The sequence below is a fragment of the Phaseolus vulgaris genome, chromosome 7 (genome assembly GCF_051622355.1).
Source record: "Phaseolus vulgaris cultivar YP4 chromosome 7, ASM5162235v1, whole genome shotgun sequence".
Classification (NCBI taxonomy): Eukaryota; Viridiplantae; Streptophyta; class Magnoliopsida; order Fabales; family Fabaceae; genus Phaseolus; species Phaseolus vulgaris.
The window spans coordinates 7,239,632-7,382,720 of NC_143504.1; the positions used below are offsets into that span (position 1 = coordinate 7,239,632).

At 31.6% G+C, this 143,089-nt stretch overlaps 16 protein-coding genes and 1 non-coding gene across 34 annotated transcripts in view; 12 read left to right on the forward strand and 5 right to left on the reverse strand.

The window, feature by feature from the left end:
* Positions 1–7,445: 7,445 nt before the first annotated feature.
* Positions 7,446–9,466, forward strand: LOC137828911 (uncharacterized). The gene is made up of 5 exons (XM_068635663.2): positions 7,446–7,579; positions 8,078–8,172; positions 8,275–8,745; positions 8,908–8,963; positions 9,046–9,466. The coding sequence occupies exons 2-5, from the start codon at positions 8,112–8,114 to the stop codon at positions 9,229–9,231; spliced, it is 774 nt and encodes a 257-aa protein (XP_068491764.1). The 5' UTR covers positions 7,446–7,579; positions 8,078–8,111; the 3' UTR covers positions 9,232–9,466.
* Positions 9,467–11,443: 1,977 nt separating this feature from the next.
* On the reverse strand, positions 11,444–11,638 carry LOC137830777 (U2 spliceosomal RNA). The gene has a single exon (XR_011084264.2). It is a non-coding gene; the product is annotated as a U2 spliceosomal RNA (small nuclear RNA).
* A 1,793-nt stretch (positions 11,639–13,431) lies between these two features.
* LOC137827732 (ferric reduction oxidase 2) lies at positions 13,432–17,567 on the reverse strand. The gene is made up of 8 exons (XM_068634022.2): positions 17,167–17,567; positions 16,381–16,483; positions 16,108–16,302; positions 15,747–15,981; positions 15,253–15,580; positions 14,913–15,156; positions 14,039–14,748; positions 13,432–13,782 (listed from the first exon to the last, which is right to left on the reverse strand). The coding sequence occupies exons 1-8, from the start codon at positions 17,363–17,365 to the stop codon at positions 13,643–13,645; spliced, it is 2,154 nt and encodes a 717-aa protein (XP_068490123.1). The 5' UTR covers positions 17,366–17,567; the 3' UTR covers positions 13,432–13,642.
* A 7,951-nt stretch (positions 17,568–25,518) lies between these two features.
* Positions 25,519–30,811, reverse strand: LOC137827733 (ferric reduction oxidase 4). Of its 2 annotated transcripts, XM_068634023.2 has the most exons (8): positions 30,646–30,811; positions 30,409–30,514; positions 29,934–30,122; positions 29,618–29,852; positions 27,234–27,561; positions 26,845–27,085; positions 26,023–26,726; positions 25,519–25,919 (listed from the first exon to the last, which is right to left on the reverse strand). In XM_068634023.2, the coding sequence occupies exons 1-8, from the start codon at positions 30,794–30,796 to the stop codon at positions 25,780–25,782; spliced, it is 2,094 nt and encodes a 697-aa protein (XP_068490124.1). In that variant the 5' UTR covers positions 30,797–30,811; the 3' UTR covers positions 25,519–25,779. The 2 variants fall into 2 exon arrangements, with proteins under 2 accessions (XP_068490124.1, XP_090160687.1); XM_090304561.1 differs by lacking the exon at positions 30,646–30,811 and having other exon boundaries at positions 30,409–30,515.
* Positions 30,812–38,023: 7,212 nt separating this feature from the next.
* On the forward strand, positions 38,024–41,983 carry LOC137827731 (putative receptor-like protein kinase At5g24010). 3 transcript variants are annotated; one of them, XM_090304560.1, is made up of 3 exons: positions 38,027–38,526; positions 38,655–38,744; positions 38,863–41,983. In XM_090304560.1, the coding sequence occupies exon 3, from the start codon at positions 38,916–38,918 to the stop codon at positions 41,448–41,450; it is 2,535 nt and encodes an 844-aa protein (XP_090160686.1). In that variant the 5' UTR covers positions 38,027–38,526; positions 38,655–38,744; positions 38,863–38,915; the 3' UTR covers positions 41,451–41,983. The 3 variants fall into 3 exon arrangements, with proteins under 3 accessions (XP_068490119.1, XP_090160686.1, XP_090160685.1); XM_068634018.2 differs by lacking the exon at positions 38,655–38,744 and having other exon boundaries at positions 38,024–38,526; XM_090304559.1 differs by lacking the exon at positions 38,027–38,526 and having other exon boundaries at positions 38,626–38,744.
* Positions 41,984–45,614: 3,631 nt separating this feature from the next.
* LOC137828550 (poly(ADP-ribose) glycohydrolase 1) lies at positions 45,615–51,189 on the forward strand. Of its 6 annotated transcripts, none has more exons than XM_068635170.2 (12): positions 45,729–45,846; positions 45,910–46,149; positions 46,222–46,404; positions 46,742–46,845; positions 47,143–47,347; positions 47,449–47,553; positions 47,775–47,893; positions 48,412–48,555; positions 49,003–49,096; positions 49,238–49,435; positions 50,521–50,583; positions 50,670–51,189. In XM_068635170.2, exons 2-12 carry the CDS (start codon positions 45,913–45,915, stop codon positions 50,838–50,840), a joined length of 1,623 nt encoding a protein of 540 aa, XP_068491271.1. In that variant the 5' UTR covers positions 45,729–45,846; positions 45,910–45,912; the 3' UTR covers positions 50,841–51,189. The 6 variants fall into 6 exon arrangements, with proteins under 6 accessions (XP_090160689.1, XP_068491271.1, XP_090160690.1 ...); XM_090304562.1 differs by having other exon boundaries at positions 45,735–45,816; XM_090304564.1 differs by lacking the exon at positions 46,742–46,845 and having other exon boundaries at positions 45,730–45,846.
* A 2,789-nt stretch (positions 51,190–53,978) lies between these two features.
* LOC150025757 (uncharacterized) lies at positions 53,979–54,741 on the forward strand. Its single transcript, XM_090304378.1, has 2 exons — positions 53,979–54,351; positions 54,554–54,741. The coding sequence occupies exons 1-2, from the start codon at positions 53,979–53,981 to the stop codon at positions 54,739–54,741; spliced, it is 561 nt and encodes a 186-aa protein (XP_090160504.1).
* A 13,285-nt stretch (positions 54,742–68,026) lies between these two features.
* LOC137829526 (beta-carotene 3-hydroxylase 1, chloroplastic) lies at positions 68,027–70,175 on the reverse strand. Its single transcript, XM_068636345.1, has 7 exons — positions 69,559–70,175; positions 69,413–69,472; positions 69,259–69,330; positions 69,002–69,136; positions 68,759–68,884; positions 68,545–68,601; positions 68,027–68,200 (listed from the first exon to the last, which is right to left on the reverse strand). Exons 1-7 carry the CDS (start codon positions 70,120–70,122, stop codon positions 68,129–68,131), a joined length of 1,086 nt encoding a protein of 361 aa, XP_068492446.1. The 5' UTR covers positions 70,123–70,175; the 3' UTR covers positions 68,027–68,128.
* Positions 70,176–75,735: 5,560 nt separating this feature from the next.
* On the forward strand, positions 75,736–78,999 carry LOC137829769 (putative polygalacturonase). Its single transcript, XM_068636671.2, has 6 exons — positions 75,736–75,806; positions 75,985–76,296; positions 77,417–77,537; positions 77,714–77,888; positions 78,002–78,072; positions 78,190–78,999. Exons 1-6 carry the CDS (start codon positions 75,774–75,776, stop codon positions 78,885–78,887), a joined length of 1,410 nt encoding a protein of 469 aa, XP_068492772.2. The 5' UTR covers positions 75,736–75,773; the 3' UTR covers positions 78,888–78,999.
* A 1,342-nt stretch (positions 79,000–80,341) lies between these two features.
* Positions 80,342–83,497, forward strand: LOC137828631 (uncharacterized). Of its 2 annotated transcripts, XR_011083928.2 has the most exons (5): positions 80,348–80,894; positions 81,333–81,407; positions 81,512–81,564; positions 82,126–82,998; positions 83,077–83,497. XR_011083928.2 is itself a non-coding variant. In XM_068635282.2 (4 exons), the coding sequence occupies exons 1-4, from the start codon at positions 80,821–80,823 to the stop codon at positions 82,740–82,742; spliced, it is 819 nt and encodes a 272-aa protein (XP_068491383.1). In that variant the 5' UTR covers positions 80,342–80,820; the 3' UTR covers positions 82,743–83,497. The 2 variants fall into 2 exon arrangements, 1 of the variants encoding a protein (XP_068491383.1); XM_068635282.2 differs by having other exon boundaries at positions 80,342–80,894; positions 82,126–83,497.
* Positions 83,124–88,306, reverse strand: LOC137828630 (protein REVEILLE 6). 6 transcript variants are annotated; one of them, XR_011083926.2, is made up of 9 exons: positions 87,955–88,306; positions 86,433–86,490; positions 85,849–85,972; positions 85,611–85,772; positions 85,383–85,481; positions 84,683–84,792; positions 84,537–84,596; positions 84,046–84,217; positions 83,124–83,263 (listed from the first exon to the last, which is right to left on the reverse strand). XR_011083926.2 is itself a non-coding variant. In XM_068635281.2 (8 exons), the coding sequence occupies exons 1-8, from the start codon at positions 88,155–88,157 to the stop codon at positions 84,195–84,197; spliced, it is 834 nt and encodes a 277-aa protein (XP_068491382.1). In that variant the 5' UTR covers positions 88,158–88,268; the 3' UTR covers positions 83,746–84,194. The 6 variants fall into 6 exon arrangements, 3 of the variants coding, with proteins under 3 accessions (XP_068491382.1, XP_090161431.1, XP_068491381.1); XR_016523467.1 differs by having other exon boundaries at positions 84,046–84,212; positions 85,611–85,775; positions 87,955–88,270; XR_016523466.1 differs by having other exon boundaries at positions 85,611–85,775; positions 87,955–88,269.
* An 8,159-nt stretch (positions 88,307–96,465) lies between these two features.
* On the forward strand, positions 96,466–98,148 carry LOC137828043 (uncharacterized). The gene has a single exon (XM_090304379.1). The coding sequence runs from the start codon at positions 96,466–96,468 to the stop codon at positions 98,146–98,148; it is 1,683 nt and encodes a 560-aa protein (XP_090160505.1).
* A 4,232-nt stretch (positions 98,149–102,380) lies between these two features.
* Positions 102,381–106,125, forward strand: LOC137829528 (heavy metal-associated isoprenylated plant protein 39). The gene is made up of 3 exons (XM_068636349.2): positions 102,381–102,523; positions 103,131–103,206; positions 103,465–106,125. The coding sequence occupies exons 1-3, from the start codon at positions 102,518–102,520 to the stop codon at positions 103,779–103,781; spliced, it is 399 nt and encodes a 132-aa protein (XP_068492450.2). The 5' UTR covers positions 102,381–102,517; the 3' UTR covers positions 103,782–106,125.
* Positions 106,126–107,824: 1,699 nt separating this feature from the next.
* On the forward strand, positions 107,825–125,329 carry LOC137829527 (heavy metal-associated isoprenylated plant protein 39). 4 transcript variants are annotated; one of them, XM_090305459.1, is made up of 3 exons: positions 107,825–107,956; positions 108,117–108,192; positions 108,455–108,782. In XM_090305459.1, the coding sequence occupies exons 1-3, from the start codon at positions 107,951–107,953 to the stop codon at positions 108,625–108,627; spliced, it is 255 nt and encodes an 84-aa protein (XP_090161585.1). In that variant the 5' UTR covers positions 107,825–107,950; the 3' UTR covers positions 108,628–108,782. The 4 variants fall into 4 exon arrangements, with proteins under 4 accessions (XP_090161585.1, XP_068492449.1, XP_068492448.1 ...); XM_068636348.2 differs by lacking the exon at positions 108,455–108,782 and adding an exon at positions 124,849–125,329 and having other exon boundaries at positions 107,827–107,956; XM_068636347.2 differs by lacking the exons at positions 108,117–108,192; positions 108,455–108,782 and adding exons at positions 124,501–124,576; positions 124,849–125,329 and having other exon boundaries at positions 107,827–107,956.
* A 10,327-nt stretch (positions 125,330–135,656) lies between these two features.
* LOC137829529 (heavy metal-associated isoprenylated plant protein 12) lies at positions 135,657–136,871 on the forward strand. The gene is made up of 3 exons (XM_068636350.2): positions 135,657–135,794; positions 135,954–136,029; positions 136,297–136,871. The coding sequence occupies exons 1-3, from the start codon at positions 135,789–135,791 to the stop codon at positions 136,623–136,625; spliced, it is 411 nt and encodes a 136-aa protein (XP_068492451.2). The 5' UTR covers positions 135,657–135,788; the 3' UTR covers positions 136,626–136,871.
* A 1,567-nt stretch (positions 136,872–138,438) lies between these two features.
* LOC137829531 (heavy metal-associated isoprenylated plant protein 12) lies at positions 138,439–139,703 on the forward strand. Its single transcript, XM_068636351.1, has 3 exons — positions 138,439–138,632; positions 138,791–138,866; positions 139,135–139,703. Exons 1-3 carry the CDS (start codon positions 138,627–138,629, stop codon positions 139,461–139,463), a joined length of 411 nt encoding a protein of 136 aa, XP_068492452.1. The 5' UTR covers positions 138,439–138,626; the 3' UTR covers positions 139,464–139,703.
* Positions 139,704–142,247: 2,544 nt separating this feature from the next.
* Positions 142,248–143,089, forward strand: part of LOC137829532 (heavy metal-associated isoprenylated plant protein 39) — a 972-nt gene continuing 130 nt past the window's right edge. The window contains exons 1-3 of the mRNA XM_068636352.2: positions 142,248–142,353; positions 142,504–142,579; positions 142,722–143,089. The exon at positions 142,722–143,089 is cut by the window's right edge and continues 130 nt beyond it. Coding sequence (XP_068492453.1) covers positions 142,348–142,353; positions 142,504–142,579; positions 142,722–143,020 — 381 coding nt within the window. The 5' untranslated portion in view covers positions 142,248–142,347 and the 3' untranslated portion in view covers positions 143,021–143,089. The remainder of the gene's footprint in view (positions 142,354–142,503; positions 142,580–142,721) is intronic.

Below are 143,089 nucleotides of genomic sequence, written 5' to 3' on the forward strand. Positions count from 1 at the left end.
CAAAAAATAGAATGTAGTCTGTTAAAATATAGATTTGAAACAATGGTATAAACTACTGAAAATTAATTTACTAAACAATAATAAGACTATGTGGTGACAAAAGTTGTTTAACTAGTCTTTTTTTGGCATTATATGCAATATTTGGTAGCTCAACATTTTATTTAGTCCTTACTTCAAATAGTATTTTTGAAAATGTTAGTTGTTAACTTTTTTTTTATATATATTTCTTTCTTTCATCGAGTTAATGTTTTGGTCTTTAAGATGGTGTAGATTTCATTATAATTTAGGAAGCACATATGTCATTTATTTAATTATATTACGTTTATTTTAAACCTACTTAACAACTTAAGACAAATAAGATGTGAAATGCCTCAAAAGTTATATGTAGTGTATTTATATAATTATATAATTATCCATCACAAATATTATTTATTATGAAAAATTAAGTTATCAATAAAATATATATATATATATATATAATATGAAAATTATAAATAAATAATTACCATAACTACTTTTGTTTGATATCTTTGTCTCCACTTATAATATACTAAATATGATAATAGCATGTGTTTGGATTGAGGTGAGGATTTGAGAGAGTGTGAAGAAAGTGAGGTTGTTTGGATTAGGGTATGTTAGGGTGGATGTGTGAGGAAAGTTTATTAGAGTTTGTGAGGGATGAAATGGTTGTGAGGTTTTTTTTAAATTTTTTTTTAAAAGTGTAAAATGTAACTTTACAAATTTATCCTTGTATTTAAAAATATTTAATTAATGAAATATGATGTATTTTTATGTAGATTTGAGTTAATTGAAATATTTTAAATTATTTTTGGTACAATTGAATAAGTTATCTCGATACCGTTAAATAATTATTTTTGGAAAAATACGAGTTACTTAATATTATCTAAACATGAAAATAATCATAAAAATAATATTATCTAAGCATATACAAATTTATTGTTATATTTATTTATACATTTTGAAAGTTTTTTATATTCATTGATTTAGATTGTATGTAGATACATAGCCATGTAGATATTTAGAAGATATTTTATAATAAAAAATATTATATATAAAGTAAATTGTACAACAAATTTATTTATAAAGAAGAGAAAATATATAGAATAAAATATGAAATATCATAATGTGATAATTGTGATGGAAAAATAATAAAAATAAAATGTGTTATTACATATTATTGCATGAATGACAAAACAAAAAGGAATACCAAAAAGGGAAAACACCACCATCATAGGTGGTTTTCTCCTCAAATCTTTGCATATGAAGAGGATGAGAGAAATCACTCTCCATGTAGATCCACTCTCCCCCTTCCCTGCACATCCCTTAATCCAAATCATGGATATCCATTCACATCCTTCCTCTTGAAGAGTACAACCCTTGAAGCAAACAGAACCATAATGATGAAGACCGGAATGAAACAATCATATTATAATTATATACAATTTCACATATACATATATCATCCACATTATCAATATCATATGTTCTCAATCAAATAATTATAAAAAAAATTATACTTGATTTATTATTTAAGACTATAAATAAAAAATTAACTATATCTTCAATAATGATATTAGGAACTAACTATGTTCCATTATGAGCCTAACATGAAAGTTTTTATATATATAAAAAAAAACTATGTTCCATTATTGACTAATACTTGGCCCATGAAAAAGAGTATTGAAATTCATCTAAAATCTACTGTTAGGACAACTCATTGCACCTACTCCACAAAATCCTCATTTAGCTTCTTCTTACTACCTCATATATGAAATATATGTGATTTAATTTATTAGTGAAGGTAGAATATCTTCTCTTTACTGAGTTTTTGTACATATATATTATTATGATCACAATAAAAAGCCCATTTGGTGGCAAAGAGGTTTATCCAAACTCAGCCACACTTTGCAAAATCTTTGTTTTCACCCAACTAAGAGTGATTATTCTCTCTTTGTTAAGTTCTCGAAAAATTATGCCTTATTTGTGCTTATATATGTTGACAATCTCATCAGCACACGGTCATCATCTCAGGATGTTAGTCTTCTTATATCCATGTCGAGTTCGAGTTTTGATATAAAAGATCTAGAACCTCTTCATTAGTTTCTTGGCATATAGGTTTCAAGAACCTAAGATGGAAATATGGATATGCCTCAAGCCAAGTACATCAAATACCTCCTAAGTTGCATCGACATGCTTCATTCCAATCCTCAGCCTACCCCAATGATCTCTTATTTACAATTCATCAACATGCCTCTACAACTTTTCAATATCCCATGTTATACCTCTCTGTTGTAGGTGCCCTGTAATATATTCTTATCACTAGACCGAAACTCTCATATGCAGTTAACAAGGTTTGTCAATTCATGCATAATCCTCAGGATCATCATTGGAAATCAATGAAAGGTATTATGAGATACCTTGTAGTAACCATTGATCAAGTTTGTTCATATGTCGAAACTCAACCTCCTCCTTATTGGATTCAGTGATGAAGATTGGGGAGCATGTGTAGATGATTGAAAATCCACAAAAGAGATATTATGTTTACATTGAATCTAACATTGTCTCCTGATATTCTCATAAACAGAAATTTGTTTCTAGGAGTAGTATGAACGTTGAATATCAAAGTATTGCAATTGTTGTTACGAAGATTATTTGGTTATCTTCATTGTTATTGGAGCTTCGAATACCAACTACAATTCCTAAAATATTATTGGACAATTTAGGAATTGTTTTGCTCAATGACAATCCTATTATACATTCGAGAACAAAACATTTTGGGTTGAATTTACACTTTGTTTATTACTGCATGCAAAACAAATTTGTCATCCTAGTTCATCTGCCTACACACTACGAAGTTGAAGATCTATTGACAAAGTCTATCTTAGATAATTTTTTCATAAAGTTTAAGATAAATTTATGGTTGTAACAAATTCAACCATCAGTTTTCAGAATGATAGACACATCATCAGTTTACAGAATAATGTTAGACACATTAGTCATTGTTAATGTATGCATGGATTCATGAGTCTTGTTAATTGGATTTTTTTTTATCTTTTTAACTAATATCTATTATAATATTATAATTAGATCTTTATAATTAGGAGTCTATCATAACTAATTTCCATCTTATCTCTTTAATTTTGTCATGTAAATTATTATGTTGATAAAACATCTTTTTATAATCGAGACATTGATCCCATCATAGTTTGATAGACATTTGTTATTATATCACGTATTTTTTAATTATAAAAATAAAATATTATTAATATTTTTTATTTTATTACGTCATTGTAGGATCAACAAATAATTTTTTAATACAGAATCTCTCAAGCTTAAACATGAACACAAAGTGTAATAAGCTAGACATTGAAAATATTCTATCAACACATAATCTCTCATACTTAAACGCAGGTAAAGTCTATTAATATTTTTTTTTTCTAAAATCCTTGGGAATTGATTGAAAGTTGTAATTCTCAGTGCATTTCCTAAAAGCAATATACTTTGTAATCTCCTCTGCAATTTCTTTTGTGTTAAAAAGTTTGTCTTGAGAGACTCTATAAAAAAGTATAATTTTCTATAACACAGTATAAATTTAAAAAACAATTGTATGCATTTATAATATAAAAAAGTTTAAATCTTCAACGAAACAAATATTTACATGTAGCAGCTTAAAATTCAAATTATACATAATGATTAAATGATATTGCAGTTTTTTTTATTAATTCATTTAAATATTTCTTTAAAAACAAAATAATGACAGTCAACAACGAACATCAACTCTCATAAAATATAATTAAATTTTTTGTTTGTTTGTTTAAAATGTTACTTAATTCGATGATAGAGTAAATATAAAAGAGAAAGACTATTTTTAAGAGATATTTATAATTTATTAATTTAAAACTTTGGTAAATTTTTGCCCAACAAAATGAAAGGTGAAAGATGAATGGGTGAGGGAGCGTGGTGTGAGAGGCGCGTGGGAAATGTGTTGAAGGAATAATAATGTGTTGTACTTGTGAGAATGAAAATGAATGGGTGTTTGTGTTTTGAACCAATTCTAAAAGTGCACACATTCAGTTCAATCCACTACAGTGAAAAAGTCCCCCAAGCCAAGTGGACCAATCAAAAGACGCGGTCATGCTAGCTTTCTATAAGGCCCGGTTACTTTAACGAATCTCCAATCTATTATAAATTCCCGTTTATGTTTCTTACCGACACCAACCAGTTCCTCCTAACACTTGCTTCTCTGTTTGTTTCCCTCCCACACACAATCGGGCAAAACATTATAATAAATAAATAAGCAAAAAATTTGTCACCTATAAAAAATTGAGAACAAATTTTGTTAGTTACGATAATTTTATCTCACCTAAATAAAATCATTTTTATAAAGAAATTTCTAATCTCTTTACCAAACTATTTTAATTATTCTCCTCTTGTGTTTAATGATCGTGTCCTACGTTCTTTTCTCTCGTTTTAAACCTTTATGAGAGAATACTCGGAAATATTATTATTATAATTATTATTCCTTTTACTGTAGTATGTGGTTTGACTCAGATTATGATTGAAATTAATTTTTATGTAAAACAGTTATACTCAATTTAAATTTTTTAAATAAAAAATTAACCGTTAACAACTAGAGTATCTTAAAGTAATTTGTAAAGAGTATATGCTTTTTAAAATTTTGACCTAAAACTTAAATTTGAGTGATGAGTGTTAAAGTATGTGCAGCATAGTTTTGAAGTTAAGGTCTTTCTCTGAACCTTGATAGCTCCACCTCATGTCAAACAGAGACTTCAACATTCGCTCCTCTTTCCAAATGCAATCCTTATTCTTCACAAAACTACAAAATAAAAACATGGATAATGATATATTAATAACCCATATTTTTTAATATTATTATTTTAATATTTTTTATATTATTTAATTATAAATTTATCTTTTATTATATATATTTGTATTTAAATTCATCACATTAAAAATTATATACAATTCTTATGGTTGTCAAAGTATCATTTTTCTAAAAATAGAGTACACTTTTCTTCAACCACCTATTAGCCATAGTCAACATCATCTTTCATAACTCAAAAATATAATATAACATCAAAATATTATATTATTATATAGTTGCTTCATGAAATATGTAAATAGAATAGTTAGATAATTTATTTTAATAAAACTTTTATCTCTTTGTGAAATATGAAATATGCAAAATATATCATCCAATCACATAACATTTAAAAGTTTACAAATGAATTGATTATAACTAGTACTTATTGTTCATTTTGATAAATGTTAGATTTGCTTATTACAAACACTTAAAGTTACATGAATCTAATCAAATATATGTCCAAGAAAGTTGTAATCATTTAGAGTTTACAAAATGATAAATTTTCAGAATATTTAATTAAATTTTATAACCTATAGAAAAGACACAAAAAGGTAGCTAAATGAAAATTACAATTGTTGTCAAAACGGCTTGAGCCCAGGAAAATACGCTAAACTTAGGATTTTGGCGCTAAAAAGATTTGGAGTCCGAAAACATCCTAAAAATTGCAGTTCAATATGCTTAAGTGTAGGGAAATTGCACTAGGCGGATTTGGGACTGAAACCACCCCGAAACAAACACTACATCTAAATTTGCTTAAACGTAAGGAAAAAATGTTGAGCAAATTTAAGGTCGATAGTACCCTCAAATCAACAATTTTAATCTACTTAGGTGCAGGAAAAATATGTTAAGCGAATTTGAGATGCGTTGAGCGAATTAGGCATTCACTCAAACCCAAATCTTAGGTGTTATGCAAATTTGGGGCAAAGAATACCCAAAATTCTACACTTCAATCTGTCACTACAAGAAAATCATTAAATAGAAACCAATTTTAGAGACAAAAATAATTAATTGTTATAATGACTAAATTAGAGACCATTTAAAAAACTAAAAAAATTATTGGTTTCTAAATTAGTTTCTATTATTGATAAATAGTTTCTAATTTGGTAGTTAAACATTGGTAGCTAATTAGATACCAATTTAGAAACTATTTATCAATAATATAAACTAATTTAGAAACCAATAATTTTTTTAGTTTTTTAAATGGTCTCTAATTTAGTCACTATAGCAACTAATTATTTTTTGTCTCTAAAATTGGTTTCTATTTAATGATTTTCTTGTAGTGCAGTGAGGATAAAAAATAATTGCCATATAAATAAAAATAATTAAGGAAAAGATACACAAATTAAAATTTTATGTAAAGATGTTTTCCTTTTGAAGTATTATTAATAAAAAATAAGATTTGTTGATATCAGTTGCATGTATAAAAAAAATACATGAAAAATAAATAGTTAATACAAATCAATAATATTATATATACAATCAATCAATGTACTTAAATAAAATAATTTTTTATTGATTTAAATTTTTCTTGAACTATTTTTATAAAAATGTTAACATTTTTAATTTAAAGATTTTCATATAATAAATAATATATAAAAAAATACATAATTATATTAATTTTGACATTATATTGTATATGGTCAATTTCGACATTCATGACCGATGTCGTCATTTATGACCGATCCCACGTCAATATTTATGAAAGAAATATTTACAAGAATAAGTACACTTCGAATAATCAAGTCTAACCATTGTTTAAGATGATCCTTTAAGCATAACTTATGTGTATGAAATTTTCTCTAATACCAATATTAACACATAGACTCTTCCTTAACTCTATAAATACACTCTAAGACAAGACAAATATACGTATTTAATAACATTATTACTTTCAACAACAAAATACTGAATACCAACTTTGACAGAGAATAACCTTTTACACGTTCTCTCTCCTAACTAAAATCAAAGACTAAGATATTTCAAATATTTACATCACATCCAGAAATATCATAATGGCCGAAATGAGACATTCATCACATACAACAATATACATGGTTTATTCTAACTAATTAATTAATTAATTAAATTATTTAAAATAATCAATTATTTAATACAGTTATTTACAAACAAATTATTAGCATATTAATTCTTTCATGCGCCTTTTATTTTGCTTTAGCTAAAAAAGTATCATTAGCCTAAATAAATAAAATCTTCCGTATAAATTATCACTATTCAATTTTTATGAATACAAAAATATGCACTCACGTGTGTCGTAGAGCACACTATATTTTTAATTCGCCACATATAATTATTAATTTGTAAGAAAGAAATAATTCTTATGAGACTCAGTGAATAATTTATTGGCAAATTTAGAAGAATAGACAAAACTATTAATTCACAATAAACTGCAAAAAGAATAAAGAAAAATAGTAATTGAATTCGCAATGGCAACGGTAAGAAATTAGGAGGGTATTAATGTCATTAAATGTTGTTACGAGGGACAATAATGTAAAAGTTAGTTACCGTTGAAACCCATTTCGTTCATTTAAAGTTGTGGCTTTTGCTTATACGTACTTGAAAAGTGATCAACAAATCAAAAAATTACAGAGAAAGCAAGAGTGAATTCTCAGAGAAAGAAGCAGTTTATCCAGAAATCAAAGAAAGGAGTTATTTGTAAGTTTTCCTTTTCGCTTTGTTGTAGGAAGGTTTATTTATCTTCTTCTCCGTAGTGTGAAGGAAGATCTTGTTTCATTTGTTTTTCTCCGGTCAGGTTAGAAGAAGGAAACGTGAGGTTTTTTTTGGATTTTTGAAATCTTGGGTTGGGAAATTTGAAATCTTGAATGGGGTTTTCTAGTTCTTTTAGTTGATCGTATGTTTTCAGGCCTTGTCTGGTTCCATTCGATTGAGCATTTGCATCCAACAATCACTTGAAATATAGGGATTCAGTTTAAGGACCTTAACGGAGCATATTAGGGTTTTTTTTATTTTATTTGGAGAGTTTTTTAATCTTACCTTTGTGCTTTATCCAGTTTGATGAGATGAAATGAAAGAACTAGTGAAAAATTGAGATTTTGGATGAGTAGGTTGTTGATTTTTCTCTGAAAATAGAGACAGAAATTTGGTGTAAGAATTTTGTAGGATGGTTTAACCTACTAACAATAATATATGCAGGACGTTCGTTTGAACATTGACAACATTAACAAAAATGGCAGCAAGAAATGGTCGGTTGCTTCAAAACCAAAACCTCATCAATGTCCATGTTCATGGTATATGGTTCTTTTGGTTTAAATTTCTTCAATCATTAATTGGTTTTCTGGTAGTTTTTTGTTTTTACTGTGCCTAGGCTAATTCATAATATACTGGCGCAGGAGCAGGATCTGTTTCTGGGAAGGCAGATTTACCAGGACAGAGGAAAGGTAGAGTTGGGGGAAGAAAACCACTTGGAGATCTATCCAATGCAGGGAACCTCATAAACCAATTTGATGGAAAGAAAGCCCTAGATGGTTCTTTGAACATAGGCAAACCCTCTGTTAATAAGGCACCGAAATTGCAGAAGTCAAAGAATCTTGAAACTGACAAAAGAATTGGCAACAAAGCTTCTGGGAAATCACTTACTGGTAGTAGGAAAGCACTTTCTGACATTTCAAACTCGGGGAAGCCACAAGTTCCTGAGAATAAAGATAAACACACACTGAAACCTTGTTCGCTGATAGAGGAATCTCTTCCTCCCAGTGCAATTGCTGAAGAATGGATCTTGCACGATCATAAGAAATGTATAAAATCACAGCTTGAAAATGAAGACGTGCATCAATTTTTCAAGACTGTTGGACTTGAGGATGGTAATTGTTATTGCATTTATTATGTTTTTAATCTGGTGCATATTGTCTCTTAACTTGGGCCACTTGTTTTAATTATTGTTTTGCTAGTTGAACTTTGTGAATGGTAATGTTGTTCATTTTAGCTGGTAGTTGCTTTTTACTTATTCATTGATTTATGATCAGATGCAGATGATCACATGGCAATGTCCTTTGAACTGTCTGCAATAAGTAAACTGAAGGTTTGTTTTTGCAGTTCCTCGTGTTTCTCCTGGTCTTCTGTATCCTCCCTCCTTCTAACTTATTATTTCTCCATTCTTTCAGTCTGAAAGTGCATACTTTGAATTGGAGGAGATACCTGAATGGTTGCCTGAAAGGCAGTCTCTATCTGCTCTGTGTGGCTCCCCAACAAACTGCAAGACTCCAGGCTTATCAACTTACCGTACAATGTGGAGTGACTCTACTGTCAATTTCAAGTTGATCGAGACACCAAAATTGTCCAAAGATTGATTTCTCTTGCAACAACTTAAGACTTCATATGAGTAGGTATTTTTGCCACAGATGGTGTTGGCAATGATAGTAGTATTTTTTTGTTCATCTTAGATATTCTGTGCCTCACTTGTGTGATTGTGGCATTGTTTTAGTAGACATGTTCATATCTGTACTGTGTTGAAAAAAAATCATTGTGCTCCCACAATGAATGTTTTTCTTAGAGATCGGTTAAATGTTGAAATTCTTATTCTTATGCGCGCCTCTTTTTCGTGTTTTTTATAACGTACTGTTTGGTTAACACATGGTCATGAATCACTATGCATTTTCTGCATGAAGTGTGTGTAATTCAACAATTGTCAAATCCACTGAAATGTATAATAACCACATCTTACTAGGTAACTCTCTCATGCTCACAAAGGTGGTAACAGATTTAGCAGTTTTAACTTGTTAAGGATTCTGATATATTGACACATACACTTCACTTTAAAAATTAATATTTTATTTATTTTTACTTTTATTTTTTAATTTAAAAATATTATTATATTATTGTAAAAAGTGTCAAATGCATGTTATTTACTTTTCATAGTGTCAACAAAACTTTTCTCTAAAAATATCCAATATAAGTTTCACATTTTCTTAGCTACGAAACATACATGTTGTTGCCAGCAGATTGTAGGATGAAACCAAAATTCATTTGTAATTTGAACATATTTAAAAACATTAGTTTACATGGTACTGAATCAATTATATCAAATGCTTCGTTACAGCGCTAGCTTATGGTACAACCTAAACCTACGTAGAGTAATTCTGACAGGAAGACGGAAATGAGTTAGTAATTTTTAAATATTGCAGCACATACAGAAGAAAACCCTAAACAGAATCACATTATATCACAAAATAATGATGATGATTATAGCAACATATTAGCAACAGTATCTGGTCTGTTGGAACATTTTTCATCTTGTTCTTTGGTTTCACGTATAACAGTAGCTATTAGGATAAACTTTCCTTATAAATCATTTTCGGTTGTGATGTTCTGTTTTGGTTTCCCTCCTGAAACAGGTTTCATATATTTAGCATCTCTAAATAATACTATCAGTATACCTCTCAAGGTCATGCAGTATTTTATTTTTTATTTTTTTTAAGTTTATACTAAGCTATTGCATCTTTACTATCCATTCATCTACAAATATGAAATATGCAGAATCTACATAGGTAAAAGAAATGTAATAAGGTGATATTTAGGGCATAGATAAATAAAAGGTGGAGTTTAGCTTAAATCTATGATGGATGTGAATTATAATCTCTTATGGCCACATTCATTTAGACAATCGCATCATGCATCCTGAGGTGGTGACGTATTATAGGTTTATAGAAGTGAAATATTTGTTTCTCTTTCACTGAACAATAACATAAAATCTCAACTCTCAAATCACTCCATTTATTTACCAATCATGAGGTGGTGAGGTATTATCAATTTATGTCCCAATCATGAGGTGGTGAGGTATTATCGTTTATAGAACTGAAATAATTGTTTCTCTTTCACAGAACAAGATGAAATCTCAACTCTCAAACCACTCAATTTCACTTAATTTAATCACTCGTTCCTTTATGTTTTATGATGTTAATATTTTGTTTTATGATGTGAAGAATACTGAGTTCCTGTTCCTTTATGTTTTATGATGTGAAGAATACTGAGTTCCTGTTCCTTTATGTTTTATGATGTTAATATTTTGTTTTATGATGTGAAGAATACCGAGTTCCTGTTCCTTTGTTTTCCTTTGTTTTATGATGTGAAAAATTCCTTTGTTTTATGATTTGAAGAATTCCTGTTTTATGACGTGAAGAATACGGAGTTCCTTTTTTTATGATGTGAATAATAATACCGAATCCCGATTTCCAGATCTGGTTTAAATTTATCATGTTTTTACATTTTCCTGAATAAGATAAAAATTTAATTGATTTCTTTTGTTCATATGTCCCTAGTTTTATTTTAATTTAGAATTGTTTCATATTTCCCAAGTTTTATTTTCAATAAATGATCTTCTGTTTCATTTGTCCCTAATTTTTAGAATAATTATATTGATAAGGCATTCTTATAAAGTTGTACGCAAATGGCGAAAATTAACATAGTATACACAATATAACCCAACAAATTATTAATAGAAGTAGAAAACTTAAATTTCCACGTTTGAGTATACCTTTGAAAGTAAAACATTTAAACTGAAATAGAGGGTGTGCCAGGCCAATGCAATAGTGCAAAGCATAGGCGACACGTAAACATCCCAATAGCAAGCTATTGATTGGACATTTCCCATCAAAAAATTAATTTAATATCGTGTGGACCATTGGCCCACATATCAGATATTAAACTGATAAGAACAGATACTACACTTGATCTTAGCCAAAAGGCCGAGAAAGGTATGATTTGGAATGCATTGCAAGTTTTAATTTATAGTAATATATGAACTTTGGGCGCTTTCTCTCAGGCGATGTGGGAGTTAGTAATGGGTAATTTGTGTTCCGAGTTCCTGATAAAAGAAAATATATTTATATCTGAAGTGCTTATATGATGTTATTGGGAGGGATTCATTGTGTTAAATCATCAAACTTTCCATACAGAAATTCATGGTCAATCTTGAATGCTCCACTCTTCATACCGATCCAAACACCCATAACAATATTCTGCCACCACCAGATAATGCGCTGAGTGGTTGAAGAATAAGAGACTGACTACATACGCAAAATTCACAACCCAATATTGATTCAAGAAGTTACCGATTCATTGGTCCCTTAGTCATTATATTACATTTGTTTTACCCTATCCTATGTTGATTCTGCATATTTTGTATCTGTAAATGATATTCAGCCAAGAAAAGTAAACCATGTGAAGGTGAAAATAGAGTTGCAAGAGTAGAGTTTAACACTGCAAACAAGACGAAAGGTATATATTGCTGAAGGGTTGGAACTGCTTGCATGTATTGCTATGCTTTTGTGATTTAATATAATTTTCAATGCCCTTTAGGTATGTTTAAGGCACAAATGTGAATCGGAGTAGTTGGTTAAAGTAAATTTTGCAGCATTTGTATATGATGTACTGTTTAAAAATCTCTAGAACATTGATATGAGAATCAGCACCTAGGTAGAGCATAACTGAAGGGCTGAGTCAAAAATAGAGTGGAACAACATATGCAAGTACTATGGAACAGTACACAGAGCAGTGAGGAACAAGAAAACATTTGATGTTCTTTAATTGATTATGTTACCATGTAATATACCTAGCACACACTGTTGTGAGTTATGGAAGAAATCACCTTTTATGAGCGAATGCTATGTACTTTCAAATAGCATACCATACCATTCTAATTCTAGTTTTACAGTCTAACGGTGGTTATAGTAGCAGCAATCCCTAATGAAACTATCACCATGTTAAGTTTTGTGAAAGATCAACTAATTTTTCACATTAACTTTCAAATTTGTAGACCTGTTAGAACCTTTGTAAGTACGAGTACTATTGTTGCAGCTAGAGTTAGCAATTGTTTTGGCAAGTGCAATGATACACTTCATGGCAGAAATGTATTATGACCGTAATTGAAGGGTGGGCACTGAAATAACCAAATATTAGCAACAACTTGTTGGGAAATGCTCGTGTGTTTTTCTCCTTTTGAATTCAAAATAGCCACTGACCGAAAATGTAAAATCTGCCTAAAAGTATAATAGAATTTTAGTGCAAAAGATCATGCGACTCGCAGGCCACTTAATCTTTCACTATAAAAATAATGGAAATACAAAATAACAATTATATTGTGTGGATAAAACTCTTCTAAATTAACTCACTATCTTTCTCCCGTAGAAACTTTATATGAGGCTCTCTATTTGTTGTCTCTATGAAGAGGTTCTTCTCATTTCTTGGTCTCTATTGTGGTTCTTTAAGAGTAAAGGAAAATTCACTTGGTGCAATCTACTGCACCAATGGTAACAGCCAGTAGTATGAATTGATCTTGCCAAGTTGAATTACACTACGACTTTTGTAATAGGGAACACTTTCTTAACACTGGCCTAACTCTAATATAGGAACCTTTAGTGGTTACAATTTACTCCCTTTCTGTGGTGTCGGGGATGTCAGTGTTAGATGTCCAACACTCAACACTTCCAGTAAGAGATAAAGTTGGAAATTCATTTTTTAACATTTTTTGGACTGTGTCAGTCCCATCTTGATTTTGATTGTGATAAAGTTTACTCACATTAAAATAGAATACATGATCAAGAAGTAAGATAGTTGATCAGAGTTCATCCTAGGCCATCGTGTTACAATTTCACCAAACTAATCACAGTATACATAGCAAAATGATCCGTTTTACGTAAGATTTACAAACAAAGTAATCACTTTTGTACACTGTATTACAGGATTGTAATGCATTTATGTAGCTCACCAGCTGAAGCTAACGGACTCAAAATGTAGGTCATCTGTGGAACAAGAAGTGCAAATTGATGCTACTTCATGTCTCATTTTTCTTGGGCCACTAACAAGAACTCCAATGCTTGATCCAGTGCAGCCAGAGAGTATTTCTGGCAAAGAATGAAAAATTTACTGTTTAAGGTTTTACTTGAACATCCATAGTAGATAGAAACTTGTGCCAACAAGTAAAAATCTCATAATTTTAGTAGCATATCTTTCAACAAGCATTACTTGTTATATCACTAAATTTTTGGTTTGATGTCATTTAACTAAAAAAGATTCAATATAAATATATTTAACTAAGCTTGAGGAAATGTAACTAACTAATTTGAAAAAAAATGGGAAAACATAATAAAATAATCTTACTTTTTATGTCTGGTTTTTCTCCATAATGTACTTTAGCTGTTTCGACTAGGGATTGGAGGGGAAGACTTCCTAATTCTTTGTCAGCATTGTAGTATCCTGAACCCGGTGAAGTTGATTGATCTGATGTGTAAATGTTCTTAATCTGCCCCAAATCCTTGTTCTGTTTCTTGTTCCATAGGAAAGCAGATGTTGCTACAATGGCGATAGATATGCATATGAATAACATGCTTAGACTAGACCTTGAGAAATTAGGGTATATCAGGTTTGTATTATAGTCAATTGGATATATGTAATATCTAGTTAGGATGCCAATAAGTAGAAGGAATAATATAAAGGAGGATGAGATGATAATGCTAAGATAGAGCCAACTGTATTTTCCTAAAACTTCAGAAACTGGCTCATCTAATAGATTTGCCTTGAACCATGATGTTTGAGTAAGCCTTTTGTCATTCATGTCTGGCTGTTTTTCTCTAGTTACATAGGCTTCAATCTGGAGCTGCAAGCGTGAGATATCGAAGGTGGTGCTGGTGGCAGAAACTGGGAGGATGAGGTCTATCATGGTAAGATCAATAGACTTCTTGAAGGCACATAGAAGAAGAACTCTTGGAGTTTTTCCACCTTCAGTGTTGGCCTTAAAGACCAGTGAACGGATTATGGAAATGAAAGGAGTAATGCCACTTCCTCCACTTATCAACACAAGCAACTCATGCCTGCATGCATGGAAGTTTTTATCAAGTCCTACCCCGTGAAGTTTTATCTAACACAAAAACATTTATCTATATTGAATACCATTCTTTGATTTTGAAATCTTCCCAAGAATTGAATTCATTAAAAAAAATACAGTGGAACGGTTCCACTAGCAAGTCTCTAGTACCTTGAGTAAGAGGTTGAATCATGTCCATAGGGTCCTTCAATGGAGACATCAAGGTGGGATAATGGGGACGAAGATGATAGCTTCTGGTACAAAGTATTGGACCAGGTTCCTGAACTTCTGATGACAACGCTTAAGGTGTCAGGATCAGTATCACTGCAGGAGGTGATTGTAAAAGGGTGCCACTGCAACTTGGAAATACCAGGAACATTAATGAAAATGGTGCTTGTAGGGGCATAGCTCAGTCCTGTTGTAGCAAAATGAGATAGAAATAAAAAAATTGGAACTTAAAGTAGAATCAGATACACATTTCATAAAGAACTTCTCAGAGCCTTTCATTCACCTAGGTTCTTGGAGAAATTTAATTCAACAGCTTCACAAGGCAAAACTCGGGCAGAAACCAACCGAATTTTCTTCTGAGACTGTAGGAATCTCAAGTATCGGTCGATCATGAATAGGTAAAACCCTGGAAGCACTAAGCAAGAGTAGGAAAATCCCAAATGTAGCACATAGAAGACTACAAAGACAATGTAGAGGTAATGAGTGTAGAAGAAAAGCTCAAAAGCCTTTCGCCTTATGGAAGGTAAGGTAGCAGCCCACATGATTAATCCAGCAAGTAGAGAAACTTCTCCAGCCACATTTGACACTCCTACTTTGTTCCATTTGAATATCTGCATGAAAGTTTGTGGACTGTCAGTTACATAGCTTGAAGGATGTCTCAGTAATTTATGATTGGAAGATGACCAAAAGGGCATGGACTTTGAACAGGTTGGTCATTTGCAAATTTTAAAGTACTTGTGAGGTAGTTAGTATATAAGGTTCTCTATTATTTATTACCTCTAAGATTTGGTGTGTCTTGTACCAAAAAATGATATAACCTAGACCATGGGCTGTGAAGAGGAGCATTGCAGTGTGTCCTAGCCATATATGATACTTGATGCTTCCCTCCGAAGTTAGGCCAATGAACCTCAAAATTGAAGACCCTCTTGAGACTGGAAAGAACAATAAAACCAAGCAAATATTCCCAACAAGGCCTAAAGCAAGGGATGAATATTCCAGCTTGATTTCCCACCTGTGCAACAAGAACTATTCTGTTACTGGGAAATACATTAATATTACCTGATTTTTACAGCAAATAACTCATTTGTTGTGATTTGAAAATTCATGTCAAATTAAGAGTGGTGGGTTATTCTCTCACACTTGGTCTCTCTCCTTCGCTGCGTCTTTTGCGGCGCTTGCAAACAGGGAATGTAAGTAGGAGAAGAAGGTCCAAATCAAGAGTAAAACAAACATGATGGCGAAAGAGAGCTCTGTCATGGTGATTATCCCAAGAGGACCTTTTGTAAGCAATGGTCTTTTCCATGATGCCAATCCTAAGAATCTCCCTCCCTTGCTAAAAAATAGAAATTACCAAAATCAGTGAATTTTGAATAAGAAAGTGATGAAAAGACTGAGGTATGAAATAATGTACCTTTCAGTATTGTGATTAGAACGTTTTTGCTCCAAATGAAGGTATACACTCGTCAAAGTGGCAATTAATAGGATTGGAAATGTGTATATCAGTATGATTGTCCCTGTGCAAAGTCAAAGGGTGGATCAAATAAATTAATAATGCAAATTATTTATACCAAATAAATAAAAATAGATCTCTGTTCATATTTCTTCTCATCCACCGGGTTCACTAAATAACATAAATACCAACCAATTCCTCTCATTGCACACAAAATATTTGGTGAATAATATGATTGAAGAACTTGAAAATAACTCATTTTTCTAATAATTATTAAACATATGTATCATTTCATTCATTCCCCCCTAAAATAAGAAACAATATACAAAAATTAAAAAAAAAATATATATATATATATATATATATATTATTCTCACACTACTTATCTCATTGTATACTTTTTTTCTCTTCATATCTTTCTTTTGGTTGTAAACATTCTTGTGAAATTTAAATTTAAATTATATTATTATCCAAAATTTCATTACTTCACATCATACTATTAAATATCAAACTTTAAATCTAGATAAATTTTATAAAAGATGAGAATTCTCTAACAATATTAATCAAGCTTTTCTAATAAGTCTTACTATAGTTAATATGAAAGATTTTTCCCAATTAACTAGCATAAGTTAATCTAAATTTATGGAAAATTGAATGTTATTTTAATTTTAATGAAAAATACTCTTTGTGTGTAGTTGAGAAAGTGAAGATGGAAGAAAGTTGAAAGGCAGTGTGATAGTGACAAACCTTGTTTACCAAAGTATATTGAATCTGTCTTTGCTTCAATGTGTGGAAACCATTGTAGATAGAAGAAGTTGGTAGGCCTCAGAATCCAAACCATTACATACCCAACAAAGATGAACAATGAGAACCACCATATCCCCTTCTGCAAATACTTCTTCATCTTCCCAGAAACACCTCCACTCATCTCTGACTCTGAATTCATGCTTCTTCTATCTCTCTCTTGCGCTTAAGATGATTCTCTTTTCTCACAAACTTCACTCAACGCACATGCATATATATATTTTTAAAGCTAACATGCATAAGGTGGAATTAAAATACAAAATGATTCCGATTTTAGTCACATGTAAATTATTTCAGTGGTAATATCGTAAAGTCGTGCACACTTGGTGCTTCATCACGTCCACACATGAGAAAATGGAATTTTGTGCTTGAATTTGATCACTTTTGGGGTCTTTGGAATGCAATTGTCAATTGTCAAATTTAAAGCCACACACCATAGAAGCCTAGCTTGTCTTTATGTTAACTTACCGCATAAAAGAGTCCCATGTGGGGTTCAAAGTTGGAATAGTCATGCATGAACACAGTACTTCTAGGAATAACTTTTAGTGGTCAAAAATTTATGGCAAGAGAGTCCTTTTGTATCACACATATCTTGTACTTGAATGAGATGAAATACCTTATGATGAACATTTTAGTAATATTTGTTACTTTAAATGTATTTTAAGTTTTCATTGCCCTTATATTGGTGAGAGATTAAATGTTTAGGTCTATCCAATTAAAACAAACCTGTGTTGCGATTTAAATACATGGGATTGCTTATTTATCAGTTTAAAATACATTGATATTGGAATGTATGTATTATTGAAATTTAAAATAGCCAAAAAAAAGCACCCTATATTTGATGTTAAATGACAAAAATGTCTTTCTTTAGTTTTTAAGTAGGAGTGTGGTGCAGGGAGTAATATTCTCTTTTGGACATATTATTGGATAGGGAATGATAATTTAAAAAATAGATATTTTAAAAAAAATTCAAACTCCATGCTTAAAGAGGGTTTTGTAGATAAATATGGGTATGACTGAAAATCAGTGGGCATGACAAATAGAATGAAGAAGAGAGTGGTTTTTATGGAAACTGAAATAATAAATGAATTTATGGATGAATAGAAGACTATTAAAATAGATATTTGTAGAAATGATGAAATGGATGTGAATAGGTGATACCTCAAATTCTTTTACTGTACTTCCATTTATTAATTTTTTATTTTTGATTAAAATGCAAAATAACATATTTTGTTTCCATTTTCAAAGGGTATTTCTCAAATTCAGATTTTCAATTCCAGAATGTACTGAAATGTGCAAGGGCAATTTTAGAATTTTAAAAATTGATAGGATGCATGTAGAATTAATTGGATGTAAGAAGCAAAAGTCAAAAAGGTTTATTTACTTTTTAAAGTTTGGCTAATTCTTCCTACACTCGAAATGTGATTATGACATGCATCCGATCCAGTTTTAAATTTCCAAAATTTTCATTCATTCAGAAATTGAAAATATGGAATACAAAAAATACATTCTGGAAAATTAAATCCAGAATATATTTTTGTGTTGTAAAAATGAAATTCTTGAATAAGTTAAAAAATCGAAATATCATTCTAAAAAACAGTTTTGAAATAAAAAAAATATATTTTGGAAAAAAAATGGAAAAACAAAATCTGGAAACATAATGAAAAAGAGATTTCAAAATTAAAATAAGTGTTTTGGAAATCCAAATCAAATCATAAATGTATTCATTATCCGGTGCAGGTCACAATTCATCAGTTGTAGTAAGTAATTGTCTTAAAGTTTTAAACTTACCCAAATCTGTAAAATGAGATCATAATTGTATCATTTTGGTGGAAAAAAGAGAGGAAAGAGGTGGTAAGTATACCTTGTCTCACTGTCTAATTTGTTTAAATGATAGTTTCGTGCTTCCCTAAAATTTGTAAGAATGATTATGCATATATCTGGGAAGATAAAGAAAAAAAAATGTACATTGGATAACATAACATGATAATAAAAAGAACAAAAATTAATGGAGTTTTTGTGATGTCGAATTGTCTATATATAATTATCTAAAATTATTTCATTTATATAAATTATTTTTTCTTCTATATTATTTTTGTGTTTATTATAGTTATATTTATTATTGTTCTAGCCAACTCGAGGTCGGTCGGCATCTGAATGAGCTTTTGGTGGTGGTCTCCCTTCAAGTGATTTAACCTTCGGGAAACGAACTTCTTGCGATGACACTCCGACGCTCAAGTCAGTAAGAGCATAAATATAATGAGTATAATATGAAATAGGAGTTGAGAGTACTCTCTGTGTTGTTTATTAGATGATGATTAGATCATATATCAGATGATCCTTCAGGCATATATAGACCAAATTATAACCTCTCCACCTTTAGTCAAAATTCTGTCTTAATTGAGTCATTAAGGATGATTAAATCTATTTGATTGAGATCCCTTAACTTGTGCTCCCTCATAATGTTAGATACACAGGTCGGGAAACAACCCATGTCGGGTCAGGCCCATGACCTAACAATTACTTATAAAAATATGAATTATATACTAAAATTTTATTTCTTTATTTATGCATGTAATCTTTTACTAAAATTATATTTTCTTTTTCTTTGACCTCTCGAGTCAAATTTCGGACTCCGTTGAGTAAAGTGCATGTAGGAATCTGTAAATAACTAACTATAAAAAAAAAGTATTGTAAGTGTGAAACTATTTTTTTAAATGTCAAAGTAAAAGTTAGTCCTATAATACCTTTACCCATACCCTACCAATATAAAGTTAAATTTGATTTTTTTTTCTATCAGCAATCAAGAATATATACACTAGAACCATTTTAGGGGTGATTAAACCCTTATTAAAAAAAGATATAAGTAACCTAACTACATCACACCTTTCAAATATATAAAAAACAAAGCAACTCCTTACATAATCTGACAGAAACTTCATCTAACATTCCACTAAAGCAAATACAGACAAACCAAAAGATTAAAACTACTATTATGACTTCGGTAAAAGTGCAAATCCAAATGGATCGGGTAGTTTTAATTTATTTTATTACTACGGATATATATATATATTTTCTATTATATACTATAGTGACGTATTTTGATTGATGAATTTTTTAACTACATCTATATATCTAATAAATAAATTAATATATTGAAGAAAAATTGAGAAAATATATCTCAATTAGGAAAATATTGAATGTAACCTAGATTGTAAAATAAAAACACAAAAGAACGCGCATATATATATATATATATATATATAATTAAAATATGAATAATTGTTTGCTATAATTTTGTTATTTGTATATGAAAACATTCCTAACTTGAGAATAATTCTCTCATAAAAATTACATGTAGCCTATATAAAAAATAACATCACACTTATCTGCAATTATTTATACATATGCAAACAACAATATAAGGAGAGGTAATTAAAAGTGAGCTGTAATTTATGCTTTTTCAATCATGGGATAGAGACGAGTGTAAGTGTGTGTATAATAATAACTTTATTTTATGAATATTTACTGTACTTTTATATTTATATTTAAAATTAAAAAATTATTTTAAAATAAAAGAAAGTATATATAAACTTATTCATATATTTGAATATCAATTCTAAGAACTCAAAATAACTTTGGAATAGAATTAATAATGATATTGGAAGCTTTTGAAAAGTTTATATAAAATTGAGTTTTCTTATGTAAAGATACACATATTTTGCATGTGAAGTATCTAACTCTAATATTAGTATGTGTTAGTTTAGAGTCTTAATAATGTACTTAGATCATTACAATAAAATCTTGAATTATATACGGATTATTACATATGCACGGATCAAAATTCGTATGTAAAGTGAACATTACATACAAATTTTATTCCGTATGTAAATAGATTATTAATATTATTAATATTAATAATATGAATATAATATTAATAATATTAATAATATGAATATAATTTATATTATTATTATTATTAATATAATTTATATTATTATTATTATAATTTTTATTATTATTATTAATATAATTATTATTATTATTAATATAATTATTATTATTATTAATATAATTATTATTATTATTAATATAATTATTATTATTATTATTAATATAATTTTAATTTTATTATTATTATTATTATTATTATTATTATTATTATTAAGTATAAATTATATTAATAATAATAAGTATAATAAAAATCATAATATTACCAAAGAACTTGTCTAATCTAGTGGTTAATGTTTCTTTGGTTGTATGTAATTCCAATTTTTCTTGTAGTGGATATTTGATTAGGACTATGTGGTGTCAGTTAGGTCATTTATGTGTCTTTAGGTGTTAGAGCTCTTTTGGGTACTTAATTATCCAATCATGTAAGGAAATCAATTGTATCTTTCAATAGAACTTTAGGTTAGGGAGTCTAGATGTGAATCACAAGTTCCAAATTTCTCTTGGATGATTGTTTTGGTGAGTGCAATAAATGTTAATTGATAAAAATTGAAGTATAAAAATTGGAAAAATAGTTGATAAAGTTGATTGTTTAAGCTTGAATATGAGTTGCATTTTGAAGTTTTAAAGACTTTGAAATTTATTTTAGGATTTTGTTGAGTATGCTAATAGAGACAAACTTTCTGATATTTTCTCTAAGTGAATATAGTATTGAAATTACACCATTGTCTCGAGTCTATTTTTGCTCAAACAAGAATAGTACTCAAATTGACCCTTGTCTCGAGTCTATTTTTGTTCAAACGAAGAGAATTTCCCTCAAACTAACAAAAAACTTATGATTTTGGTTGTTTGATTATTGTGTAATTATTTTAGTTGGTTTAAAAGTGAATGTTTATTTGTACATGTAAATTGAATATTGATTTTTAATAATTACATGATGTGTTGTACATGATGAATTGTTAAGATACTTATTTCCAGGAAGACAATATTATGTTGAGATGTTTTGGTAATGTGTTGATTTTGGGACTATGTGAAGAGATGAACCTGACTTTCCCTGATACACTGAAATCACATTGGTTAAGATGACCAAACATTGAGAGTTGAATGAGGTTTTCTTATCTATCATATGGTATGAAGGAGAACCATATAAAAAATTTACCCTGTCATGTGACGATAGATTTCTTGATGTTGAGACTTTGTTGTAAGGATGCCTTAGTGATATGACATGGGAAAATCTCTGAATTTAATTTCAATACACCAAAGCCTTTGGAAGTAGATTTGTCTCTTGTTATATGTCCATGAATTTTTGACATGAATGGTTAATGTGATATGATAATAAGAATAGACATTTGATTGTTAAGTAATATGATGTAACTTAAAAAAGAGATATGAGAAAATTCTTGAATAATTATCAGTTAGAGAATTATATTAAAAGTTTTAAAATACTAGCTTATTTGCTTCTTTTTTGTCAGTTTTAAAGGGTGTGTGGAACATATTTCACTACAAGAAAAACATGAAATAGAAACCAATTTTAGAGACAAAAAACAATTAGTTGTTATAGTGACTAAATTAGAAACTATTTTAGAGACTAAAAAAAATTTTGGTTTCTAAATTAGTTTCTATTATTGTTAAATAGTTTCTAAATTGGTATTTAATTAACTACCAAATTTTAACTACTAATTATTTAGATTCTAAATTTGGTAGAAAAACCTTGGTTGCTAATTAGATACCAATTTATAAACCATTTAAGAATAATAGAAACTAATTTAGAAACCAAATAAAATATTTTTAGTCTCTAATTTAGTCACTATAACAACTAATTATTTTTTATCTCTAAAATTGGTTTCTAATTCATGATTTTCTTATGTGTTTTCTTATCATAATAAAGTTAAGTATCTATTATTGCATGTTAGTGAATTTTTAACATGAATGGTTAATGTGATACCAGAATGTGAATATATATTTGATTGTTAAATAATGTGTTGTAAGTTAAATAAGAAATATGAGAACTTTTTTTTTTCCTAAGATTATCAGTTACGAAATTATATTGAAAATTTTAAATTCTAACTTATTTACATTTTTATTATTATATTTTTTTATAATCTATGATAATAGTATGTTATAAAAGTAATTTGGACAAAGTGTGAGTCTCATCATAAAAAGGTTGAAGAGTTAATAAAGAAAAAAAATTTGTCATATAATATAAAATATATTATTTTTGTAATACATTACGAACATGTAAATTATATATATATATATATATATATTAAATTGCATAATTATTGAGTAAGGTATTTGGGATATATATTGTCAAGCATTTTAATTCTTTGATAAATTTAAAGAAAAGTTCTTTAATAAAAGTTACGCAATAATATAAATATAACAACTATTTTAACCATTTTAATTTCTCAGTTTAAAGGGGTGTGTGTGAAACACATTTTCTTATCATCAGAGAGTAATTTATTATTCATTTATTTGATATCTAACCAAATTCGATTATACATAACATAACGAACTGAACTGAATTTATTAATGTAATTTACGTATGACTAAATTATATTAAAAAAATATTTTTAAATTAAGATTTATTTTATAATATACAGTTCAAAACAAATGAATTATTAATTATAAATATATTATCATGATGTAAAATATATTATTCATTAAAGATTTTTTTATTACCAATATTTAGTTAAAAAATATGACTTTTTTTTGTCAAAAATAAATATTGGATACCAGAGGCAGATACCCAAAACATAATTCAAATATGTTTATTAAGTGGACTTAGACCTTTTGAAATATATTTATAGTTAGTAATATATGTCTACAATAAATTAGAACTACTGTTTCTAATATTTCATAAGTAATAATAAATAATATATATATATAAATAAATGATGGAAAAAAATACTTAGTTGTTATATTAATTAAATTATATATTATTTTAGAGACTAAAAAAATTATTTGTATCTAAATTAGTTTATATTACTGATAAATAATTTTTAAATTGGTAGTTAATCAGCTATAAAAATTTTAGATATCAACTTTAAAATTTAAATAATTGATATTTAAAATCTTGCCAATTAGATATCAATTTAGAAACTATTTATCAATAATAAAAATTTATTTAGATATTAATAATTTTTGTAGTTTCTAAAATAGTATCTAATTTAGTCAATATAATAACTAATTTTTTTAAAATTAATTTTTATTTAATGATTTTTTAGTTTTGTAATAAATAAGATGAGAATATTTAAGATGAGTTTGTAGAAAGTTATTGATTATAAAAAAAAAATAGAACTATTCATTAAAAAAATACTTGGAAGACCATCCCTTCCAAATCAATTTCTATGTGAAATAACTATATTAATGTTTATTTACACTTCACACTTAAGTATCTAGACTTGTAATAATGAATCAGGAATAAATATAAATATACATCTTTCTTTTTTTCTTTTTTGTGTGAAATTATTTAGATTTTGTTTAGATTAAGAGTAGAAATGAGGGAGTGGATTTGTGATGATTTGAAGGAAAAGTGTAAAGAAAGTTACTGTGTTTGGATTAAGGTAAATAGAGTGGAAAATGTGGGAAAAGTTTGTCAATGATGTGATGAGTGTGATTGAAATTATATATTTTTTAATTGATAAAAATGTAAGTTTGCAAATTTATCCTTATATTTAAAAATGATTAAAAGTTAATTTGATATATTTATTTATAAATTATAATTATTTGATTAATTATGTTTTTTATAATAATTATTTTTTTATAATATTTATATTTTTTATATTTAAATGATAATTATATTTTAAATAAAAATAATAATAATTTAAGTATAAATAATATATATATATATATATATATATATATATATATATATATATATAACTTTCTTCACACCGTTGCGAAGAAAGTTTTGCGGGAAATTCTTTTTTGATTGGCGTACAATTTTATTTTTATTATGTGACTTTCTTCACTTCTCGTTGGTAATCGAAATTCTTCATCTTTCTTTACGAAGAAACAAAGGCAACCTTAGATTATAGAAGGGAAAAAGTATAAAAAAAAACTATTTTTTTATAAATTAAAGAATATTATATGTTCTAATCATGTCATTATTATACACGTGACTTTTTCTTTTATTCTTCTATCTTTCTCTTTATTTTTATCTATTTTTAAGTGTATATATATATAATTTCTATTTTTACAATGTTTTTCACCAACAACCCTTATAATAATAATATATTCATAGTAATATATGAATCCATCAATAGTGAGAATTAGCAAATTTTCTCTCCAATAAAACAATAACTTTGCATCTTTATTGACAAAAAATTTTTTATGTAAATGGTAAAACTGAAAAATATACTATTAATATATAATTTTTGCTAGTTTATTTGTTGCTGACTTCCACTCAATACATTACACATAAAACACACAAAAAAAGGATTCCATAGCTAATGGATACTCCAATCGATACTCCATTATTTACTAGTAGAAAAGTGTATCGATCTACTTAAACATTCATAATAATTTTACAATCTGAACTTACAACAGTTATTGACAAATGTACCTAGAACATATACATAGTCATACATGATAATATACACATCACCATGCAAAGCTGATGGATTCAAAGTGAAGATTATCAGCCAAACCAGAAGAACAAATTCTGGCAACTTCATGTCTCATGTTCCTTGGGCCACAGACCAAGACTCCAATATCTTTGCCTTTGCAATCAAACAGAATTTCTGCAACATTAACACATTGTATTGTGTTTATATCTTCACCTCCATGATATAGTAAACCAAAAAATGGTCACACCAAACAATGTTAAGGACTCTGAGAACTTACTCTTGAGATCAGGCCTTACACCAAAATGAACATTGGTTGCTTGCACTAGAGACTGATGGGGAAGGCTTTCCAGCTCTCTCTCTGAGCCATATATCCATGACCCTGGTGATCTTGTCGGTGTTGGAACTTCCACATTCATGACTTGCTTGCTTTCGAAGGTGTTTTGTTTCTTCCACCAGAGAAAAACTGCACTAGAACATATGCATACGACTGCAAAAAGTAGAAACAAAAACCACAAAACCTTAAAGGTCCAATGATAAACTTCGCCTGAGTTATTTTCAATAGGGTATATGTAGAAACGAGTGATAATCCCCAAAAGAAGGAGAAACATGAGAAAGGATGATGAGATTATAGAAGCAAGACATAGCCAGTTGTTTGGGCCTAATACGACTGAGATAGGAGTGTCTGAGAGGGCAGGCTTAAACCATTTGGTTTGGATCAGCTTTTCTGAATCTTGAGGTTCTTCTTTTTCTCTGGTAACGTAGGCCTCGATTTGCAATTGAAGGTTTGAGATTTGGGTTTTTGAGCCAGAAACAGAAAGCATAAGATCTAACATAGTTAGATCAACAGAGTTTTTGAAAGAACAAACAAGTAGGACTCTTGGAACATGAGATTCTTGTTGGTTTTGAAATATGAGCTCGCGGATTATGGATATGAAGGGAGTGATGCCACTTCCACCACTCACCAAGACAAGCTCGTCGTGCCTGTTACAATTGAAAATTATTTGATTAGAAAAAAGCACAGTATATAAAATACACACAACCAAAATCATTCTCAGCAAAAGAATCATTTTCCTTTCTCTAGTTATTAAGGGCACTATACCTTAAAAAATGTGAAGTACTTGGTCCATAGGGTCCTTCAACAGAAACGTTGAGATGATCCAAAGCAGATGAAGAAAGTTGCTGATAGAGTTTGTTTGTCCAGCTACCCTCAGTTTTAATTGCAACACTTAGAATATCTTTCTCCATATTACAACTAGAGATCACCGTGAAAGGGTGCCACTGCAGCTTGGAAATTTTGGGTACATTTATGTAGACGATGCTTGTGGGGTTATAGTATAAACCTATCATCAAAGCATAATTTGGTTACCAAAACTTGGTTTAGGTAATAAACTTATTCACATACATAGAATCAAATGAAAGATCATAAAAAGATAACATATTATTTAAGTTTGCTTGTGATTTTTATCATAATAATTTTGATAGGCTTACTTGGAGTCTTGGCGAAGTTGAGTTCAAGTGCAGCACAGGGTAAAATGCGAGCTGATAGCAATGGTGCATTTTGGCGAGATTGCAAGAATCTGAGGTGTCTGTCAACGAGGAAGAGGAAAATCCCCGGAGCGATCATGCACATGTATTCAACTCCGACGTGGATGCCATAAAATAAGATGTAGAGAGTGTAGAGATGGTGACTGTAGAAGAAAACCTCAAACATTTTACGTCTGAACTTAGGAAAGCTTGGCACCCACATCGCTAATGCAATTACACTTGCAATAATCCCAGCTACATTTGATACATATGTCTTGCTCCACTCCAGTGCCTGGGACAACATCATTTTGCAAGTTTTATTATTATTTTCAGTTTTGCATTTATTCAAAAATACAACATTCAATAATACATAAAAAAAATACTCACAAATTTTATGTCTTGAAAGATTATGATCAGATATGGTGTTATAGTAGTATCTCTCAAAAATTCATTTCTTGAAAGATTTAGATAAAATATGGTGTTATAGTAGTATCTCTAAAAAAATCATGTCTTGAAATATTTAGATAAAATATAGTGTTATATATATACACGAATTTTTTATTGAAAAATGAATCTAAAATACTTAAAATTATTTACATTTGTTATTTTTAAAAATAAATGTCTTCATTTATACAAGCTTTAAGTTCATGAATTGTTAAAAATATATACAATTTCATCTCAACTTATATAATACATTTATTAACTTTTAAGATAATTACTTATATATATATATATATATATATATATATATATATATATTACAACAATAATTAATAATTGAGTAAGGGTATGACAATATGGGTTTAATACTTGATAGAGTACATACAACTTTATCATTATATGCTAATGTTAAGGGACACAAATGATCATGTTAACTTTTGGAGTAAGGTGCACTGAAGTTTTTTTAAATTTTGCTTATAATTCTATTTTTTCTTATCATTATATTGACCTTTCTTAAAGGTATATCTTCAATGAAATGGTACATCTGTTTAAAACTGACAAGAGTGCATGTAATATTTTTTTAAATTTAAGAGTACAGATATAATGTAAAATAAAAAGAAGATAAAGTAATGCTTTTTAAAGCTTAAGAAAGTAGATAAGTAAAGGTAATAGAAAAAGAGAAGAGGAATTACATAGAATTTTGAATTTTAAGTATAATTTAAAAAAGTTAGAATTTGTTCTATGTCTTTTTATTCTCATTTACTTACATCAAACCTACTAATACACCCACTATAAGAAAATCATGAAATAGAAACCAATTTTTAGAGATAAAAAATAATTAGTTGTTATAGTGACTAAATTAGAGACTAAAAACATTTTGGTTTCTAAATTAGTTTCTATTTTTTTAAATGGTTTCTAAATTGATATATAATTAGCAACCATGGTTTTTGCTATCAAATTTAGAATTTAAGTAGCAAAAAATCTTGGTTGCTAATTAGACACCAATTTAAAAACCATTTAACAATAATAGAAACTAATTTAGAAACCAAATTTTTTTTAGTTTCTAAAATGGTCTTTAATTTAGTCTCTATAATAACTAGTTATTTTTTTGCCTCTAAAAATTGATTTTTATTTTTTCTTGTAGTAGTGAATATTTGTTTTCATCCTTGACAAGTCTAGCAAATACTAATTATTGTGTGATCTTTCTTTTGTTTTATAGTATATTAAAGCCCCTCTTTATGTACCTGTGTTGTGCTTATCTAATTGTATAACAAAAATATTTATTTTGTTATAATATTTTATTAAAAAAGACAGTTGTAAGGTAAAAGTTTATGAAGAGTAGTGTTAAAACAACTTTTTCTGTAATTAAATGTGATTCACTGTTTAGAAAATATTTACATGTTTTTCTTGGGTCGAGAAACTGTTCCAAAATATGATTTTAGGTTAATCAATTTTTGATAGTTTGCAGAAAAATTAGACTAATAATATTTATATATTAAAGTAAAAATCATTTTATTCTAAAATCAATTTTAAAAACGCTCATCCACAGATATAGCTAGGTTATTCTGTCTAATAAAAGAGAAACATTTTTCTTTAGTGTAAAAGTACATGTAAATGTAAGTAAGTTTGTGGTAAGATCTATCTCAAGCAAATATACTAAGTCTGTAAATATTAATTATAAAATTAATTTTGAGTGGAAATAAATTTGTTATGAAACTTAATTAGTACCACAAAATAAAGAAAAATTTATATTAATTTTATTAAAATTAGGTTTGATCCAAGGCAAATCAATTTTGATACTTCCAATCCAACAACATGAAATCAATGACAGAGGTAATTAACATATTATTGAAATGCATATGATTTTATGATAAGATCAACTAGGGTTGGGAAGTGAAAAATATGACCTCTTTCATTTGATCTGTGATGCCCCAGTACATGAAGAAACCTATAGTGTGCACAGCAAAAAGCACCATGGATACATGTCCTAGCCAAATATGGTACTTGATGCTTGACTCTGATGTGAGTCCAAATAGAGGAAGAATAGAAGATGCTCTTGTCACCGGAAAGAATAGAAATGCCCAACATATGTTTCCTATGTACCCAGCTCTCAGAGACACACTCCTCAACTTTGCTTGCCACCTGCCACAAACCAATAATAGATTTCCATTATTCAAGCTTTTTTTCTTAAGATTTCAACCATAAAAGTGAAACTATACTCACACTTTTTCACCCTCCATGTGCATATGAAGGTGGCCAAAACTAATGTGTAAGTAATTGGAAAGGGACCATATCAAGAGTGCAGCAAACATGAGTGCAAAAACAAGCTCCATAGATGTCAGAATTCCTATTGGAGACATCACAACAAATGGCCGTCTCAAGAAACTTAACCTTCTGTTTGCAGTTCCTCCGCTGAAAAAAACCAAACAACACACACAAATCTCACAAACATTTACAAAGATCTGAGTGAGCTAGCTAGCTAGCTATAATATAAAAGGATTTGGATCTTGTTTTGCTCTTGAATAATATTATATAATCTTGTTAGAGAAATATAAAAGACATGAAAGAAGAAACATATATAGTTTCTGAGATCTATAACCAATTGTGGTGACCCTTTTGTTTCTTGTTCTCTACAATATATACAGAAGCATATAATGCTGTATAGGATATAAGATCCACGTGGACTACTTTGTTGTACCTTTTGGAAGATAGATTTTCAGGTTTTTGCAGGCGAAGATGGAGATAGACACAACCCAGAGCCCCCATGAAGACGACGGGGAATGTGAAAAGCAAGAGATTTGTCCCTAAAACAGTGAACGGTGTAATCAGAAGAAAAAAAGGAAAAGAAGAGCATAGAGAGAGAGAGAAGTTGTGGTAAATAGTGTTGTAATGCAGATAGATGCATGAGATTAAACTAAAATGAAATGAGAAGCACCTTGTTCTCTAAAGTAAGTAGAGTTTAATTTGTTTTCGAGTTTGGGGTTCCAGGTGTTCTTGTAAACCTTTGTGGGCAACAAGATCCAAACCATGATCCACCCAACAAACACCAAAACAAAAATTATCTTAAGGAATGTGAGGTTCTTCATCCTTAATACTGAGTTGTATATTATGACCTTTTGTTCTTCATTTGCAAGGGCTATATATAGAAACTCAGACACCTTATGGATTCTAGTTACAACTTACAATTATATATAAATAACTCTGTCACTTTAACTTCCTATGTGTTAAAAACTCTACTCATTTATTAAAATGTGAGTTAAAGAAACTATATATTTATAAACCACTTCATATCTCAATTTTTAGTAATGTGAAGTGTTAACATTAAAAATTAAATAGAGATTGATTTAAGTTTTTCTGGAAGTATATATAATTATGAGTATTATCCGATTTTTTATTATTAAAAGGCATATTTATTAAGTTTTGAAAAATATTCAATCTTTGCCTTAAATTAGTTTACATTTGTTTTTATTTGCCTTTCTGTGTATATCCAGGAATCATGTGTGTCCATCAATTTCAGACAATTATTTATAGAGTGGATTTGGTTCTCCAGATTTTATATTAAAATATGATGAAGTGGTGCTCAAAATATTCTGTACTACTCTCATTGAATGTAAGTAACAGTTGTTTAGCAGTGTATATTATTACTTATGCCTTACAAAAATAACCATTTATTCTGTATAATCTAATTAATGGTAATAACTTTGATACAAAGAGACATGAAAAATGATACTTTGGACACCCTTCTTTCTAAATATCCAGACATAACACTTATCATTTTATTCTTTAATTTTTTTTCTATCACTCATAATATATACACTTTTTAACACCAATAAATTGTGAATCGATGAGAATAAATGATCACACTAACTCCAAACGTTAAGTTTATGAATTTCTTTTCTATTTAGATGTGTTTAACTTATCTACTTCTATCATAAGTTCACATTTTGCATGTACATTCAAACAAACAGAACCAGCATGTCTCAATTACACAGTACAAAAATGTTATATATTTTTATTAGATAAAGTCTAAATTTGGTGTGGTTCTCCTTTTACCTCTTCTTTTTTTACACACTTCACGTAATTTCTTTTTCTCTTTCCAAATAGTTGCCCAAGTCGCAATAATATAGAGAGGAATTTATCTATTAATAAGAGAAGATTAAGAACTTACAACACAATTCACCCTTTTGAAACAGTTGCATGGATGAAGTTACAGTAAATTTAATCATTTTACATGTTTACTAAGATGGACGTGACTCATTTTGAATAAGAAATTTTGTCTTGTGCATTGATAAATGTCAAACTGTCCCTTCAAGGAGATAAAATCCAAATATGTAAAAAATAATTGAAATTAATGGACATTTGGAATGATGTTATTAAACTGAATTTTATGATTTAAATATATAACATTTTCATACTAGGTTTTAAAAGTTTTTATCCCTAAAACACTAAAATTATTATTTTTTCTATCTAAGTAATTATATATTAACGGGTTATTGCGCTTGTGGATATCACATTAATGTCATATACTGCCAAAGAAAATTTCCGATTTTTAAAATAAAAATTATTTATTTATTTTAAAGTAGATATTAAAAGATAAAAAAAAAAGAAATATGTATTGTAATTATTAAAATCAATATTCAGTTATTTTATATGGACTAAAAAAATTATTTAAAATTTTAGATAAATGAAAAAACTAGAACCCTAAATCAAAACCTGTTATTTATAAAAACTAAAACATATTAAGTTTATAAATATAACCAATTAGATCATATTTGAAATATGAAAGAGTAATGTAGCTATCAATTAACAATCGTATAACCTAAATTTATAGTTAATGTTTATAAAAGAGAACTCTGAGTTATGTGGCATATATAAATATGAATATGAATGAATAAGATTATAAATCAGAAATGGTGGTAGCATACTTCATTTTTTTTTAAATGTCCCCTTTTTATCCTACTAGTAATCTATATCGAGAGTTATCTCGATTCATAACAACTAAATATTTCCTACTAGTAACTGTTTTTTTTTTCTCTTTCATTGTACATATAATATTTCATTAACCAATTCCAAATTAACGTATAATATAAGTAATTGCATAATATATATATATATATATAACCATAAATGTTTGATTTTTCCAAAATTTGGTTTATTACTGAAAGAATATCAAATATGTATTCATGGTTAAAATTCAAAATATTAAATAAAAATTAATTTAACCAACACTGTTCTTAAAATAAATTTCCTATGAATATCAATTTATTTAATTGCGTATTTATATAAAAAAATATTATGAAAATAAGTACTATCCTTCTACAAGCCATGTAACAAATTGCATTAGGGAAAAAGGCATTGTAAATGTACAATTGCAGTTTTAAACTTCTTCTGTGTAATATATATAATAGGTAGATAAATAGATGATAATGATAGTACAGTTGACTTGAGATTGGGTAGTAATCATGTACTACATGCAGTACTCATAAATATATGGTGGAAATTGGTGAGTTTAGCATACTTAATACTTTTCATTAACTATTAAGATTCGTTTAAATATATTTATAATTGCGAAGTAAACAATTTTAATGAATTAAATTATTTATAGCTTATTCTTTTAAAAAAATGTGCACAACTCGATCTTATATACTATTATTATTGCTTGCCTTGATGGATTAAGGATATGTAACATGAAGCATGAAGGCTATGACATGAGAATCCACAAATTACTTCATTCAATTCAAAAGTCAGAATACATGATATTATTACAATGTCAACCCTAAACATCTTTTTTTTTTGTGATCTTACGTAATATTTTTTCAATATTTTTCTTAGCTTCTTGTATCATTCTCTTATATCATAAGTGAAAGACTATATCTTAAAAACATTATCTATATTCAGAACTATAAGTATTTATCTATCTATTACGATCGTTTTTTATTGCACACAAGTATTCGTAAAAGATATGTCATTGTTATGCATTGTAAGTTGACATTAATACTAATTATCATATATGATTAAAATATGTTTACGTTTAAAATATTTTTAAGAAAAACTTCGGCGTAAACTTAGCAAAAAGGGGAATGTGGAAATAATAAGGCCCGTTTAAAGAGTATGAAACCAAATCCAGGCACATTCTCCATGCACCCAACACATTCTAATTGGCACCCAATCACTTAATAGTAAAAGACGAATATACCCTTAATGAAATTCTGAAAACTATAATTGTGATATGCATCCAATCACCTGCACCAACCCTATTCTTCTGTTCTTCCATTCCATTGTGCCTGCCGCAGCCACCGAGCCACCGTAAGCCACCGTGTTGTGCAGCCACCGTGAGCAAGCTTGTTGTCCAACCACCGTGAGCGACGTTCTTCTCCATTCTTCTGCACCCACCGTGACCTCCATTATCGTAGGCAGAGCACCAGATTCGAAGGTACGTCATGCTTCCGGATATTTTTTTCCATAAGTGAGTGAGAGTTGCGGATATTTTTATCCGCAAGTGACTTTTGAGAGGTGCAGATATTTTTATCCGTAAGGGAGTTTGGGGTCCGGATATTTTTATCCGTAAGTTTGTTTTGACTTACAGATATTTTTATCCGGAATATAGTTAGGTCCGGATATTTTTATCCGTAGGCAAAACTGTGGCTGGCTTCCGGATATTTTTATCCGTAGGCACAACTGTGGCTTCCGGATATTTTTACCCGTAAGCAACGATCAGTTCCAGATATTTTTATCCGTAAGCAACAAGCAGTTCCGGATATTTTTATCCGTAAATGAAGAAGACAAGGGCATTTTAGGATTTTTAAAAGTGTGTCGGGTGCCAGTCACAACTGATCGGGTGCAGGAAGCAATGCTAGCATGGCACGAATTAGAGATCCCATTTTTGGGCCCGACCTTCAATATTGGCATATCATGCAAGGACTTTTTCTTCCTCTATCTCTATATATTCTTCTCTCACCTTCATAAATTTTGTATTTTAAAAAATATCCATTTGTAATATTCCTGATTACATAATCCGAAAATATTTTTTTCAATTTCATAATTAAATTATAGATTACATAATCCAAAAGCTTTTTTTCAGATACATGATTAAATTTTGGATTACATAATCCAGAAGCTACGCTATGAAGATGACACAAAAAGAATAAAAAAAATATTTTCACATTTTGTATGAGGACAGCAGAATAACATATGAAGGTCCAGGAAGAAACAGTCTCATGCAAGGCCTTAGAAATTGAATTTTCAACTTTACCCTTAAAAAATGTGTATTTTAAATTGTGTATCTCAAAATTATTTCTAAATGGAAATATATTTTGAAATGTACATTTAAGAATACATATTTTTTTTAATGTAATTCTAAATTTAAAAATACATTTTAATGTATTAATATATTTTTGATTGTATATTTTAAAATATATTTTTATATTTAAAAATATTATAAAATATATTAATACAAGTTAGAGTGCAATATATTGTAGAATGCATTTTCAATTTAAAAATGTATTTTTGAATATGCAAATGTATTAATACATTTTTGAATACGCTCCCTGCACCCACTAGTGGCAAAAACCCACATATACATTATTTTATCGTTATCTTGATTATCATAACCCTTCCATTAACAATTAAACTCTTTTTTTTTTTCTTTTGAAGTGTTCTTCAATCCATTATCACACATTGACATCCTACTCTTTAATTAGGTAATTTATAAAAGCTAAACGTAAAACTTTCAGAGAAACCGTTTCTTTATTTATCACTTAAATTTTATCTCTGGTACTGTAAATATGAATCTTCCTTTTGAAAGAGAGTTTTTAGATGTTATTATCACATATTGGACATTCAATTCAATTTAATTTTTTATTATTATTATTTTTATTTCAAATATTAGCGTCAATTTAATTTACTTAACAACTAGTCTAGAAAATTGATTTAATTATATATGTGCATAAAGATGAAGGTGATAATTTGGTAGATGATATGCTTGTGGTGCTTATTATGGACTTGGATAAATTATTTTTTGCTTCTTCTTGGAGTTCGTAATGTTTAAGTAAACTTCAAGCACGTTAAACTTAATAAAGTGTATATCAAGCTTTTCGTAATCTTAAACTTAAAGGCTGCCTTAAAAAACAAGTATAGATAAGCTAATCACATGGATGTAGTCAAAGAGCACACAAAGAATTTAAAATTATTGTTGAATAAGTATATATAAACGTCTGAAAATGTTTTTTTAAAAAACAAAATCTTTTTTAAAAAAACAAGGATTTTGTTTTAAAAATTACTTCTATGTAGTACAAACAGTGATACTGACACTAATACGACATTGACACGGATACAAAGATACATAAAATATCTAAAATGTAGGATACGGGAACACAAATCTATATATTATATAATTATAAATTATATAAATTGACAATAAAGATTTATGTAACAAGTATGTTCTAGATTATTTTTTTGGAGCAGAAAAATGTTTTTCATGACTTGTTCACAAGGATTTGTTTTTTATTTTTATAATCATAATAACAATTTATACAATAAAATTTGAATTTTTGAAAAAATTAATATATTTTTCCTTTTTAAAATTATGTTAGAACCGTACTAAAATTGTCAGAAATCTAACCAATATTTTTTGAATTGAACATTTTACAGATACATGTCCTACATATATCATACGAGTGTAGATGTGTCATTTAAAAATAATATTCGAGTAGTGGGCATGTGACCTTTTTAATAGTAAGGAGGTGCCTCAAAGCAAAAGTAGTGGCAGAATATGCGCAACGGTATTTTTGGAAGAAACGACAACATAAACCACTGCACTCATTAATGTGAACCATACAAAAAAAACAATGGTCCATACATGCATGCATACACCCAGTATTAAAAGCCAAAAGGGTTCATTAATTAATACTTGTCAACTTCTAACTCTTTCACTGTATGCAATTTGCAAATGCTTTCTCAAATAATTGTACTAATAATGATGTCATTTTGTGTAATGGTGAGCCATGGCTTCAAGCAACCATATTTCTCTTTGTGCCGACATGTAAAAAATACCTTGGCAAATCACACAACAACCTTAATTCTTATAAAATTCTTAAATATATTATCTATAATATCTAACACCAAATTTGTTTCCTATTACAACTACTAAAAAATAATAATAATTAAATAACAACTAAATTTAGAAAAATAAAATAAAATAATCAATGTATTAACTAAATTAGATACTATTTTATATATTAAAATGTATTTATATTTGAAGTAATTTCTATTATTAATAAAAAAAATTAAAAACTTTTAAGATTGGTATCTAAATTAGCTACCAAGATTTTAGCTACTAATTTAGATTATAAATTAATCTCGAACTACTACAGACTAATTTTGACACCTCAAGTAACAACAATCATCCTGTCATCACATGAAAAAAATATTATTAAAAAAAAATACAAAAATATGGAGGATCAGGCCAAAACTCATATGTTAACAAAAACAATACAAAGTAGACTATACCTATTCATAAAGAATTTTAAGAACAAACTAGATAGAAACCTATAATACCAATGAAATGATTCTCTGTTAATAAATCCTAAATTAGTTGACTTATCAGTAGACACATTCCCTTCAAAAAAATATGAGTAACCCTAGTAAGTAATTAAAACCTTGGTAACTGTTAGATACCAATTTAAAAATTATTTATAAATTTTATTAATAATAAAAATTATTTTAGATACTAATAATTTTTTTAATTTATAAAATGATTTCTAATTTAATCGTAATCTTTAAACAATATTATTTTAACAACTACATATTAAAAGAAACAAATTTACAACTATACAATTTAAAAATTATTCTATTTTAATAAATATTTATTTCCAATATTAAAAATATGCGTGAATTTAAAAAGTGGAGAGATTGTGAAAGGTTATAAAATGATGTGTTGCTTATCCAATTGTCAAAATAGGAGGAAAAAAAAATCTAGTATGTTGACCAATGGCATGGGATGTGTGAGAAAGAAGATCTATAAATTCCACTAATTTGAGAGGTGCAAAGAATACATTAATAGGGTACTGTGTTGTAAAGCTGGCATGCACTATGCATATGCCTTTTTGCACTGGAAGACATTAAGAATTTAATTTGCATTCTACTACATTATAAGATAAGGTCCTGCAAACATATGTGGTTGCCAATTGGAGATTTGAATCTGAAACCTATACAAATTTGTCAACATGTAACTGTGACCTATCTTTTCAACCCAAGATGTTTGAAAAAATAAAGGATATACAATAATTTATGCAGGTTTTTATGGCAAAAAATCTGTTAACCAAATAGGTGGATACGCGCAAAAGCTATTTGAGAAAAGGAAATCCAAATCCTGTCTCAGACCCTTGTGTCTTTCTTTGATCCAAACAGAAGCATTTGCGTGATCTGTTATCAAAAATTTCTTTCACTACACTCTATGTATAGTAAAAATACTTTATAATATCACAACTTTAAACAATTAAAACATTATTTATTGAACATATATGATTATTGTAAGTATGTTTTATTTTTCCTTTCAGAAAGTTAGCCCTGTACAAATCTTAGATTACATGCATGCTATATAAACGATGAAAGACAATGCTACACTTATTTTTGTCGTTTTTATAGATTTTTTTTGCCGTGTAACTTAGGGAGATGTAACCTTTTTAAAATATCTCTCATAAGTTACTAAAAATACTCGTTAATAGTTACTTGTTTATCTCCCCTGTAAACGTTTTCCACTCATGATATGTAAGATTTTTGTTTTGCGGTACGAGGTCACAGCTATGTTCCACTACAGGTAATTCTGTTCCCATATCAAGATTCAAATTTGTGCCCAGAAGTTTAGATGGAAAATCTGTATGAGTGTTAGTGTAGATGTGCATGCGACTAACATTGTAATTCGTTAAAATCTACCGTTATATGAAGTGGAGCGCTCAAATAACTAATGCAGATTTGTGAGAAACGTCCAAAAATTTTGAGTTTCGAGACAACAAACCATAAAAAGCTAATGCAGGAGTAGGTGTAATCCTTTGACTTGTATTACCAAATTCATGTACTATATATATATTCCTTCTCAAATCTTCGCTGGGACTGAAGTCACTGTCTCTCTGTCTCTGTTGTCTTCTTGTTGCAGTTCTGTTCATCACACTTCCCTTTTGCATCCTTCAACTAGAAACTACTCATGGCATGAGTTTTCCTCACCCTGACACTCTTCAAGGAATCCAAAGGCCAAAATCAAACCCCTCTTCAATGAACACCGTATTCCTCATACCCTTTATCCTTCTCCTTCTCACACCCTTCTCAGTTTCATTCTCTCCCACGGATAACTTCCTTCTCAGTTGTGGATCACACAGCAATGCTTCCCTCTTCAGCAGAATCTTCACGGGCGATTCCACCAATCCAGGTTCCAATTTTCTCTCTTCAGATGATTCTGTTTCACTCGCATATCAAAAGCCACCTCCGAATTTGCCCACTTTGTACCACACAGCAAGAGTTTTCAGCAGCACTGGGGGCTACAGGTTCAACATGAAGAAAAACGGCACCCACTTTGTGCGTTTTCATTTCTCCCCCTTCAAGGCTCAGAGTTTTGATCTAAAATCAGCCAAATTTTGTGTCTTTGTTAATGGGGTTTCGGTGCTGAGCAATTTCCAGCCACCTAATGATATGCTTCTCAAAGAGTTTATTCTAAACATAGAGTCAAACTTTCTTGAGATTTTGTTTAGGCCTGTTGGTGACTCAGGTTTTGCCTTTGTCAATGCTTTGGAGGTGTTTACTGCCCCTATGGATTTTGTTATAGATTTTGGAGCCAGGTTGGCTGGTCCTTCTGGGTTGGAAGAGTACAGAAACCTTTCATCTCAGGTTTTGGAAACTGTTCATAGGATCAATGTTGGGGGTTTGAAAATAACTCCTTTCAATGACACCCTTTGGAGGACTTGGATTCCTGATGAGGATTATTTGGTGTTTAAGGGTGAAGCAAAGCCTGCAGTGAGCACCCACATACCGAATTACCAGAAGGGAGGTGCAACTAGAGAGATTGCACCTGAAAATGTTTACATGACTGCTCAGCAGATGAATAGGGAAAACTCAAGTTTGGCATCTAGATTCAACATAACCTGGAACTTCCCTGTGTCTTCTGGTGGTGTTCCACACTTGGTTCGGTTGCATTTCTGTGATATTGTCAGTCCTGCTCTCAACTTGCTCTACTTTGATGTGTACATCAATGGGTACATTGCATACAAGGATCTTGATTTGTCAGCGCTTGCCATTAACAGGCTTGCATCACCTGTCTATGTGGATTTTGTTACAAATTCAGATGTCTCTGGTTTTGTTCAAGTGAGTGTTGGTCCTTCTGAGCTAAGCAGTTCCATAAGGAGGAATGCCATATTGAATGGTGCAGAGATAATGGAGATGGTCAATGATGTCAGTACTAATGTTGTGCATAGGAGGAAGAATTTGTGGGTGTTGGTGGGTTCAGTTGTTGGAGGAATTGTCGTCTTATTTTTAGTTGTAGCTGCTTTTCTGCTTGGTACCAAATGCAGGAACAAAAAACCAAAACAAAGAACATTGGAAAGTGTTGGATGGACACCTTTAAGCATGTTTGGAGGGAGTTCCCTTAGTAGAAGCTCTGAGCCTGGTTCTCATGGCCTTCTTGGCTTGAAGATCCCTTTTGCTGAAATACAATCAGCAACAAACAACTTTAATAGAAATTTGATTATAGGGTCTGGTGGGTTTGGTATGGTCTACAAAGGAGTGTTCAGAGACAATATGAAGGTTGCTGTCAAGAGAGGCATGCCAGGGTCCAGACAAGGCCTTCCCGAGTTCCAAACTGAGATAACAGTTTTGTCCAAAATTCGTCATCGCCACCTTGTTTCACTAGTTGGTTTCTGTGAAGAAAATTCAGAAATGATACTGGTCTATGAGTATGTTGAAAAGGGTCCGCTGAAGAAGCATTTGTATGGCTCATCACGACAACCACCTCTCTCTTGGAAGCAGCGTCTTGAAGTATGTATTGGTGCGGCCAGAGGTCTTCACTATCTTCACACTGGCTTTGCTCAAGGAATCATCCACCGTGACATTAAATCAACCAACATATTACTTGATGAAGACTATGTGGCCAAAGTTGCTGACTTTGGTCTTTCAAGGTCAGGACCATGCATCAATGAAACACATGTGAGTACTAATGTGAAAGGTAGTTTTGGTTATCTTGATCCCGAGTATTACCGCAGACAGCAGCTTACGGATAAGTCAGATGTTTATTCATTTGGTGTCGTGCTTTTTGAGGTTCTTTGTGGCAGACCTGCTGTTGATCCACAATTAGCAAGAGAACAGGTGAATTTAGCAGAATGGGCACTTGAATGGCTGAAGAAAGGCATGCTGGACAAAATTGTTGACCCCCATCTTGTTGGACAGATCCAACAAGACTCCTTAAACAAATTTTGTGAAACTGCAGAGAAATGTTTGTCTGAGTATGGAGTTGACAGACCAGCTATGGGTGATGTCTTATGGAATTTGGAGTATGCACTTCAGCTCCAAGAAAGTGGACAACAAAGGGAACCACATGCCAACAGCAGTGCTAGTGAAGCTGCGAGTGTGACCAGTAGTACAGTTATTCCTGGAAATCCTTCTACCAACACGAGAGCAGAGAGGGATTATGATAATTTTTCTTCAGATGTTAGTACTAGCCAAGTGTTTTCCCAGCTAATGAACAATGAAGGTAGATAGGTGTATGGTGCAAATATAAGCAAGAGGTATTATAGCAGTACCCTAAGACTTCATACTTATTTTTTCTGTCAAGTTTTCCTTTAAAAAAATATGGCACCAAAACCATGATTAGAAAGATTTACTCATGGAAGGCTCCTTATATAGCACTAGTTCATTGATATTTTCTTACAAATGTTGGAATATCTTTTTGTCTGATATTTGGAGATTGCTCAAAAATTGTAGTATAATTTTTTCATTTATTTTATACAGCAGTTCTATCTTTGTTGTAGAGCTGAAGCAGTCAAATTTGTGATGAGCTATATTTGGAATTTCATTTCAAAGTTGTAATTTCAATTCCAATCCTCAGTCTAGAAGAGAAACTGTAACGTGAAATAAAGACATGTAATAGTTTCCTTTTAGAACTTCAACTAGACAAAATGGATTGTGGAAGCTAGGTGGGATTTATATGACCAAAATCTCTACCTTATAATTTTTAAACGCACAGGTCTTACTTAACAGGTGTTTGTTGTTTATGAACTTGATACTTTAGATAAGCCCCTGTTAAAATGTGTTTGCCAATGCCCTGGAGGATTATCAATAAAACCAAGTTTGTGTCAAATCGTTACCTACTAAATAAATCACGAGTAATAACAACTACAAAAATAACACAAATGAGTGTGATGAGTATGTGCATATTTTTGTGAAATGAAGTTGGGTTTGATCCTAGCAGTAGTTAATCAACTTGTTTCCTCTTTATTTTCTCGCATTGGACTCTACTCATTCACATTCAAATGGGATAAGCTTATGAAATTGTGTAGAAAAATATTCAAATGGGACTCTACTAATCAGCTTACTTAATCAAGTAGAAAGTAACTGGAGTTTGCTTCACTGATAGCTCAATCCCCTGATAAAAAAAAATACATGAAAGTACTAAACACCAGCAGGACACTGCATAATACCATTCTAGATGCATAACTTGTTACTTGATTCCTTCAAAAGCGATTCATCAGATAGCTTAATCACTAACTCTTCCAACAAAATCAAGATGGTAGTCCATTCAGCTCTTTAAAGGTGCAGATTTAACTAAAAAAAGGTGAACTTTCTCAAAAAGGTACATGTTTTTTCAAACCAGAAAATTTAGAATTGAAACATGGAAAGTGCGGTTCCATTTCACACGATAATATTCGATGCTCTTTTCATCTTTTTCAAAAGTTTATGATGGTATTTGTTTCTGAATATATTCTAAAGCTCAGGCAAAGCTGGCCATCACTCTTGCCAAAGGTGAATGAGTTATTTCCCTTTATGCATGAGTTTCGTTGGATACAGCAAACAATAAGCTGTGTTCTCAATTTTATGGAAGCGTGTAGTCTCCACTAAATAATCTACTAGCTAAATTCTGCTGTGAGGTTTCAGAAATTTTGAACAATAAGAATAGGATTCATATATAAATTTGTAGTATCAAAAACTGAAAGTATGCATTAAGACTTCACTTCCAATTAGCTCTCTTTGGATTGAGGAGAAGATTTGTGAGGAGGGGAGGAAGTGAATTTGTGAGGATTAGAGAGGATCTCTGAGGATATGTGAGGTTGTTTGGATTGAGAGATGGTAGACTGAATTTGTAAGAATGATTAATTGTAAGTTTACAAATTTGTCATTGTTATTAAAAAATATTTGAATAATGGATTATGATTCTTTTTTTTTATGTAGGTTTGAATTAATTAAATTTTTTAATATATAATATTCATAATTACTTATATTTTATAATAAAAAATTAAAAAATATAATAGAAAATATTTTTTGTGTTAAATTGAAATAAAATTATTAAATATAATAAAATTTATGAAAATAAAATTTATTATTATATTCATTTATTATTTTATATAACTATATATATTTTGTTAATATTATATATATTTTTTTATTATTTATAATTGTATGTTGTTATTAATAGTATAATTAAATATTTTTGAAATTATAAAAAAATTATGTAATATTTAATTTTGATATTGTAATAAAATACATGTCCAAGAGTATTTTGGTAAAATACAACCATCCTACATAAATCCCACAAATCTCTTCATTTTGTGAAAAATGAAAAATAAATCACTCACCCTCTCTCTCATCCACTCCCTCACCCTCAAAACCCTTGAAACAAATACCAAAAACACTTCATCCATCCTCCCCCTTCCCTCCTCCCCCATGGAAACAAACACAAGACTTCTCTTCCATCAGGCAAGGGAAACCATGAAGGTAGATTAGTACCCATTCTTCAGATATTTCTAATAACTTTTTCATGAGTTAATCTTTTAGGAATTTGGATTGAAATTTTTTAAGGTTTGCTTCAACCAGTATAGTTTCATATCTTGGAGAGGATCTTAAAGCCTTGTAGTTATAATCTATCTATCTTTGTAACTTTATAATAAATTCTATAAATTATTTGTATGGGCCAACTGTTTCATCTACTATTTCATTTGGAGTTTTAACATATAACTTTATTGCGTTACTGGTTTTTTCATTTTTAATATTCATAGAAAAATTTGGGTAGCAATTAAAGAAGGCCGGGCCATCATGTAAATTACTTTCCAATATCGCAATTACTGAGTCATTAAATTTTGGCTGATTCTCCCGGCACCATATCATTTATTATTTGCACCCAACACACTCACGTAAAATGTCCATTTTGTCCTTAATGATTTTAAATTTTTGTCTTTCGGATATTCATATCCGTAAGTCAAATTACAAAGTTCCAGATATACAAATCCGGAACTAATATGTCACTTCGAATTTCATCACCTGGAAGCTTATTTGGACAACATAAATGACCTTCTGGATATCAAGATCCATAAGCAAACATAAATGAGTTATGGATCTCAATCCTCAACACCATTTATAACACACCATTCCGGATATGAAAATCCGGAACTCATTATTCACTTCCGGATGGGACCATCCAGAAGCTTAAATGAAATATGAAAATGTCCTTCTGGATTTCGAAATCCAAAATGTATAAAAATGACTTCCGAATATTGAAATCCGTAAGCAAATATGTGAAAAGGGCAGAATGGAATTTTAAAATTTTTGTTGGGTACAAGTCAAAATTGATTGGGTGCAAGAAGCAATTACCTTAAATTTTTTAAGTTTGATATCTCTTAACATTATTAGTATTGGGCTGTTTATTCCTATTCTATAGTTGGGCTTTGCCGCAACTTGAATAAGTCCTAAGTGAATAAAATTATATGGCAGTTTTTTCCTGCACCCCTACATTTTTTTTCCTGCAGCCCCACAAAGTTGCGCAAAGACAAAAGTGTCCCTGTATAAATTTTACATTTATTTTTTTGTATTCTGGATTATGAAATTCAGTAAATTTTCGGATTGGCGCTTCCGGTAAATTTTTGCATTAGCGCATCCGGTAATCTTCTGGATTGATGCTTCTAGTAGTACATGAATGATAATGTTAATCCAAAATAAACAAATGCAAAACATCCATAATTGAAAAAACCATTCCGAATTTGTCAATCCGTAATTCAAAATATGCATTTCGGATTCAGAAATCCATAATTGAAAAAATCATTATGGATACTCCAATCCATAATAGAAATTATGCTTCCAGATTCAGCAATCCGGAAATCAATATTTTATGCAAACTTTGCTTCTGGAACACCCTCTCATCTGGAATGCAACATGATTCACTTCCGGATTGATGAATCCGTAACACACTCCCATATCCCGAAATTGTGGGGGTGCAGGAAGAAAAATGTAGGAGTGCAGGAAAAAACTGCCAAATTATATTAGTCCTTTATGTGTTATCTAAAAGGATTGTTCTAATACATTTAAAATTTTATTATTTTTTTTCCGGGTAGCTATATTCTATTATATATATTTCATCTTGATTTGCGGATCAAAATTTATGTTGTTTATATACTTGACACTTTTTAACTACCGGTATTGACTAGTTATGTAATGAATTTTCTACTATTTACAATTCTTTTTCTTTATTTTTTTTTATTAGAAGATGGGGCTTCTTGTTGTTGAGTCCTTATTACAATCGGTTTATCTTTATTTTTTAACCCTAAATCACTCAGGACCTAAGAAAATTTGGTATTCTACTTCTTTCTCTAATTTTCATGTTACGGCACACCTCTGACCAACGGATTTATTACCTTACTAGGCTTTACTACCAAGCCTAAATAAACACCTGCTACACTAAAACTTTCGAAAGAAGAAAGAATAACAAAAACTTTATCTCCTTAAGTCTTTTTAATTTTTTTATATATATATATACGGGTTCTTATTACTATCTGGGTACTACTTTCCCCCCAAAGAAAACTAAATATAAAATATTCAGAGTAGAGTGTTCATTCAGAATTTATACGTTTGTTTTGTAAACGTGTGGGACTAGAGTGTTCATTCAGAATTTGTAAGTTTGTTTTGATTTGAAAGACGGTGTTGTTTTGATTGTTTGGTTTGGTTTTGAGTGCAGAAAATGGAAGAAAGTGAAGAGTTGCGATCGATTCTGCCATACCTACCACTGCACATGCGTTCTTCTTCTCTGTTTTGGCCCTCCCAAGCGGTGGAAACGCTCAGAGAACTCGGCGGAGGCCGACTTCACTCCGGCCACCTCTTGTTCCAGGAAATTTCTCACCTCAGAAACGCTCTTTCTCTCTCTTCCAAACCCTTATCCCCTTCCACTTCGCTTGGTTACGCACACTTTTTCGACGAGGTAACGCTACTTTTCTCCCTCACTTTTCAATTTCACCATTTCAATTGCCTGCATTACATGGTTTTGTTTCAGGTTATGTCTGGAGAGGAATCTAGGAAGTGGTTTCAGGAAGTGGTTCCTGTATTGGCCAATTTGCTCTTGAGATTGCCCTCTTTGTTGGAAACACATTATCAAAATCCTCACAATGCTATCTTCACAACAACTGCTCTTCGCTTATTGGATTCACAGCAGCCGGGGATAATCTTCCTTAGCCAGGTTACTTTCTTAAATGTTACTCTTTTGTATTTTTCACTTCAAATAAGAAACAGTTCTCAAATCACTCACATAATAGTAAAACTTTTCTGATACTGATATTGCTATTGCCATTGATTTGAGGCGGCCACCGCTGTCATAACTGTTGCTTGCATGACTAACTGGGATGCCAATTTATTGTATGATACTTGATTGTCACATGCGTGCATGCATGCTGGAGATGGTTAACACTGTCAATTTCTACTGCCATCCGATCTTATTGTATGATGCATGATTTTAACATGCACTCATACATGATGGGGATGGTTATGGTTAATATTACCAATTTCTGGCTTTTTAGGAGTTGATTGCTGCTCTTCTTTGCTGCTCATTCTTTTGTGTATTCCCAGTCAAAGACAGACATGTGAAGCATCTTCCGATGATCAACTTCGATAAATTGTTTTCGTAAGAAACTTTAGCTATATATATATATATTTATGTTTTTTTTACCTCCAAGTATTCGTATCCACCTATTCGGTTGCTTGTTTTAGTCGTAATTTAGATATCCTAGTGGTGTCAAGATGCTGTGGCACTTGATATATCTTAGACGCATGCTTGTGTGTGAGAGTGCCTGTGGGAGTGAGAAAGAGTGAGAGAGCTAGAATTGATATTGGCATATTCTGTATGAAAGAGTTATTTTATTGTTTCATATGTCGTTATTATTATTTTTGGAAATACAAAGATCAGTTTTTATGTTTTCAGGACTCTGTATGAAAATTACAGTCAAAAACAGGAAAATAAGATTTGGTGCATCATTCACTATTTTCAAAGGATAAGTGCTAAAATGCCCAAGGGAATTGTCTCATTTGAGCGAAAAGTACTTCACTTAAAAAATGATTCTACTCCGATTTCTTGCCCAGATGCCAACTTTTTGAGCACTTCTTCTGTACCTCTGTGCAGATTTGAGGTAATTGAAGGAAATTTATTTTAAACTTTAATATATTTTAGTATTTTTTAAAAAAATTATCATTTGGTTTGTAATAGGTAACCCTTTGGCATTTTAAATAGGTTCACAGTTCAGGGCTCATAGAAGATCAATCAAGTGAAGTTGTTGAGGTTGATTTTGCAGATAAATATCTTGGGGGAGGTGCTCTTGGTTGGGGGTGTGTACAGGTACAATATGCTTTTATTTCCACCTTCTATAAACTTTTGGTGATTATAATAGCTTTTATACCATAGTTCCTTGTATAAGCATATTCGTGTAGTCTTTGTGTACATGTTGTATTTATCACCTTTCTTCATGTTTTAGATTCTTAAGTTGAGATATTTATTCTGTCACATGAACATTTGTTCTATTGATGTTTGATAAATTTGGTCGTAAATGTACTGTATAGGAGGAAATCCGCTTCATGGTCTGTCCAGAATTGATTGCTGGGATGCTTTTCTTGCCAGCCATGGCAGATAACGAGGCTATAGAAGTTGTTGGGGTGGAAAGGTTCTCAAGTTATACAGGGTTAGTGATACTTAATGGATATGAATTTGTATAAGAAATTGTAGTTGTTGATGCCTACTATACTAATAGATTTATTTACTTAAAAATTGTGATGGGATAATTTTTTTCAATTTCTCTTTGAATACGGAGGAAGAAAAACATGTTTATTGATTGTTATGCTTTTGCATAGTGAATTTTCTCGGTTTTTGTCTGTCTATGATGGCCAATATTTTGCTGTAGCTTGAAAGATTCAAGTTTTGCGTTTATTTTTCTTCTCCTTGTTTGTCTGCACACTTGTGTATGACACATTTTTAATACTTAAGTTTATATCATCCCAAAGAATATAAATATTGGACATTTTACTTTGAATTTGTAATGATGTTTATACAGTATGCATATGATGGGGAAATTTAAAAGAATACTTATTCTGATATGATGTTACTTAATGTTTTTCAGCTGTTTACTTACTTTACTCGTTGCTTTAATTGCTGGTTGCTTTCTTCATATTCTAATGGTGATAGTATTTTCTAATTCTTTAGGTACGCATCATCATTTCGGTTTTCTGGTGATTATGTGGATGAGAGGGAAGTAGACACTCTTGGAAGACGGAAAACCACGATTGTTGCAATCGATGCATTACGTAGCCCCGGGATGAGACAATACAGGGCAAATTTTCTCCTCCGGTCTGTTAATATTGATTTATGTGGCTACTGCTTTTATGAATGCAAAACCACAGTTATTTATGGACTATGAGAATATAATCTTGAATTAATGTTTAGACTTTGAAATTTGCAATTGTTTATAAAAGGTGTGTTTTACACGCATGCATTCCCTGCAAGGTGGAAACACTTTTGAGAATTGCCTTTAGTTTCTTTTCTCGATCCTTTTGAATAATGTGCCTGTTTTACTACACAGAGTAGCTATTATAGTATCCATAATATTTGTTCATTCATGAAACAAAGCTCGTTTTTCATGTTAGTTCAGTTTTATACCCTAAAATTTAGAGACTTTGAAAAAGGACTGGGAAAATTATTCCTAATTTAGTAATAATTTACCCTTTTAAGTATTTAACACTGTTCATGGTGATTTTATAAAATAAAATCTAAAACTTAACTTGTTCATTTCTGCAGTGAGATCAATAAGGCATTCTGTGGTTTTCTGTACCAATGTAAATATCAACTATATCAGAAAAAGTTGCAAGAGAATGGATGTTCATTTGCACTGGTTAGTCTTTCCCAATGTTTTTCTGTAAACAATGATACTGTATTAGTGGATTTAGGTGAACCAACTTTATTTATTTATTAGGATTCAGGTATCCATTAGTCTTTGTTCATTTATATTCTTTGAACACTCTTTTATTCACAGTTTGAAGCTGCCACCTCAACATCTATGGAAACAAGTGAAGGAAAATTTTCTAATCACGAAACTACAAATTCTCAAGACGATTATCATAGGATGGACCAGGGTAATAATATTGGGGTTGCAACTGGAAACTGGGGATGTGGTGTCTTTAAAGGAGATCCTGAAGTAAAGACCATAATTCAGTGGCTTGCAGTTTCTCAGGTAATTTTATATTTTTAGCCATCATTGTATGAGAATGAGACTGTTATAACTGTGAGTGTTCTGAATGCATTATAAATTCTTGTGTGTTTACCCTTACATTATGGAAAACTACTTATTTTCCATGTTATTTTTCCGTAAGAGTTGAAATGTTTGCTAGGCTAGAGTTGACATTTAGGAATCCCTCTACCCTTAGTTATCCATGCTCAATTATATACCACCGTTTTGGGCCCCTTTTTTGTGGCCATACAGCTTATGTTTGATTCAAATAGTTTCCGTATTTGATTTTTTTTTTTTGGATGATCAATAACGTGATTGTACTATTGAAATTTTGATCGCCGGAGGATCACTAAAATCGCCATATTGACAAAAGGTTGAAGTAAATGAATTATTGGAAACTGACTCAACAAAATAAGGTTGTGATTAATTATGCTAACCATTTGTTGATACATGAAATTATGTGACTTTAGGCTTGGGAGGGGGAAGAAAGATTGAAGAGAATGAAAAACTGTATTGATATTAATTGAGATGTATCGATGTTTCATTTTGTTTGATATGTTCACAAAGCCTAGAATACTAACCCTTATATGTACTGATCAGAATCCAGCTAATTAGGGAAACAGATCATGATATAAGGAAATGCGATAACTAATCTTAATAAGATATAATGAGGAAACTAAAGCTAAAATATAACATAAGGAAATATAGTAGCAAATCCTAAGAGATAATAACAGAAGAGAGGATAATATAGATATTAACGGCTAGATATTTTCTATCTATTTCATAAATAGTTTTAAACTTATTTCTCAAAAGAAAAGAAAAAGGAGTATGAAATTCAGGCAGACAATAGGGTGGTTGGGCAGGAGGTTTGTCTTTGTGGTTTGCTTGCTCACCAGCATAGATATGGTTTGGTGGTTTACTCAAACTATTGATGATTTTGTGTAGTGGGAATGTGATGGTTAAGATGAGGTGGTGAGGAATTGGGTCAAACATGTGGTGGATTAATCATTCTCTGTAATTCTGTAATTCTGTTTACCTTTGAATTATCATGCTTGAAAACCAATTTTTTCTTGGTTCTTTCCTAACAGGCTCGAAGACCTTTCATAGCATACTACACATTTGGCTTGAAAGCATTACAGAGCCTAGATGAGGTAATTTGATCTTCCTTTTGTAGTAACACTATCGATCCTATGCATTGAAAATTTCTTACTAGGTACTTTGATTGATGTTGTGGCAGGTTGCTAACTGTATTTTGTCAGAGAGATGGACAGTTGGGGATCTATGGAACATGTTAGTTGAGTACTCAACAAGTAGATCGAAAGGAGAAACTAATGTGAGCTTCTTCCAATGGCTCCTGCCATCAATATATGGCCATGGTAGTAATGCCATCAATATATGGCCATGGTAGTGTGTTACGGCCCAAGAGGAGGCACGACCCGAGAGGAGGCAACCGAAAATCATGATAGAAACACCAATGAGCAGCCCAATAGCAAGGAGCAGGCCCAAAAGACAAAGCACCAAGCTAAGTATTTTGATGGTAATGACTGCAGTGTTAAATGCAAAGGAAAGTAACGGTGAATAGGAATAGAGGGCAGAATGGTATTCTCCCAAATTGTTAGGATTTCATAGTTTTGTTTTTCTGTTGAGCCATATGTGTTGTTTTGCTGATTCTGTTTTGCTGTTTTGGCTGTTTTTTAGCTATATGTATGGGAACTTTAACAATAATTACAATAGAGAATTATTTAGTATTTTTATTATCTTTTGGAGGAATCCTAACCTATAAAATAGGCATTGCATTTTGGTGCTTTCTTTGAGAGACAAAGACAAACACTGAGAGACGCCATGCTTGTGTCAAAGAGTGGTGAAAAAATAGATTATATTATGCAATTATTGGAGAGCCACAAAACCATCCAAGAAGTAATGAATATTCGAATGACTAATTTGGAAACTCGGATGACACTTCAGATTGGAATTCGAGAAATCATGACGAACGATTCGACCCTTCAGTCTTTTACTCAAAACGTACTTGAAACTGGATATGCCCTGTTTTGATGGGTTTGAACCATTAGCATGGATTTTCAAAATCAAGCAATTCTTTGACTACCACTGCACTCTAGAAGACCAAAGGCTTCAATTGGCTTCTTTTTCCATGGAAGGAGTAGCTCTCGCTTGGTTCTAGTGGATGTATGACAACAATCTAATCTCAACTTGACAAAATTTTCTACATGTCTTAGAGGTTCGTTTCGTACCATCACACTATGAAGACCGAAAAGGAGCCCTCTTCAAACTATGCCAAACCTCATCCCTTCTTCCTCAGTTGCTTTGTTTCTGGTCTTAAGTCGAAAATTCGAAGAGAGGTGCAGGCGTTTCAACCGATCTCGCTACCCCAAGCCGTAAGCTTATCAAAATTACAAGAAAATTTGTAGAAGCTTCCATGACCAATCGTTCCATTCGGCTTGCTCCCTCCATGGCAAAAATTCCAACGTTCGTTAATACACTTTCTTCCAACATGCAAACAAAACTTCTTTTCAAAAACCTGAATAAGACCCTAATCCGCTTGCCATCAAACGGTTTTCCCCAGCAGAGCTCCAAAGCCGCCGTGAAAGAACCTGTGTTATTACAGTGATGAACGTTATTGGCTAGGTCACAAATGCAAGCGAGAGTATATGTCGTTGATAACGGAACCCAATGATCCCGAAATGAACGGGATTGATTTGAACAACCTCCTTCACATAGAGGACCTGAACCTAATGAACCTGATCTGACTGACCTGTCGGATACAAACCCGACCCAAATCAGTTTACATGCATTGATGGGCCAAGTAGTTCTGCAGACCCTTAAAGTTTTGGGTCATGTCAACGGTTCACCAGTTGCGACACTAATAGACAGTGGGAGTACCCATAATTTCATCCAAGATCGCACAGCCAAATTCTTGGGTCTTCAAGTTGCCCCGATTGAAAATTTCCATGTTTTGGTGGGTAATGGAGAGGAGTTATCATGTTCATCTGTTTGCAAGCAGGTACCACTACAGTTGGGCCCTCACACATTTCTTGTGAATTTGTATACGTTGCCATTGAGTGGGGTTGAGATCGTATTGGGAATACAATGGTTGACAACGTTGGGGTCGGTGTTGACTGACTATGAAAATTGACAATGAAGTTCATTAAAGAAGGGAAACTAGTTGAACTCAAAGGCCAACACCGAGCAACACCTCAAGAAGCAACTTTACATCAAATCAAAAGGATGATTGCTACCAATAGCATAACAGAATATTCCAGGTTATAGTTGCTACCTTCCATAGAAGAACTTCTTAATCCTTCACCGAGATTGGAAATTGAGGGAATATTGAGTAAATACACCCAAATATTTGAGGAACCACGGGGCCTTCCTCCTATTCGAGCGACTGATCATCACATTCCCCTCTTGGAAGGGTCGAATCCAGTGAATCTCAAACCCTACAGATATCCACATTTTTAGAAACACGAGATTGAGCATCAGATCAAAGAATGATGGCTGAGGGAATTATACAACAAAGTAACAATGCCTTCTCATCTCTAGTGTTGTTAGTACGAAAGAAAGATGGATTATGGCGGTTTTGTATTGATTTTAGGGCTCTCAACGCGATTACTATAAAAGATCGGTTTCCCATTCCATCAATTGAAGAGTTGATTGATGAACTTCATGGCACACAATGGTTTTCAAAGTTGGATTTACGCTCTGGGTACCACACGTAAGACTGAACATAGGTGACACTCTAAAAACTGCTTTTCGCACACATGAAGGTCATTACGAATTTTTAGTTATGCCATTTGGGTTATGTAACACCCCTACTTCGTTTCAGTCAACTATGAGTATATTGTTTCAACCTTATTTGCGTAAGTTTGTTATAGTATTCTTTGATGACATACTAGTGTATAGTAAGTTATAGGAGGACCATATATCTCATTTGGATATTGTTATTCAGTGCCTTGTGACTAATCAATTTATTCTCAAGAGGAATAAGTGCTTGTTTGCCCAGGAATCAATAGAGTACTTGGGCCATATAATATCCAGAGATGGCGTTGGCCCAGATCCTGAAAAAATTCGTGCAATGATTGCTTGGCCGGCACCTGCCACAATTAAGCAATTGCGCGGATTTTTGGGGCTGACGCGATTCTATCGGAAGTTTGTTCAACATTATGCTTCTATAGCTGCTCCTCTCACTAACCTGCCGAAGAGAGACTCATTTACTTGGTCTGAAGAAGCACAACGATCATTTGAGCAGCTAAAAGATGCTATGACAAATACTCTCGTGTTGATGTCACCTAACTTCCAAGAGGATTTCATAATAGAAACAGATGCATCAGAGCAAGGAATGGGAGCAATTTTGATGTAGAATAACCATCCAATTTTTTATTTCAGTAAAAAATTATGTCCAAAGCTTCTTTCAGCTTCTACGTATGTTAGGGAGTTGCACACAATCACCGAAGCTGTCAAAAAATGGCATACTTATCTTCTGGGCAGAAAATTCATCATTCATACAAATCAACAAAGTCTTCAGGAATTAATGACGCAAGTGGTGCAAACGCCTGAACAACAATGTTATTTGTCCAAGTTGCTTGGATACACTTATGAAATTGTGTATAAACCAGGAGCAGCTAACAAGGTAGCGGATGCCTTGAGCAGGATTGATGGGAGTTCATCACAAATGATGGGGTTGATTATGCTACAATGTGATTTGGTATCAAAGATACAAGAGACTTATAATGCAGATCCAGAACTCAAACAGTTGTACCAAAAAGTGCTTGGCTTCCTAGAGGAACATCCAGGATTTAAAATTGTTAAAGGAATTATCCTTTATCATGACAAGATTTACATTCCTTGCCAATCCCCTCTTAAGCAAGTCCTTTTGGAGGAATTTCATGCCACACCAATGGCTGGTCATGCTGGAATACATAAAACTTATGGGTGATTGGGTGACAATTTCTTTTAGAAAGGAATGAAAAAAGACGTGGTTGAATTTGTTAAAGGTTGTCATATGTCAACAAATCAAGTCACCTGCACAACTACCTTATGGATTATTACAATCAATTTCTCCTCTCACTGCAGTTTGAGAAGATATATCCCTTGACTTTATCACAGGTCTTCTTTCTTACCAAAATTACTCTGTGATTCTAGTTGTTGTTGACAAATTTTCAAAGGCAACTCATTTTGGCATGCTTCCAACAAACTTTTCAACTGCTAAGGTTGTTGAACTATTTGCTTCCATGGTGAGCAAATTACATGACATGCCTAAAAGTATAATATCTGATAGAGACCCGTCTTTATGAGTAATTTCTGAAAAGAACTCTTCCGAATGAGTGACAAAAAATTGAGAATGTCTTCAACTTATCATCCACAAAGTGATGGGCAAACGGAAGCAGTTAACAAGATGTTGGAGCAGTATTTGAGAGCCTTCGTTCATGCTGAAACGAAGTTGTGGGGAAAATATTTACACTGGACAGAGTGGCACTACAACTTAGCCAAACATTCCTCCACTAGGGTTACCCCTTATGAGATTGTTTACAATCAACCACCACCTTCGTTGTTCCAATATGTCGTAGGAACTAGTCACAATGAGGCTGTGAATGTAGATCTTACCGACAGGAGTTACTTGATAAGCTACGCTCCAAATTACTCAAAGCACAATCTGTCATGAAATATTATGTTGATAAGAAAAGACTGCCTCACCCTTTCAAAGTGGGTGACCAAGTGCTAGTTAAGTTGCGACCATACCGACAGAGGACTGCAAGAAACTCTCCATTCTCAAAGTTGGCCCAACGATTTTATGGTCCTTTTGGCATTGTCAAACAAATTGGGGAAGTGACCTTTAAATTGGAATTACCCCCAGGAGTTCAAATTCATCCTGTTTTTCATGTTTCAAAGCTGAAACTATTTCATAATCAAGATGAAACACCTCAATTGGAACTTCCTTTTGCAGTTTTCAATAATCAACCTAAAGTGCAACCCCTTATTGTACTGGATTGACAAATTTCTGCAAATTCTGATGCAGCAGAAGCATTAGTTCAATGACAAGGTTTATACCCTAAAGACACCACTTGGGAGAACCTTGACACCTTACTTAAGGACTATTCAACACTGCACATTGAGGACAAGGTGTTTGTTGAAGAGGAAGGGGATGTTATGGCCCAAGAGGAGGCAACCAAAAATCATGATAAAACACCAATGAGCAGCCCAATAACAAGGAGTAGACCCAAAAGACAAAGCACCAAGCCTAAGTATTTTGATGATTATGACTGCAATGTTAAAGGCAAAGGAAAGTAACGGTGAATGGGAATAGAGGGCAAGATAGTATTTTCCCAAGCTGTTAGGATTTCATAGTTTTGTTTTTCTGTTGAGGCATATCCTTGTGCTGTTTAATGGGAATAGAGTCTATCACAAACCTTCTTCAAAACCAATCACCGAGACATAATTAAAAATTAGATCCGGGTACCTATTAAGGAAACTTAAAAAGAAAAGGAGAAAGCATCCGTAAAAACAAGTGCAAACCTGCGGGTAATGGCATAAAGAAAAGAGGGAGTAACATTACGTTGGTTTGGGAACAAAAATGAAACAAAACAAAAAAGAAGAAGTAATTGGTGGTAGTGGAAGGGGTTGGATGTAGAGAAAACGCAGTTAAGTAGGGGAAAAAAGGAGGTAAAATTGGACAAGTTTTTGAAGTTAAAGAGAAGAGGTAAGACTTACAAGAGAGAGAGGAAGGAAAACATGTAGCAGGGGAAAAGGTGGTGGGACACGTTTCGAATGATGTGAAAAAGGTCGTCTAGAAAAATCTTACTTTTCTTTTCCTACGGTGCTAGCTTCTCCTACGGTGCTAGCTTCTGTTTGTTGGTTTCGAACGGACACGTGGACCCATCCAATAGCCTTGTGGAACTGGTCCTAGTCAGGAGAATCGAGCATCTTTTCTGAAGTTCTTTGAGCGACGGTTGGGATTCTTTTCTTCTTCAAGATGCCAAATAGCATGGAAGCTATGTAATTCCCACTTTCACTTAAGCCATGACTTCTTTGATCTCTCCTTTGGTTTCACTTTTCTTGCAATAAAAAGTTATAATATATAGATAAATTATCGTTGTATAGTTCGATTTGGAGACTTTTTATATTTAAATATATCTGAAATAAAAATCAAATTTCAAAATGTCACTCCATCTACATTATTTCTCAGTCTACCACCACAATTTCTTCTTGCAACTCCATATGTTCTTCTCCCATTTCCATAAATTTTGGTATTTCCAAAAATGTCTTTTTATAATATTTTAGATTATGTTCTTCGAAAGTTATTTTTCAAATTCGTAATTAGCTTTTGAATTACATAATCCATAAGCTTTTTTTTCAAACGCATAATTAATTTTTGGATTACATAATTTGAAAGTATTTTTTAATATGACATTAGCTTTCGAATTTTGTAATTCCGAAATCTTTTTTCAAATGCGTGTCCGGATTACATAATCCGGAAGCTACAATCAAATCCAGACTTTTGGATTATGTAATCTTAAATATCATTTTTTAAAATTATATTCTAGATTACATAATCCTTAAGCTATTTCTGAATCCAAAATTAACTTTCGAATTATGTAATCCAAAATATAAAGGGTGACACAAGAAGGGTAAAAAAGTATTTTTCATGTTTTGTATGAGGGTGGCAGAAGAACATATGAAAGTGTATGGAGGTGCAGGAAGAAACAGTCCCACCACTAACCCCCCACTAGTGCAGAAACATAAAACAAATGCGGCTATTTCGAATTTATAAATGCGGCTTTATAGCCGCATTTGATCAACACGCACTTGTAAATCAAGAAATATAAATGCGGCTATATAGCCGCATTTATAAATACCATTTACAAGTGCGGTTATTTGCTTTAACCGCACTTGTATATGCCAAATCATTAAAAAAAAATTAAAAATCTTAAAACATCGTCAATCTTGTGTGAAGCCAACGTTGATGAAGAGTCACGGGAGCGCCAACAACGGTGGCGGTAGCAGAAGCGACGGCGGACAGGGAAGCAGCAACGGAGCAAACCAAAAAATCCACAAGAAACCACGAAGACAATGAAAGAGTACTGAGCAATGCGAGAATGCTTCGAGACCACCAATGCAAGGAAAAAAACATATATAAGAAAAACGAAAAACATTTATGCATATATTTGTGAAGATGAAGAGGAAGAAAGAGAGTTCAAGAAACTTACATTGCACAAATGGAATGCAGATGCAGCAGAAGGAGACGAACTCAGAGTGCGAACGCGAAACGAAGGCAAAGACGAGAAATAAAGTTTGAAATTGTGTGTGGCGCGCTTCAAAATTTAGGGTAAAAAAAGATTTACGAATGCGGTTAAAGGTAAAACCGCATTCGTAAATCAAAGAATTTTGATTTACGAATGCGGTTATTCAAATAACCGCATTCGTAAATCAAGTTTACGAATGCGGCTATTCAAATAACCACATTCGTAAATCAAAATAATTTCAAAAATACCACCGCATTTTTTACGAAAGCGGATAGCGCAAAAGCCGCACTAAATAAAGCATATCATTTTTTTCTTTTTGCACTAGTGTCCACTGCACGATCTTTAGTCCATTTATTATTGAGCCCAAAGCCCAATACACGCGACATAACACTTAACCTAAAGAACACAAAATAAATACACTTAATTTATATACTATTTTTCAACATAAAAAAGAACTACACTGCCTTCTTTCAAAGAGATAAAACATGTTATATTTGATTCATCTCAATGGAAACAAATCTTTTATCCCATACATTTTTCTTTTATGTAACTTTCTATAATGTCAGAAACTAATTTTAAATACTCTCTTGTTAATTTCAAGATTTCATAAGAGGGAAATAATGTTTGAACATCCTTGTTATCAATTTTTTAGAAAAAAAAACACTAATATTTTTATTATATCCCTAAAATATTAAGACAAAAGTCCAAAATTAATTGTGGAAAATGCTGAGAATTATAATGCTTTAAACTGGAAGATTGTTTATAATGTGCCAAATTAAAAAAAAAATCCAAACATCAAATTCTTCATAAAGAAAAACATATAAAAAAATGATATGGTAAGTATGTAACATCATTTTCTCGTCCTAATTATTGATAGAAGTACGTGACAGAAAAATAATAATTCCTTATTTTTCTAAAATTATGTCATACAAAATCTCCTCCTACGTACACAGTGGTATTTGCTTATGTTACACCTAAGAATAACTTATTCAAATATTAGAGTTTTAAGTAAGAATATTCAAAGTTCATTATTTTTACAAAAACAAATGTGTGTTTTATAGATCTCCTTTGTTAATTATATTATTTCTTAGTTTTTAGGTTATTTCCTTTGTTATATCCTTTTTTAATTGATTTTTTATTCGACCTCTAAGATCAGTACAACTTTTATACGTTAGTAAATCATGCACAAAAACTCATATTAGATATAAGAAGTTGAAATGCTTATATAATTTATAGAGACACACGTCATCTAACTAACATAAATAATTGTTGACGGTTTGACTTGCAAAAAAAAAATGTGTTATCGTTTGTTTTAACACTCAACTCTCATAGTTATATTATAAAAAGATATGTGATAATATTTTAAATGGGTTTATAATCACTTATCAGGCTTTTATAATGTGTATTAACGACAAATACACTACAAGAAAATTATAAAATAGAAATCAATTTTTAGAGACTAAAATAATTAGTTGCAATAGTAACTAAATTAGAAGCCATTTTATAAACTAAAAAAAAAAGTTTATAAATTAGTTTCTATTATTGTTAAATAATTTTTAAATTGGTATCTAATTAGCAACTAAGGTTTTAACTACCAATTATTTAGTTTCTAAATTTGATCTCTAAAACCTTGGTTGCTAATTAGATACCAATTTAGAAACTATTTAACAATAATAGAAACTAATTTAGAAACCAATTTTTTTTTTAGTTTCTAAAATGGTCTCTAATTTAGTTACTATTGTAACTAATTATTTTGGTCTCTAAAAATTGGTTTCTATTTCATGATTTTCTTGTAGTGGTAATTTTATACTCTAAATATAATACTTTTTTTTATAAAGTTTTCGTGTTAGGCATCATTATGCTCTAAATATAATACTTTAACATTGCAATGGATTAAATGAATGAAGGAAAATTTATTTTATTGATGGTGACTTTATCATATTATGATAATTGTTCTGATGTTTACGAAGTATTTCATTATAATATCACATTGTTTAAGATAATTTTTATTATAAATTATGTTATTAATGACAATTTTTGTTATCATATCCTTAAAATGATTATGTTGTCAAAGATTATTTTTATTATAAACTCTTTAAAACAATCATATTGTTGATTATGACTTTCACTATAAAATCGTTAAAATGTTTGTGAAATAACTTATATTAACAATTAGATATGAAAGTTGAAAGTTATGTAACACAGACACTGATACGAATACTGATCCAATACGGACACGAATCTCTAAAATGTAGGACACGAGGACACTGATCTATATATTATATAATTATAAATTATATAAATTGACAATAAAGATTTATGTGCACAAATATGTTTCAAATTATTTTTTGAAGCAGAAAGATGTTTATCATGACTGGTTCAAAAGGATTTGTTTCTTATTTTTATAATCATAATAAAAATTTATGCAAGAAATTTGAATTTTTAGAAAATTAATGGATTTTTCTTTTTTAAAATTGTGTTAGAAACGTGCTAGAATTGTCAAAAGTCCAACAAATACTTTTTGAATTGGACATTTCATGGATACGTGTCCTACAAGTGTCATACGAGTATCGGTGTCTGATACGAGTATCCGATACCGACAAACCATTTAAGAGGAGTGCCCGAACTTCATAGGTTGAAAGACAATCCTACATAGACCTCATTAGAACATACATTATTTATCATATAAACAAATAATCATGTTAATTTATTTATTAACATATAAACTAATAAATCAAAATACGACCATTCGATCTGATAAACTCATTAGTACATAAATTATTTAGCATATAAGTTATTTAATACATAGGTAATTTAATACATAAGTTATTGATCAATAAACTATCTAGAAACTCATAAAATCTGTTTAAACATAATAATTGATATTTAAGTAAGATTAAAAAATAAAATATAAACATTCAAATTATATAAGAATATAAGAACAAATATTTTAAAGATTAGAAATAAGAGGAAATAAAATAACACTATTTAAAATAAAATTGTATAAACTTATAAACTTATTCTTTTAAGAAGAAAAGAAACATGAATAAGAGTGGAAAGTAATTTTATAATTTTCTCTATTTTGATAAATACAATTTAAAAAAAAAATAAAGGTAGAATTTTTTATTGTAATAAATGCACAGATTTTAAGGAAAATGTTCTTAAATTAGAATTTAAATCATTTATATTGAAATAATATGAATTTCACATTAAATTGCAATGCACTATATTATGTTTTCATAAAAATTAAGAATTGGAAATGTTTTATTTTTAAGAAATTATGGATTTTTTTTTTGAAATGACAATCACCCGACACGTGTATCTGTCACTGTTTTAGTTTTAATATAAATAGAAAAATAACTAAAAATAAGAATATAACTTACGCGATATTCTTATTTTAGAATCAGACTCAACTCAAGCGAGAGAGTATATTCTGATGTATAAATTTCCTTTACAACCATAACTTAATAAATAGCTAAAATTACATTAAATATCGAATATATCAATTAAATGTATTACAAAATTGCAATGTCAAAAATTAACTATGACATTTACTTTTGAAAAGCACGTTGATTATTTTTCTAAAATAAATAAATAAAAAATATATTATTATTATTTATAAATGATTACCAATTAAATTTCTATATAAAAAGTGTAAACATGTGAATATTATAGACAAATAAAAACATATACAATTATTTTTTTAGAGAAATAAATGTAATTTAAAATTGGATTTCATAATAAAACAAAAACACATAGTCAACAAATTCAATTAGAAATTTCATATTAAGAATAATAAAATAAAAACACATTTGCAACAAATTCAATTATAAAATTATCTTACATGACCAATGCATCTAATATAGTGTAAATTTGTTTTATCTTTAATTTAGGTAAGATCTCCAACACACCCTTTCATGTTGAGGTATATATAAATATTTGTGGGTGATCTACTAGCAACTCGATAACAAGTGACACAATAGGTTCAATAAAACTTATTAAGAAGTGAGTTAAGTATAACTTATTCTAACAAAATCAATTTGTAAGATTAGAATTGTCTCACTTATTTACTATAAATTAACTTTATCTTTAGTTGATGTGGAATCTCCAATAATATTTTTGAGTATGGATGATAAAGTAAACCAATCTCGAGAATTAAAATTGTTGAACTACCCTAAATTATTTTCACATTATTGGAGCACTTTTAGAGATCAGGCACTAAACAACAAAGGATTGAATATAACGAAGTTTATCCCGATTGATGAAAGTAAAGAAGTTCAAAGAAGAATCAAAAGGAAGAAGAAGAAGGGTGAAAAACTATGTATATTTTATTATGTGTATTGTTACATGCAAAACAGAGAAATATATAAAATACATTGTGGCCCAAGTATGGGCCGAGGAAAAGAAAACAGAAAGAGGCCCAAAAATGAAGAAGAAGCTGAGAGCATAGAGGTAGATGGTGAGAGTAGAGAAAAAGTTGTCATACACTTTTAGATTGTGCACGATGAGATTAAACGGTGTGTTGTTCAGTTGCGGATCATAATAGAAGGCCTTACTAGTGGCAGTGATTAAGCTTGGACAATGGAGATCCCACAAAGTAGTAGTGCTTGACCAAGTTTTTCTTTGTTGAAGTGAATGTTATGTTGCATGGGTTGTGTGAGCTAGGTCATGTGAAAGTGGAAGACTTGTTGGAATTTTACTTTATATGATGCATTTTGAAAGTGTGAAGTCAAACATTTGATTACATTTTGAGTTACCTCAGTGATCTCAAGCATTGTATTAGACATAATACTCAGTAAGAATTTGAGAATTTGATTGCTTGTATTTTGTATTTCATGCACTTCCAAGCCTTTAGCTGAGCCATGTGAAAATTCTTTTTTTCATCTACCATCCCCTATTTAAATACTATTTTTTCTTGTGCTTCCAAATACACCACACACTAGTGCAGAAACATAAAACAAATGCGGCTATTTCGAATTTATAAATGCGGCTTTATAGCCGCATTTGATCAACACGCACTTGTAAATCAAGAAATATAAATGCGACTATATAGCCGCATTTATAAATACCATTTACACACTAGCGCAGAAATGTTAATCAAATGCGGCTATTTTACATTTACAAATGCGGTTATAGAGCCGCATTTGATCAGCACGCAGTTGTAAATCAGATAAATACAAATGCGGCTATAGAGCCGCATTTGTAAATGCGATTTACGAATGCGGTTATTTGAAATAACCGCATTTGTATATTCTTTTGAATGAGCTCGCATTTGTATATTCTTCTGAATGAGCTGGGGTTTTAGGGGCACGTTGTTGGTGAAGAGTGGAAGGGGAGAAGAGGAAACACGACAGCTGCGGCGAGTGCGGCGAGTGCGGCGGCGGAAGCGAAATGCGACAGCGGCGGAAGCAATGGAAGAGTACACCTTCAAAATGCAGAGCGAAACCCATTAAAAACGAAAGCAATATGGAAAGCGAAAGCCATTGAAGTTCAATGCAGTTGTTAGGAGCAATGGAAACAAGAGAATAAGGGGCAATGCAGTTACGTACCTTCGAAAATGAAGAACTTCGCAACCAGAGAAAACGAAGAACAAATATGAGCGCAAACGAAGAATGAACGAAACTGTTGAGCGCCTAAAATTTTTAGGGTAAAAACCATTTACAAATGCGGTTATTTAAATAACCGCATTTGTAAATCAAGCTTTTTGATTTACAAATGCGGTTATTCAAATAACCGCATTTGTAAATCTTACAAATGCGGTTATTCAAATAACCGCATTTGTAAATCTTACAAATGCGGTTATTTGAATAACCGCATTTGTAAATGGAAGCTCTTGATTTACAAATGCGGTTATTTAAATAACCGCATTTGTAAATCAAAATAATTTCAAAAATGCCACCGCGTTTTTTACGAATGCGTTTAAGCGCTGAACCGCATTAAATAAAGAGCATTCTTTTCTTATTTTTGTACTAGTGACAAGTGCGGTTATTTGCTTTAACCGCACTTGTACATGCCAAATCATTAAAAAAAATTAAAAATTTTAAAACATCGTCAATCTTATGTGAAGCCAACGTTGATGAAGAGTCACGAGAGCGCCAACAATGGTGGCGACAGCAGAAGCGACGGCGGACAGGGAAGCAGCAACGGAGCAAACCAAAAAATCCACAAGAAACCACGAAGACAATGAAAGAGTACTGAGCAATGCGAGAAACCAAACTATGTAACAAAAACGAATGTCAGCCAACGAAACAGTGCTTCGAGACCACCAATGCAAGGAAAAAAAACATATATAAGAAAAACGAAAAACATTTATGCATATATTTGTGAAGATGAAGAGGAAGAAAGAGAGTTCAAGAAACTTACATTGCACAAATGGAATGCAGATGCAGCAGAAAGAGACGAACTCAGAGTGCGAACGCGAAACGAAGGCAAAGACGAGAAATAAAGTTTGAAATTGTGTGTGGCGCGCTTCAAAATTTAGGGTAAAAAAAGATTTACGAATGCGGTTAAAGGTAAAACCACATTCGTAAATCAAGTGCTTTGATTTACGAATGCGGCTATTCAAATAACTGCATTCGTAAATCAAAATAATTTCAAAAATGCCACCGCGTTTTTTACGAAAGCGGGTAGCGCAAAAGCCGCACTAAATAAAGTGTATCCTTTTCTTCTTTTTGCACTAGTGACAAAATAGAAATCTATAGTTCCCTACAAATATCATTTTCCTTTGAGGTGAAGTGTAATGTCTGGTCAGAATGTGATTCTGCTTTGGTTTGTGCTGCGTTTACTACTAGGACTAATGTTCTTTGGATGTTTCGTAATCGATTGAATACTTGTCTTAATTATTGTGGGAAAATCAAGTTTAGGGTTACTCATATTTTTTCGGGAAGGAAATACGTGTGCGGATAAGTTGGCTAAATTAGGATATAGAGAATATTTTCATTGGTATAATAGGCTACCATCTAGTTTGTTCTTAGAATTCTTTATCAATGGGTCTAATCCCCAAATATTTTTGTATTTTCTTTTTTTTTCTTTTTTTTAATAATATTTTTTTCATGTGATGACAAATGATTGTTGTTATTTGAGTTGTGAACATAGGTGAGATTATGTCTAACATAAAAGTTTTCATTTTAAAAAAATGGAATTATGCATCAAAGCTTTTATAAAAAAAAAGGGAAATAAATAGAATTGGTGAAAATGACCTTAGACTCTTTGTGTAAGACTAAATGGTTCCTACCTATCTAATGCACATATTCCAAATTGAGATTGTTGCTTTAGAGATAAATAACATAAAGAATAGATGTTGTTGGACTATATCCTCCCCTTCCTTACACAAAGGATAGATTATAATTGTTAGATTGACCCTTCTCCTACCTCAATACAATGTTACTCCTATTCCCATTCTTTATTTTTTAAATATTGAGTTAATACAATAATTGATTTTCAGGCATCTCAAACAGATTAGGTTCCTAATTTTCAGGAATCTCAAACATATTATTTCTTTTGAAGTTGTTATATTGTTCTTTAACGGACATTGTACCGATCTTTGAAATACAGGAAACTTCAATGTCTCAACAATTTGAAATTATTTCTTGATTCTCATCCTTAGCTTTATTATTTTTTTGATAGTTTTTTTTTTCACGTCATTCAATTCAAATATTGGTTTCCTGAGAGATAATCTTTTTAGTCGTTTCTGCATTAATTCACAATAAACAGCAATGAATGTAGAAACTTAATTAGTGTTATGAGTCAATTTTGTTCCAACTTTGGTAGTTATAAAGATAAGACAAACTAAAGAAACGCGTTTAGAACACCACAAGACGCAGGTTAAAAATTTGATGAAATGGATTTTGACGTCAAAGCAAACAAAGTTTTGGATTGAAGCATAAGAAAAATTAAGAATTATTTGCGGTTTATGTAAGACCAAGAATATTTACACGTATGATTGAATGAACAGGCATAAAGGTGATGATCGAAGTGCAGGAAGCACTTACGTTTATATGTTCTACACGTCTTAAAGATTATGATAGAAAGCAAAATGGCAAAAAGCACAATCAATAAGGCTATAATACCCCACAAAACCTCAATTTCTTCTTCACCTTCCACTCAATTCACTATCTCCACCCTTTTTCTTTTGTTAATTTCAAGGATAAGAACAATTTGGTTGGCACAATTAGGGTTGGGTTATTCACAATCAATTGCTAATTGCTAGGTATCTCTTTCACATTAAAAATAGAATATAATTATTTCGTGTTAGAATAGAGAGTAAATAACTTTGATACGATAATATTTTAATAAATAAATTTTAAATTTAATTTAATTTTATAAAACTTATTCATTAAATGAGATATGCACTTTCATATATTATGAAATGTTTTTATTTATAGTTATGGTTCTTATCGACTCGAAGTCGGGTCAGAGTATGGATGAGTTATTCTTTATAGTATATATAGTTAAATATATTATAAAGATACCAGTTGAAATACTCCTTATATATGACTGATTATTTATAAGCCTTAACGGATATGGAATTTTACTCTAAGATTCAACTATATTTAAAAATTTAAAAAGTTGTTTTTATTTCATATCAATATTTTAAAAAGAAAATATTGTTTACGTATACCGTCAACCTTATAACATATTATCATGTGCTTGCATCAACTTTTGTCAATTTAACTTTAGTTGATTAGGTACGTAACATGCATTGACATTTTTTTTATTATCTTGCTTTCTATTAATTTGATAAATGAAATCAGCATGCCCCAGATCCATCGTGGCCAACTTAAAAGAATTTATAAAATATTCATAATAATCCATATTGATTATATATAATCATAAAACATTATTTTTTAGATCTTTAATAAAAAAAGTTTCATTCTAAAAAATTAGATGCTAATTATATATGCTCGTAGCACTGTTATTGATCAGATAAATCGATGAGTTTTTATATCTAATGAGATTCAACATCGATCGCTATGTGTACATATGTAATTTATAGTTACATCTTTATTTTTATAAAAAGATTAATTAAAAGTTTATTTTCTGTGGTAATTAATTTCATTATAAATGAAAAATGTAATATCTTTTCACAAGTCATTTTACTGCATATGCAATTTATTTGATTAGATTACACGCTTGTTTGATCAAAATAAAATTAGTAATGCTGGGTAAAAAAACTTATTTAATTAACTTGTAGTTTTTTCATTATTTGAAATAACGTTTAACCTTATAAATTGCTTATAATAAATATATTATTTTTATTTCCATTTTTACCCTTAATGCTTTAACTAGGTTCTTCATTTTACATCACATTATTTGTTTTAATTTACTCTTTTTAAAAAACTTTTAATATCATATCTTTAACAAAAATCATAATGATTTTTGCAGCAAAAAATTAAAAGAATTGAAAATTAATTGAGAAACCTAAAACTATAATTATATATATAAAAAAAATTATGTGAAGTAAAAAGTGATATATTTTTTCTTTTATATTTCTTTCTTAACTATTATTTTTTATCAAACATTCATATCTTTATTATGAGATGCTTAGATCTCGGTACTCACATTTTATTACAATAGAAGTTATTAAAAAACTACTATAAAATATTAGCAAATCACTCTTAAATAATTTAAATATGACGTTAAACCATTTAAACATAATTCATAATCAAACTCAACAAAGGTAATCAATCACTCTGGACCATCAATATTATAATTAACTAAATTGATTAAATTTAAAAATAAACTAAAAGATTATTTCTTAAACTTCAATAATCAGTACCATATGTTTTGATAATTAAATTAATAATTAATGGAACAATAGGTATAAATATATAAGAAATATTTTAATTAAATTACTAAATATATAGATAATAAATATAACCAGAATATTATAGTTTACATAAACTAATATACTATAAATTGATTTTATTTTTAATCGATGTGAGATTTTTATCGAAAGTATCAATTTGTGCATGAAATTTTATATATGATAAATCGAACACAAATTCTAAAAAATATTTAATTTAATTCAACTTTACAAAATCTGAATTAAACCAACTTATATATATTATATTTAATTATAATATTTAATTGAGTGAGATCTTCAACGATAATTCTCATATTCATATCCTTCTTCATTTAAATTTATAATATTCTTTGTGTTCTCCATAACTGGTTACTGAACAGATCGATTGGCATAAATAATTTTATTCATTGTGGAAAAGTTATGATTAAAGAAGAAGGCACATATATCATACATGTTCTGTTTGTGTATCTATAGATTAAAATTGTAACCTATTTTTTCTGTTATATATATTGTGCTATAATATGAATAGGTGTATGAAAGAAAAAAATGGAATAATTTGATTCATTAGTTGTATTGTTTCCCTTTCTCTACACTCAAATATTTGAAACAACTCTAGATGAAATATGAGTGCCATGGTCATGAACCAGACCTTATTCTCTTACTTATCTCTTTCTCTAGCTCTTCAACCCCTCCCACTTCTTCAAGTTCCTGTACCATATTTTATCACACAAAGGCTATTAGCACTGCAACATATATCGCATGTTACTCAACAAAAAAGAAAGATTAAAAAAAACAGAACATATAAAGAGAAGTAAAGTAAGCTTGCTTAAGATGTGAATTAAAGCATGTTCATCTCATTAATTGTAGTTTGAGAAGGTTTTTGAACAACCTCTTATTGCTTACAAAACCATAAAAATCTATAAAAAATTGGATTCACTTAAATAAATAAAAATAGTGTTAAAAAACATCTAGAAGTCTTTTTCTTGTGGGGTTTAAGAACGTAGTTAAATAAATAAATAAAAGACAGAGAACATAACAGGAACGTGGCTCACCGTTGGTCCCAAAAACAGCCCATATGGAACACCGTTGAATTTATCTGTATGGTGGAGCTGATAATGCAGACAACAGAAACTCAAAATCATCAGATCCAATTAGGATACTATTCTATAACTAACACACATAACATTTTCCTTTTTATTTTGATTCATAAAAAAAAAAAAAAAAATAAGACTGAAAATGGAAAATAAAAAATAAAAAAATGATTACTTGGTGAGCAGCAGCAACTCTTCTGAAGTAGGGCACGTTGGCAATGGGCCCCACAGGGAATCTCTTATGAACCAATCCGTCGTGGACAAACATGTAGGCCATTCCGAACACCGTTATTCCAAGGCCCTGCTCCAACACCACAACAATGCCATTTTTTAGGGGTATTACCGTCAAATTTTATCAGTTTCAATTAACCGTTAATGAGGGGTTAAAAAAACAAGATTACGAAAGAGATACACTTACTGCACCGAAACAGAGGCCAGGGACCAAACCCCTGTGGAGAAAACCGTACGAGAGAAGAGCGATCGCAGGGACAGCGTTAACTATCGCGAAAACATCGTTAAGCTCGAATGGTCCCTCCCTTGGTCGGTGGTGCGACTGCAAGGTAACAATTTCAGTTCATGTTTGATTCAATAAGAATTTTCATTAACACCAACTTTGATTTTCTTGCTAATTTATTGAATCGAGGCATATAGAATAATTGAAGAAAGCAAGTAAACCTGGTGCATGTGCCACAAGGAAGCATGCCAAAGTGCTCTATGAGCCCATCTTGCCCAGAATTCCATAGCCACCTGAAAATTTGACATGCCCAATTCATTTCAACGTCTTCAATTGAATTACCCAATCTGACATTGGTACAGAGGTAGGACTTACGGCAGCACCCACGGAGAGGGAAAATGTTCCTAGCATTTCAGACCAAGGAAAATCCCCACCCTACGGCAACGCAACCCAATATTCAGATTCAAAAACTAGCAGAAACAGAGACCACAAGATTATAACTTGAACACCTTTCTACCTACCTCCATTTGCCAGGAGAATCTGTAGTAAACGGCGAAGACTGCCATAGAGGTGATGCCAAAGCTAGACATAACAGCTGCCACGAGGTAAGTGAACCTCTGGGACTTCCTTTTCGCCGATTTCTCTTCCATTTTTGCAGACACAACTCCAGGACTCGCTTCTTGTTCTTCTTCGTTGGTTTTGATCTGGACGTTCCGCTTGCGATCCTCCGTGAGAACGCAAACGGAGAAGCCATTTATTTTTCTGGGCGGTCGAAGCCGAAGGATTGTGCTTTTATGGAGAGATTTGAAGGGGTTGAAGAAAAGGGTTTGGTTTGGTTTAGGGAGAGGAATTGGCGGCTGGAGCAGATTGTAGGGCTTTAAGTTTGCGGCGGTGGAGAGCCCTGCCGCCATGGAAGGTTGGTAGGAAGAGGGAAAGAGTGTGTAGGTTTTGAACTCTGCGTGGTGTAAGGAGGGAGAGAGAGAGAGAGAGAGAAAGGTGTTAGTGATTGTGAAGTGAAGGTTCAAAGAACGAGGTTGGTTTGATATAGACCACAATTTTGGGGTTAGAACAACAACGAGGTTCATTTCAGTACAAATAACCTCGTGGAACAACCATAGCTGTGGGAACTTCTTCAAACCAATATTTTTATGTATCTTTTATATTACGCGTTTAGCGTATGATTCATTTTAAATTTTCTATGTAATTGAAAATCATAATTAATGTTAAACCATGTTTTAAAATGATAACAACAACCAAGCATTTCATCATACAACTAAGTCAATTTCAATGAAACACTTTCATCATATAAGTATACAAGTGATAAGATAATAGTATAATATTTTATGTCATGTGTAACTTCTACTCTCATATTTTTATTTTAAATATGTATTAAGTAGAAGTATCAAGCTGTAATATTAATTAATTTTATTTAGTAGTATATTTTATTTATAGAGACTTTTTTACACGCTATTATTTAATAAAACTATTATATTTTTAAATGTTCTTATCCTTGTTAACGTTGATAAAGTCTAATTTAATATAAAACTGAAAAATTGTCTCTCTAGAACGTATATAATGTAACTAATTCATAAAATATATTTTAAAATGAATTTTAGTTGATAAATGTTAAATTATGTATTAATATCATTTTATTGTTATAATTATAGTATTTATTAATATAATATTTACCATTTAACTTTTAATTTCATTATTTTGATTTTAGAAATATATTAATAATATCAATAAATAAAAAGGAGATGAAATGATATCAGTATAAGTTACCTCAAGTGTAATATTTTTATTAAACTTTAATTAGATAACTTATTTTCAAAACTTGACATTGAATTAAAAGTTTGTATCACTTAGTAGTTAGTCACAAAAATTTATATAACTTTAAAATTATCGTCTTTATTTATTATATATATAAAAATTTACGTGATGTATAATTATTAAAATTTACATTAATATAAACTATTTTTATTATATATTAATTATTGGTATTTATTATGGCTTTTTTTTGTCTAAAATTTAACACAGAATTAAAGTAATATGTAATTATCATCCAACAATAAGTAAAAAAATAAATTCCTTACAAAATTATTGACGGTTGGATGTATCCTACATTAGTATAATTTGATATCTCCCTGTATATAATATTAATTGTGTAATAAGTTTTAATTTTTTTTAATTTAACAAGATATTTGTATACTGAGATTTTGACTAAAATTTATATATTTAATAAATTTATATTTTAACAGTTAAGTTTAATAAATATATTATTTCAATAAAAAAAAATTCCGTCATATAGATTTTTTTTTTTAAAAAATAGATTGATTGATGTTTTCATTTTTAAATGAGGCCATTATTTTTTAACTTGTAATCAAATAAACTATTTTATATGTCTGAGCAATATACACTACAAAAGAAAATGGTAAAATATAAACTAATTAGCTTGATCAAATTAAAAGTTATTTTACAAACAAAATAAAAGTATTGATATTTAAAATAGTTTCTATTACTAATTAAAATTTATAAAATAATTTTTAAATTGATATGTAACTATTTTATATTCTAAATTAGTCTTTATTAGTTTTTTTTAGATATTAATTTAGAATCTAACATATTAGTAGCTAAAACCTTGGTAGTTAATTTACATATCAATTTAGAAATTATTTTATATTTTTTTATTAATAATAATATAAACTATTCTAAATACCAATAATTTTGTAGTTTTTAAAATAATATCTAATTTAGTCAATATAAATATAGTAACTAGTTATTTTTTGACTCTAGATTTAGTTGCTATTTAATGATTTTCTTGTAGTGATATTTTTTTTTTATATATAAAAACTTTAATGTTAGGCATCACTATGCAATTTGACATCTCAACTAGGCTGACACCTCAAGTAACAACAATCATCTGTCATCACATGAAAAAAATATTATTAAAAAAAATACAAAAATAGTGGGGACTAGACTAAAACTCATATGTTAAAAAAAACGATACATAGGTAGACTATACCTATTCATAAAGAATTCTAAGAACAGACTAGATGGAAACTTATTATATCAATGAAATGATTCTCTATGAATAAATATTAAATTAACTAACTTATAAGCATACATATTCCCTTCACGAAAAATATGAGTAACCCTAAACATGATTTTCCCACAGTAATTAAGACATAGTAAGTCTCATCTTTAGAGTTTCCTCCATAACATGTATAACTCCATAAAACTAAGCTATCATAGCAGTCCGAACTTCAAGAAACGGAGAGAAGGCACCAATAAACTTCCCCATACTCCCACGAAAAACACCTCCACAAGTAGCAAAACTAGGATACCCCTAGCAACCCCCATCTATGTTAATTTTAACCAGTCTGGTGAAGAAAACTCTCATGTTAGAGGAAGAAGACAAAGAACTTTACCACTATGAGTATTAATACCAAAAAACTTAATCACGTTGAAATCCAACATATCATTCTTCATTGAAGCTTTAGACGAATTTCGCACTAAACAAATTAAATATTTCATTAGTGAAATAGCCCTAAAGACTTCAATCTTATATTGAAATCTAGCATAATTTCTTATACGTCATATCATCCAAATAGAAAAAGTTATCATAGCAAGCTTAATCAATCTACTAAAGGACTACCATCACTTTTAATAAAAGAAAGAAGATTGTAGTGATATTTATTAAACATTTTGCTACAATTTTCTTAAAAAATGTGACCTATTGAATTAATATAGAATGAAGTATTTCTTATGTATATATTTTTTTTTAAATAGGACATTAATAACGTTAATAGATATGTAATTACTACAAGAAAATCATGAAATAGAAACCAATTTTTAGAGACCAAAATAATTAGTTGCAATAGTAAATAAATTAGATATCATTTTAGAAACTAACAAAAAATTGGTTTCTAAATTAGTTTTTATTAATGATAAGTAGTTTCTAAATTGGTATCTAATTAGCAACCAAGGTTTTTGCTACCAAATTTAGAAACTAAATAATTGGTATTTAAAACATTGATTGCTAATTATATATCAATTTAGAAACTATTTAATAATAATATAAACTAATTTAAAAACCATTTTTTTAGTTTCTAAAATGGTCTCTAATTTAGTTACTATTACAACTAATTGTTTTGATATCTAAAAAACTGGTTTTTATTTCATGATTTTCTTGTAGTGAATAAATGCCCTTAATTAATGACAAATACTCAATATTTTATTAAATAAAATTAATTTTCTTTATGCACTACAATAAAATTATTAAATATAAACTAATTTTAGAAACAAAAGATAATTAATTGACTAAATTATATATTATTTTATAAATTACAAAATTATTAATATCTAAAATAATTGTCTATTGTTAAATATATCAATTTAAAAATTAGTTTATAGATTTTATTAGTAATAAAAAATATTTTAAATACTAATAATTTTTTTAATCTCTAAATTAGTATGTAATTTAGTAAATATAATAATTAATTATATTTTATCTCTAAAATTTATTTTTATTTAATTCATTTTTTTAATAAAAGGACATTATGATATTAATAGAATACAACTAAGTTTGCCACTTTTGTGAGTTACATTATCTTGTAACCGTTGTAAATTGATTGGGAGTTTCATCAAATGTGGTATGTTAGTTATCTAATTGCTGTTAACCATGTGTGGTAAAGACTTGATTTATTAAATTATTAAACATATCTTAAATGTTTTAAATATAGTAATTAATACTAAATAATTATTATATATGTATTATAATACTTTTTCATACTATTTCTTTTACACTTATTAAAAATATTTTTTTTAAAAAGTTATACAACAAATCCATTGTTAGCTGAAAGGAGAGAATGTTAATATTAAGTTTTAGGATATTTCTTTGTAAGGGCATAAGTTTAAATTCTGAGTTTTATAAAAGCCTTTCTCACATTTCTTTTAATATCTTTTTGCAACTTTTATTTATTTTTAATTTTTTAAATAATATTATTATTTTACTTGGAGTTTTGCAACTTTTATTTCAAAGGCAAGGTTTTTAATAGACTCACACTCTCATTAATATTTTATTTTATTGTAATTGTTCTAAGATAAATCTCCATGCACTGATAGTTCTATGAGGTGTTAATTTACTTTGTGTGGGATCTACTTTGCCACGTCATATTCCAGATTTTTTTTCAACTTTTACTATGATGTGTTCTCATAAGACTCATGTTGTAATAAATGTTTTGTTCAGTTAACAAAATATTACTACGATATATTGAAATATATCAATTTACAATTGTGATTTAATTAATATAATTTTAAAAGAAATTAATTAATTAATTAATTTATAATATAATGTACGTTGTCAACATATAACACTCATTTAATTACTAGTATACAAATATATGTTTTCAAAAATATTATTTTATTTTCCTTTTATGACTCAAGATCTTAAATTTTGATATCATGTGAGCATATTCTAATGGAATATATTAGGACATTTTGAGTCATAAAAAGGTTTGCAATGCAGATTCTTTAAGATTTCTTAATTGCAATATATGTCAAGTATGCTGACATGTCATAAGATTTAAGATTTTAAGTTTTAAATAAAATTTTACTTCCACTACTAAAAAATCATTAAATAAATAAAAATTAATTAGTTATTATATTAACTAAATTAAATACTATTTTATAGATTACAAAATTATTGGTATATAAAGTAGTTTTTATTATTAATAAAAATTTATAAATTAATTTCTAAATTGATATCTAATTAGTTACCAACTTTAAAATCTAAAGTAATGGTTTGTTAAAAACTTGTTAACTAGATATAAATTCCAATTCAATATTTTATAATTTTTTATTAATGATAAAAACTACTTTAGATATTAATAATTTTTTAGTTTATAAAATAATATATAATTTAAAAATATATTAAATAATTATTTTTTGTCTCTAAAATTAGTTTTTTTTTATAAAAACATTCATGTTAGACATATGCAACTTAACATATCAGGTCGACACCTCAAGCAACAACAATCATTTACCATCGCATAAAAAAAATATTATTTAAAAAAGAAAAAAGAAAAAAGAAAGAAAATACAAAAATATGAGGAGACTAGACCAAAATTCATATGTTAACAAAAACAATACATAGGTAGATTATACCTATTGATAAAGAATTCTAAGATCAGACTAGATGGAAGCCTATTATACCAATAAAATGATTCTCTATGAATAAATCCTAAATTAGTCAATTTATCAACACATGCATTTCTTTTACGAAAAATATGAATAACCACCATAAACCACCGTTATTAAGACAAATATTTCATCGATTACGAAACATCCACGAAACATTAGTCGTAGGTAGCAGTAAACGCAATACAAACCAAAGCAGAATCACATTTAAGTCAAACATTAGTAAGTCCATCTTAATATTACAATTTTTTTTTAAGAATGATGTAATATAATAAAGCTATATTAGAAAGCAAACTCCAATATATTAATATTTTGATTAATTATATTAATTTTGATGTGATAATTATTAATTACAATATTTAATACTTTACTAAGTATAATTAAGTTCATTAAATTTAACGTTTAGTCTTTAGATTATTATTATTCTAGGGGGGAGTGCATTTAGCGTTCAAAATTAAAAGTTATTGTTCCATAAATGCATGTATGACAATCCTCATATATAGGCCTCTTCTCTGCAAGGAAAGCCATATCTCAAACAATGAAGATGTGTCCACGACATAGGAATTCTTTTGTAAGTTTTTCTTGTATTCATAGTTTTTCTCATGAGTCACACATCCATTTTTTATTTTGATAATTTTGGTAGCCAAGTTTTGGTTGCTGTATTTTTGAAATACTTTTTTTTTCTGGTGTGATATCAGTGTTTGAGTCTAGTAATTTCTGAAGGGGTTTGTTGATGTTTTTGTGTGCAGGTGATTGGTGTGATCTCCTTAGTTCTGATATTGGGATCAGAAAATGTGAAGGTGGTGAATGGGGGAAGTGAATACGAAGCCATTAATTGCAGAAAGCACAGTGCAGTTTTGACAGATTTTGGAGGAGTTGGTGATGGCGTTAAATCCAACACCAAAGCCTTTCGAAATGCAATAAGAAATCTGAGTCAACATGCATCTGATGGGGGCGCACAACTCATCGTGCCACCCGGAAAATGGCTAACGGGACCCTTTAATCTCACAAGCCATTTCACTCTTTTTCTTCACAAAAATGCTATTATTCTTGCTTCTCAGGTATACCTTCTAACCATTTCTTTCTAATCAAATTTATCTTTACCTCAAAATATAATGCAAAACGTATTCTTTATTTATCTATAAATGATTCTTTTTCATACCCGTTTCTTGGTCAACACAGTTTTTGTTTTCAATTTTATCTATCAATAATTCATAATTACTTTAATAACTTTTTTCTTCTCAATTTCAGTTATCAATTTAATAACTTCTCTTATCAGTTTATAATTTCTTTTTCTTTAAAATTATCAGTTACAATATTTTTTAAATAACTTATTTCAAGCATTTCTTTCTTTTCTCTACATACACACACACACTCTTATTCTTATATTTGTTTCTTTTGATTAATCTCTACAATTTTTTTTAATTTAAATTCAAATTTTTCTTAATTTTTTCCAAATTTTTTTATCTACTTTACATTCATTATGTTTTTTACATATATTACACTATTACCATATAAATTTATAATAATATTGAAAAAATACAAAATACACATATTTTATATGATAAAATTAAATTACAGAAACACATGTCTTGTTTGTGTCTAGTATTGCTTTATAATTTGTTTCCAAGTAGATTATTGATTTAATTTGTTTAAATTTAAAACAATTATTTTTTAAAATAGTCACTTATTTAAGAAATATATTGAATTTGTCTATGAAAATAAATAAGAAATTGGTTGTTTTTAAAAACTAAAATACATTTATTATACTGAATAAACACTTTTCAATAAGCACAAACAACTATCATTTGGTCTCTTTATAATTAATGCATTTACTACGGTACGAAGATATTTTAATAAAAATAGATCAGTTTTTTTTTTTAGATTAAAATACATAAGTCGGAAAGTTGAAACTCTGATTATTTTTAATATTTCAATGGAACGTGTTAACATTTATTTGTTTGTTTTGTTATTTTTCTGTATGACTTCCTCTAATTTATTTATTTATTTTACTTCCTACACATAACAAGACAATCCTAGTTGAATAGCAATTGACACACACACACACACATATATATATATATATATATATATATATATTCTCCTTTTTCAATTTTTTTATTGTTAAACATGTTTTTCTTATAATCTAACTAAAGTTCACTTCCATTACTACATTGATAGGATGAATCAGAATGGCCTCATCTTCCTGCATTACCTTCTTATGGAAGAGGGAGAGATGCTCCTGCTGGAAGGTTCAGCAGTCTAATTTCTGGAACCCATCTCACTGATGTTGTAATTACAGGTATCTATGTGACTTCATCTTAGCAGAAATCATTCTTAAAAGACCTTATTTATTTTTCAGTTGAATATTATTAGTATGAAATCAAATCAAATCATTAACAATTTTGAGTTCATAGAAAAGAAAGACAATTGTAAAATATTGCCAAGTTTATTGACCAGTTTAAATTTGGTCTTTAGGTGATAATGGTAAAATTGATGGACAAGGAGCTTATTGGTGGGAGAAGTTCCATAAGAAACAATTGAATCTCACCAGACCATACATGATTGAGCTCATGTACTCTGATCAAATCCAGATATCATCTCTCACTTTATTGAACTCCCCATCCTATTTTATCCATCCAATTTACAGCAGGTTAGATTATTAACCTCTTTTTGTTCCAAGTTTCTTAACATTGGTGCATTCTTCTTTTGTTATTTTCTGCATTCTTGTTTTGATATTTGACAAGGCTTTATGCATGTTCTTAGTAACATAATAATGCAAGGGCTTACCATCAATGCTCCCAGAGGCTCTCCCAACACAGATGGGATAGATCCAGGTAACATGTTTTGTTCTTCTATTCTATAATTATTTCTCAGATAATTGAAGAAACCTGAATTCACAATCTAGCTGAGATAGATGTTAATTAGTCTGACATTGTTGTTTTTGTTGACAGATTCATGTAGAAATGTTAGGATTGAAGATTGCAAGATTGTTTCTGGTGATGATTGCATTTCGATAAAAAGTGGATGGGATGAGTATGGGATTAAAGTTGCAATGCCATCCGAACACATAGTGATTAGAAGGATTACTTGTAACTCCCCTGATAGTGCCTTGATTGCTTTAGGCAGTGAAATGTCTGGAGGAATCTCGGATGTTAGAGCTGAAGATCTCATTGCCATCAACACTGAATCAGCTGTTAGAATCAAAACAGCAGTTGGTAGAGGTGGATATGTGAAGGACATATTTGTGAGAAGAATGAACCTCACAACCATGAAATATGTGTTTTGGATGACTGGTTCTTATGGATCACACCCTGACCCTCACTATGATCCCAAAGCACTACCCAAAATTACTGGGATAAATTATGCAGACGTTGCTGCATCAGATGTCAAATATTCTGCCAGACTCGACGGAATTTCCAACGACCCTTTTACCAATATTTGCATTTCTAATGTCTCTATCCAATTGAATGAACAGCGAAAGAAGCTTCAATGGAATTGCACTAATGTTTCTGGAGTCACACGCAATGTCACTCCTCCTACTTGCGAGTTGTTGCCAGAGAAAGGGCCACTCCAGTGTCCTTTTCCAACTAACTCTCTGCCCATTGAATCCGTTAAGCTGAAGTCTTGTAACACTAAAGTCTTCTTCTAATCACATCAATGTATTTTCAATTTTAATTACTATTTTTGTAGCAACCCGTTTGCATCCATGCACTTGCTTTAAGAAAGTGAAATCAAAATAAAGTAATGGATTGTTTTGTCTACCATATGCCAACAATGTTGCTTACAATTCAAAAGAGTTTCAATGAATATTTGTAGCAGAGAGTCACCCTTGAACACTTGTAATAAACTTATTAAAAGATCTTGATGAATGGGGATAATATGGTGACCAATCTTGATTCTAAGATAAGTTTTAGGAGAAAATATTTATTTATATAAAAAAATAATACCAAGAATTGTATAGTTAGTGGTAAATATTTATAAATGAATAATTTTCCACGTCATTTAAAAAATATACACATTAAGATTTCTAAAATGGGCATAGTTAAATATCCTCCAATTTTAGTTCACTAATCTTGCTCTAATATGATACATAGTTTTTTTTTATCAGCATGATACATAGGTACCAGAAGTTTAGAGATATTTCAATATCTGCTTGATTTCATTGATGTGGAAGATCAGGTCAATTAGAAATATATTTCATAATAATAATATATAAGTGATAGTAATAATAATAATAATAATATATAAGTGATAGTATATAAGGTCAATTAAAAATATATTTTATAATTGTTAGATCATAGATTTGGACCCGATTTAATGAATGGTTGATCGTTACCCTAATTTTGACTGGACATGATGATGACAACCTCAGTAGCCTACGCTAGAGACTGAGGGTATGTAAAGTGATGGGCCTAGACCTGAAGTATGGTATATGAACACGTTCATATGTTAAGTATCCTGTGTTAATTAGACTTAATCACCCTTAATGGCTCAATAAAGGCAGAATCAGACTGTATTAGGTAGCATATGACCAATATATATCAGAGGAAACATCAACAAGGAGATCTATCTTTTACACACTTATCCTAGACCACTTGGAGAGGTTCTAGGGTTCTAGGACTAGGTTACAACTCGGTCTACATAAAGGATCATCTAATAAACAACACAAGAAGTACTCTTAACTCATATTTTTTTACTGACTTAAGCGTCGAAGTATCATCGCATGAGGAGCCCCCTCGTTCCGGGTAGCTGAATCAGTAAAGCTTGAGGGAGACCACTGGAAGCTCACCTAAATTCCAATCAATCTCAAATTAACTAGAATAATAATATATAACTAAAAATATATAAATATATAAGTGAGTAACTTATAAACTAATTTTATAATAATAATATATAAGTAACCGTATATAGGTCAATTAAAAATATATTTCATAATATATAACTAAGAGTATATAAGTGAGTACTTCTAAACTAATAATTAATTTATAAGATTAAAATATACTAAGTTCATTTTATTGTTAATATCATATATATAAAAATAGAGCATCTAACTAAACAGTGAAACAAATAAAGACTCTTAAATGCATCCAGTACATCTGAAGAGAAAGAATTGCATATATTTTTTCAATCTCCTTCTTATGGAGATGTTGGTCACAATTTAAGCATTCATTCAACTACACTCTTAACTTTCAACACTAACTTCACTAAGGTTTTTCCTTTTTCTCTTCCATTCTCTCTGTCACGCGTTTTCCTGAGAAAATGTTTGTTTTGCCTCTTCCGCCACCTCCTTTTCTACCTGATAGCGTTCCGGCTATTCCTGTTCTTGTTATCATTGCTATTTTTGTTGTGATTTTTCTATTCGGAAAAAGTTACAGATAGCACTACACCATTGAATTCACTCTTAGAAACAATGTCTTCGGTTTTAGGTTTAGCAGCTTCTTCTTCACACGTTTAAGAGCGTTCTTGAAAGGTCTGTGTAGTCTGTTCAACTCCAAGTCTTGTTACTTCAACAACACTAGGTTATTCGAAAGGTTATAACCTTTTGAGTCAATAATCGTTGACGAGTTATTCTCGCGGGAAAAATGAGCCAAGAAAGTGGAACTGCAATATTCTCTGCTACGTCTCCTTCGGATGTTCACGTCCGAGATCCTATCAAGTAAACTTTGATGAATGATTATTATATCAACATGTTCTTGATCCGAATGATTAGTTGTTAATATTTTCTTCGTTCCAACGATTACTATAGTTTCTTGATTTCTTGTACAAATAATATGCTTGGATTTAAGTTTGTTCTGTGAGTTTTATTTATTTAGAAAATTCTTATTTCTTCTTTGTTGTTTGTTATACAGTGAATCTTCTTTCTCTGAGAAACTGTTGAGTCATATTACACATTTTCTATTTTATAATTATTAGAATCGTTGTAGATTTTGATTTTTTTAGGACCGTAGGCTTCAGTTTGGTGAGGATCCAGAGTTATGCATCTAATGATGAAGATTTTGGCTTAGTGATTCTGCAACCTTTTTCTTAGCTACTAATAACACATTGTTATGTCTCGAATTTGATTAAGATCCTTTTGTTTGATTTGGTATTGCAGGCGGTTAAAAATTTCATATACAAGAGAATTTCTTCTCTCCTTAGACCAAGCGGACATCATAGTGAAGTTTCCATAGTAAGCTCAATCCTCCATTTCATGGTTAAAGAAAAAAAACCTCTTATGCCATTGCGTTTTTAGAATACTACCTCTTAATTATTAGGTGCATCTTTCTTTAACAGTGCGGTTGATGACGAGGAAGCCGACATTTTTTCTTTACGTTTATGTGTTCCAGGTGTGTAATTTTGGTTTTGTAATTCTACTTTAGAGTTTCCAATCTGCTTACTAGCTAATTTCTTATCATTAATGTCTGTTATGGATTGTTATCGCATTGTTTGAAGAAAATATCTTTAACTACTCATCCTTTTCGCACAGATCCCATATTTCAAAAAAGTGTGCCCCAAATTTTTTCTCTAAAGGTTCCTTGTGATGTTATTATGATAATAGTCTATTGCATAAAAGTGATGAACCATACCGGCCTCCATGTTGCTACAATGTGTAATTTGAGATTTATTTATATATTAAGAACAGAGCAGATATAGTTCCCATAGATCGAGGCGTGCAACCTTTTACTTCTATTGTGTTAAAGGGTACATAATATCATGGTTTTTTTCTGTCACTTCCTTCAACTAGACACAGCAATGACTTGCTGAACGGTGACATATCTGGATCTTGGGAGTGTACAAATCAAGAGATAGCAAATGGGAAAAAATGGAGAAAATGTCAAACTCTTTTCATGTGTTTCTTCATTTTCTTTGTCAACTTGTCATTTAAGGTTATTATGTCATTTTTCCAGGAAGAATGTCAACGTGTGATCCCTCGGAAGCTTATATCTCTCCTATTAGTGTGGAAAAAGGAAAACAAGTCGTTTCAATGACTGATGACTGTGAATCATCTACGTTCTGTAGAGGCATTTCAGTTAGCATGAAGCAAAACCCATCCAGCCCTGATTTCCATATTCAACGGGAGTTGAAATTAAATTCTTTCAGTGGCAGCATAGATGGAAAATCGAGTTCGAGCTGTGAACTTTGTTTGCCTGACGAAGACAGTTTAATTACATTTGACGAACTATTCTTGCTGCCCGATGTGGAAAATTTGGCTGTGGTTGATAGTTCTATGTCTAGTGGCCCTGAAAGGAGTCCAAGCTCACCTCGAGAAATGATTGAAAAGCTAGTGGAATTTATACTCAATGAAGAAAGTTCTACACCACATGTGGAGGATCCAACGGTGCAACACGGAGCTGGATTGGGGTGCTTTTCCCACTCTACGCATGCACAGCAATCTCACGTCGAGTTTTGCTCCAATCATTTGACTCCAGAGAGAAAGGATCAACTGGACCATAATAGATTTCAAATAAACTCCATTGATTCAGCCATACATTCTTTTTTTTCCCACTCTTTCCCATCCAACTAAATTTCTCAACCTTTCCCTCTTTATCATGACGACCAGAAAAGGTTTGATCATGAAGTTAGTCAAACAATGTTCCAGCAGTTTATGAATCCAGGTAAACTTCATCGCTCATTAAGTGTATCAAAAAGGGGAGTATCACCGCATCTGCCTACCTGCACCCCAGATGGTTTCTCGCACACAAAAGCTAAATTCAATGCCGACTGGTAACTTCGCGTATCAGGAACCAAAAAACTACGGGATTTTGTAAAACATAGTATCGGTAAGAAATCGCTTCATAACCGAAATTTAAATGGTGGGATAGTTACTGATAATATTCTACCCATCGTTCGACTTTCAGGGTGATAGTAACATCAATCCAACGCCAGTTGACAGTTGCATTGAAATGAAATTGCGGGCAGATCACTGGCCTCCTCGTGTGCAAGGTTTCTAGTAGCAGATTTTCGACGACAGCCTAGACTGGCTGAATCTTCTACCCTGACTATTCATTTTTTTGTAGTGAAGCATTCGAGTCTTCTAGTTACTGTCTGAATTAGATATAGTACATTAAAATTTCGTAACTAGAAATATTTCATGACACTATAAAGAAATCCAAAAGGAAACAACGGATGTGATAGAGGTAGTTAGTACAGTAAGTCAGTAACTTTCTAGAGTCCATTCATGTGGTCTTTGTGAAAAATTAGTCCGATGTTTGTAAGAATAACTGCTGAACAGTGTTTCCTCGTTAGTGACTATCAATTTGGTTGTTTCAGCCTTTACCATGTAGCATTTTGTACTCCTTTGTGTGACAAGTGAAACTGTGGTCATTTTTAATATTCAGTTGGATATCTAGTGATTCTCTCACCAAATTGACCAGCAACTTAAAAGGAAATCTGAATTCAACCAGGAAGCGGTGTCCTTTATCATTGAGAGACAAACTTCCTCCAGTCAGTTAAATCCCTGTGTGACACTGTTTTGGTGCGTAAGTTAAAAACCTAACTCTCTAATCCAATAATGTTAGGTATATGAGTTGAATAAATCTCATTTGACTTCTCATTTCAAATGTTCACACCCCAGTGCTAAAAAAGTCTATACTGTACAGTTAGAAAGGGTTTAATAGGGAATTGTCTCTTTTCAAATATTACAGTTTTTGGCTAAATCTAGAGCACACATCTGTGCACCCTATACAAAACTATGTACCCTATACATCTCTACATTTTCTTTTATTATATAAAAACTGAATTGAATTGAGGTAATTTTAAAAAGCCTTTCATAGCTAAGATGATGAACAGCATTTACTTGAGTCAGTCTCTATGCGAAGGCATCTTACCTCATCGTGCAAAATTCCACTAGACTGCTTTCATCAGATGAAAAACAAAGTTATTTTTTGCCTCCAACATCTATGTAACACTCTTTAACTGCAAATCAAGCATGTTTCGATCTGCATTGTTATAATACTTATCTGACTCAGGTTCCACCTCATATGATGCGAGCAGCCTTCTCTGCATGAATAACACAACATGCATATAAATATAAAGTTTATCATCTTTTGTTCTCTGCTTGATCATCCAATTTGAGGTCAGCTATAGTCATTCAAGTTTCTATGAAGAAAATTCCAATCCTATTAGGATAGGAGTATGGTGTGAGATGGACAGTTTTGGAAAGATGATACATGTAGGGATCATTTCAAGCTAAGAATCCTCAGAAATGGTATCTGAAAACATACTCAACTTTGATGTTGCCTTAAGGGCGAAGCTGTGCAGTCATCATTATATATTCATAGTAAAAGTAATTCAAAAGATAGTTGCCACGAATACTTACATGGTCCTCAAACTCTGGTCTTGCTAAATTGATAGTCAGGTTTCTCATCAACAATAGCACCTAAAAAGTAAATTACAAATCAATAGCCGTGAAGAATAATCGGAAAGAATCGTTGACAAAAAGAAAGCACGTTGACAAGTGTTTACCGTCTCAACATCTATAGGGTCCATCCGTTTTAGTTTCTGTAGATGTCCAGTTACATTTGGATCAAATACACTGCCAATGAAGCCGTAAACTTCAGAAAAATCTGGAAGAACTGCATTAGAAACAGGAAGAAGATGAAACATAAATATTAAGAAGAAAACTGCCTATGTCATTTGGGAAACCGCAAAACTTTGTTGGAAGAAAAGGATTAAATGATTTACAAAACAAGAAAAAGAGGACACACTATTGTTTCCACATCTAAACATTAAAATCACAAATTGTTCAAGACACAGGTCAGTATCAAACTTAATAATTAGAAGGCACTGTATAGTAAATATCAGAATCAATAAATTATTTAGCATCATGTGAAGAGTACCACTAATTGAGATAAAATCTAAAATTTACAACTTTTTTGGCTGTTAAAGCACAGTTCAAATGAATATTTAGATAATGATAATTAAGATTCATATCCCAAGGTGATGGGAAATGGAGTCCAAAGTTACTCTGGACCACACAAGTTCTTCTTTGGCTATTTAAACTGAAACAGAGCAACAGTGTACACACTGAAGTACACAGCATACTCTATGCACATAGATTATGATTATACAACATTTCATAACCTTGCCGTACACACATTGAATATGATGTAATAATTGTAGACGACAACATAAAAAATGAAAAATAAAATCATTAAACCCTTACCTCTCAATGGATGGATATTATTCCCTTGACCATTAGATTCACCAACCAACTGTGCTCTTGGACTTTCACTGTTACTGCAACAACTATTCACCTTGTGCCCTAAAACACGCGATATGATAAACTCGATAAATCATTATTACCTTCTGAAAATTATGTAAATAACACCCACAACTATTTCCATGATAATGTAATCTAAATTCGAAGTGTGGAAAGTTCAGCGTTCAGTACCATGCAATAAATTGGCGGATTTCTGCCGAGAGTTGTTTGACCAGGCAGTGTTAATAATAGGAGTTTTAAGCATTGCCGAAGAATCATGCTTTATTATGTATCCTGGTTCAAGCAAAGCCGATGAAGATTGAAAGGATCCTGACACTTGTGAGAGCACTGGAACTGCTAGATACCACCAAAAATTATCAGATAAAATTGTGTTAAATAATGAAATGAAAAATGTAGTGAATATTCCAACCATTTTTTGAAGCTTTCTGAGGATATGGATGAGCAGCTTTTCTTTTTGGTCTGGGTGGAGGAAGATGTTCACTTGTCCCATTCTTCTGAACTTTTAGAAAGTATTTCTGAGCATGGCTACGTATCTACAAAATCACTAGTAATTTTTCAGTCCTTCTTGTGGGTATTTGAGGCGTCCATTTAACATTGGAACTTTTGAAAAAAATGGCAGGAATCTTAACATTAATAAAACTTCCATATATCCCATGATCTTTAAATTCATTTAACCTACAAACACTCAACCAATGAATATTTGGCTTGTCTTTCCATTAAAGACTTGAAAGTTTTTCTTCTTTTCAAGTTAGCCAATTGATGTAGAAGAAAAAATGCTTATTCTAAGACAATAAAGCCATTCCCAAACCTACATCTATCAAATTAAAGTTTTGGGGTTGTTGGTTCCTTGACAAGATATAAATGTTCATATGAATAAGTGTTCTCAAATTTAAATCCATGGCATCTCCATTCTGCTCTACTCAATCCAAGACATTTATGGCTAACTAAAACAGCTATTGCAAATTTCCAGACACAGGTTGCATTTGAAATTACCTGGATAACTGTCTTTGATCCAACAAATGCTTCAATCTTTTTCCAGTCACGGTCAAATCTGCATACAGAACGAAAGGAACAAAGATGAGATGAGTTATTATCAAAATTTACAATTTAAACAACTTGGTACTTTTCAGGTGTACTTGGTTGGAGAAGAACAACAGTATTTTCAAAGGTGTCACTTTGCCTTTAAATTTGTTGTTGGATTGTGTTTATGGCTTCTCTTAGGTGCCTTTCCTGTGGTTATTTAAAGGGAAAATTATGATAGAAAGAGCTCTGTTGCCTTTTCCTACCTACTGCTCACTGTTTTCTTCTCATTCTTTTCTATTTAAGAGGATTTCTTAACATCCCAAGCTTTAACTTCGATCTTTTCTTTTTAGTTATGTAAATTTATGCAGAAATGTCAAGTAACCTGAGCTCTGGTCATTCTGCAATATATCATGAATAAATCATATATTTACCAGGTCATTGCTAGTATTCAGAGGATTTCAATGTAAACCGAATTGAGTTTACCAATCCAACGTAGAACTAAGTGAAATCGAAACTTTAGTATAAAGCATCTTTTATACCATTCTCTCTCCTAAGCAGATGACATTCCATATTTCATCTTTGATCTTTGCTCTATCACTTGCCATACCCACCCCCTATACATTAAATTGGAGCATAATGATTTATTTTCGTGTATTCTCCCTTAAAGAGTAAATAAATCATTCTTAACTTAGTTTTTGAATTTTTTAAAGTCAAAACCCTTTTGAAGGAATTATGCATATTTGCTTCATTATTTCAAATTTTATTTCTGATTCTGTACTTTATAATTACTAATTTAATTAAACAACGCGTATCAGTTTTATAACTTTTAAAAAAATTATCCATCTAGTGCACAAGATCCTTGCCAATTAACATATCAAAATTCATCTCCTCCAAAGTGCACAACTTTATAAGACTTAAGTATAAAATGATGCTTTGATACTGTGAAGAAAACAATGTGCCAATCTAAGTTTCTGATGAAAACACTTCAAAAAGAATAATAAACCTGCCTAATCCCCTTCTGATTCTCTTTCTTTCAAGGAGTCTCTAGCAATGCAATACAGAATAGTCAAAGCCATTCAAATAGAATTCAATGTGTCACACATGACTCAACATATTGAAAATTGTTTTAAGTCAAGTCATTTTCAAATAGCAATAACAGTAATAGAAGTAATACCCTGTCCTAACACTAAACCAGTCAAAAATAGGAAATACCTAAATCTTAGACCTTGAGGTATAACTGTAATGATTCTTCATAAACACATACCCCAAAACTACAACAGTTTACAACATACATTAAGGATTTTGCAGTGCCAGTGACCACAATTATACCCTCCACATTTTCATCAATTTCTCCTTATATGGAAAACAACTTCAACAACAATTTAAAACCTTGTATATGGTATACCACTAAAACCCATGTCTAAATTGAACTTCAAAATCCACACACTACATTCTAGTGAAAGACAGATTAAAAAACGTGAAATTGACATACAGCTGCAGAGCTTCTAGGAACTTGTCATGCTCCTGTTCGGTCCAACTCTCCCTAGACTTGGTGATAGTGTAAGGTTTGCGAGTCTTCTTAGCAGGGTTCTCAAGGGCATCGGTGGCGGTGACAGCCGTCGCAAAAGGGAGGAGCGACATAGCAGAAGGGTCCATGTAAGAAGCCTCAGAGGGGTTGGAGTTTTTAGATACCATGTTCCTCTTCTTTGTACTAAGTTTCAAGCTTGTGTAATGTGTAGAAAGAGATAGATGCTGCTGTTAGTTAGAACAGAACTGAACAACAGAGTATTTATAAGAGATAGTTTCCCAATGTCCTCTGTTTTTTCACTTCCTACTATGCAACCACCTCACTTCCTAACCAATTCAACACTATATTAATTAAGATTGTTATAATATTTTTAACAAAGCTTTTTTTATTAAATAGACTATATTATGTTATATAAATTTTAGTTTTACCTCTAATTATGTTTAGATTCTTTTGCCTACTTTAACAAAAATAAAAAATCACACACTACTGTTTCATATAAAGGAAGAGATGCAATCTATGATGCTAAGAAACGTCTTTTAAGAAAGAAACACGTCTCTTAAATAGTGTGTATATGTCGGACACACGTATCAGACACTATACTCGTACAACACTCATAAAATACATATCGGTGAAGTGTCAAATTCAAAAAATATTTATTGGATTTCTAACAATTCTAGCATGATTTTAACTTAATTTTAAAAAAGTGAAATATATTATTTTTCTAAAGCTCAAACTTATTATATAAATTTGTATTATGATTACAAAAATAAGTAAGAAATATTTGTAAACTAGTCATGAGAAACATCTTTCTACTAAACAAAAACTAAAACATATTTGTGCGTATAAATCTTTATTGTCAATGTCAATTTATATAATTCATAATTATATAATATATAGATTTGTGTCCCATGTCCTACATTTTAGAAATTATACATATATCTCCGTATTAGATAGGATGTAATTCAACTTCTCTTGTACAACAAAACAAAAGGTGGAAAAGAAAAAAAAAAAAAAACATAATTGATTGCAGTTAGATCATAACCTTTTTTTTTTCTAATTTTCACACATTTACTTTATTATATTTTTCTCTTTTGTTAAATTATCTCTATTTTGTTTCGTATTTATATTTTTCTAATTAAATAAGTCACTTTTGCACTTATTTGTAGTTTTTTTTGCTTTTTTTTTTTTACTTGGTTTATTTTTTTTCTTTCAAGAGTAAGAGTAGATAATGTACATGATATGGATATTTGTAAAATGTGCAATCATTTGAATTTTGTGAACATGTGTAACTTCTACACTTGTTCTTGTCATGGGAGTTAGTTTCCTAATAAAAATAATATTCTGTGTCCCAAGTGAAGTTTAATAACATGGTTGCTTAAATGTAAGTATAATTAGAGACAAATTATAGTTAGATTGTTAATGATAGAATTGAAGAAGGAAAGTGGGGGAAGACAGTGACAGTGACAGTGACAACGTTTTTTTAGATCAAAATATCTCCAAATTGTGAAGTTCAGTTGGGATAGTTTATTCACAAGAGGAGTGACACGTATGATATATACACTATTCACAGTGATACACTAATCATGTTATGTGTGTTTGGAGTTTGGGACTAAGAAAGAATTATAAAAGGATAAGGTTAAAGCAGAATAACACAAAACAGATCATTATGTGATTTTGAATTTAGTTTTGACAAGACTTTGAATTTAGAATTGATAATGTGATCATAGATTTCAGTACAACAAAATCATGTTCTTCCCATATTCATGAATTCACGTGTAGCCTAACTACACATGATTAGGAACACAAGTAAAATATGAAAAGAAAGAAAACATTGTTTATTTTAAATTTGATTTCATGAAAATAAAAAAATAAAAAAACTCCTATTTGAGAGCTTCTCTTTATGTTTAATTAACTTAAATTGATAAGAGAAAATAAAAATAAAAATATATAGTCATATATATTCAGAGCATTAGGATTTTAATTTTAATATTTTTTTTCTTAAAACCATTACGATCTAAATATAAATATTTTGAAATGTTTTTTTGTTGGGTCGTTTCTAAATTTTTGTTTCATTTTATTTTCTAGGTGGGAGTTGTATGGTGCCGAAAGCAGTTGATAAAAACTCGTTGAAGAAATCATAAAGCATAGTCTGTTAGTTAGTCATTTGATTTGTTGAAAAAAAAACGACAGGAAAAGTGGCAATTAAATGTTCTGTGACGTGTCGATGAAAGATGGGTTAGGCCAGAAAGCCCATGGCCCACAAGGCCTCCTTGGTTGTAAGGTGGTGAGTGACACGCAGCTAGGCCACATAATATCACACCAGATATTTTCTGCTGGGCCCGCTCAACATATCATGGGCCCATACCCATTTCACGTTCTGAGGACCCAATGCTCCCTTTCCTATTTTTTCCTTTTACCTTTTGTTTCTTTCACCTTTGTCTCACCAACTCTGTTCCCTTCCCTTCACTCTCTTCATATCTTTCTATGTAGAGAATAAAAACAATTAAAACATGTTAAGGAAATATCTTATAGTAATTTTTGTGTGTGTATAATTTCACTCTGCAATTTTTTACTGGGTTATATGAACTGAGCTGAGAGAAATTAATATGAATAAAAGGGATATAATTTCACTCCGCAATCTTTTAATACTAATAATTTTTTAATTTATAAAATAGTATATGATTTAGTTAATATAATAATAATTATTTTATTTTTTAAAATTAATTTTTATTTAATAATTTCATGTAGTAACACTTTATTATCATGAGTTAGGTGTGTGATCGGTTACTTCATACAATTGAAAACAATATATAAGAAAACAAACCCTAGAAATGCATATGGATATAAGGGACACACAAGAACAATGCATATGGATATAAAGATATAGGGACAACATATTGTTAGAAGATATATTTTTATATTTATATTTAAAATTAAAAAATATATTTTAGTTTATGAATTGAGAGATAATTTAAGTATGTCTCCTAACACAGTAAAATAATAGGAACAAGATTTTATTGTCTAAAAGCACCATGCCATACTTGCTAAAACCACGTGAGGGATAAACCAAAAGGAAAAAACCTGAGCTTATGGGTGTGTCACTTCCATTATGAATGTGCATACACATAGCTCACTGTGGAATCACGTGTCTACAAATTTTCCACATCTATCCAACCATTTTTACCACTCTTCCATCAAACTACCAAGTCTATGTTATCATCAAACCATGCATTCTTATTTTTCATTTAGAATTTGATCTGTGTGTTTAATCATAGCTTCTTCATGTCTATTTCATCATCAAACTTTACACATGCATGTATTATTATTTTTTTCCAATACTTTCAATATAGTCCCATATCATTTAAAAATCAAGATTAAAATCAATTTAAATACATTTTTTTTTTAGTCTCTAAAGTGTTGTTAGGTGTTGTTGCTTTCTCCTTTAATATATCAAGTTGCTGCTGTTGATTTGAAATCTGAGTGGCATTGGATCCTAGTACTATCTTCCTACATTTGGTTCACGTCACTCTTAAAACTCTCGTCCTACTCCTCTGTAAGAGAAATCAAACAAAATAAAATGCACCTCGTGTATATAATGTTTTATGTCATAGATGTAACCCTTTCCAAATTTCTAATCTATCTACTTTTTTTTCCTTGAAGCTCTGTTGGTGTTCTCTAATTAGGGTGTCTTTTTCTTAAAAAATACATTTATTTATACATAATATTATTGTTTGAAGATTTTTCTACCGTCCCGCAATAATTGTCACTCTCAGGAAAAAATAGTCATTTTTATTAATTTTAGATAATCATGTTTCATTTGGCAAATAATAATACCAATAGTATGTTGAGAAATTTAATTCTATTTTTTTAAAATTATTTGCAATTGATAAGGTTTTATATTACGAAGTTGTTCAATTTTATTTTTAAATGACAAAATTATATATACTTTATCATATATAACTTCAAGAAAAACATAATAAAAAACCAATTTTAGAGACAAAAAATAATTAGTTGGTATAGTAACTAAATTAGAGACCATCTTAGAAACTAAAAAAAATGGTTTCTAAATTAGATAATATTATTGTTAAATGATTTCTAAATTGGTATCTAATTATCTACTAAGGTTTTAACTACCAATTATTTAGTTTCTAAATTTGGTAGCAAAAACATTGGTTGCTAATTAGATACCAATTTAGAAACTATTTAAAAATAATAGAAACTAATTTAGAAACCAAATTTTTTTTAATCTTTAAAATAGTCTCTAATTTAGTCACTATATAACAACTATTTATTTTTTTATCTAAAAATTGATTTTTATTTCATGATTTTATTGTAGTGTATTTATGTAATTTTACAACTATTTGTTTTTTTAACATTACTTTTTAATTATTTTTCTTAATCATTGAGCTGGGAGGTTAGTTTTTTTTATAGCATCTTACAATTCATTATTAATCTGGCAATATTAGTATGGCATAGTACTCTTTCTGGTTTATTATAATAATAATAATACTTTTTAAAAATATTTAGACTTTATTTTTATTTTAATATTTAAAAATTATTTTCTTGTTTTTTTTTCTAAAGTTATATCATTAGTATTTTATATTTGCTACTATCAGGATTTTAATGAAGGTTATTTAGTGAAGTTTATATAACTTAGGAATTGATTTAATTAACTGAGGTTTTTTTAATATTGGTTAAGTTTCACATGTTATTCAAAAACCTCATCAAATTAACATAGTTTTTTTTAACCTTAGTTAAATTTCAAAGGTTTATTTTAAAATCTCAACAAAATAACGGAGGTTTTTTTAACCTTTGTTAAATTGTTAAATTACAAAGGTTTATTCTAAAACCTCAACAAAATAACAGAGGTTTTTTTAACTTTCGTTAAATTCCAAAGATTTTTTCTAAAACCTCAACAAAATAACGGAATTTTTTTTAACCTTCGTTCAATTCCAAAGATTTATGGTAGAACCTCAATAACTCCAGATTTTTCAAACTTCAATAAATAAATATAATTAAATCTATTTATAAATAAATAATTAAAAATTACATTATTTTAATATATTTTATAACTAAATTCTCTAAATTTTTTAAAGTGTAACTTTACATTATAAATTAATAAGTTTTCTAAAGTTTCAAAAATTTATTTTAAAAACTCAGCAAAATAACTGTTGGAGATCTCACATCGACTAGAGATTAGAGCCTTTCATAGTATATAAGTGGGTGCAAACATCATCTCATTGAGTGATTTTATGGGGTTGAGTTAGACTTAAAGTCCACTTCGTAATATGGTATCAGAGCCATTTCGAGTCTATCCTAGCGAGTATTTGTATTGGGCCTATCCTGCCACCCGCTATCGGGCCGCTATCAGATCACCCATATATATAGTCCCACACACGAGTTGGCAGTTTCGGCGTGAGGGAGTGTGTTGGAGATCTCACATCGACTAGAGATTAGAGCATTTCATAGTATATAAGTGGGTGCAAACCTCACATCACCACGTACATATGATAAATAATACAATTATTTAGGATATATAAAGTAGTGATAAACACCAGTTGTTGTTGAGTTAGGTAACAGTGACTTATGATCCAAGTTGGAGCAGTAAGGTGATGAAAGAAGCAATATTGGAGTAAGAAGATAATGTCTTATTTAGTGTTTATTCTCCACAACATAGGTATTTTGATTTGTTTCATGATCTTGTCCCTGTAGCTGGTACAATTTTTTTGTCACACAAATGAGAGAAAAACATAAATTTAGAGTAAAGGAAATGGATTGATAGAGATAGAAGCATACAAGATAAAAAAAAAACGAAGAAGAAAAAAAAAAGAAAAAAGATAAGGATGGGAAAGAAACATTTTACATAAAGTATAATATAGATTCTCTTTTTATAAATTATTTCGTAAACATTTTTAAAGAGAAAAATAAAATAAAATTTTTATACATTAATTTTATGAAAAAATTTCTCACAAATTTTTTAAATTCTTATATTTGTGTGTATAAACTAATTTATCTTATACAAAAATATTTTACTATTCTTCTGATTTTCTTAATAAACCCATAATCATCACTTGATAAAAGCTTTGGTCCCGTGAAAATAATTTCGGTTTAGATCTAACATTAATATATACCACACTTTATCAACATTATCTGAGCTGTGCTCACTAATTTAATCTATTTATTCTTTTATATTACTATACTTTCTTTAATTTTTCCTTTAAACCTTGGTGAAAATCATTTCAATCAATCAAATATATGAATACGTTTTCGTGAGTTTCCATGTAAAAATTTATAGAAAAAAATATTTTTTTATAAAATAATATAGATATAGGTTAACCAGTTTTTACAAAATTTTATTTTTAACTTGTATATAAATAAATTTTAATTTATGTAAAGTCAATTTATTTAGTTCTTTTCGAATTTTTCTCTCTAAGATAAAAGAAAATTATTAAATAACAACTAAATATAGAGATTAAAAATAATTAGTTAAATTAGATAATATTTTAGAAACTAAAAAGTTATTGGTATTTAAAGTAATTTCTATTATTAATAAAAATTTATAAAAAAGTTTCTAAATTAGTCAAGATTTTAGCTACTAATAATTTAAATTTTAAATTAATTTCTAAAAAACTAATAGAAACTAATTTAAAATAATTAATAGATAAAATTTTAGTAACTAATGATTAGATACTAATTTAAAAATTATTTTATAAATTTTTTATTAATAATAGAAACTACTTTAATAATTTATTTAATTTATAAAATAATTTATTTAATTTATAAAATAATTTATTTAATTTATAAAATAATTTTTAATTTAATTAATATAATAATTAATTAGTTTGATATCTAAAATTAGTTTGTAAATTTCACTGAATTTAATAACTCCCACGTTCATGGGAAAAAAAAAAGCAGATTACTAATAACCTTAAAGAATAAAAGAATAAAGAGAGGAAATTAACATGCACTGTTCACAACAATAAAATGTTAGATCTAAACTGAGATAATTTTGAGAGGACCCAAAGCTTCTCTAAAGAGTATAGTTTTGTTTGATAAGTTTATCCATAAACACACACTTTTATTGTAACTTATAACACCCATACCAATCACTTTCCACCACAGTCTACCTATGTTAAGGGTTAACTAACACCCAACCCAGGCCCAAAGTTGCACCCAACTCAGACAAAATATGATTTTTTCCCATCTTTTTATAATTGGTTATCTACTCTTGTTTTTTTTTTTTTTGCCATATTCATTGTCTTATAATATGCTATTATATTATGAATTTGATCCTTATTTTTGTTTTAAAACTTTAATTTTAACACACTGTACCAGTAACACGATATGTATTGATTTCAATATTTATTGCCACACTTTTAAGATTTCATCATTATTATCCCTTTAATATAAAAGATATTGTTCATGTAACTTGGTAAATTGTTCCTGTTTATGTTTCACCTTAATATTGAGAGAGTTGGATGTAAATTTAGTCAGTGTTCTAACATTCTCGTGTGGTTTAATTTGTGGGATGGGAAGTGTTGTCTGTTACATAGTGTAATTTGTAGTACCACATTTCCTGCACTTTTTGTTGTTTTTGGATTGGATCATGGTTATATATATCATTGATAGTGTTTTTTTTAGTTTTTGTAATTGATTTTTTTTTATAATATATAAATAGATACAAAATTTTATAAACCGATTTTGTTAAAACTTTAGAAAGCCTTTTTCGTTTTCTGTTTTGTGGGAGATAGGCCAGTTGGGCTTTCCCTTTTCTATTTTTCTGTTTTATACAGTGCACCCCTTTCCTTTTTACACCTCATGTATATAAACTCTTTTCAGGGTTTTTTAGTAATTTAATTTTCAGATTAATAAAATACTCTTTTCTCTCCTTCTCTCACACCGTGCTCCATCTCTTCTATGTTTCTTCATATCTCGCAGTTTTCTTTTTCTTTGATCTCTGTAAATGTTGCAATTACATCAAAGCACTCTTTTGATTTATCTTTGTTATGGTATCAAAGCTCTTCTTTGAGAAGAGCTCTGCTGCGCGCACTCTGTCTTTATTCTCTCAAGATTATCTTTTTTTTCCTTTTTTTTCACGTTTTGTACATTCACCCTGCTTTGCATCTTCTTGATTTTTTCTAACGATTGTTTGTTTGTTTTATTTTTACAGTTCGTATTTTTTGTACGCAAATGGCTGACGAAAATAGTGACGGGAGCGAAAGCCCTAACCCTAATCAGAACAAGAATCCTTTACAAGGCGAGAATTCTATTAATAATTTCTTATATCTGCATCCCAGTGAAAATCCTGCTACACCCCTTGTGTCACTCGTTCTTGATTCCACAAATGACCACTCTTGGAGTCGCTCGGTTCTCACGGCTTTGAGCGCAAAGAATAAAGTCGAGTTTGTCAATGGCGCTGCTCCCCGACCTTCTGAAACCGATTCTTCTTTCTCATCCTGAATGAGATGCAACAACATGGTGGCGTCTTGGCTTGTACACTCAGTCTCTGTTCATATACGTCAAAGCATCATATGGATGGACAAGGCACTGGACGTATGGAATGACCTCAAGGCTCGCTTCTCACAAGGCGATTTATCCCGTATCTCTGATCTTCAAATGGAAGCTTCTTCACTCAATCAAGGTGACCTTTCTGTCACCGATTACTTCACTAAACTCAGGATTATTTGGGATGAATTAGATAATTTTAGGCCTGATCCTATATGTTCTTGCAATGAGCCTTCTGTTATTATCCAAAGAAAAAGAGAGGATCAGGAAATGCAATTTTTACGTGACCTTAATGACCAATACAATAATATAAAAGCACATATTCTGCTCATGGAACCTGTCCCTGCTATTACCAAATTTTTTTCTCTTGTTATCCAACAAGAACGCCAGTTTAATAATAGTGTTCTTGTAGCTAATGTAAAAAATGTTACCCCTGTTACCTCTGTTAACCACACCAGTACCAATACCATTACTTGTTCTTTTTGTGGAAAGTTGGGTCACAGTGAGAGTGTTTGTTTTAAGAAAAACGGTTTTCCTAACCAAGATAACAGAGGCTCAAAGTTTGGTAGTAATAAAAATATTTGTACTTACGGCAACAAAATTGGTCATACCGTTGATGTTTGTTACAAGAAACATGGATACCCTTCCGGGTATAGATCTCAGTACGGTAAGTCTTCTCAATCCAACAACGTCTCCACTACCATTCAAGAAGAAAATTTTGGAAATCAAGATCAAAACAAGCAGAATAATGGAGGAGATTTTCGCATCACTCAGCATCAATATCAAATTCTTTCGGAACTTCTGAAAAATGTTAACAGTTCCAACAATCAAGTTCAAGTCAACCAGGTTGGTTCCCTCTCTGCTGATCATCAAGGTCAGAATTCGGTTGTCACAGGTAATATCCAGAAACTCAAAAATTCCAATTTTAATGAATATACTTGGATTCTGGATTCTGGTGCGACTGATCACGTTTGTTTTTCTTTATCAAATTTTACATCATATAAAAATATCAAACCCATTACCATTAGGCTTCCCAATGGAAATCCTGTTATTGCTTCCTGTTCTGGCACAATTTTTTTTAATAAAAATCTTATTCTTGAAAATGTGTTGTATGTACTAGATTTCTCTTTCAACTTAATATCCATTTGTCAATTGACTGCATCACTTAAATGTGAACTTATTTTTTCTTCCACTAAGTGTCTGATACAGAATTCCAGAACCAAGGACAAGATTGGTACAGTTGATCTTGTAGCTGAACTATACGTCTTCAATAAAACTGGTGGCAGGATTATGAGTTGCACTACAGAACCAAGCAACATTTGGCACCTCAGAATGGGTCACCCGTCGGATGAAAGGTTAGAAATTCTACAAACATACTATCCTAATATGCATATTGATAAAAACTATGTTTGCGATACTTGTCACCAAACCAAACAAAAGAAACTTTCTTTCTTTCCTAGCAATACTAAAACTATTCAACCTTTTGAATTACTGCATATTGATATCTGGGGACCCTGTTCTGTTGTTTCCATGCTTGGTTATAAGTTCTTTCTTACCATAGTTGATGATTTTACTAGATATACTTGGGTTTTTCCCATGCACAACAAATCTGAAGTCAGGGCTAGTGTTGTTAATTTTATTGCTTATGCTTAAAATCATTTTTCTACTAAGGTTAAAATCATTCGAACTGATAATGGTGTTGAATTCTCTATGCATGAATTTTTTGCATCAAAAGGTATTATACATCAAACCACTTGTATTGAAACACCTGAGCAAAATGGTATTGTTGAAAGAAAACATCAACACCTCTTAAACGTCACACGTGCCTTGCTTTTTCAATCTAATCTTCCTGTTGTTTTTTGGTGTTTTGCTATACAACATGCTACCTTTCTTATTAATTGTATGCCTACTCTGCTGCTTAATAATGCTACGCCTTATGAGAGATTGCATAAAAAGCTTTGTGATATTTCTTCCTTCGTGTTTTTGGATGTCTGTGTTATTCTTCAACTATTATTGCTCACAGAAAAAAAATGGACAGCCGCGTTGCTCCGGGCATTTTCCTTGGTTTCAAGCCAAACACAAAAGGTTTTTTGTTTCTAAACCTTAAAAATCACAAGATAGATTTGTCAAGAAATGTTATTTTTTATGAGAACTCTTTTTCCTATCATTCAAATCATATTCAAAATAATGACTCAAATAGTCTTTCTTTACCCATTCCTCAACACTATGCCCAAACTCATGATGATATTCATATGCAAACTGAAAATGTTATTGATAATACTACTGATGATGTTTTTTAGACTAACACTAATATTGAGCAAAGTGAGTAAAGAAAGCAAAATGAGACAGCAACAGCACCTCCTAGAAGATCTACACGCAGTAGAAGACCCCCCATTTATCTTCAAGACTTTGATGTACTAAACATCAATAACAGTGTTGTAAGTACCAAACACTCAATCCATTCCTTTTTAAATTATAATGCTCTATCAAAGTTCTTCGAAAATACAATATTGTTTATATCTTCTGTTGAGGAACCTCACAACTATGAGGAAGTTGTCCAACATCCACTTTGGATCTGTGCTATGAAGGAAGAACTAAAAACACTTCAAGATAATGGGGCATGGTCCTTGACTACTCTCCCAATTGGAAAATCAGCAATTGGGTGTAGATGGGTTTATAAGATCAAGCATCACGCAGATGGTTCCATTGAGCGTTATAAAGCCCGATTGGTAGCAAAAGGTTACAACCAAATTGAAGGACTGGACTTCTTAGACACATTTGCTCCTGTAGCAAAGTTGACTACCCTACGTCTACTTTTAGCTCTAGCTGCAGCCCAGAATTGGACACTCAAACAGCTTGATGTGAACAATGCTTTCCTACATGGGGACTTAGATGAAGAAGTTTACATTCAATTGCCTCAAGGCTTTCACTCTTCTTCCCCCAACCTGGTCTGCCGCCTAAAGAAGTCCCTCTATGGTCTAAAACAAGCAGGTAGACAATGGTATGCCAAACTTTCAAATTTCTTACTTTCACACAATTATAAAATTTCCACTGCTGACCACTCTTTATTTTTGAAACATGATGGCAAACACACCACGACACTCTTGGTCTATGTGGATGACATTGTTCTCACTGGGAATAATCCTATGGAGATATCTGCTATCACTAGTCTGTTACACAATTTCTTTCACATTAAAAACCTTGGTGATTTGACTTATTTTCTGGGAATTGAAATTGCTCGCAATGCCACTGGTATCCACTTAAGTCAGCGCAAATATGTTTTAGATATGCTCAAAGATACTGGTATGCTGGGATGTGCCCCTACACCTACACCAATGTTACACACTATCAAGCTCTCAACCACAAAAGGCACCCCACTTGGTGATGCAGAATCCACTGCATATAGACGATTGATTAGACGCCTTATTTATCTGACCAACACACGACCTGATATTTCCTTCTCTGTTAATCATCTCAGCCAGTTTGTCTCACACCCAACTAGTGAACATCACCAAGTAGCAATGCGCATCCTTCGTTATCTCAAAAGAACTCCTGACACAGGTATCTTCTTACACAGTCAGTCTCTTATTCAATTAAAAGCATATAATGATTCTGATTGGGCTACATGCCCTGAAACTCGCAAATCCATAACTGGTTTTTCTGTGTATTTGGGGGAGTCACTCATCTCTTGGAAGTCCAAGAAACAGCAGACCATATCTAGGAGCTCCTCTGAGGCAGAATATCGTGCTCTTGCTGCAACCACTTGTGAGATTCAATGGATAATATACTTGCTACAAGATTTACACATTCAACACGTGCAACCAACCATTCTCTCCTGTGACAATCAAGCTGCCATCCAGATTGCAAATAATGAAGTCTTCCATGAGCGCACCAAGAGTAATGATAATATTATTTAATTATCAAGTGGTCTAGTTCAATTACTTTACCAACAGAGTAATGAGTATTTTTTTTTGTAAACTTTACTATATGTATTCAATTTCTACAAATAAAATGGTTCACGAAACTTAATTCAAATCACGCCAAATTTATTGTAAAAGTACTTTTTTTATGTTATTTGAATGCAAAATTTGTAGAAGATAAAATTTAGCATAAATATTCACATTTTACTAAGTTTGAGTTAAACCCAACTAAAACAAAGTCTAGAGTTGAGAAAAATATAGAATGATATAAACTTATCGTCCAACTCCTATTTTAAGTAGGTTTAATGGGTTAATTAGATCAATCCAATCGATTTCTATTCAGTATTTTAAGACAATGGATATGTAAATTTATTTTTATATTATTTTTACTCATTTTTATTTAAAGTTGAAATTTCAATAAAAGCAAGCCACACCTCTCAAACTTGGAAAGAGATTACAACAGATATATAATATCTGTGGAAATTATATTTTTAATTTTAAATTAATAATAGTTTATTCAAATAAAAATAAAGTTCGTGTATATATAATACCTCACAAAGATGCTAGCGGTGGTTGGATACACACCATCCAGACACTACTTCTCAACGAAAAAAATATAATTCTTAGAAATTCGAGAATTTGAGTCTCGCATGATTCTTAGAAATTCGAGAATTTTATTTGCAATTTTATACTCCCAATTAAAAAAACCGAAACAAATTAAAATAAATTATTTAAATATTATTACGTTACTTATTATTTTACATATGTTATGAGGATATATGGCGTATCGGTATCAAACACACGCTGAAGTACCTCTGTAGAATTAATTCTCTTTTAGGTACGGTAATTTTATATCATAAATTGGGAACGAATAGGAACCCGCCCTTGGCGTAGAGTAACCCGTCCTCTAACCAGTACCTCTGTAGAATTACTTCTTTCACTTGGTGAACCAACATGTGAGTCTCTTTGTATCAATATTGTAGGACATGGTAAAGTGTTCAATTCAAAAAATATTTATTGAATTTTAATATTCTAGCATGATTCTAACACGATTTTAAAAAAGATAAATACAATAATTTTCTAAATCTCAAATTTATTGTATAAATTTCTATTATAATTATAAAAATAAGGAACAAATTTTTTTTAACCAGTCATAAAAAACATTTTCCTGCTAAAAAAATTGAAACATACTCGTGCACATAAATATTTATTATCAATTTATAATTTTGAAAGATTTGGAATCTACATATCCTAAATTAATAAGTATCAATAATCAAATTCAAAATTCTATTTAAAAAAGTTGAATTGATTTTAAATAAAATAAATTTACTAATAATACTATTTTATATTGTAATTCAGATTAAATAATATTCTTATAAAATTATTTATTAAAAAATATAAATTTTAATAATTAATTTAAATAAAATTAAAACCATAGATGATTATTTTTTTAAAATAAAGTTTAAATATAAATAGGACTAAAATTAAACTTGTATTTATTTTTAATTATGGTAATGTTTGAAAATCAATTAAATTAAAAATTAAGGTTTAAAGTGCTTTGTTCGCAAAATAGATAAAATTAAGGGATAATATTCAAGTATAAATAAAGTTAATAATAAGAACTAAATGAAAACACTTAAAATTAACACTTTTTTTAAAACAAGTTAAAATATGAATCATATTTACAGAAATTTAAAAATATTTAATTATTTGTAAATAAAAAATATGGTTTGAATTGAACCTGTTTGGTAGCTTTAAAATAGAAAATGAAGAAAAATTGAATGTGATGGTAACGCGGAGACGAACGTGGTAGGGAACGTTGGCGTCATCATTGACCACTTTCTAGAGTCAACATAAGTAATCTTCCAGAATCCAAACTCTAACTAAGATCATCCCTTCTTTTCTTTTCCTTCAAATTATTTGGCTTCACTTCACTCTCTCACCGCCACAAACTACTATAAATCTTCCTCAACCCTATCTTCATTTCACAACTTCAAATTTCAAAACCATCTTTTCCTCATCCACCTATCTTCTTCATCACTATCTACCAATTTTCACCAACACTCCCTCTTCTACCTTCACTCTCACAAACTTCAATAACAATGAAGGTCAGTGTTCCAATTTCACCTCATAATTCTGTTTAGATATTCACTTTTCGACTATGTAACATAGACACTGATGTAACACGGACACGTATACAAAAATACGTCTAATATTTAAAATGTATGACACAGGGACATAAATTTATATATTATATAGTTATGAATTATATAAATTGATAATAAAAATTTATGTCCACAAATATGTTTCAGTTTTTTTAGTAGAAATATGTTTTACAAAGCTAGTTCAAAATGATTTGTTCTTTATTTTTATAGTCATAATAAAAATTTATACAATAAGTTTGAATTTTTAGAAAATTAATTGATTTCTCTTTTTTAAAATTGTGTTAGAAACGTGCTAGAATTGTTAGAAATCCAATAAATATTTTTTAAATTTGACACTTCATCGATACGTGTCCTATAAGTGTCGTACTAGTGTCGGTATCCGATCGTGTGTTTGACACGGACACACCATTTAAGATGTGTGTTCGAGCCTCACTGCTTTTCAATACTCCTAATTCCGTTTGTGTTCTGTTTTGATCGTTTATGGTCTAAATCAACTTCCAAGGTTAGAGTGTTGAGTAGTCTTAACAATTGTTTGATTTTTCTGTAACAGAAAGTTGTGTTGAAGGTGGATGTACATGAAGACAAAATCAAGCAGAAAGTTATGAAGGTTGCCTCTGGCATTTCAGGTATTCAATTTTTGAACTTCCTCATCTCTTTAACTTCTCTTCTTTTAATGTTCTTATAAAAAATGAAAAGATAAAGGAGAAATACAATAAAAAGAAAATATTGTAAAGTTGGTTTTCTTTCACTCAATTAAGTGAATTAGCTTGACTAAAATTGGTTTTTTTGTTTAAAAAAAATTAAATTCAAAGAATATAGTCCGAATGATTCATTAATATTTGATTTGATGATAAACTAAAATTGTAATTGAAATACTGTTGTAGGTGTGGAGTCAGTTTCTGTGGACATGAAAGACAGGAAATTGACCTTAATAGGGGACATCGATCCAGTACAAGTAGTTGCGAAGTTAAGGAAGTTTTGTCATACAGAAATAGTTTCTGTTGGACCGACAAAAGAGGAAAAGAAGGAAAAACTTAAAAAGGATGATAAAAAGAAGGAAGATAAGAAATATTCCGCAAAAGAAATGGTTGCAGATCCACTCAAGTCCAATGAAAATGAAGATCAAATGAAATCACAATACAATCCATATTACAGTGGCACAAGTGTGGAAGATAATCCTAATGGTTGTGCCATTGTCTAATTTTATCATAATTATATTAGACAGTTAAGTATACCGTTACTTATACATACTCTGTAATCCTATATATATTCCCTTCCAACTCTTTGTATAACACACAATTATCAAATATATTATTTCTTTTCACAATAGCTTCTAACATGGTATCTAGAGCTATTTTTCTCTCATGAACTCTTCCGCTTCTTCTTCCTCTTCCTCTAATTCTTCTCAACCCACCTTCCCAATGGTTGTACCACCTTTGCATCATTTCTCAACCCCAATCACACTCAAGTTAATCGATGGGAATTTTTTGATTTGGAAGCAATAGATCTTTGCCACTCTTCGCGGGCTCGACCTGATGCACCTCTTGGATGAAAACAGTGTGTCGTCACAATTTCTCCAAACTGCAAATCAAGAACCCACCACCAACCCTTGCATTATCATAAGCAAGACCAATTATTAGTAGCGTGGTTGCTTGCATCAATGTCCTCTTCCATCTTGAACAAAATGGTAGGTTTTGAATCCTCTACTGCCACTTGGAATCGTTTATCCACGTATTATGCATCCCACACAAGGGCAACCGTAAAAAAGCTTCGTCTTCTCCTACGCACACCAAAGAATGAAAGATTCGTTGCAACTATCTTCTTGGCATCAAGAAGACTGTTGATTCACTCTCTGCCAAAGGCGCCTCCATTTGTACTACTGAACACATAGATGTGATCTTGGACGGCTTATCGAAAGAATACGATGGTTTCATCACCACCATTCTCTCACGTTTTGATCCATACAATGTTGACGAGTTTGAGTCTTTACTCCTTGCTCAAGAAGAAAGGTTTGGAAAACATAAAGTTCTGCAAAGTTCCACTATTCACTACTACAAAAATAAGAAAAGAGCGCTCCTTATTTAATGCGGTTTAGCGCTTAAACGCATTCGTAAAAAACGCAGTGGAATTTTTTAAATTATTTTGATTTACAAATGCGGTTATTTAAATAACTGCATTTGTAAATCAAGAGCTTCCATTTACAAATGCGGCTAAAAGTAATAGCTGCATTTGTAAATCGAAGCGCTTGATTTACAAATGCGGTTTTTACGTTTAGCCACATTTGTAAATGGTTTTTACCTTAAAAATTTTACACGCTCAACAGTTTCGTTCATTCTCTGTTTGCGCTCATATCTGTTCTTCGTTTTCTCTGGTTGCGAAGTTCTGCATTTTCGAAGGTACGTAACTGCATTGCCCCTCATTCTCTTGTTTCCATTGCCCCTAACAACTGCATTGAACTCCAATGGCTTTCACTTTCCATATTGCTTTCGTTTTTAATGGGTTTCGCTCTGCATTTTGAAGGTGTATTGTTCCATTGTTTTCACCGCTGTCGCATTTCGCTCTCGCCGCTCCGCCACTACTTCCACCGCCGCACTCGCCGCCGCTGCCGAGTTTCCTCTTCTCCCCTTCCACTCTTCACCAACAACGTGCCCCTAAAACCCCAACTCATTCAGAAGAATATACAAATGCGACTATTTTAAATAACCGCATTAGTAAATCGCATTTACAAATGCGGCTCTATAGCCGCATTTGTATTTCTCTGATTTACAACTGCGTGCTGATCAAATGCGGCTCTATAACCGCATTTTTAAATGTAAAATAGCCGCATTTGATTAGCATTTCTGCACTAGTGATTCGAGCAAATAATGTTAGTATACCATGGTTCTCTACTCGCCCAAACAAGAAAGCCAATTTTCACAGTAAAGGATTATACGACAGTCACACGCAAACTCGTCCTCCGCATCCGAGCACTGTAAATTCGTTTTTTGGACCAAGACCCACCACTCGTCCTTCCTTCCACTCCCCTGCACATTGGAATCCCATCAAACAGTATCGTCAAATATGCCATAAACCAGGACACACTGCTGATACATGTTCGCATAGGTATGATTCCCCTAACAATCATTCTTTTACGGCTAATGTGTCTCAATATTATTTCTCAGCCAATGACGACTCCACACCATCTATTTTGGGTGTTCCTTCAACCATTGAAGATCCTCTTTAGTACCCTGACAGTCAACATGTCACTAAAAACTCCTCTGTTTTTAATAACAAACATCTTTACCATGGATAAGAATCTTTAAAGGTTGGAAATGACCAAGGTATGAACATCATACATATGGGTTATGCTTTTTACACTACATCACACACAAGAACACAGTTTATTCTGCAAAATCTATTGCACGTTCCAAATGTTACAAAGAACTTGATTAGCATTGCTAAGTTTACGAAAGATAATCATGTTTATTTTGAATTTTTTCCTCACTCATGCTTTGTTAAACACACCCATCATATCCATCATAAAGGAGTAGTTAAAAATCTTCTATATATTTTCCCTTTATCCAATGCTTCTTTTATCTTACGGTGCTAAATATGCTTGCTATAAACTGAATGTTAGACACAATTAAAAGAGTTTTAAAATCTTGTAAAATAACATACAATTCTAAGAAACATTTTTGCACTGCATGTGCATGTGAAATAGGTAAAAGTTTTGTGGATAAGAATTATAACGTTTCCACTATAATAATATGAATGTTTTAGAATTGCATTCAATTTGATGGATCCAATTTTAATAATAGGTGGGACTAATGATAAAAAGTTGTCAGTTTTATGTCAGATGATGTTTAATGATTATAATACTGTATATTTAAAATTTAGTATATCTATAATAATAAATAAAGAATTCTCTAAATGTACATATTTTCTATTTTTTAATTATATTGTAAATCTTTTAAAAAATTAATAACATATAAAATGATACATGTTTAATATTTACATTTTAATTTTAATTATATTTTAAAATTAAAAAACTAAATTATATAAATATTTAAAAAAATTATCGTGTAATTTTGCATGTAATTATTATTATTAATATTATTCCCAGTGATATACGAAGAATTCTTTTCTTTTTCACCTCAGACAATGATTCAATATCTAACTATTTTTTAATTTTTATTTATGTAATAATTATTTGAGGATAAAAAGGCTTACTAGTTAAAGAAATTGCGTTAAACTACTATTTAAAAGAATAAATTATAACAAGTGAAATAGGCAGTTAACATGAATAAAAAACTGAAAATTAAATTGAACCAAAACTAAAAATATTAAATACCTAATTTCTATCTTTGATCAATCAATTTTCTTAAAATTTGTTTGACAGTTTGAAATAGTTTAGATAAATTTGAACATTTCTTTACAGTGACGAAAATACTGAATTGTAGTCTTGTACGTGGTGATGATATACTATAATGATTAGGTAGACGCGGATACGAACACGCAACGAAAGCCATCCAAACACGAACTAACGTCACGCTTTCCGCGAAACTTTCCTCGCCTCTTACTTTTCCCCTACATAATTCACCCTACCCTACATTTTCAAATAAACAATTATAACCCAATTTATATAAAATTTTAAATATGTATAAACAAATTTTAAGAAAAATTCTTGTTCTGGAATTTAAAGACTGGAATATAGGTGTCTTTTATATATATTTTTAATATTTTCGATTATTAAGATTTTAAAAAAAATATTTTCACTACTTTTAACATTCTTTAAAGAACGATATAATATAGTGTTTTGATAAATGGACGGTGAAGGTGATCAAGTTGAAGATATTCAAACTAGTAAAATAAAATTTTAAAAAAGTATTTATAACTGTGAGATAAAAAAAAAGGTGTTTTTCAAAATTAAATAAAACAGTGTAAACGGGCTAGTAGCGTTTTTAACTTTTGTGCAAGTACAAAATATGACACCCAAGGAACAGTACTTTTGACTTCGAGAAAGGAAAAGCAACCATTTGCGTCTACACTTTCTACTCTATTTACCTTAATCCAAACAACCTCACTTTCTTCATACTTTTCCTTCAAATCATCTCAAATCGACTTCCTCATTTCCACTCTCTAATCCAAACAAAACCTTAGGAAAGAAAAAGCAAACCAACCATTTGCGTAGACTTGACTTGGTCCTGCTTCTCTCACGAGTCACAACCATCCACTGTATAAATACTCCTCAAACTTATCTTCATATCACAACAATTTTCAAATTGAAAAACCAACTCTTTCTTATTCACATATCTTTTCAATTCCCTTTCCCTTTCGCATTTTTCACCGACAGTTCTGCTTTTGTCTCAGCTCTCACAAACTTCAATAACAATGAAGGTCAGTGTTTTAATTTCAGCTCATAATTATTTTCAGATATTCACACTTTGATACTCGTAATTCAGTCTGTGTTTTTGTTTTGATTGTTTATGGTCTAAATCAACTTTCAAAGTTAGTGTGTTGAGTAGTCCTAACAACTGTTTGATTTTTGCTGAAACAGAAAGTTATGTTGAAGGTGGATGTACAGGAAGACAAAATCAAGCAGAAAGCTATGAAGGCTGTCTCTGGCATTTCAGGTATTCAATTGAAATTCAATTTCTAGACTTCCTCATCTCTTTAGCTTCTCTTCTTTCAATGCTCTAATCTAATAAAAAATGAAAACACAAAGGGGAAAAACAATAGTAATACAACAGAACTGATTTTCTTTCATTCAATTCAGTGAATTAGCTTGACTGAAACTGATTTTTGTTTCAAAAAAATGAAGTCCAAAGAGTATAGTATGAATGATTCATTGATATTTGGTGATATACTGAGATTGTATTTGAAATACTGTTGCAGGTGTGAAGTCAGTTTCTGTGGACATGAAAGACAAGAAATTTACCTTAACAGGAGACATTGATTCAGTACAAGTAGTTGCCAAGCTAAGGAAGTTTTATCACACAGGAATAGTTTCTGTTGGACCGGCAAAAGAGGAAAAAAATGAAGAACCTAAAAAAAAAAAAACTTTTTGATGCATGCATATATTCAGACAATGTCTAATTAATAATTAAACATTTAATGACAAAAAGGTTGTCAGATAATGTTTAATGATTATAATACTGTATATTTAAAATTTATATATCTATAATAATAAATAAAAGAATTCTCTTACTGTACATATTTTATAGTTTTTTTAATTATATTTTAAATCCTTTAAAAAGTTATAATAACATATAAAATGATACATATTTAATAATTACATTTTACTTTTAATTATACTTGAAAATTTAAAAAATAAATTATATAAATATTTAAAAAATATCGTATAACTTTGCATGTAATTATTATTATTAATATTATTTTTCAGTGATATACGAAGAATTCTTTTCTCTTTCACCTCATAACTCTCCTAACACCAATGCTTCAATATCTAACCAATTTTTAATTTTTATTTATATAAGAACTATTTGAGGATAAAAAGGCTTACTAGTTAAAGAAATTGGGTTAAACTACTATTTAAAAGAATAAATTATAACAAGTGAAATAGGCAATTAACGTCAATAAAAAACTAAAGATTAAATTGAACCAAAATTAAAAATATTAAATATCTTATTTCTATTTGTACTAGTATGGGTCAAACGGTCAATACCATGTCTTCACTCTCACATCCGAGTCGACCGTGTTAGAATATATGACCTTAAACAAGAGGGGTGAATTGTTTAAAAGAGATTTTCGTAAACTTTTAAGCCTAGAATGAAAATACTTCAAGAAAACCTTGATTAAGAAATCAGTTTTTCAAAACATAAAGCAAAAGCACAACACTGGAAAAACAATCGGTTGTTTTACCGAAACAATCGGTTGTTTATACCAGTTATCAAATAACAAAACTGAATTTAAAGAGATAGGGATAGAGAGATTGTACACAGATGTTTATACTGGTTCACTCCAAACCCAGAGCTACATCCAGTCTTCTCAGAAACCTTGAGGAAATCCACTAAGCAATCACAACTTGATCACTTACACAACAACCAAGAGAATGACCTTGAACATCTCAAGAAACACACTCTCCTTGGCCAACACACCAACACCAAGATTGCTGATCTTGACCCCCTCAAGAACACACAACCAATCTTAGCAAACACAGAAACAAAACTTGTTTTTACAGAGTAGAAGGATTACACTTGTTACAGAAGATAATCTGAAATCAATACAAGCATAATCCTATTCCACAAACTTTGATCAATAAAAAACTCTTAGCAATCTCAGCTCTTTGAAAAACTCAAAAACTCTTAGTGAAAACTTGTCAAAGATTAATTCTCAAATCTGTTATTCTGAATTTATTCAAAGATGTAGTTTGTTATCAAATCTTAACAAACTCTTAAATTGCATTAAAAGATTGGTCAAAGCATTTAATGACTGGAGCGTAAGCAATTAAACCATTTAAAGCTCAGTCAAAGATAAAATAGTTTTTCTGTTATGGTCCCAAAACAAACAATCGGTTGTTTCCTCGAATCAATCGGTTGTTTTGGTTCTTAACAGTTCAACCATTTGAAAAACAGTTGTCAATCTTTTTCTCAAAACACCTAAGTATAAACAATTGGTTGTTTCGACAAAACAATCGGTTGTTTTAACTTAGTTTGAAAACATTTTACTTTCACAAAGATTGAGATGCTTATGCTTTAGATTTAATCAAAGGGTGGATTACAAAGCTCAAACTACCCCAGAACTATACTAAACCAGCACAGCAACACCAAGCACAACAAAGGCTTTAACATCCTTCAAAGGATTTGGATTCTTCAAAGCTTGAACACCACTTGGTTCAACAATCTCCCCCTATTTGATGAAGACAAATCCCTGGTGCTTGTGTTTGATCTGATTGAATCTGAAGCAGTGCCTGCAAAAATAACATTTAAACTATCCAATGCTTCTTACAGCAGCATGTTAGATTTTTACATATTTCAAGCATAAAACATGATAAACAATCGATTGTTTACACGAAATAATCGGTTGTTTTTATCAGCAGCAGAAAACCTTTTATATTAGAGATTTTAACAGATTATACAGAATCAGATAAAGATATACAAGAACCAATTAATTCTCCCCTTATTTGTCTTCACAAATAGACTTTAGCATGTATCAAAAACATATTTAGGAGAGATTATTAAGATCAAGGATACCTAACTCATTTCTTAAGAAGAAAAACCTCTTTTTTGGTAAAGGCTTTGTGAAGATGTCAGCTAACTGCAGTTTGGTCTCCACAAACTTCACTTCACAGTTGCCATTGTTTACATGATCCCTGATGAAATGATGCCTTATCTCAATATGTTTGGTCCTTGAGTGTTGAATCTGATTTTTGGTAAGATTGATGGCGCTTGTGTTATCACACATCAAAGGAACCTTGCTGATTTGTAAACCAAAATCTGCAAGTTGTTGCTTGAGCCACAGAATTTGTGCACAACAGCTACCAGCAGCTATATATTCAGCCTCAGCAGTAGAGAGCAACACATGCTTGCTTCTTGCTATGCCATGAGATTAGACTTGAGCCAAGAAGGTGACAAGTGCCACTTGTGCTCTTTTTATCTAGCTTGCAACCTGCAAAGTCAGAATCTGAATAACCAATTAAATGAATTGGAGAGTGAGAAGGATACCATAATCCTACAGATGATGTTCCTTTGAGATATTTCAGAATTCTTTTTGCAGCTTTGAAGTGTGACTCCTTAGGACAAGAATTATTTCTGCATTTGATTTCTTGATGAAGAGAGTCTTGTCTACCATTCCTCTTTCATAACCATGAGATAGCAGAAAGTTGTTAAGCCTCTCATACCACTGCCTTGGAGCTTGTTTCACTCCATACAGAGCTTTCTTCAACTTGAAGACATGGTTGGGATACTTATGATCTTCAAAGCCAGGTGGTTGATCTACATAGACTTCCTCATTGATGTAGCCATTCAAGATGGCACTCTTGACATCCATTTGAAAGAGTTTAAAACCACTCATACATGCAAAAGCCAGCAGCAGCCTCACAGCCTCCAATCTAGCAACAGGAGCAAAGGTTTCACCATAATCTATGCCCTCCTCTTGATTGTAGTTTTTTGCAACTAGCCTTGCTTTGTTCCTTGTGATCACACCATCCTCATCTAGCTTGTTCCTGAAAACCCATTTCGAACTAATAATATTCATTTCATTAGTTTTAGGGACAAGAAACCATACCTCATTCCTTGCAAACTGATTCAGCTCTTCATGCATAGCTTCAACCCACTTCTCATCCTTGAGAGCTTCCTCAATTGATTTTGGTTCAATTTGAGAGACAAAAGTTGTGTGCCTGCAGAAGTTTGATATGGAGCTACGTGTGGAGACACCTTCCTTTATCTGCCCTATGATGTTGTCCACTGACAGATCTCTCGGAATCCTCCACTCTTTGGGCAGCTCACTCTGTTGCAGAATTTCAATCGGTTGTTTCTGCGAATCAACCAGTTGTTTTTCTGCACAGATTTCCAGCTTCTCCAAACTGATGCTTTGTTCATCTTCCTCAGCATTGGTCTTTGGGATTTGATTGACTCTGCGATCTACCTCATCAAAGACATCATGAACGGATTCTTCTACAGTCATCAACCTCTTGTTGTAGACTCTATATGCATGACTTGTGAGTGAATAACCAATGAAGATACCAAGGTCCGCTTTCTCATCAAACTTTCCCAAGTTTTCCTTTCCATTGTTGAGAACGAAACAGTTGCATCCAAAGACTTTGAGATGACTGATGTTAGGCTTCCTTCCATTGAAGAGTTCATATGGTTTTTTCTTCAAAATGGGCCTTATAAGCACCCTATTCATCACATAACAAGAGGTGCTCACTGCATCTGCCCAAAAATACTTAGGAAGAGATGATTTACTAAGCATTGTCCTTGCAAGCTCTTCAAGAGACCTGTTCTTCCTTTCTACCACTCCATTCTGTTGTGGTGTTCTTGGAGCAGAGAAATTGTGCAGAATTCCCAACTTCTCACAGAATTTGCTAAACTTCTCATTCTGAAATTCTCCTCCATGATCACTTCTAATAGAACCTATGTTGCTGTTCTTTGTATTTTGTAGCCTTCTTGCTAGCTTTTTAAATGCAGAAAAGGCATCACTCTTTGATTCCAAGAAAAGAGTCCAAGTGTACCTAGAAAAGTCATCAACAATAACAAGAGCATAATAATTTCCACCAAGACTCATAGTTCTTGAGGGTCCAAAGAGGTCCATGTGAAGAAGTTCAAGAGGTCTCAAAGATGAAACAACATTTTTAATTTTAAAAGAACTTTTCACTTGTTTCTCTTTTTGGCCTGCTTCACAAATGTGATCCCTCTCAAACTTGAGTTTTGGCAGCCCAATCACAAGATCCTTTGAAATTAGCTTGTTCAAATGATTCATGTGAATATGAGCAATTCTTCTATGCCAAAGCCAAGATTCATCTTGCTTGGATAGAAGACATCCAATTGAACATGGTGAAGAGATATCTAGAAGATACACATTATTAACTCTCTTACCTACCAACATTACCTCTTTGGTGTTGGGTAGACAGATTTCACATGTGTTTGATTTGAACATCACTTGATATCCCTTGTCACATAGTTGGCTAATGCTCAGCAGATTATGCTTTAGGCCTTCAACAAAAAGTACATCATGGATTACCATCTCCTATGGATCCTCTCCCAAGAATTCTTCCTTTGTTGTTGTCTCCATAGGTGACATGACCCTCTTGCTTAAAGGAGATACTCAGGAACTTTGATTTGTCCTCTGTCATGTGCTTGGAGCATCCACTATCCAAGTACCATAGTTGCTTGCTCTCCTTCAAGATTTCCTACAAAAGAGATTTTCAAGTACAAAGATTTGGTCCCCTTATGAATGTGGGTCCATCTGGTTTATACTCATCAATTAAAGCTTTATTTCCCTTAGGAATCCACTTCATAAGACCTTTAGGAATAGCATGTTTTTTTATTTTACAGAACCTCACAGAATGGCCTCTTTTCATGCAATAGAAGCATGTAACAATCGGTTGTTTCGATGGTCCAATCGATTATTTTTCTAGCATTTTTTAAAATGATTTTGAAAATCTATCTTGTTTGTTTTGTGGATTAAAACCCAATCCAGCTTTTCCAAAAACATAGTTTTGAGATGCTAGAACACTTTCAAAGTTGGATTGGCCTTTAGAAAGCTTATCCACTGTTTTAACAAGATAGTGGACCTTCTTTTCAAGATTTTCGCAATTTTCACAAACTAGAGTATCACACTTGCACGAGAAGTTTTTGTAAATGATTTCCAGATTTTCAAAATCTATTTTTGAATTTTCTAATTCCTCTTCCAATGCCTTTACTCTGTTTTCAAGCCAGTTGTTCTTTTCTTTTAACCGATTGTTCAAGAGAGCCAATCGGTTGGCTTCTTCATGTGTTTCTTGAAAGGTTTGAAGCAATTGACCATAATTTTCAGAGTTTGAGGAGTTTGATGAACTTACACTACTTGAGTCATCCTCCCTTTTGGCCATGAAGCAAAGATTGAGGCTTTTCTTATTTTGCCTTCTTTTTCTTCTTGCTTGACTCTTTGTCATTGCTTCCTTTGGTTCATGAGCAGCCTTGAGTGTGTCCCACATATCCTTAGCAGTTTTGCACTTTGATATCCTGAAAAATTCATTAGAATCCAGTGCAGAAGCTATAATGTTTTGAGCAGACCGATCAAGCTGGGCCATCTTACATTCATCATTTGTCCATTGAGACAAAGGTTTTGAAATGAAAGAATTATTCTTTTTGAGCTTTGGAATGTAAGGACCATTCTCAATTGAATCCCAAATTCTTTGATCAATAGATTCAATAAAGATTTTCATTCTTGCTTCCCAAAACTTATAATTCAATCCACAGAATAAAGGTGGTTTGTAGATTGAAGCACCTTCCTCAAAAGATAGTTTTCCAGCCATAGAAAAAAGATTTTTGATCAACTTGAATAACTTTCAAGAACCAAGCTCTTGATGACAATTGTTAGAATATATGGCCTTAAACGAGAGGGGGGTGAATTGTTTAAGAAAGATTTTCGTAAACTTTTAAGCCTAGAATAAAAATACTTCGAGAAAACCTTGATTAAGAAATCAGTTTTTCAAAACATAAAGCAAAAACACAACACTGGAAAAACAATCGGTTGTTTATACCAGTTATCAAATAACAAAACTGAATTTAAAGAGATAGGGATAGAGAGATTGTACTGATGGGCATATATTTATTCACACTTAATAGCTTTAATAATTGATTATTGGACTATAATAATAAATAAATCCATTGTTTTAATTAATATTCTTATAATTGAGTTTATTTGGGCCTTAACTGTTATTATTGTTAATTTTGTGTTTTTAGAGTAAATTATCCAGAGGAAGCATCTACCTTAGTGAATGGGCCAAATATGTAAAAGTCCAAGTTGCTTCTTGAACCAAAACAGAAAAAATATTCTTAGGAGAAAAAAAACAAAATAAAACAACAAAAGATAAATCCAGGAGAATCATAGTTTAGGATTTATCTTTTGTTGTTTTATTTTGTTTTTTTTTAATTGATTTGTTTGAATTTATTTTTGCTTTTGTTAAAATAAATAAGTTCTTTAGGATTGTCTAATGGCTGACATGTTTTATAATTCTTGAAAATCTTGGTTTCTTGATATTTGTTGTTTGGATTTTCTGAAAACTTGATAAATAAGTTGGTTATGAGAAATTTTGGGTTGAATCTTTTGCTACAATGTCCCTAGTGAGTTTTGAGCCTTAATTGATATATCATTTAATACTCTTTTTAGTGTGTTTTCACTCATGTTTGCTTATACTCTAGAACTTAGCTTGATTCTTTGTTTTACAATTGTGATTTACGTGCATGAACTGATATGATAGAGGCATTCTTTGTTTAAATTAACCCACTAGCCATATTAGCCTACCTTTATGATAATCCATTTGTTAGCCCCTTGAGCCTATAGCCTTTTTCTTATTTTTAACCCTCATTACAAGCCTCAAAACAGAAAAAAAAGAAGCATGTTTGTCCCTACCTTAGAAGATGAAGGAGCTTTGAAATCATTTGGGAATAGGTTTTTGAATAAGTGTGGGGGTGTATGTCATTTTCATAGTTTACCTCTTCAGTTTTAAAGAAAAAAGAAAAAGAAAAGAAAAGGGATAGAAAAAAAAAGGAATACAACAAGAGAAAGAAAAGCAAAGCAAAATAAAGAAAATAAGAGTGGATCCTCTAATACACTGGATTGACTGTCTATTATATGAAAAAAAATTTATATCTTGAAATAAAAAGAGGAGTTGAATTGTCATAATACTTACACTTGTTTTTATACCTATCCTCCATTGCTCCTTTGTTTTTCTATGGTTTTTAAGCCTATTTTCCCACTTTTTACCTACCTCTACCTTAGCCTCATTACATCCCTTATGAAGTCCTCTTGATCTTTGATTGCATGTTTTTTTCAATTGTTATGAATATTAGAGTCTTGCTAAGCATATGGTAGTGTTTGTCTGCATGGGTGCTGAGTGTAAATACAAACCCTAAACACTTTAGAGTTTGAGAGTGTCCAGTGAAGTTTTGTCAATTTTGATTCAACCTTCTATTTCAATTACCTGCTTGTATATTAAAAATATAGGAATTCCCATTCACATTTTTATTGATTCCTTGATTTCTTAAAATTATATCATATTTGTCATTATGCATTCTTAGAATTTTCTATTTGTTATTTACAACTGTTTTTCTTTTCTTTTTAAACCTTAGAATGTTTTGCCCAGGAGTGCAAAAGGATAAGTGTGGGGGTATTTGATGGGCATATATTTATTCACACTTAATAACTTTAATCATTGATTATTGGACTATAATAATAAATAAATCAATTGTTTTAATTAATATTCTTATAATTGGGTTTATTTGGGCCTTAACTATTATTATTGTTAATTTTGTGTTTTTAGAGTAAATTATCCAGAGGAAGCATCTACCTTTGTGAATGGGCTAAATATGTAAAAGTCCAAGTTGCTTCTTGAACCAAAACAGAAAAAATATTTTGAGGAGAAGAAAGAGAAAATAAAAGCTACAAGATTCGAGAAACAGAATTGGAAGCAAATCTTCTGCAAAATAAAAAGAATTATGGAAAGTGGAAACTTTTTACAAAATCTAAACTGCAATATTTTCCCAAGATCCTTGGAGCAGAAAAGCCTATAAAAGGACACAAGCAACAAGGAGAAAAGGGAGAGCTTCATAGGATTTTCTTAGTTTATTTTCTTCTTAGTAATTCTTTTGTTTTGCCTCCGCATGGAAGGCTAAACCTTTTTGGTTGATTCTTTTGTAATTCCCCATTGAGTTCTGAGGTTTTGTTCTATAAAAGTTTCGATTTTTAAGTCTCTATAGCAGTTGTTTTTATTGTCTAATCTCTTGGAAAACTAGTTTTTGTGAGAGGTTGTACTTGAACGCATGATTGAGAGTCTTCCTTGTCTTAAACTTTGATTTCTTAGTTAGTTCGCATCGTTCTAATTAAATTCTTGGGCGCATGATTCAAGAGAGAGGAGGTAAGCATTCCCATGGAGTATACGCATGGAACAAAGTGGGTATGGATTAAACCAGTAGACACATGCTTTACTGGTGAGTTTCAGTTGAATCAGATCGGCGCATGTTCAATCTGGTTTAGCTCTGTTGGAGGATTGAGAAAAGATTAATCTTTAGAGAACCTGTGAAGAATTCAATGGTGGAAGAACTTGGGATCAACCGCTTTTTATTTGCTATTTTAATCTCTTTTATATTTTCTGCACAACTATCTCAAACCCCTTTTTCATCTTTATTGTTATTGTTAACTTTCATTGTTTGCAAATAGATTTTAAACCCTAATCAACTGATTTTACTATTGGATTCATTGGGAGACGACTTGGGGACATTTGTCCACAATTATACTATCATCTCTCTAATGTTAGACAAGTCTACACTAGAATCATATTAATTTGACAGCAAAACGACAGCTATCATGTACACATATGTTTATACTGGTTCACTCCAAACCCAGAGCTACATCCAGTCTTCTCATAAACCCTGAGGAAATCCACTAAGCAATCACAACTTGATCACTTACACAACAACCAAGAGAATGACCTTGAACACCTCAAGAAACACACTCTCCTTGGCTAACACACCAACACCAAGATTGCTGATCTTGACCCCCTCAAGAACACACAACCAATCTTAGCAAACACAGAAACGAAACTTGTTTTTACAGAGTACAAGGATTACACTTGTTACAGAAGATAATCTGAAATCAATACAAGCAGAATCCTATTCCACAAACTTTGATCAATCAAAAACTCTAAGCAATCTCAGCTCTTTGAAAAACTCAAAAAATCTTAGTGAAAACTTGTCAAAGATTAATTCTCAAATCTGTTATTCTGAATTTATTCAAAGATGTAGTTTGTTATCAAATCTTAACAAACTCTTAAATTGCATTAAAAGATTGGTCAAAGCATTTAATGACTGGAGCGTAAGCAGTTAAACCATTTAAAGCTCAGTCAAAGATAAAACAGTTTTTCTGTTATGGTCCCAAAACAAACAATCGGTTGTTTCCTCGAATCAATCGTTTGTTTTGGTTCTTAACAGTTCAACCATTTGAAAAACAGTTTTCAATCTTTTTCTCAAAACACCTAAGTATAAACAATCGGTTGTTTCGACAAAACAAACGGTTGTTTTAACTTGGTTTGAAAACATTTTACTTTCACAAAGATTGAGATGCTTATGCTTTAGATTTAATCAAAGGGTGGATTACAAAGCTCAAACTACCCCAGAACTATACTAAACCAGCACAGCAACACCAAGCACAGCAAAGGCTTCAACATCCTTCAAAGGATTTGGATTCTTCAAAGCTTGAACACCACTTGGTTCAACAGACCGAACATTCCACGTCCGTAACATTCCTAAACAGACCAATGCTTTCGGTCTAATTACGCTCAATCAAGATCAGTGAAGTTAAGTCATTATTAAGAACTAGGTAACACACCTCTAAACACGATCCACCTCACTAATCTGACCCAACAAGGTAGGTCCATTAAAATAATATAAATAGCGTACATTCTAAGAAGTTGATACGTCATTTATTATTGTATTCTGACACTAAGTGTCGAACCCCCCTTTGTTGAATATGTTAAAAAATGCATCAAATGTCAAGAGTTTGCTTCTTACACCATGCAAAACCAGAAGTGTTGCATAGCCTGACATCCCCATGGCCATTTGCTGTATGGGAGATGAACATCATCGGCCCCTTCGCACCAAGAAAAGGTCAAATAGAATTCTTCCTCGCTGGAGTCGACTACTTCACTAAATGGATCGAGGCCGAGCCACTCGCATCCCATCTTCGCCAAGAATGTGCAAAATTTTGTATGACGAAGTATTGTGTGTTAGTTCGACATACCTAACACAACAATAACAAACAACGATCGGCAGTTCATCGACAAGGGGCTCCAATCCTTCTATAACGACCTCGGTATCAAGTTTATTACAGCCTCGGTCAAACACCCCCAAACCAACGAGCAAGCCGAGGCTGCCAACAAGGTCATTCTAAATGAACTGAAGAAGCGGCTCAACAAAGCGAAGGGTCGATGGACTGAAGAACTGATAGAAGTCCTATGGCCGTACTAATGCACCCCCAGACAACCACACAAGAAACTCCGTACAACCTGACGTACGAGACCGAAGCAATGATCCCGGTCGAGGTAGGGGAGCCTACCGTCTGAAGACAGATGTTCGACGTAACCCTCAATGAGGAAAGCCTGTCGGTCAATCTTGATTTGGTCAACGAGCTCCGCGACAAGAGCAAAATTTGGGAGGCAGCATGCAAGCTTCAGGCGGCAAGACGCTACAACACCAAGGTCCGACCGAGGAGCTTCCATAAAGGAGATCTCGTTTGGAGAATGAGAAGCGACACGGGAAGAAACGAAGGCAAATTCTCATCCAATTGGGAATGACTCTTCTGAATCCGAGAAGTTGTAGTTGGGGGGAGGGGGGGAGGGAGTGACTCTCGGGTAAAATTGTACCGAGGACGTGGAATGTCACGCACCTCAAATTTTATTACAGCTAAATTAATAAAGTTTACGCACTCTTTCCTCACCCAACTGTTTTTTCCTAAGGAGGATTTTCAGTCAGGAAGGTTTTAATGAGGCAGTTCTCTTCAACAATAATGAATTTGCGCATCTCAAACACTGGTTAGGTCTAGATGAAGTCTTAATCGGCATACCTGCCGACACTTCGTAACTTGGTTTGATCTGGATGAAACCTTGACAGGCATACCCAACCAACACCTTACATATTCGGTTCGGTCTGGAAGAAGCATTAATCGACATACCATGTCGACACCTCATAACTTGGTGTGGTCTAGATGAAGCCTTGACAGGTATACCCTACCAACACCTTACACATTCGATTCGGTCTGGATGAAGCCTTAATCGACATATCATGCCGACACCTCATAACTTGGTGTGATCTAGATGAAGCCTTGACAGGCATACCATGCCAACACCTTACACATTCGGTTCGGTCTGGATGAAGCCTTAATCGGCATACCCTGCCGACACCTCACAACCTTGGTTGCATCAAAACCAAGCCTAAACTTTAAAAGAACTACAAGCGAAGGCCGACCATCTATTTAACTTGTTCAAATTTTTTATTGTCCAGATAATTTACCGGCCGTTAGCTTAACATGTTAATTTCTCTTTAATCAATTACTTATTCGACCGAGCATTTACAATATTCAAAGAAAGCGACTGATTCATTAATAAAAGATGGGGAGGAAGGCCACACCCCCGCCTCAGAAGAAGTACAAAAGGGCCACACCCCGACCGAAGGGAACAACAACTCAAAACCTAAGTCTACTGGTCTTCACCTTCAGCTCCCCTGGTCGGTGCAGGCTGATCCTTCGTCGTGACCGCCAACGCACTCGCCTCGGAAGGATCGAAGTTGCTAGACATTGGCGGCCCCCATACAACATATTGGCCTGGAAGAAGCTCTGCTTGAGCAGCTCCAAGGTCTGGTCAAAGTTGCGGTCCAGCTCCGCCTTGACCTCTTCCTTAGCAGCCTCCAAGCGAGTAACCTCGGAATTCAGCACTGAGATCTTGCCTTCACCTTCCCCCACCATCTTCTTCAATCAAACCACCACGGTCGCCATCTCTACTGCCCGGCTCTCAGCCTCAGCCACTTCGTGCTGAGCCTTCTCCCTCTCGGCAACCTCCCGAGCAAGCTTCTCCGCATACTAAAAGTTAGCAGCGAGAGTTTGCTTCAAACTGCCCGAAGCTTCGGATAGCTCATGCTCCAGCCTGGATATCTCCTCGATGAGGCAGTCTCGGTCCTGAGAACCCAGATGGACCATGACCAGGGCGCGACACAACATCTCCACGCTACCCTTCAACAAATCCGTCGTTGGAAAGGCCTGAAGGACCTCCCAGGTCGGCCCAGGGAACGCAACCTTCACCCCTCGAGAAAATTGCATGTCACCCTCAACACCGTCAAGGGTGACATGGTGACCTCCAGAGCACGTTTGGTTGCGGGAGGGGCGATTGGTTGGTTGAACTCATCCGTCAGCGGCGAGTCAACATCAATAGGGGAACGGCGAGGAGGAGGTGTCGGTAGGGACCCAAGTGAGCGAGTTGTTGTTGTTATGTTATTCGATTCCCTTGGCCTCTTATTGGACTTGCCAAAAGGGTCAACTGACCCCATACCAGCTCAGCCAGCTGATCCCTTACCGGCATCTAGGATTTTGACACTGGGTTGACCCTTTCATTGGGTGGCCCTATCCTTGAAAGTATCGAGCATGTCACTCGCCTGAGGACAATCCCGATTCATGAGTTCTGTAAAGAAAAGCAAAGTGTTAGTTAGAATCAAAAATATCGACCAAGGGTAAATGAAACTAGCATACCCTTAATAGCCGCCCAGCGCAATGACTTCGCATGCACGCCAACTAACTTTCGCGTAGGAAGCTTCCTTGGGAGCATATCGAAGAGCGAGAGAATCTCTAGCTCTTCGATACCCCCGACCGGTCGAGGCCACTCCTTGAAGTCACGAGGCTTCTTGGTCCAATACAAGGGAAACCTCAATCGATCGATTTCATCAAAGAAATAAGACGTCGCCTCTGGCCGGAATACAAACTTTAAAAAATATCTCTTTGAATTTTTTATAAGAGGTAGCGAAGGAATTGAAAATGACATTACCCGACCGACTGATCAGTGAAGGCCACAAAACAGGGTTGGCCGAGTGAGAAGTATAATAGCTGAGGGAATAAGAAGGGGTAGGGTGGAAATGCAGAACGTCACATATCAAGCGAAAGGCCTAGATGAACACCCAGGTATTCGGGTGAAGTTGGGTAGGCGCCACATTGAGCGTCTGAAGGACACCCATCGTGAAACTATCAAAAGGAAGAGAAACATGCAAGTCTGATAAAAGACATGAGTACTTGTAGAAAAAAAGGGGGACTAGTAGCAGGCCGACCCATGCACACGTTCTCGGTCGGCAAGCAGAGCTCAACACTAAAGAAACTCGAATGCGCATCCGCCTTCAGAACTGTGTACCTCCCCAAAAACTTGGCGACAGATTCCTCGTTTGAGAAGGTGGAGGCGATCCCAGTCACCTTAGAATTTGCCCAACCAAAATTCATTCGGGAGATGACTTGCTTGGGGCAGCCCGACCGATCGATAACATTGGCCAGGTTGTCTCCCCTGACCATCTCTACAGGGTGCGGTACGTCAACCGCACTGACCGATATGGAATCAGTCATAGAGGAACCGAAAGACAAATTCGAAGACGAAGAAGAGGGATGCACGAGAATAGGAGAAGGAGTAGCCGAAGAAGAAGAAATAGGCCGAGACAAGGAAGGCATAACTAACCTTATAAAAAGCCGAAATACCAAAACACAACAAGAAGAAGAGGAAACGCTCGGCTCTTAGAGCAAATATCAGAGAGATAGCACAATATCTCGACATTGTTGGGATCGCTATTTATAGCCTCCAAGGGCCTCGGGAGACGAAGCGTCACAACGATCCCAACCGTTAGATCTTCCAGATCCAACGGTTCTCAACGCTTCGCGCCCAAAAAACCCTTCATTAATGCAGGTTACATCACGTGCGCAAGCGCCGCCTGAAGTCACGTCAGGCCTTGTGAACTCCAACAGTCACATTAAACTCAAAAGACCGACCGACACTCATCATTCAAAACTCTTCAGATCAAATTATCCTCGAGCCTAGGGGGTAAGTGTACTGGTGTGGGTCGAACGGTCAATACCATGTCTCGGCTCCTACAACCGGGACGACCGAACATTCCACGTTCGTGTGGGCTGATTGATGCTTTCGGTTCAATTACACTTAATCAAGATCAATGAAGCTAATTCATCATTAAGAACTAGGTAATACACCTCTAAGTACAATCCACCTCACTAATCCGACCCAACAAGGTAGACCCATTAAAATCATATAAATAACGCACATTCCAAGAAGTAGGTACGTCATTTATTATTGTACTCTGACACTTGAGTGTCGAACCTCATTTGTTGACTTAAGCGTCGGAGTGTCTTCTGTAGGTACCCTCCATCGGTATTCTCTAGAAGACCGAGTGATCGAGCAGCTGAGCTTGAAGGAGTAACAAAAATTTGAAAGAGAAAACTGAAACATAGATCAACCGTCCGATAGAAAAGAGGAAAACAAAGTTTTTCAATAGTTCTATCTCCTTAAGAGTAACACTGTCTTTAATGAATCGATTTTTAAAAAAAAATTTATTTGACGTTTAGAAATAATTTAGATAAATTTTACAATTTGTTTATAGTGACGCAAATTACTGTGGTCTTGTCAATCATGGTGACGGTATATTATGAATGATTGGATTGACGCGGATTCGAACATGCAACGAAAGCCGTCTTCATCATTAAGATGTCTCAACTCATTTTCTTACCTATCGATCCAAACACGAACTAACGTCACGCTTTCTGCAAAACTTTCCTCGCCTTATTTTTCAATACTTTCTCCTACATTATTCACCCTACCCTACATTTTCAAATAAACAATTATAACCCAATTTATATAAAATTTTAAATATGTATAATTATCAATAAAGTTCAAAAATAAATTTAAAGAAAAAGTCATATAAGCTCAAAACTTAAATACTGTTCTGGAATTTAAAGACTGGAATATACGTGTCTTTTCTATATTTTTTAATATTTTTCAATTATTAAGATTTAAAAAAAAATAGTTTCACTACTTTTAACATTCTTTAAAGAACAATATAATATAGTGTTTTGATATAATATAGTGTTTTGATAAATGGACGGTGAAGGTGATCAAGTTGAAGATATTCAAACTAGTAAAATAAAATTTTAAAAAAGTATTTATAACTGTTAGATAAAAAAAATAATAAGGTGTTTTCAAAATTAAATTAAACAGTGTAAACGAGCTAGTAGCATTTTTAACTTTTGTGCAAGTACAAAATATGACATTAAGAAACAGAACTTTTGACGTAGAGAAAGGAAAAGCAAACCAACCATTTGCGTAGACTTGACTTGGTCCAGCTTCTCTCACGAGTCACAACCATCCACTATATATATGCTCCTCAAGCTTATCTTCATATCACAACAATTTTCAAATTGAAAAACCAACTCTTGCTCATTCACATATCTTTTCAATTCCCTTTTCCCTTTCGCATTTTTCAACGACAGTTCTGCTTTTGTCTCAGCTCTCACAAACTTCAATAAGAATGAAGGTCAGTGTTTCAATTTCAGCTCATAATTATTTTCAGATATTCACACTTTGATACTCGTAATTCAGTCTGTGTTTAGTTTTGATTGTTTATGGTCTAAATCAACTTCCAAAGTTAGTGTGTTGAGTAGTCCTAACAACTGTTTGATTTTTGCTGTAACAGAAAGTTGTGTTGAAGGTGGATGTACATGAAGACAAAATCAAGCAGAAAGCTATGAAGGCTGTCTCTGGCATTTTAGGTATTCAATTGAAATTGAATTTCTGAACTTTCTCATCTCTTTAGCTTCTCTTCTTTCAATGCTCTAATCTAATAAAAAATGAAAAGACAAAGGGGAAAAACAAAAAAAAAAATATAGTAATACACTAGAGCTGGTTTTCTTTCACTCAATTCAGTGAATTAGCTTGACTGAAACTGATTTTTGTTTCAAAAAATGAAGTCCAAAGAGTATAGTATGAATGATTCATTGATATTTGGTGATATACTGAGATTGTATTTGAAATACTGTTGCAGGTGTGGAGTCAGTTTCTGTGGACATGAAAGACAAGAAATTGACCTTAACAGGAGACATTGATCCAGTACAAGTAGTTGCCAAGCTAAGGAAGTTTTGTCACACAGAAATAGTTTCTGTTGGACCGGCAAAAGAGGAAAAAAAGGAAGAACCTAAAAAGGATGATAAAAAGAAGGAAGATGTGAAGAAAGATTCTGCAAAAGAAATGGTTGTAGATCCACTCAAGTTCCATGAAGCATATCCATATTATTATCAGATGAAACCACAATACAATCCATATTACAGTGCCGTAAGTGTGGAAGAGGATCCTAATGGCTGTGTCATTGTCTAATTTTATTATAACTAAGTTGGATTTAAAAAATGAATAAAAAGAAAAATATTGTATTTATTTTTTTCCTGTGTCTTCTAATGAGGGATAGCTGACCAAGCCAATGAAGGTATTATGATGTAAATGAATAAAATTTTCTTGGTTTCATACATAAAGCTTCTGCAGAATCTTGATATCCACACATTAAAATATCAGTTACCAAATAAACTATCAAATGCAGTGTGATATTTTTCTTTTCAAACAAACAAAAGAATGGAGTTAAATATTTTTCTTTCCAAATCTTTGTTTTTAATTCAACAAAAAAAGCACAGCGTTTAGTGAAACTCTTGATAAGAGAAAGTTTTATTAACATTCTAGAATTATTTGGTGAATTTGGAACCAACACAGTTAGTTAGCTGCATTGTGTGTGATAGAGTGTGGTATTTTGTGGAGGAATGCAATGAATCCTTAAAGACATTTAATGCATGAAAGGTTGTAACTTTATGATATTTTATGATATTTATATACTAATGTTCGTTAAGATTAATTATAATCTTAAATATGATAATGATAATCATTTATAACATTTTCAGAACTTATCCAATGTAACTTACATAAGCTGTTCCATGTATATTAAAAAGTGTAGTTTCTTATCTATATTAGGTCACATTATTATTAAGCAACAATTTTATTTTATTTTATTTTAATAAAGAATTTTTTAAAATTTTAAACATATCGCAATTTTATATATTTTAACTTAGACTTAATTATTGCATATGATAAATTTATTGTTATAATAAATAAATAAATTATTTTTAAAATTGAGTTAATTAGAGAAGCAACATAAACTTTTTTAAGCAACTTTGGAATACCAATGCAAATATTGTTTCAAGGGACAAAAGAATCCTAAACATCAAGCTCTTAGATCTATTTTAAATGGACACAAAAAAAGTTTACTTATATATATATATGTGTGTGTATTAAAATTAAAAATTATGTGTGTGTGTATTAAAATTAAAAATTATATGATTTTGATTAAATTATAGTTCTAATGTTTAATGTCAGATAATGTTTATGTCAGATAATGTTTAATGATTATAATATTGTATATTTAAAATTTATATATCTATAATAATAAATAAAAGAATTCTCTTACTGTACATATTTTATAGTTTTTTTAATTATATTTTAAATCTTTTAAAAAAGTTATAATAACATATAAAATGATACATATTTAATAATTACATTTTAATTTTAGTTATACTTGAAAATTAAAAAAATAAATTATATAAATATTTAAAAATATCGTATAACTTTGCATGTAATTATTATTATTAATATTATTTTCAGTGATATACGAAGAATTATTTTCTCTTTCACCTCATAACTCTCCTAACACCAATGCTTCAATATCTAAACAATTTTTAATTTTTATTTATATAAGAATTATTTGAGGATAAAAAGGCTTACTAGTTAAAGAAATTGGGTTAAACTACTATTTAAAAGAATAAATTATAACAAGTGAAATAGGCAATTAACGTCAATAAAAAATTAAAGATTAAATTGAACCAAAATTAAAAATATTAAATATCTTATTTCTATTTGTACTAGTATGGGTCAAACGGTCAATATCATGTCTTCACTCTCACATTTGGATCGACCGAACATCCCACGTCTGTGTGAGCCGACCAATGCTTTCGGTCTAATTATGCTCAATCAAGATCAGTGAAGCTAAGTCATCATTAAGAACTAGGTAACACACCTCTAAACACGATCCACATCACTAATCTGGCCCAACAAGGTAGGTCCATTAAAATAATATAAATAGCGTACATTCTAAGAAGTTGATACGTCATTTATTACTGTACTCTGACACTAAGTGTCGAACCCCCTTTGTTGAATATGTTAAAAAATGCATCAAATGTCAAGAGTTCGCTTCCTACACCATACAAAACCAGAAGTGCTGCATAGCCTGACATCCCCATGGCCATTTGTCGTCTGGGAGATGAACATCATCGACCCCTTCGCACCAAGAAAATGTCAAATAGAATTCCTCCTCGTCGGAGTCGACTACTTCACTAAATGGATCGAGGCCGAGCCACTCGCATCCCATATCCGCCAAGAATGTGCAAAACTCTGTATGACAAAGTATTATGTGTTGGTTCGGCATACCTAACACAATAATAAAAAACAACAATCGACAGTTCATCGACCAGGGGCTCCAATCCTTCTATAACGACCTCGGTATCAAGTTTATTACAGCCTCGGTCAAACACCCCCAAACCAACGAGCAAGCCGAGGCTGCCAACAAGGTCATTCTAAATGAACTGAAGAAGCGGCTCAACAAGGCGAAGGGTCGATGGACTGAAGAATTGATAGAAGTCCTATGGCCGTACTAATGCACCCCCCAGACAACCACACAAGAAACTCCGTACAGCTTGACGTACGGGACCGAAGCAATGATCCCGATTGAGGTAGGCGAGCCTACCGTCCAAAGACAAATGTTCGACGTAACCCTCAATGAGGAAAGCTTGTCGGTCAATCTTGATTTGGTCAACGAGCTCCACGATAAGAGCAAAATTTGGGAGGCAGCATGCAAGCTTCAAGCGGCAAGACGCTACAACACCAAAGTCCGACCGAGGAGCTTCCATAAAGGAGATCTCGTTTGGAGAATGAGAAGCGACACGGGAAGAAACAAAGGCAAATTCTCATCCAATTGGGAATGACCCTTCCGAATCCGAGAAGTTGTAATTGGGGGGGGGGGGGGGGGGGGATACCACTTAGAGTGACTCTCGGGTAAAATTGTACCGAGGACGTGGAATGTCACGCACCTCAAATTTTATTACAGCTAAATTAATAAAGTTTACGCACTCTTTCCTTACCCGACCATTTTTTCCTGAAGAGGGTTTTCGGTCGGGAAGGTTTTAACGAGGCGGTTCTCTTCAACAATAATGAATTTGCGCATCTCAAACACTGGTTCGGTCTAGATGAAGCCTTAATCGGCATACCTGCCGACACCTTGTAACTTGGTTTGGTCTGGATGACGCCTTGACAGACATACCCAACCAACACCTTACACATTCGGTTCGGTCTGGATGAAACATTAATCGACATATCATGCCGACACCTCATAACTTGGTGTGGTCTAAATGAAGCCTAGACAGGTATACCCTGCCAACACCTTACACATTCGATTCGGTCTGGATGAAGCCTTAATCGACATACCCTGTCGACACCTGATAACTTGGTATGGTCTAGATGAAGCCTTGATAGGCATACCCTGCCAACACCTTACACATTCGGTTCGGTCTGGATGAAGCCTTAATCGGCATACCCTGCCGACACCTCACAACCTTGCATCAAAACCAAGCCTAAACTTTAAAAGAACTACAAACGAAGGCCGACCGCCTATTTAACTTGTTCAAATTTTTTATTGTCCAGATAATTTACCGGCCGTTAGCTTAACTTGCTAATTTCTCTTTAATCAATTACTTATTCGACCGAGCATTTACAATATTCAAAGAAAGCGATCGACTCATTAATAGAAGATGGGGAGGAAGGCCAAACCCCCGCCTCAGAAGAAGTACAAAAGGGTCACACCCCGACCGAAGGGAACAACAACTCAAAACCTAAGTCTACTGGTCTTCACCTTCAGCTCCCCCGGTTGGTGCGGGCTGCTCCTTCGCCGTGACCGCCAGCGCACTCGTTTCGGAAGGATCGAAGTTGCTAGACATTTGCGGGCCCCTGATGAACATATATTTATTCACACTCACTAGCCTTATTCATAGATTATTGGACTATAATAATAAATAAATCCATTGTTTTAATTAATATTCTTATAATTGGGTTTATTTGGGCTTTAACTATTATTATTGTTAATTTTGTGTTTTTAGAGTAAATTATCCAGAGGAAGCATCTACCTTTGTGAATGGGCCAAATATGCAAAAGTCCAAGTTGCTTCTTAAACCAAAACAAGAAACAAATTTTGAGGAGAAGAAAGAGAAAATAAAATCTACAATATCTCAGAAACAGAATTGGAAGCAAATCTTCTGCAAAATACAAGAATTCTGGAAAGATGGAGACTTGGAAACGGTTAACAAAATATAAACTACAATATTTTCCCAAGATCCTTGGAGCAGAAAAGCCTATAAAAGGACACAAGCATCAAGGAGAAAAGGGAGAGCTTCATAGGGTTTTCTTAGTTTATTTTCTTCTTTGTAATTATTTTGTTTTGCCTCCGCATGGAAGACTAAACCTTTTTGATTGGTTCCTCTGTAATTTCCCATTGAGCTCTGAGGTTTCGTTCAATAAAAGTTTCTATTTTTAATTCTCTATAGCAGTTGTTTTTATTGTCTAATCTCCTGGAAAACTAGTTTTTGTGAGAGGTTGTACTTGAACGCATGATTGAGAGTCTTCCTTATCTTAAACTTTGGTTTCTTAGTTAGTTCGCATTGTTCTAATTAATTTCTTGGGTGCATGATTCAAGGGAGAGGAGGTAAGCATTCCCATGGTGTATACGCATGGAACAAAGTGGGTATGGATTAAACCAGTAGACGCATGCTTTAGTGGTGAGTTTCAGTTGAATCAGATCGGCGCATGTTCAATCTGGTTTAGCTCTGTTGGAGGATTGAGAAAAGATTATTCTTTAGAGAACCTGTGAAGAATTCAATGGTGGAAGAACTTGGGATCAACCGCTTTTTATTTGTTATTTTAATCTCTTTTATATTTTCTGCACAACTATCCCAAACCCCCTTTTTTTTATCTTTATTGTTATTGCTAACTTTTATTGCTTGCAGATAGATTTTAAACCCTGATCAACTGATTTTACTATTGGATTCGTTGGGAGACGACTTGGGAACATTTGTCCACAATTATACTATCATATCTCTAGTGTTAGACAAGTCCACGCTAGAATCATATTAATTTGACAGCAAAACGACAGCTATCAACCCCCAAACAACACATGGGCCTGTCGGACGGCCTGGAAGAAGCTATGCTTGAGCAGCTCCAAGGTCCGCCTTGACCTCTTCCTTAGCAGCCTCCAAGCGAATGACCTCGAAATTCAGCACTGAGATCTTGCCTTCACCTTCCCTCACCATCTTCTTCAATCGAACCACCACGGTCGCCATCTCTGCTGCCCGACTCTCAGCCTCAGCCACTTTGTGCTGAGCCTTCTCCCTCTCGGCAACCTCCCGAGCAATCTTCTCCGCATAATCAAAGTTAGCAGCGAGAGATTGCTTCAAACTGCCCGAAGCTTCGGACAACTCATGCTCCAGTCGGGATATCTCCTCGATGAGGCAGTCTCGGTCCTGAGAACCAAGATGGACCATGACCAGGACGCGACACAACATCTCCACGCTACCCTTCAACAAATGCGTCATTGGAAAGGCCCGAATGACCTCCCAGGTCGGTCCAGGGAACGCAACCTTCACCCCTCGAGAAAATTGCATGTCACCCCCAACACCGTCAAGGGTGACATGGTGACCTCCAATGCACGTTTGGTTGCGGGAGGGGCGATTGGTTGGTTGAACTCATCTGTCGGCGGCGAGTCAACATCAACAGGGGAGCGGCGAGGAGGAGGTGTCGGCAGGGACCCGGGTGAGCGAGTAGTTGTCGTTATGTTACTCGACTCCCTTGGCCTCTTCTTGGACTTGCCGGAAGGGCCAACTGACCCCATACCAGCTCGACTAGCTGACCCCTTACCGGCATCTAGGGTCTCGACACTGGGTTGACCCTTTCATTGGGCGACCCTATCCCTGAAAGTATCGAGCATGTCGTTCGCCTGAGGACAATCCCAATTCATGAGTTCTGCAAAGAAAAGCAAAGTGTTAGTTAGAATCAAAAATATCGACCAAGGGTAAAAGAAACTAGCATACCCTTAATAGCCGCCCAGCGCAATGACTTCGCATGCACGCCAACTAACTTTCGCGTAGGAAGCTTCCTTGGGAGCATATCGAAGAGCGAGAGAATCTCTAGCTCTTCGATACCCCCGCCCGGTCGAGGCCACTCCTTGAAGTCACGAGGCTTCTTGGTCCAATACAAGGGAAACCTCGATCGACCGGTTTCATCAAAGAAATAAGACGTCGCCTTTGGCCTGAATACAAACTTTAAAAAATATCTCTTTGAATTTTTTATAAGAGGTAGCGAAGGAATTGAAAATGACATTACCCGACCGACTGATCAGTGAAGGCCACAGAACAGGGTTGGCCGAGTGAGAAGTATAATAGCTGAGGGAACAAGAAGGTGTAGGGTGGAAATGAAGAACGTCACATATTAAGTGAAAGGCCTAGATGAACGCCCAGGTATTCGGGTGAAGTTGGGTAGGCGCCAGGTTGAGCGTCCGAAGGACACCCATCGTGAAACTATCAAAAGGAAGAGAAACATGCAAGTCTGATAAAAGACATGAGTACATGTAGAAAAAAAGGGGAACTAGTAGCAGGCCGACCCATGGGCACGTTCTCGGTCTGCAAGCAGGGCTCAACACTAAAGAAACTCGAACGCGCATCCGCCTTCAGAATTGTGTACCTCCCTAAAAACTTGGCGACAAATTCCTCGTTTGAGAAGGTGGAGGCGATCTCAGTCACCTTAGAATTTGCCCAACCAAAATCCATTCGGGAGATGACTTGCTAGGGGCATCCCGACTGGTCGATAACATTGGCCGGATCGTCTCCCCTGACCATCTCTACAGGGTGCGGTACGTCAACCACACCGACCGATAAGGAATCAGTCGTAGAGGAACCGAAAGACAAATTCGAAGACGAAGAAGAGGGATGCACGGGAATAGGAGAAGGAGTAGCCGAAAAAGAAGAAGTAGGCTGAGACAAGGAAGACATAACTAACCTTATAAAAAACCGAAACATCGAAACACAACAAGAAGACGAGGAAACGCTCGGGTCTCAAAGCAAATATCAAAGAGATAGCACAATATCTCGGCATTGTTGGAACCGCTATTTATAGCCTCCAAGGACCTCGGGAGACGAAGCGTCACAACGATCCCAATGAGTATATTTAAAATTTATATATCTATAATAATAAATAAAAGAATTCTCTTACTGTACATATTTAATACTTTATTTTTAATTATATTTTAAATCTTTTAAAAAAATTATAATAACATATAAAATGATACATATTTAATAATTACATTATACTTTTAATTATATTTGAAAATTAAAAAATAAATTATATAAATATTTAAAAAATATCGTATAAGTTTGCATGAAGTTATTATTATTATTATTTTCAGTGATATACGAAGAATTCTTTCCTTCTTCACCTCATAACTCTCCTAACATCAATGCTTCAATAAAAAAACTGAAGATTAAATTGAACCAAAATTAAAAATATTAAATATCTTATTTCTATCTTTGATTAATCGATTTTAAAAAAAAAATGTTTGACATTTTGAAATAGTTTAGATAAATTTTAAGATTTGTTTATAGTGACGCAAATACTTGTAGTCTTGTCAGTCATGGTGACGGTATATTATGAATGATTGGATTGACGCGGATACGAACATGCAACGAAAGCCGTCTTCATCATTAAGATGTCTCAACTCATTTTCTTACCCATCGATCCTAACACGAACTAACGTCACGCTTTCTGCGAAACTTTCCTCGCCTTTTTTTCGTTCAATACTTTCTCCTACATTATTCACCCTACCCTACATTTTCAAATAAACAATTATAACCCAATTTATATAAAATTTTAAATATGTTAATTATCAATAAAGTTCAAAAATAAATTTAAAGAAAAAGTCACACCAGCTCAAAAACTTAAATACTGTTCTGGAATTTAAAGACTGGAATTTACGTGTCTTTTCTATATTTTTCAATTATTAAGATTTCTTTTTAAAATAGTTTCACTGCTTTTAACATTCTTTAAAGAACGATATAATAGATAAATGGACGGTGAAGGTGATCAAGTTGAAGATATTCAAACTAGTAAAATAAAATTTTAAAAAAGTATTTATAACTGTTAGATAAAAAAAAAAGGTGTTTTCAAAATTAAATTAAACAGTGTAAACGAGCTAGTAGCATTTTTAACTTTTGTGCGAGTACAAAATATGACATTAAGGGGGTGTTTGCTTTTGGGGTTGGCACTGTAGGCGCAGACGGATGTTGGGTGCCACCCCCATTTGGATTTGTAGATGGGTGAGGGTGAGGGTAAGGGTGAGGGTGAGGGTGAGAAGAAAGTTGGCCAAAATGAGGGTCTTCTCATAAGTGAAGAGAAAGGAGAGGGTGAGGGAGTGAGTGCCACGTAGGATAAGAGAAAAGTCATGTGTGCCCTTCACTTGAAGGTATCTGGCCATGCATGAGGAAGTATTTTGTTTGAAGCTTTTCAGCAAAAGCATGCATGCACATCAGCAACAAACACATGAGACATCTCACAAAACAGAGACAATTCACTTGTTCACAAAGCTTCTGTGAATTTAGTTTCGTTACGTCTGCCATAATCGATTATGTGGAAAAAAATTTGGTGGGATAATCGATTATGGTGTTTTTTGCACTTGAAACATAATCGATTATGTGTGGATAATCGATTATGCTCACGACATATTATCTGTAAAAAAAATTGGTGGAATAATCGATTATGGTGTTTTTTGCACTTGAAGCATAATCGATTATGTGTGGTATATGGATAATCGATTATGTGGTAATTTACACAGAGGTGATAATCGATTATGTTTCTTAATTTTCCAGATTTTTGGATTTCTATTTTTTGAACTAATTTTTGAATGATTTTTTGGACAATTTTATTTTGAATGAAATTTGTTTTAATTATTTTTAAAGTATTTGTTAATTAGTTTATAATTTTAGATGTGAATGTTTAGGAAAATTGATTATCTAAAATTGTATATTATTAATGTAAAAATTTCATGAAATTTGAATATGTTATTTTTGTGATATGAATTGAATTCAATTTATTATAGATTGAAATTAGAGATCTATTATTTTAAAATGCTTTTATTAAAAAGATTATAAAAATTATTGCAGTAATTTAAAAACGGAAAAATTAAATATACAAAAGATTTTTTTAAGATTTAACAATGTTAATAAACAAATATTGTATTAATAAAAAAAAACAGAAAAAGATTACATAATAAATTAGAATTTGTAATATTATGTGTACATAGTTACTATTTTATGAACATTTAATTCTTTATAAAAAAATATATTTATTTATTTGATGATTATTTTTACTTAATGGAAATAGAAATTTTGAATGCTATATTTTATGTTTTTGGATATTTTACGTACACATACCATAAAATACATATAATTTATTTGTCATAGTTTACATAAAAATTATTTATTTGAAAATTATTATTTTTATAGAATGGAAATACAAATTTTGATTAACTTAAATAATGTAATAGAAATTAAATAATATAATACTAATTAATTTAATTAACTTAAATTTCCTTTAAACTAATTAATATTTTATTTTCTTATTTATTTATATATAAGGGTAATTTTGTAATCTTACCATTTATACTATTCAAAATATATTAAAATACTCTCACAACTATCATATTATTCACACTTTCCAATAAACTTTCTTTACACATCCCTCAATCCAAACACCCTCAACTTTCTTCACACTTTCTTCACACTTCCACTCACTCACACCCTCAACTTTCCACTCACTTACAACCCCTAATCCAAACAAAGTCTAGGAAACAAAACTTTTGACTTAGGCTTCCTTTTTTTCTGGAAGCAGAAAGGAGCTGATTTACTGTTTGTAGGTAAAACACGAAAAACAAAATATTAAATAATATAAAACACAAAAAAAATGAAAAGAAAAACGAAATATTAAATAATATAAAACACAAAAAAAAGGAAAAAAATTTCTGTTTAAAACTTTCTTCACCTGGAGAGAATTGTAACGAAAGTTACTTTATAGTTTAGGTTAGTTTTTTTATTTTAAACTAAAATTATTATTATTTTTATTTAAAATAAGATTATAATTCAAATATAAACATATAATTAAAACTGTAAAAAAATATTTATTATAAAATAACATAATTAATTATTTATAAGAATAAATATAAATAATAGTAATAAATATATATTTTTAAATAAAAATATATATAATAATTATATTAATTATAAAAAATAAAGATAAAAATAATAAAGTTATTTAATTTATAAATAAATCAATCCAATTAATTTTTAATAATTTTTTAATATAAAAATAAATTTGTAAATTTATAATTTTATCAATTAAAAAATATAATTTCAATCACATCTATCTCTTCACTCACAAACTTTCATAAACTTTCTCTACACTTTCTACTCTATTTACCTTAATCCAAACAACCTCACTTTCTTCACACTTTTCCTTCAAATCATCTCAAATCGACTTCCTCATTTCCACTCTCTAATCCAAACAAAACCTTAGGAAAGAAAAAGCAAACCAACCATTTGCGTAGACTTGACTTGGTCCTGCTTCTCTCACGAGTCACAACCATCCACTGTATAAATACTCCTCAAACTTATCTTCATATCACAACAATTTTCAAATTGAAAAACCAACTCTTTCTTATTCACATATCTTTTCAATTCCCTTTCCCTTTCGCATTTTTCACCGACAGTTCTGCTTTTGTCTCAGCTCTCACAAACTTCAATAACAATGAAGGTCAGTGTTTTAATTTCAGCTCATAATTATTTTCAGATATTCACACTTTGATACTCGTAATTCAGTCTGTGTTTTGCTTTGATTGTTTATGATCTAAATCAACTTTCAAAGTTAGTGTGTTGAGTAGTCCTAACAACTGTTTGATTTTTGCTGTAACAGAAAGTTGTGTTGAAGGTGGATGTACAGGAAGACAAAATCAAGCAGAAAGCTATGAAGGCTGTCTCTGGCATTTCAGGTATTCAATTGAAATTCAATTTCTAGACTTCCTCATCTCTTTATCTTCTCTTCTTTCAATGCTCTAATGAAAAATGAAAAGATAAAGGGGAAAAACAATAAAAGAAAATATTGTAGTACAGCAGAGCTGCTATTCTTTCACTCAATTCAGTGAATTAGCTTGACTGAAACTGGATTTGTTTCAAAAAATAAAGTCCAAAGAATATAGTATGAATGATTCATTGATATTTGGTGATATACTAAAATTGTGATTGAAATACTGTTGTAGGTGTGGAGTCAGTTTCGGTGGACATGAAAGACAAGAAATTGACCTTAACAGGGGACATTGATCCAGTACAAGTAGTTGCCAAGCTAAGGAAGTTTTGTCATACAGAAATAGTTTCTGTTGGACCGGCAAAAGAGGAAAAGAAGGAAGAACCTAAAAAGGATGATAAAAAGAAGGAAGATGTGAAGAAAGATTCTGCAAAAGAAATAGTTGCAGATCCACTCAAGTTCCATCAAGCCTATGCCTATTATTATCAGATGAAACCACAGTACAATCCATATTACAGTGCTATAAGTGTGGAAGAGGATCCTAATGGCTGTGTCATTGTCTAATTTTATATTATTATAACTAAGTTGGATTTAAAAAATGAATAAAAAGAAAAATATTGTATTTATTTTTTCCTTGTTTCTTCTAATGACTTAAACTTAGGGATAGCTGGCCAAGCCTGTGAGGGTATTATGATGTACGGGATTAGATTTTGTTACGTGAAACTTCTGCAGAATCTTGATATCTTATTTATATGTAAGAACCAGAAAAAAATTGGCAATTCAGTAAATTTGAGTGTATTTTCAATATAAGTGTGTATCATTCAATATTAACAATTGTGTTAATGTGTTTCGGTTTACGTAATTAGAGGACAACATAATTTCAAAATTATCCTAATAAAAGTTTCACACATCTCAATGACATGGTTTTAAAGTCCAAAATTCCAAAATCAACAATGAACATAAAACATTTATTTAACAGAGACATCCATGTGCCTCTAATTGAAATTCTTAAAATCGACCATATTTTCAAATTTATAATAAAATGGAGTTATCAAGCACCAAACTCAATTACGTAGATTCAGCATTGGTTAAGAAACCCTTCGTTCTGATCCAAGAGAAACCTTTGCCAAAAAAAATGCATAAAGTGGAGAATCAGCAAATGCAAGCTTTCACTGTCACCAAAGAAGAGAGAAATTCGAATTTGAGTTTTGTCGTGACACAACATTAATAAAGAGGATGAAGTGAACAATGTAAAACGGATTTTTTTACATTTGATACCTTAAATCTAATAAAAAAGTTAAACTTGATTTAAAAAATGTTACGGCGCATTATTTTCACTAGTGATGATTGATTTTACATAAATTTTGTGTGATTATAATATTATATTAATTTAAGATTTAAGACAACCACATTATTATTATTATTATTATTATTATTATTATTATTATTATTATTATTATTATTATTATTATTATTACAGAAATGTGGAACTGAATCTAATAGCACATGATTCTTGGTGCTATTGTCACTGTGGAGTAGTTCAGTATCGGCTTTTCTTTCTTGGATAAATTATTTGGATGGAATATTCTTATACTGGGTTTTAGAAATAATTAACTCCTTCTCCTCTCAGCTTCTCAGTCTTTTATTTTTACTGTTGACTTGGGTTTTCGATTATTGGATTAGCTAGCTCGGACTCTATTATATGGGTTTTAACTTGTTCTCGACTATTGGAAGCGGACCATCACTCAACTATTGGATATGGTCAAGTTCTCGGCTTCTAGATCCAGGATCACTCAAATGTGGGTGTGTGTATCTGCAATGATGGTAAAGTGAGAACCAGTTTGTTTGATTATCATATAAAAACACTCTACCTACCTATTAAACATATTACCTATTTATAGTGGTTGTTGTTGAGCTTTAACTTAATTGAACTTTTACTTTTCACACCTTTCGGCTATTAAGTATAATTTTAGAGTTTTGAATCTATTTATTAGACTGTGATTGAATGTTATTTTATTCTATTATTTATTTATATTATTTTAACTTTTAATATTCTGTTTTTCGATTTCTTGGCGTAATTAATACAATACTAAATGAAAACACTTTATTTTAAAAACAAGTTAAAATGTGAATCATATTTATAGAGATTGAAAAATATTTCATTATTTGTAAATAAAAAATATGGTTTGAATCGAACCTGTTTGGTAGCTTTAAAATACAAAATGAAGAAAATTTGAATGTGGGGCTAACGCGGAGAGGAACGTGGTAGGGAACGTTGGCGTCGTCATCGACAACTTTCATCTATAGTCAACATAAGGAATCTTCCAGGATCCAAACTCGAACTAATATTATCCCTTCTTTTCTTTTCCTTCAAATTATTCGGCTTCACTTCACTCTCTCTGTCGCCGCCATAAACTACTATAAATCTTCCTCAACCTTATCTTCATTTCACAACTTCAAATTTCAAAACCATCTTTTCCTCATCCACCTATCTTCTCCTTCACTCTCTACCAATTTGCACTAACACTCCCTCTTCTATCTTCACTCTCACAAACTTCAATAACAATGAAGGTTAGTGTTCCAATTTCACCTCTTAATTCTTCTTAGATATTCACACTTCATACTCCAAGTTCAGTCTCTGTTTTGTTTTGATCGTTTATGGTCTAAATCAACTTCCAAACTTAGAGTGTTGAGTAGTCCTAACAACTGTTTGATTTTTGCTGTAACAGAAAGTTGTGTTGAAGGTGGATGTACATGAAGACAAAATCAAGCAGAAAGCTATGAAGGCTGTCTCTGGCATTTCAGGTATTCAATTAAATTTCAATTACTGAACTTCCTCATCTCTTTATCTTCTCTTCTTTCAATGCTCTAATGAAAAATGAAAAGATAAAGGGGAAAAACAATAAAAGAAAATATTGTAATACAGCAGAGCTGCTATTCTTTCACTCAATTCAGTGAATTAGCTTGACTGAAACTGGTTTTTGTTTCAAAAAATAAAGTCCAAAGAATATAGTATGAATGATTCATTGATATTTGGTGATATACTAAAATTGTGATTGAAATACTGTTGTAGGTGTGGAGTCAGTTTCGGTGGACATGAAAGACAAGAAATTGACCTTAACAGGGGACATTGATCCTGTACAAGTAGTTGCCAAGCTAAGGAAGTTTTGTCACACAGAAATAGTTTCTGTTGGACCGGCAAAAGAGGAAAAGAAGGAAGAACCTAAAAAGGATGATAAAAAGAAGGAAGATGTGAAGAAAGATTCTGCAAAAGAAATGGTTGTAGATCCACTCAAGTTCCATGAAGCATATCCATATTATTATCAGATGAAACCACAATACAATCCATATTACAGTGCCGTAAGTGTGGAAGAGGATCCTAATGGCTGTGTCATTGTCTAATTTTATTATAAATAAGTTGGATTTAAAAAGTGAATACAAAAGAAAAATATTGTATTTATCTTTTTCCTGTTTCTTCTAATGAGGGATAGCTGACCAAGTCAATGAAGGTATCATGATGTAAATGATTAAATTTTGTTGGTTTCATACAAAAAGCTTCTGCAGAATCTTGATATCTTATTTATGTGTATAAACTAAGAAAAAATCGAAATTCAGTAAATTTGAGGGGTATTTTCATTATAATTGTGTTTCTTTTAATATTAACAGTTATGTTAATGTTTTTCGTTTTAGGTAACAGTTTCACACATGTCATTGACATGGTCTTAAGATTCAACTATTAATTACATGCATGAGATAAATTGATCCACACATTAAAATATCAGTTACCAAATAAAGTATCAAATGCAGTGTGATACTTTTCCTTTGAAACAAACAAAAACAAACAAAAGAATGGAGTTTAATATTTTATTTCCAAATATTTGTTTTTAATTCAACCAAAAAAGCATAGCGTTAGCCTCTCTTTGTATTTAGGAAGATACTCTTTACGCACATTAAAATGGCAAGAAATTTTGTGTTTGATTCCACTTATTTGCAATGAAAAAAAAGCGGGAAATGGGAAAAAACGTTCCCTTCTGAAATGTCCAGAAAGAATAAGAAAGACCGGTCACTTTTTTTAATTACAATTTTATCCTCCTCTACAACTGTCCAAATATATAATATAATATAAATAAAATAGTATTAAGTATTAAATAAATTTATATTATTAAAATATTTAATAATATTATTAATATAAATAAAATAATTATTTATAATAAAAAATAAATTTATATAATAATATTATAATTTAATAAAATATAAATATAAAATAATAGTATTTGTTATATCTAGATATATTATGGATTAATTTTGTTTTAATATATTAAAATTTATTGTGTTTCTATTTTGTATGATTTTTACGATTATAAATATTACAATTTTTTTATTTAAAAAGAAAAATTAACTAAAATCTATACAAAATTATATTTTATTTTATTTTTTAATTAGTAAAATAAGGGTAAATTTGTAAATATATATTTTTAACATTTTAAAAAAATTAAAAAATCTTTCAAATCTATCATATCACTCACAAACTCCAATAAACTTTTCCTACAAATCCATTGTGTGTGATAGAGTGTGGCATTCTGTGGAGGAATCCAATGAATCCTTAAAGACATTTTAGTGCATGAAAGGTTGTAACTTTAAGTATATATATATATATATATATATATATATAAATATGAAAACTTAGCACACGCTAATTTAAAAATTGTGTGACACTCACATGGACTAAGTCTTCGCTTCTTTAAAAATGTGTGACACTCACGTAGATTAAGTTCACGCTTTTTTAAAAATGTGTGGACACCTCTCGAAGGCTAAGCCCATACTCCTTTAAATAAATATCATTTTGTGTGAACAACACCTAGGTCAAACCCACGCTAGTTTAAAAATTGCGTCACCTCCTTGTAGGTTTCACCTACGCAGAAAAAACACCAATGCGCGTCGCCCTCACCGCAATATTTTTAGGTCGAGCACATTAGCTTAGAAATTTCCATTAACGTTAAGCCCACAATAGTTACAGTATTGCGTCCGTTTTTTATGGTTAATGCCTCTTTTTGGCCCATCCTAATAAACATATTTTGTGTAGTAGCATGAAAAGTTGTAACTTTATAATATTTTATTTATATATATATATATACACTAATGTTCGTTAAGATTAATTATAATCTTAAATATGATAATGATAATCATTTATAACATTTTCAGAACTTATCTAATGTAACTTACATAAACTATTACATATATATTAAAAAGTGTAGTTTCTTATCTATATGAGGTGACATTATTATTATAAGCAACAATTTATTTTATTTTAATAAATAATTTTTTAATAGTGTGAAGTTTTTCTATACCATTTTTTGAACCAATTGTTAAATTATTTCATACTTCTATCGGTTTCTTTTCATTTGTCCTTTGATATTTTTTAAATATAATTAATATAATAGAAATTGATTAATATTATCTTAATTATAAATGAAATAGGAAGGATGGATAGTAAAAAAGAAATAAAGTAGAAAGATAAATTATTTGGATGGATTGAAATAAATACGAAAAAGTAAAAAAAAAATCCGTTTAGGTGGAAAGAAAAATAATAAAATTATATAACAAAAGAAACATTAAAGTAATAACTAACACAATAAAAGAGTTGAATTATTTATTAATGGTTGGGCAATAAGTTTAATGGAATGAACAAAATCAAGCAAGCATGATACTTTATTCTATTATTTAAATAAGTAAATTTTAAGTTTTACATTATATTAACACATGTTTAATACATATTTGTATTCATACATTATATCTAGTATTAAAATATTATATGATAAATTCATAGAGTTAAAAAATTAAAGAAAATTCTTATAAAAATAAGATATTATAAATGAGATGAACAAACTCACTCAACTTTATTTTTTCCATACAAACCAAAATCAATACTTCATTTAGATTCATTTGCACCTCTATTTAATAATAAAAAATTAAAATAATTTTTATTATAAGTTGAAATCTATTAAAAATTACAAAATTTTATAAAGTCCCGTTCGATATTTAATAAATTCCAGTAACTCATAACGAGACATCGTAAGTGGGGAAGTATTATACTGAGAATCATCAAACTCTTAGTTGACTTTCTCTCTCTCTTTTCTCTCTTTGTGTTGATTTTTTTCTTTAAATATCTTCAACTAGAGCTCCAGTGAGTGAACTCATGTACTTTCAAACAAAATCATCTTGCTTGTAGCTTCTTCACACCAACACTCTTCTTTGCTTTTCCTTAGCAACCTTCAACGCTGCGTCAATGAATGTGAGAATTTGTAAACTTTTATCTACTTTTCACCAACTATTATCTTTATCTTCATCAGCTAGTTTCATAATGTTTTCATTCTTGCAACTTGTTATAAGGGTTCAAAGTGACCAAGTCATAACAGTTTTCTGTGTTTTTACTCTATCACAGAAAGTTGTGCTAAAGGTGGAACTACCGGATGACAAAATTAAGAAAAAAGCCATGAAGGCAGTCTCCAAAATTTCAGGTGAATTTCAATTTCAATCTCTTGTAAGTACTCACCCAAACAAGGAAAGAAAGAGAGAGAAAAACATGTGTAGGTTACATAACATGGCCAGAACCAAACTTTGTTTTATGTAATGATTTGAAGGTGATTGTTATTATGGCAGGAGTTGAATCCGTGTCATTGGAAATGAAGGAGCAGAAATTAACCTTAATTGGAGACATGGACGCTGTGGTTGTGGTGGAGAAGCTGAGGAAGGTGTGTTACACCGAGATAATCTCTTATGGAGCAGCGAAGGTAGAGAACAAGGAAAAGAAAAAAGAGGAGAAGAACCAGCCAGAGAAGAAGAATAACGATCAAACTCAGAATATTGCTGATATTTTGAAGACCTACGAAAACTACCATAATCATTATCATTACACAAGTTATGTGGAAGAGAATCCTAATGCGTGTGTCATTTGCTAAGTTCATTTCAGATCACGCCAACTCAACAGAAAATAAGTGTACAAAAGTACATGGTTGTTCGAAGTTGCA

Excerpts from the sequence above, each read along its gene's own strand:
- LOC137828911 (XM_068635663.2), top strand. The coding sequence starts at position 8,112 with ATGGCAGCAAGAAATGGTCGGTTGCTTCAAAACCAAAACCTCATCAAT. Across the intron at positions 8,173-8,274 it reads CATCAATGTCCATGTTCATG|GAGCAGGATCTGTTTCTGGG; the intron begins GTATATGGTTCT and ends ATACTGGCGCAG. Across the intron at positions 8,746-8,907 it reads GACTGTTGGACTTGAGGATG|ATGCAGATGATCACATGGCA; the intron begins GTAATTGTTATT and ends ATTTATGATCAG.
- LOC137827732 (XM_068634022.2), bottom strand. The coding sequence starts at position 17,365 with ATGAATTCAGAGTCAGAGATGAGTGGAGGTGTTTCTGGGAAGATGAAG. Across the intron at positions 16,303-16,380 it reads TCTAATCACAATACTGAAAG|CAAGGGAGGGAGATTCTTAG; the intron begins GTACATTATTTC and ends TCTATTTTTTAG. Across the intron at positions 15,581-15,746 it reads AGACACACCAAATCTTAGAG|ATATTCAAATGGAACAAAGT; the intron begins GTAATAAATAAT and ends ACTTTCATGCAG.
- LOC137827733 (XM_068634023.2), bottom strand. The coding sequence starts at position 30,796 with ATGAAGAACCTCACATTCCTTAAGATAATTTTTGTTTTGGTGTTTGTT. Across the intron at positions 30,123-30,408 it reads GAAAATCTATCTTCCAAAAG|CGGAGGAACTGCAAACAGAA; the intron begins GTACAACAAAGT and ends GGTTTTTTTCAG. Across the intron at positions 26,727-26,844 it reads AGTACTTCACATTTTTTAAG|GCACGACGAGCTTGTCTTGG; the intron begins GTATAGTGCCCT and ends CAATTGTAACAG.
- LOC137827731 (XM_068634018.2), top strand. The coding sequence starts at position 38,916 with ATGAGTTTTCCTCACCCTGACACTCTTCAAGGAATCCAAAGGCCAAAA.
- LOC137828550 (XM_068635170.2), top strand. The coding sequence starts at position 45,913 with ATGGAAGAAAGTGAAGAGTTGCGATCGATTCTGCCATACCTACCACTG. Across the intron at positions 46,150-46,221 it reads ACGCACACTTTTTCGACGAG|GTTATGTCTGGAGAGGAATC; the intron begins GTAACGCTACTT and ends GTTTTGTTTCAG. Across the intron at positions 46,405-46,741 it reads GGATAATCTTCCTTAGCCAG|GAGTTGATTGCTGCTCTTCT; the intron begins GTTACTTTCTTA and ends CTGGCTTTTTAG.
- LOC150025757 (XM_090304378.1), top strand. The coding sequence starts at position 53,979 with ATGACGCAAGTGGTGCAAACGCCTGAACAACAATGTTATTTGTCCAAG. Across the intron at positions 54,352-54,553 it reads TCATGCCACACCAATGGCTG|GTCTTCTTTCTTACCAAAAT; the intron begins GTCATGCTGGAA and ends ACTTTATCACAG.
- LOC137829526 (XM_068636345.1), bottom strand. The coding sequence starts at position 70,122 with ATGAACCTCGTTGTTGTTCTAACCCCAAAATTGTGGTCTATATCAAAC. Across the intron at positions 69,137-69,258 it reads CCTTGTGGCACATGCACCAG|TCGCACCACCGACCAAGGGA; the intron begins GTTTACTTGCTT and ends GTTACCTTGCAG. Across the intron at positions 68,885-69,001 it reads CTGGCCTCTGTTTCGGTGCA|GGCCTTGGAATAACGGTGTT; the intron begins GTAAGTGTATCT and ends GTGTTGGAGCAG.
- LOC137829769 (XM_068636671.2), top strand. The coding sequence starts at position 75,774 with ATGAAGATGTGTCCACGACATAGGAATTCTTTT. Across the intron at positions 77,889-78,001 it reads ATCCATCCAATTTACAGCAG|TAACATAATAATGCAAGGGC; the intron begins GTTAGATTATTA and ends GCATGTTCTTAG. Across the intron at positions 78,073-78,189 it reads CACAGATGGGATAGATCCAG|ATTCATGTAGAAATGTTAGG; the intron begins GTAACATGTTTT and ends TTTTGTTGACAG.
- LOC137828631 (XM_068635282.2), top strand. The coding sequence starts at position 80,821 with ATGAGCCAAGAAAGTGGAACTGCAATATTCTCTGCTACGTCTCCTTCG. Across the intron at positions 80,895-81,332 it reads CACGTCCGAGATCCTATCAA|GCGGTTAAAAATTTCATATA; the intron begins GTAAACTTTGAT and ends TTGGTATTGCAG. Across the intron at positions 81,565-82,125 it reads TTTACGTTTATGTGTTCCAG|GAAGAATGTCAACGTGTGAT; the intron begins GTGTGTAATTTT and ends TCATTTTTCCAG.
- LOC137828630 (XM_090305305.1), bottom strand. The coding sequence starts at position 88,157 with ATGGTATCTAAAAACTCCAACCCCTCTGAGGCTTCTTACATGGACCCT. Across the intron at positions 85,482-85,610 it reads ATCCGCCAATTTATTGCATG|GGCACAAGGTGAATAGTTGT; the intron begins GTACTGAACGCT and ends CGCGTGTTTTAG. Across the intron at positions 84,793-85,382 it reads TAATATCCATCCATTGAGAG|TTCTTCCAGATTTTTCTGAA; the intron begins GTAAGGGTTTAA and ends TTTCTAATGCAG.
- LOC137828043 (XM_090304379.1), top strand. The coding sequence starts at position 96,466 with ATGGTGGCGTCTTGGCTTGTACACTCAGTCTCTGTTCATATACGTCAA.
- LOC137829528 (XM_068636349.2), top strand. Across the intron at positions 103,207-103,464 it reads GGTTGCCTCTGGCATTTCAG|GTGTGGAGTCAGTTTCTGTG; the intron begins GTATTCAATTTT and ends ATACTGTTGTAG.
- LOC137829527 (XM_068636348.2), top strand. Across the intron at positions 108,193-124,848 it reads GGCTGTCTCTGGCATTTCAG|GTGTGGAGTCAGTTTCTGTG; the intron begins GTATTCAATTGA and ends ATACTGTTGCAG.
- LOC137829529 (XM_068636350.2), top strand. Across the intron at positions 136,030-136,296 it reads GGCTGTCTCTGGCATTTCAG|GTGTGGAGTCAGTTTCGGTG; the intron begins GTATTCAATTGA and ends ATACTGTTGTAG.
- LOC137829531 (XM_068636351.1), top strand. Across the intron at positions 138,867-139,134 it reads GGCTGTCTCTGGCATTTCAG|GTGTGGAGTCAGTTTCGGTG; the intron begins GTATTCAATTAA and ends ATACTGTTGTAG.